This window comes from Sminthopsis crassicaudata, chromosome 1 (genome assembly GCF_048593235.1).
Source record: "Sminthopsis crassicaudata isolate SCR6 chromosome 1, ASM4859323v1, whole genome shotgun sequence".
Classification (NCBI taxonomy): domain Eukaryota; kingdom Metazoa; phylum Chordata; class Mammalia; order Dasyuromorphia; family Dasyuridae; genus Sminthopsis; species Sminthopsis crassicaudata.
In genome coordinates this window covers 705,832,908-705,944,574 of record NC_133617.1, presented here as the reverse complement: position 1 = coordinate 705,944,574, position 111,667 = coordinate 705,832,908, and the positions used below count along the sequence as shown (strand labels likewise).

The 111,667-nt window shown below is 42.3% G+C and overlaps 6 protein-coding genes across 18 annotated transcripts; 4 read left to right on the top strand and 2 right to left on the bottom strand.

Annotated features, from left to right (window-relative positions):
- Nucleotides 1-7,622: 7,622 nt before the first annotated feature.
- CIDEC (cell death inducing DFFA like effector c) lies at nt 7,623-40,688 on the bottom strand. Of its 2 annotated transcripts, none has more exons than XM_074284015.1 (6): nt 40,471-40,688; nt 20,754-20,831; nt 20,339-20,489; nt 14,661-14,816; nt 13,528-13,715; nt 7,623-8,715 (listed from the first exon to the last, which is right to left on the bottom strand). In XM_074284015.1, exons 1-6 carry the CDS (start codon nt 40,524-40,526, stop codon nt 8,538-8,540), a joined length of 807 nt encoding a protein of 268 aa, XP_074140116.1. In that variant the 5' UTR covers nt 40,527-40,688; the 3' UTR covers nt 7,623-8,537. The 2 variants fall into 2 exon arrangements, with proteins under 2 accessions (XP_074140116.1, XP_074140115.1); XM_074284014.1 differs by lacking the exon at nt 40,471-40,688 and adding an exon at nt 21,210-21,278 and having other exon boundaries at nt 7,627-8,715.
- JAGN1 (jagunal homolog 1) lies at nt 39,483-41,866 on the top strand. Its single transcript, XM_074284016.1, has 2 exons — nt 39,483-39,784; nt 40,891-41,866. The coding sequence occupies exons 1-2, from the start codon at nt 39,696-39,698 to the stop codon at nt 41,351-41,353; spliced, it is 552 nt and encodes a 183-aa protein (XP_074140117.1). The 5' UTR covers nt 39,483-39,695; the 3' UTR covers nt 41,354-41,866.
- Nucleotides 41,867-44,969: 3,103 nt separating this feature from the next.
- On the top strand, nt 44,970-63,260 carry IL17RE (interleukin 17 receptor E). Of its 7 annotated transcripts, XM_074283993.1 has the most exons (16): nt 44,973-45,447; nt 45,793-45,808; nt 46,036-46,149; nt 48,406-48,503; nt 48,944-49,106; nt 49,254-49,393; nt 55,192-55,260; nt 56,396-56,462; nt 57,206-57,381; nt 57,651-57,698; nt 57,841-57,886; nt 58,014-58,162; nt 61,318-61,386; nt 61,462-61,513; nt 61,589-61,696; nt 61,933-62,731. In XM_074283993.1, exons 1-16 carry the CDS (start codon nt 45,313-45,315, stop codon nt 62,583-62,585), a joined length of 2,103 nt encoding a protein of 700 aa, XP_074140094.1. In that variant the 5' UTR covers nt 44,973-45,312; the 3' UTR covers nt 62,586-62,731. The 7 variants fall into 7 exon arrangements, with proteins under 7 accessions (XP_074140093.1, XP_074140089.1, XP_074140090.1 ...); XM_074283989.1 differs by having other exon boundaries at nt 44,972-45,447; nt 61,318-61,513; nt 61,933-63,260; XM_074283995.1 differs by lacking the exon at nt 45,793-45,808 and having other exon boundaries at nt 44,972-45,447.
- Nucleotides 63,261-64,871: 1,611 nt separating this feature from the next.
- Nucleotides 64,872-79,575, top strand: IL17RC (interleukin 17 receptor C). Of its 5 annotated transcripts, XM_074283998.1 has the most exons (19): nt 64,872-65,003; nt 65,437-65,458; nt 65,688-65,828; nt 66,803-66,880; nt 67,096-67,205; nt 68,134-68,239; nt 69,568-69,612; nt 69,754-69,890; nt 70,565-70,624; nt 70,820-70,877; nt 71,061-71,254; nt 71,580-71,630; nt 73,203-73,248; nt 73,400-73,521; nt 74,091-74,150; nt 78,070-78,115; nt 78,294-78,389; nt 78,649-78,687; nt 78,808-79,575. In XM_074283998.1, the coding sequence occupies exons 1-19, from the start codon at nt 64,893-64,895 to the stop codon at nt 79,398-79,400; spliced, it is 2,115 nt and encodes a 704-aa protein (XP_074140099.1). In that variant the 5' UTR covers nt 64,872-64,892; the 3' UTR covers nt 79,401-79,575. The 5 variants fall into 5 exon arrangements, with proteins under 5 accessions (XP_074140099.1, XP_074140098.1, XP_074140100.1 ...); XM_074283997.1 differs by having other exon boundaries at nt 65,691-65,828; nt 78,649-79,575; XM_074283999.1 differs by lacking the exon at nt 78,649-78,687.
- Nucleotides 79,576-80,528: 953 nt separating this feature from the next.
- Nucleotides 80,529-86,405, top strand: CRELD1 (cysteine rich with EGF like domains 1). The gene is given in 12 exon segments (XM_074284019.1): nt 80,529-81,290; nt 81,292-81,312; nt 81,412-81,432; nt 81,434-81,495; nt 81,743-81,853; nt 82,435-82,529; nt 83,137-83,313; nt 83,442-83,537; nt 84,213-84,296; nt 84,441-84,536; nt 84,646-84,786; nt 85,304-86,405. Coding segments are annotated over 12 exon segments (1,242 nt in total). The 5' UTR covers nt 80,529-81,173; the 3' UTR covers nt 85,525-86,405.
- Nucleotides 86,406-87,557: 1,152 nt separating this feature from the next.
- On the bottom strand, nt 87,558-99,243 carry PRRT3 (proline rich transmembrane protein 3). 2 transcript variants are annotated; one of them, XM_074283986.1, is made up of 5 exons: nt 98,997-99,133; nt 98,011-98,245; nt 92,584-94,122; nt 90,494-90,649; nt 87,558-89,886 (listed from the first exon to the last, which is right to left on the bottom strand). In XM_074283986.1, exons 3-5 carry the CDS (start codon nt 94,061-94,063, stop codon nt 87,923-87,925), a joined length of 3,600 nt encoding a protein of 1,199 aa, XP_074140087.1. In that variant the 5' UTR covers nt 94,064-94,122; nt 98,011-98,245; nt 98,997-99,133; the 3' UTR covers nt 87,558-87,922. The 2 variants fall into 2 exon arrangements, with proteins under 2 accessions (XP_074140087.1, XP_074140088.1); XM_074283987.1 differs by lacking the exon at nt 98,011-98,245 and having other exon boundaries at nt 98,997-99,243.
- Between the last annotated feature and the right edge of the window lie 12,424 nt (nt 99,244-111,667).

Here is a 111,667-nt window from a genome sequence, read left to right as displayed (position 1 = left end):
GAGGGGTGCAGGGCCCTTGGGTGACTCTTTGAGTTCCCTTCCAGTTCTCATAATTTGGTCCGTGCTAAATGCTGACCTCTCTGACCCTCGAGCTCCTCATCATCTCCCAAATTCATCCATCCTTCTTTAAATCTTCCCTGAAGCTCCTGGCGCAGCCAGCCAATCCCTACTGCCCTCCCCCATTTTTTTTTTTTTTTTTTTTTTTTTTTTTTAGGCAGTGGTAAGTATTGATTTGTTTTTTATCTTTTTTTTAAAAATAGTTTTTATTTACCAGATAGATGCACGGGTAATTTTACAGCATTGACAATGGCCAAACCTTTTGTTCTAATTTTTCCCCTCCTCCCATGGCAGGTTGATCAATACATGTTAAATATGTTAAAATACAAATTAAATACAATATATGCATACATGACCAAACAGTTGTTTGGCTGAACAAAAAGAATCAGACTTTGAAATAGTGTATAATTAGCCTGTGAAGGAAATCAGAAATGCAGGCGGACAAAAACAGAAGGATTGTCTCCCCGATTTTTTGAAGGGTTTCTTTTATATTATATATGTGTGTATAGATAGATATTTATATCTATCTATACAACCTTTTCAACATCTGGCCATTTCTCTAACACATTTTGTTCTAAAGTTTCTTTTTTCCCCCTCTTCCTCCTTTTCCTCCTCCTCCTCCTCCTTTTCTTCTTCCTCTTCCTCCTTCTCCAAAAAATAAGAGGCATGGCAGCACATGACTTAAAATTCTCCTCACCTTTTGTAATTTATCTTCAAGCTTTCTTTTTAGGTTTTTAGGAAGATGGGAGCTTCTTATTTACTAGCGAGTTAACCCCCTGACAGTCTTTGTGGCAGTGAAGCCCGGTCATTTCACAACTGGAAAGGATCTCTCTCTTCTGATGCCTGATAGAATTCACCTTTTATAGCTCTCCTATTGACAATGATACTACATCTGGTAATTCTTTAGACAATTCCCTGTGCTTTTGATGTGGCTGATGTAGGCACCAGATGATGGAGTTCGGTCATTGGCAAAATGTAAGTTTATTTAGAAGAGATTACAGACTGTCACGTTGTTTCCCCAAAGAGACTACATTTCTTGCGGATTTTTAGTTCTAGGACTAATTTCGTTAGTTAGTTCAGGGACTCGATAACTAACATTTGAAATAACACTAAACCACTTTGTATCTCATCTCAGGGCATAGAATCTAAGTTTGGAAGAGGCCTAAGAGATCATCTCTTCTCCTCCTCCTCCCATGTCATAGATGGAGTGACCAGAGAAAGTAAATGACTTGCCCATAGTCACCCAGGCAATAAATGAAGAGATGAACCCGAAGCTTGTGAACAGTTATGATGCTCTTTCCGTGACATTAAGAGGCTTGTGATCCTGAGTTAATTCCTGTCCATGCTTTTCTACAAATTGTCCATTGAGAATTTACCCAATGTCTCCTTTTGGTTATTTTAATATTTCATATGGGTGACAATGCCCTTTTTGCCCATCCTCTCAGCCTCCGTTTATATTTGCAGGTGGGGTTCCCAGAGGAAAGCTGACTAGTTTTCCCATTAGAGAACCCAGAAAGATTGGGGATCCTAATACGATTTCTTATTCTTCTTATTGTGGTGAATGAATTGGGGGGGGAGGCTTAAGTGACTTGCCTAGGATCATATAGCTAGGAAATGTTAAGTGTTTAAGGTCAGATTTGAACTCAGGTCCTCTTGACTGTATTAACCTTAGTGTTATGCTGCTAATTCCCTATATCCATCTTGCATCTTTCTATTAACTGTGTCTGGCCAGAAGGGTATGTTGATTTGAATGGAAATGGAAGCTTAATCAGGCACTATTCCTTAGAGACTGACCTTTTTATGCCCTAACTGGGAAGCCATATCAACTAGGCCAGATCTAGCCCCTAGACCAACTGAGTCTCAGGAACAACTTCTCTCTCTTAGGGAAAAAAACTAGCCCATCCTAGGTGGTCTTTGATATTTCTTCAAAAGAGCTAATAATGTTCATGGGTTACTTGGTATTGGGAAGAGTACCACTCGAGATGGGGGAATCATTAATCTATTGCTTTATTAGATATTACTTTAATTATAGTGGTATATTAAGAATCTAAATATTTTGGGATGCTATCAATCATATGCGATCACAATAGAATATTGGATCTAAAATGGTAGCCTGGATTCCAGGGGGAAAGAAAATTGGAGACAGACTTCTCAGCAGAGATGGGGGACAGTGGGTATGGAATCCTGTATATTGTCAGATGTGATTCTTTTGCCTTTGGGGTTTAAACTTTTTCTCTATAATAAATAATGAGTCCTATGTTGAGGAACATATTGAGAATGGATTGTGATGTAGAAGGGAGAGGATAAATAAAGTATTAGGGATAGGTATTGCACTTGTGATTTTATTTGGCATAGGGAATTCTATAAGGAAATTCCCTCTACCAATTCAAGTTGGCCTTTTCTCTATAATGGATATTCTTAGAGAGTTATCTAGATCATTGAGAGATGAAGTAACTCACTTGACCAGGGCCATGTAACCCCTTTGAGTTGGGAGGCAAGGCTTGATAGGATCTTCCTGGCTTCTAGGCCAAGGCCAGGAATTCTTAAACTTTCTTTTTTCATCTGAGAAATTGTTCCATGACCCAGATATATAGGTATATAAAATAGGTTAAAAAATCAAACATTTACTGATAATAAATCATAATTTCCAGCCCCCACATTCACTTCCAAGACTCCATATAAGGTCACAAACCACAATTTAAGAAATCAGACACTATACCACAATACCTCTCTAATGAGTTGTGAATTGGGTGGGAGCAGTAGGGTAAAGAGTACTTAAACCTAATAAAATAGCTGTAAAATAGTTTATGTGTGGGGAGGGAAATTTCATGACATTGTTTGAATCTAGACCTATATACCTGAGAAATCAGACTTGTTGTTCAGAAACCAGATGTGTTTAATGTTTAACTTAGCACTAGATTTTGCTGACTAGAAACCCAGTCAGATCAAAAGATTGATTCAAAAAAAATGTGAGTTTTCTTTTATTAGACATCTTATACTACCTAGAAACTGCCTCCATGCTAGCCAATCAGCTACTATTTCCTTGTACCTTTGTTTGAATTTGAAATAATGTGTAACTTATAGATATTAGGGTTGAGCAACTCTCTATTCTGCTGGACAACTTCATGAATTTTTTCTAAATTATTACAGTCTCAGGTTTTGTTCTCAGCCAACATGTGATGTCACTGTTTTTGTTTTGTTTTTTTTTTCTCCAACAATGGAGAACCTGGGTTTGAAAAGAGCACCAGCACAATAAGAATCACAATGTGATGGCAGAAATAATTTCTTTTTATTCAGACTTTGATTAGTTTGTCATGTGCTGATGGTAGGCACAAAATGACAATGCCAAATGTTGGTGTTCAAGCTTATGAAGAATTCACAATGGCCAATCTCTTTTGGCAAGATAGGTTTATTTAGGAGAAGAGATTACAGACAAAATAAAGGAATACAATAGACACCAGAAATGGTAAACATGAATAGAGTTGGAAGAGCATATAGTTAGCAAGAAAGGAGTTTTAATAATTAATGATGGAAAAGACAAGCTTCTTAGTGGAACTCACAATTCCCTAAGAGAAAGGGAACACCCCATGAAGTGCCCTTAGCTGGCAGGATAAAAGAAATAAAAAGAGAAATGGAGTTTGAGAAGAGAGACACCATGAAGCATAGTGGGGTTAGGAGAGATACCATGTGGCATGGGTAAGGGGTAAAGGGAAAGAGACCACAAGACGGAGTGTCTCTATGGACTGACCCAAAAGAGTGGAGCCAAGATGGTGTGGGCCACAAGCAGATTTATAGGAAAATTTAACTTCAGGGACATGACTGGGATTTCTTACACAAAGTGGGGCTTCCCATGACCCCCACAGTGGGTGAACCTCAGGGGTGTGACATAATTTGGATTTCTCACTGGAGGACCTCCTCAGAGGGTGGACCCAGTAAGCCAAACTGATTTCTACCAGAGCCTTTTCGTCTACTCCAGAGAACAATTCCATCAGTGGTACAGTTTTTCTCAGCCAACTCCACCCAGTTACTGAGGGACCTCATCAATGACATTATGTTAGAATGTGAAAGACCTTGTTTTTCTGTTTAACATCTTCCCCAATTCCCTCTCCTACCCACAAAAAATAAAGCAATCCTCTAAACAAGTAAGCAGACCTGCAGAATAGGGTGATTGCAAATGACACTTTATATGGCACTTTAAAGGTGTCTCATTTGATCCCCACAACCCTTTGAAGTAGATAGATCACTCATGATTACCTTCATTTTAGAGGTAAAGGAATTGAAGCTATGAAAATTGATGACTCTTCTTTAGCATCACTGAATGGAGAGTTGAATTAAATATTTATTAAGGGCTTACTATGTGAAAATACAGGACTAAGTGCTGAGGATACAAACAGAAAAGCAAGACTGTCTCCTTCTAAGGTTTTCACATTTTTAAGGGGGAAAACAACAAATATAAACTTAATCAGTAGTAAAGTCTTCGAATTTCTAAATCCAGGGTTCTTTCCTTGAAACCAGTTTATAGTTTAGCTAAATACAGGTCATTCCAATAACCCAGGGCAATATAATGGGAAAAACAGAAAAAAGGGGTTCTGCTTTAAAAGGGACTGGAGCTGACCCATCTGTAAATTTCCAAATTGGCAAAATAGATGAATTAGAGCTGATGAATCCATAAGCAGCCTACAAAACTCTCAAATGTAGCCAAAAAGAGATTAAAATGTAATTAGAAAATGTTTAACAAATTAAATACAAATACAACATAAATAATATTAGTGTGTGGTTTTCTAAGTCAATATGCAATCTGCAGGGATTTGAGTTTAACACTGCTGATTTAAGAGAACAATTTCTTCTTTACTAAAACATCTGCCTTGTATACTTTGGCTAGCCTTTTGCTTATTTACATATACTTCAGAAACATAACTGTTCACATTCATATAACATTTTACATGCCTTCTTTGTTTTTGAGACTTTAGCTGAGATTTATTTTTTAATATGTAATATTTTATTTTCCTCAATTACTAATGCAATTAAATTTTTTTTCAACTGAGTTATACATTTTATCCCTCCCTTCCTCCCCTCCTTATCCCTAACATGATAAGCAATCAGTATATAGGTAATACATGTACAATCATGTAAAACATTTCTATATTAGTCATTTTGTACAAGAAGACTCAAAAAGAATGAAAGAAAAAGTGAAGAATAGCATGCTTCAGTCCAAATTTTTAAAAATATTTCTTTCTCTGCAGGCAGATAGTACACTTCATTATTAGTCCTTGGATTGTTGCATTACTAAGAATAGCTGAATCATTTAGAATTATTCTTCATACAATATTATTGTTACTATGTACAATATTCTCCTGGTTCTTCCTACTTTGCATCAATTCATTTAAGTCTTTCCAGGTTTTTCTGAAATCATCCTGTTTGACATTTCTTATAACATAATCATTTACATATCTTATTACTCTACTCTTCATGAAAATCTATATGGCCTTGATGAAAAGGTTATAACTTGCTAGTTAATGGTTAGACACAGGGCTAGTTATTGATAGAACCTGGATTTTGACTCTAATGTCCTATATTCTTTCTATTCTAACAATGATTTGTATCCAGTTCATGAAAGTTCAAGGAATGGAATGGTATTGTGTTATAATACATAATCAATATAAATAATTCAGAGAAGTTTGGAAAGACTTATTTGAATTGATATAAACAGAAGTGAGAAAAATCAAAAGAATGGGCACAATGACCACAGTAGCATAAAGGAAAATATCGAAAGATGGGAAACCTGATCAATGCAGCCTCAGTGCACTGTTAAGAGCAGTCATCAAGATGAGGGTACTTATTTACTTCTGACAAACTTCCTGGAGCTAAAAGCACTCAACTCATTCAGCTATTACCACAACATGAAAATGGAACAGGAAATTGCTTCCATTGCACAGATAGCTAAACTGACACAGGACATTTTCTGGCTTAGATACCCACTGCTCTTAACAAATTGATCTTCTCTTTCCTGCCTCCCCTTCTCTTCTAGCCTTGAATCCCAGGCAAAGCTCAGTGCTTCTCTGATCACTCCAGGTTTCCCCAGATGATTTGACTTCATTGCTGGGTTAGATTTTTTTTTTTTTTTTTGGCAAAGATACTGGAATGGTTTTGCTCTTTCTCCAGTTCATTTTATAAATAAGGAATTAAGGTATCTGAGTTAAATAAGTTGCCCAGGGTCACATAGCTAGTAAGTGTCTGAGACTGGATTTGAATTTGTGAAGATAATTTTCTTGACTCCAAGGTCAGTGCTCTATCCTTGGTACCATTTAGTGCCCAAATAATCTACCCTAAAACCATTTAATTCATGGGGTTTGGCATAGCAAAACTTAAATTGCTGCATCCAGACCATCACACCAGGTTCCTGTAATTTTGTACTCCCAATTATACTTTTCTTCTTGGAATTTCATAACTTTATTTATTTTTTCCTGAGGCTGGGGTTAAGTAACTTGCCCAGGGTCACACAGCTAGGAAGTGTTAAGTGTCTGAGATCAGATTTGAACTCAGGTCCTCCTGAATTCAAGGCTGGTAGCTCTATCCACTGCGCCACCTAAATTTTATAACTTTAAATGCTATTCTTTCATCTCTTAAGGAATATAAATGGATCAAATCAGTATTGCTTGTCATAGAACAGAGACAGCAAATTATAACAGAAAATCAACTTCACAGGCAGGAAGACCTGGGTTCAAAGTCCCTGCTGAAACATATTGGCTCTCCCTGCTCTAGACAAGTTACATTATAAATTGCATAGAAAATTCTAGTTTGTATTGGTAAAGTTTTTATGCTAATAATTCATACTTTTCCCTGTAGAATATAAATACCCACACACATTTATCCACAGACCTATAAGACTTTTCTTCTTTGTTAGAACTTATGTGTATCTGAATTGGCATTTCACATATAGTATCCTAAAGTATGTGTGGGAAGGAACTAAGGTATGAGTTAAGGGAATACCATGAGTATCTCTCTAAGGTTTTTATTTACTTTCTGAAAGGCAAACCAAACCCCTTTCCTACATCTTGCTAGTTAGTTGGTAAACTCTTGCAGTAATTGTCTCTTGCCTTTTGCTATCTCCCAAAACCAGTTAATAATATCTTCTACATTTTGCCCATAGACTTGAAATGTCCTGATAGAGCTATAGAAACTCAAAGCCTCTGAGGGCATGGATGAGAGCAGCCATATCTCCCTTCTTAAATAATCTTGAGTAAATCAAAGGTCATTTCCAGTGTCACTCAGGTCCTCCTGGCTTCAGGGCCAGTGCTCTATCCACTGAGACATCTAGGTGGCCCCTCCACCCAAGTGTCACTCAAAGGTCCCACAATCTAGATTTATAAAGAGAATTTAGCAAATAACACCTTACCTTCCTCTGTATGCATTACGTTCCTAGAAATTTTTGCCACCCACCCACAATAGTATATCTTTAACCCATCTGAGATAGAACTTTTCCCCATAAACAAAAAAGGAAAGCGAGGAAGCAATTTTATTGTTGTCAAGCATTTAAACAAAACTGATTAAGTTTTATTTTATTTTCAGATCAAATCTTTCAAATTTTTTTCTTCAATATTGCTGTTATTGGATAAATTATTCTCCTGACTCTGCTCAATTCATTCTTCATCAGTTCATACAAGTCTGGGGCACTATCTTTGACATTCTCATACCACCTCAAACTGGAGAGGAGTCACACTGTCCCCCCAATCTAGACACAGATGATAAGCACTACAGCATCCTACTCAGTCTTCATCTAGTCACACAAAAAAATCTTATCATAAAGCTGCTTTGAAACACTTGTTTTGTGAGTGGGCTCTCTTTTCCTACCATGTTTAATGATATTGTTAAACTTAACATCTTAAGTACATCACTTCAAGGAATGGAAATGGTAAGAAGCTGATCCAGTCTCCTCTTTTTCAAACTCCCCAAATTCCAGCTCTCATTTCAGTGGCTCAGCCAGTGATCCCAATTTATGCAGCTGTTGAATTTACAGTCTATGGGCCTCTGCCTACATAATCACCCAACCCTGTAGATTGCACCAAGTTGGCAAGAAAAAGAGACAAGGAAGCTATAATTTACATAAGTTACATATTACAAATGTGTCCCACAATAGTAGGTTAATTTATGACAAAACAGGGCAATTCTGGAGTGAGGCAAGAGCAGGGAAAGTAGTACAGTGATCATGGATTCCAGAGGACTGTGACCTACACCACAGTTCACCCAGCTAAAATGTGGGCCAAATTCTTTGGAGGAGAGTTGGGAGAAAGGGCACAAGAAAGCCCCCAGCTTTCCCTTCAGTCTACACCTGTTGCTTCCACTCTTCCTCTGACTTTGTGGTGTAATGGTGGAAGGGTGGAAAGATTGGCTAGAAGACTGGCAGAAATCCTGGTGAAAATATTACCATTAATTCAAAGCACTCTAGATTCTCTCTCTGCAGTTCAGTTTGAACTGAGGCTTCACTGTAGCATTTTCATAAGGGAAGGGACTATGAGCTTCATTGGGAGAGATGACACCCCATCCTCCAGAGATTGCTGCTTCTCTGTGTCTTCAAGGAGACGTTGCATGAAGCAGGAGGTCCCCAGAAGGACATGACCAGTGGCCTGCATGCTGAAGAGAGCACATCGGAGAGCTTCCCTGTATAGAGAGGGTAGAGAGGAAAAAGGAGGAAAAGGCATTTGATTACTTGAAGGGTAACTTTAGAAGGAGGGAAAACCACTTCAGAACATGTCTGAGAGCTGTTGATCTAGCCCTGACCTCCCTTCTGATCTGCAGTCTTGCATCCCAAGACTGGACAGCTTGAACTGGATGTCCTGTGTCAGACATCTTAAATTCAACATGTCCAAAATTAACTCATCATCTTTGTGCCCAAACCTTCCTTCTTTCATGTTCCTTATTATCATCAGGGACACCATCTTCCTCCTGAACATCATCCTCAACCCCTAAATCTCTCACCACCAGGCAGAATAGCTGTATGGATCATTGCTGTTTGTTCTTCATTCTCAAAAATCACCAAGGCATCAGGAAGGTCATGTCAGGCTATGCAAATGAACTGGATTTAAGTGAGAGAGGGCTGTGCAAGGTCACCTGCCTTACTTTCTTTTCCTGAGCCATCTGGATCCAGTGGCCAGATATAAAGCAAGATGACTAGAGATGGCTCTGGAGGCAGTGGGAGACCTTGGTCTTTTTCAGCTAAGGTCTCTAACAGATCTCAGTTTGAGGCAATATTCAGTCAGTGATTAAGGCTAGGTTAGAAATGAGACAGAGAATGATTTTTACCTAGGCAAACAGCAACTACAATAACAAGCAAACAATCTGGGAGGGGAAGACCTGAATTTCTGACCTAAATAGAAATAATTGCTATTTATCTTCACCCTGAGCCAATCAGAACCCAAACAATGACCAAGTTAGGGTTGGTTTAGGGTTTAAAGCATGGACCTAAATTGTAAACCCCAAGAGATCTTGTGAGGTTTTAGTGATTAAAATTTATATTCCTTTGAGAAAAACACCCTCAGGTAAGGCTATGATACTCTATGTGGTCAGAAGGAAGGGAAGGGATAGGATGAGAAGAGGAGGGGAGGGAAAGAAAGAATTCTTACTCCTACTCACAGAAGTTGTTTGTCCTTCCTTCTCAAAGGGGATCTCATTTCTTACCTAGCCTTAATCACTGAATGAATTGGTGTTGCCTCAGTCAAACTCAGACCTGTTAAAAGACCTTAGCTGAAAAAGGCCGAGGTCTCCTACTGCATCCAGGGTCATCTCCTGTCATTCTGATCTGTATACTGCTACTGGACCCAGATGACAGTAGGGGGGAAAGTAAGGCAGGTGATTTGGCACAACCTTCCCTTGCATAAGATTCTCCATCTTCCAATTCTCTGTATTTTCACTGGTTATCGCCATCTCCCACTTAATGCTAGTTGTTTGCATGTTGTCTCCCTCATTAGCATGTAAGCTCCACAAGATCAGGAACTGTTTTTGCTTTTCTTTGTATCTCTGACACTTTGCATATTGCCTGGCACATACTGAATGTGACGACCGAGTTAGCACCCTGGATATCTTAGAATCATCCAGAATCAGGATAAGCAAAAGTCCTTGGTCTTTATTCTTGGTCTTTAGGGGTAGAAGTGAAAGGAATGGACACTGGATATCTGTGACCTTCCTTTTCCTCCTCTACCACCAAAGTGAGTCTGGCTTATTTTACTTCACCCCCCTAATCCTTCCCACAATTCTCTGTATACACCAAATGATTGAACCAGCACAGAATAGTGGGAAGGGCCATTTTCCAAGCATATGCTAATAGAGTATTATCCAATCGGTAATTAGCCTTAAGTCTCAGTTGTTCCACCTCAGTGCATCAACTCAGAGTTTCAGCCCTCTACAACTGAACATTTAATAAATGCTTGCTGACTAACTGTTTGTAATCTTTAACTGAGCTACATTAAATCTTTCCTTCCCAGTCTTCCTTAAATCAGGGATTCTTAACCTGGAGGTCCATGAACCTGTTTTTAATATTTTTAAAACTATTTCAATATGATTGGTTTTCTTTATAATCATATATTTATTTTATTCTCTTAAAAACATTATTCTAAGAAAGGGTCCATAGGCTTCACCAAAGGGATCTATCACACATACACACCCACAGAGCAAGAGAGACAGACACACACACACACACACACACACACACACACACACACACAAAGACAGAGACAGAGACAACAGAGCATAAACTATTCTGGATAGAGAGAAATCTTCAGGCATTAGTGGAATATTAATATCCAACTTAAGGTGCAATTTTATTTTCATCAAGCAAATTTGAGTCTAGTCTTTGGGACCCCAAACTTCCTAGTTACTGCTCTTTCAACCAGGCAATGTAAATATTTCCTTGGCCTGGACACAAAGGAAAACTTTCAAGTGACATCCTGCATATTCTGGAATAATGATAGAGATAAATGACTTCTAGGAAGCTTTTAGAAGCCAAGGAGTCAACTAGGCTCTTATGGGAAGAAGGGAATAAGAAATCCCACAGCTTTTGAAGTAGGCTATGCTCAGGCCTATATGAAGGGAGGAAATAAGATTAAGGGAGCAGCCAAGATTACATGGTGGAAGTTCTCAGGTTGTAGAACAGAAAGAAGTAAAAGCCACACTCTCTTCAACAATGAAATGAACCAAATCAGTTCCATTTGTTCCATAATGAATAGAACCAGCTACACCCAGCAAAAGAACTCTGGGAAATGAGTGTGAATCACTACATAGCATTCCCAATCCCTCTGTTTTTGTCTGCTTACATTTTTTATTTCCTTCTTAGGTTAATTTTACCTTATTTCTAAGTCAAATTTTTCTTGTGCAGCAAAATAACTGTAAGGCTATGTATACATATATTGTATTTAACTTATACTTTAACATATTTAACAAGTATTGGTCTACCTGCCATCTGGGGGAGGGGGTGGGGGGAAGGAAGGAAAAGTTGGAACAAAAGGTTTTGCAAGGGTCAATGCTGAAAAATTACCCATGCATATATCTTGTAAATAAAAAGCTTTAATTAAAAAAAAATGATATAAAAACCACAGAGAGTTAAGGGATGCTGATGGACAGGAGCCCTGCTTCTATGTAAGCAGCTAATGATTTTTGTTTCATGCATAATTGAAGACTTTGTACTGATGATGTGTTATCTTGTAGTCTCCTGGAAACAGACAGCTGCCTAGTGGAGGAGGGGACTAGATGTGATGGTTCTGCACTGTATATTCATGAAAGCATCATCTAGATTCAAATCTGTATATGTATGAGTGAAGTATACTCATTCATTTATATTTCCTTTACTGGTACTATAGATTGTTTGTGCCAATCAAATACCCAGGCTTAGGAAACTTCCTGGATAGTTTTCTATTCAGTCATTTACCTTGGCCTGTTCCTGCCCTTCTTCAGGTAATTTATGAATCTCTAATGCTAAAGACTTCTCAGGTTTGGGGAGATTTCTCATATGCCCCTCCTTTCATTTTATCTGCCTAACTCCTGTTTAAGGCACAGTTTGAACACCATCTTCTATAGGGGAATCTTCTTCCATTTCTTTTTTTTTTTTCTTCCATTTATTTCTCCAGCTCATAGGGAGCTCTCCTTCTGTGCTCTAAGGTAAAAGTGGACAGCAGACTAACACTTCAGGTTGCAGAATGTAATTAAAATGTTTAAGAAATATTTAATAAAATCAATACAAATATAATAAAATATTATATTTTAAACTAAATTAGATTATATTTTAAAACTAAATCAATATTAATCAATTAATCAATGCCTGCAAAGATCCTTATCCATGGATTAGTGGTTCCCATTTCTGTTTGAATTGGACTTTGCTAATCTAAGGCACTTGCTGCCTTAATCACCTCTGTGGCTGTAGTTGTACTCAAGCAGGAAGAATTAGCACCTTGTCTCTTTGATCAGAATGTAAAACTCTTTCAAATATTTATTGAGTATCTACTGATTATAAAACACTATAAATACAAGGACAAATCAAACTGTTCCTAATTTTAAGGAAGTGATAGTAGACACATAATGCCTATTGATTAATTTTACTAAGTGGCTACAACACATCATCATTATCATCATCAGTGCATAGATAGTGCTTTAAGATTTGTAAAGCACTTTACATATGTTTTGATCCTAACTACCTATGATATGGATATTATTATTACTCCATTTTTACAGACATGAAAACTGAAGCTAAGAATTTAAGTGACTTTCCCAGGGTCACATATCTAGAATTTGAGGAAGGATTTGAACTGTGTTCTCTCTGACTTTAGTCAAGCACTCTACTCACTGCACCATGTAGCTGCCTACAAGTATACAGATAGGAAAATGCAAAGAAGTATAAGGAAGGAGCAGCTGGGTGATACAGTGGATAGAGTCAGGGTCTGAAGTCAGGAAGACCCATCTTCTGAGTTCAAATCTGGCCACAGACACTTACTAGCTATGTGATCCTGGGAAAGTTACTTAACTCTGCTTGCCTCAGTTTCCTAATCTGTAAAGTAAACTGGAAAAGGAAGTGGCAAACCACTCCTATATATTTGCCAAGAAAACGTCAAATGGAGTCATGAAGAATTGGACATGACTGAAATGACTAAACAAAAACAATTAGGAAGAGAAATAAATCAGCTGGAAGGAAGTCAAGAAGGACCTCATATAGAAGTTACTTCCTGAGCTGAGCTTTAAAGGGATCAAGATGTTCTGAGATGGTGAGGAAGGCATGGAGATATGATGCCATGTTCGAGAAACAATAAGGCTTCCATTTGACCAGACAGTTAGATTAGGGACCATATCTTATGCTTTTGTATCTCAGCATCTAGGATAGGATTCTGTTCATGTTAGCTGAGCAAATACTTGTTGAGCTAAGTTAGAACAGATTATTGAAGTAGATGAATGTGCTCAGGGAGCTGAGCTGTCTTCCCCAAAGCTACTCACTTCATGATGCGCTTGGCCCCAGGGCACTGTAGATCATAGGACAGTGTGTAGTTGCCATATAGTGTTGCTTTCACGTTCAGGCAGCCAATGAAGTCATCTGGCCTTGCTTTGTATAAGTCAAAAGTCACAGAAGCCACATCCATCCTCTTAAGGGGTTTTGGAGAGAGGGAGAGCTGGTATCCAGGCCCCTAAAATGAGCATTACAGGTCATGAGAAATAGGCTGATTAGTTAAGATATGGATAAGAGTGGTTAGCAGATAGCTTCTGCCACCACTAGAGCTTCATCTTCTCTTTCCCTTGGTGAGAAATAACTCATTTAGATTCCTATTCTATTCTGATTAGTAGTAATCAATTTGACAGAATCATATCAAGTTTGTTCTGTATATAAGGCCCCAGAGCTGTGAACTGCAGATTCACTTGCTTAATCATAGGAAGTTAATGTCCACCCTTGTTTTGCCTAGTCATAGTAATTAAGCTCTGCATAGAAGAAGAGACAACTACCTTAAAAGTCCCCAAAATATTTTTGTACTTCCATATCAATCTCTTGTCCATTAGGAGCAGGTGACCATCTTATGACCAGTGAATCTGATAGCTTTTACCATTTCCTCCTGCCAACTTAAGGGGAAGCCTGATCATTTTTATTTATTTATTTTTTGGGGGCTGAGGCAATTGGGGTTAAGTGACTTGCCCAGGGTCACACAACTAGGAAGTGTTAAGTGTTGGAGGCCAGATTTGAACTTAAGTCCTCCTGACTTTAGGGCAAGTGCTCAATCCACTGTACCACCTAGCTGCCCTGAAGCCTGTTCATTTTATGAGCAGATATTTTTTACTTCATCCAACTTGTGACCCTGATGATACATTCTTTTGCTTATTTTAGCTTAAGTATCATATGTCAATTGATATAATTATTCTATATTTAATATAGTTGTTCTTGAATGACTAGATATCTAGCTCCACAAAAATAGGTTTCTGAAAGAAGGAGCACCTCAGATTGTGAGGAAGATCTGTGGTCCATTTCATTAGAGAGAACCATGGACCCTTTAATAAACTGCCATTAGCTCAGAGCTCTGTCTCAGTCTTATATTGTAGGTGGGATAATTTTAATCCCCTTGTATCCTCTTGACTTGGTTTACCTGGTTGGATGTTGGTTGCCATTTCTGCCCCTTCTCTAGGATCATGAAAACTGAGCCTTCATTTAATGTCTGGAAATATTCCTCTGTTTCTATGATAGTACCATCTTCTTCCAGAACCAGAGAGAAGGTATCTACCACTGACAGAGCTTCTTGTACCTAGGGAAAGAAAGGCATAATTTGTGATGATTGGACCTTTTTTCTCTTTTCCACTCCTGCTTCCCTTCCCATCCTCAATAGAAGTCAAGATATCAACTAGTCTGAAATTCAGTTCAATATAAGAGCCAAGTACTAGGAGTAGAAAGATGAAAAGTAGCAGGCCCTAAATTGTCTCTAAGACTTTTCTCTCAGCTCTAAAGTTTTCCATCACCTAGGTGCCAAAGTGGATAGAGCCCTGGGCCTAGAGCCAAGAAGATGAGAATTCAAATTCAGTCTCAGACATTTACTAGCTATGTAACTATGAGCAAACCAATTAACCACAGTTTACCTTCACTTTCTCATTTGTAAAATGTGCACCAACTGCTCAAGATTGTTGTGAGAATCAAATGAGGTAATATTTGTAAAGCACTTAGTTTCACAGAAAATAGGTATTAAATAAATGTTAACTGGTATTACCATCTATAAACTATATAATTAGATATCCACAAAAAGCAAAACAAACAGCTGACTACAGACTGTTATGAGACATGAAACTACTATATCATAGAAAAAGTATTGAAATGAGTATATCATAGAAAACAGTATTGCCCATAACATTGCTCGCTAACACTTCAAAGAATCATGCTTAAAATTCCTTCCCTGCTCAAGGCAGTATTTTAGAATGTTTGAAATTCCACCTATGAGTGAAATGAGCAGAACTAGGAGATCATTATACACTTCAACAATGATACTGTATAAGGATGTATTCTGATGGAAGTGGATATCTTCAACATAGAGAAGAGCTAATCCAATTCCAATTGATCAATGATGGACAGAATCAGCTACCCCCAGAAAAGGAACACTGGGAAATGAACATTTTTTTTTCTTCCCAGATTATTTTTTACCTTCCCAAATACAATTCTTCCTTTGCAATAACAACAACAACAACAAAATTTGGTTCTGCACATATATATTGTATCAAACATATACTATAAGATATTTAATATGTATGGGAATGCCTGCCATCTAGGGGAGGGGGTGGAGGGAAGGAGGGGAAAAATTTGGAATAGAAGGGAGTACAAGGGATAATGGTGTAAAAAAAAATTACCTATGCATATGTACTGTCAAAGAAAATGTTATAATTATAAAATTAATTAAAAAAAAAAGAAATTCCACCTAGCTTTTAAGACAATTTCTAGCCAAGATAGGACTTCTTAACCTTAACAATATTAAATAGTATATATTTTCCATGTCTTATCATGCTATCTTTAAAGAAAAACACAAATGAATTAAGTTTATAAAAATCTTGCTTATTGATATTTTGCTAAATTAACTCATATATGTTTAGTGGCTTCCAAAAAGGGAGTCAAATACGGAGAACAGTGTCTGCCTTTTAGTCTCCTGGATTTCCCCCCATCTCCTCCTTATAGTACATTCTTGTATCATTTTAATTTTAGTCTAATGCAAAAATTTGGCGTGTCCATAGGTAGGCGTTAAGTTGACATGATAGTCATTTCACATAATAAGGTCTTAAATAGTTCTGACTGCTATGTATTTGCATTAGAGAGATAACCAGCCCCTTAAAGGGAGAAAAAGGAATAGAGCATGTTAATGGCAGAAATGGGATGGATCCAAGATAGATTTCTCAACTGTTACTATCTATCTTCATTTTAACACATCTGGCCACTTGTGGTTTAAGTAGTTGAACAAAGTTACCAGATTCAATAATATAGACAAAGTTTCTTTTAGTAGGAAGTGAATCATTATCTGAATTCTATTTCTGCACCTTTACAATGTTGCCAGTATTTGCTTAAGGTTGGGGTGGGGTGGGGAATGTGCTTGGTCCTCGGAGACAACTCTTAAATTAACCAGGACGGCAATTTTGAAAAACACAAGACAGATAGAAAGTAGCACAGAAAGAAACAAATCTACTTTTCCTTCTTTTCCTAGAACTCACACTGACTTTGCAAAGGACATTTAGGAGAGTTGCTCAGGAAAAAATGAAATTCAGGACCTACAATCTGACTGTCTTCATCTCACTATGGACAATTGTCCATAACTTTTCTAGAGGCAGCTAGGTGATGCAGTGAATAGAGAACCTGGATCTTAAGTCAAGACGTAAACTAGCTGTGCGACTCTGAGGAATACCTGTAGATTGCCTCAGTTTCTTCATCTGTAAACTGAAGATAATAATAATACTTATGAATAAACTAAATGAGAATTTATAAAGCACTTTGCAAACCTTAAAGTGTTATATAAATTGATATTGCCATCCCTATTATTTTGTTTTATTTTTGCTGAGGCAATTGGGATTGAATGATTTGCCCAGGGTCACACAGCTAGAAAGTGTTCCTGTTACGATTTAAGATACATCACAAGCTTCTGCCTTTCTAAGCAGAGTATATGACATAGGCTGTAAACTGGTCTTATTATGTAATAATTCAGGTTCTTTTGTCCTATACCAACAGTTTCAAACATGACTTCTTAAAAAAAAATTCTTAAAGGATATGACAGAAGAAAAGCAGTCCGTCATCACTGACTGATGACTGTGTCACATAGATACCAGTTTGTGACAAACTAGTTATCTTGTTATAGAGGCTTCTGGAGTCCAAAAGATATTATTGCCTCTAGCCCCATGCTAACAGTGATTGTCACTCAGTCTTTCAGATCCTCAGTAACTCTCAAGTTTGCTTTGGTATGAATCTTTGGTATTGCCTAAACAAAAACAGAGTTTGCTAGAATCACATTAAGGTGATGCTTGAAGGGTCCAAGTGAAGCTCAGGAAGAGGAAAAGAAAAGGGAGATGGGGAGAATTCTCCTTAAGGCAACAGATCAAACAGTGACAAATTAGAAGACCTCCAGACTTGCTGAGGTCTTGTGCTTTTTTGGTAGTCTAGAAGAGGCTTTAAAGGAGTTTAACTCTAGATTGACTTTACTAATTTTGGTTGCTGAAGCAGGGGAAGGAGGTAGATAATTATTTTCCCTTGTCTTCTCCATTTGAAAGGAAGGCAAGAAGCACAATTATTGACCTTATTAATTTTATTTTTAATTACATCTAAATTTTATAGAATGAGGATGAAAGAGGGTATGCAAGAATTCTCTGGAGAAAAAAGGGAAAAAAGGAATAATGTGGCATTTGTCATTTCTTCTTTAAAGCTAAGAGGCAATGTAATGTATTTGGTTTTGGTTTTGGAGTTAGCAATTGGGTTCAAATCTTCCCTTGACTTAGAATCATAGACCTAAAGCAGCAAGGGACCTTAGAATATCTAATCCAACTTCAGCAACCGAGGTTATAAGGTTTATTTAAGACCAGATGGGGTTCAAAAGTCACTTCAATTGGTCTTAGTTTTCTCCACTAGGAAGATGAGGGTCTTGGACTAGATGACCTCAAAAGCTTCTTTACACCTTTAAACTGACAATCCTTTTCTAATGGTCAGGCCTCTTCTTCCCAACCCTAGAGCTCTAGACTTTTACAGCAGGGATGTGGAAATGTCTAGCTCTCATGTCATATAAAGACCAAAAAATCATTTACCAAGCCAACTACAGTTGATGCTGAGTAGATAGCTAGGTACAATAACCTTCCACTGCTTGAGTTCTAGAAGTTGATAATTTTATAAAGCCCACAATTTATGTTAAAAGAATCCAAATGGTCTTTGTCAGAAAAAAGGGTTCCCTCTCCCTGATCTACAGAATGACTATTAAGTGGAAATTAAGCCAGTTGACATCTTTAGGGATGGAAAAGATCACAAAGATCCAAGAAGAGGAGGACCATGATACAATCAAGGTTTATACAAAGTATTCTTTGAGGTAATTAAAATATGCCTCCTCTTTAATCCCAGCCAGTTGGGCAGAAATTGTCTACTTGAGGATAAGGCTATAAAACTAGAAGAGAATTTGACTATAGTCCAATTTTTTCCAAATTTCACAGATGAAAACGTGCAAAGTACACAGAGCTTGAGCTACTTGCCTAGACTCACAACTGATGACCAGAACAAAATTGGGACCAGAACTTGTCCCTTGACTCCTAATCTAAATTATTCTTAATATTTATTCCATATAATATTTTTTTCACCACCAGAAAACTAGACTAAGATAATTTGTTCATGGGGTCTACAATTAATACGGAATTATTCCAAGGACAAGTAATTTATATAGTGTTTGGAACAGGGCCAGATTATTAGATGAAAATATTGACAAATTTCAGAAAGTTGCCCAACCTAACTAGCCTTTTAAGGGACAAATTAAGATTTCTTCACATAAGATTTAAATTTGTTTTTAATTTTTGATAACTATTTCAATATACTTGATTTTCTTTTTAATCATGTATTTATGTATTTAAGAAAATTATTCTGAGGAATCCATAGGTTTAACTAGATTGCCATAGAGATCTACCACTTGCAAAAAGTTAAAAAATTCTGGTCAAAAAGGGAATTCTCCAGTCTCCTCCTCGTACCTAACTTTGACCAGAGGGCTCTCTTCCTGTAGTCATGGAGGGGACTTACCCTTTTATCAGCAATAGTATGCCTAAAAAAAACTTACAATGGAATAGTAAAGTCAGAAGACTTGAGTTCTCAATTTCATCTCTGTCACTAGTTCAATTCTAACATTTAAGCAGCATTTTTGTTCAAGGCAGTGTGGCTAATAAAGACAAGAACAGTCTAAGATTTATCACTTGGTGCAAGAAAAAATGCATATGACTGAAATGGGGGGGAAAAAAGAAAAAAATTCAACCCTGAAATTATTTGATTAAGCCTAGTTGTAGAGAAGAGCTGAAAAAATGCACTTCTCTTCCTTGGAAGCTGGAGGAGGGAGGAGTATTATGTGTATTGAATACTGTGCATATTGTGAAATACCTAATATGCTTATTAGTTTTGCCAAATTGCTGCTTTCCCTTTCTTTTCTAATCTTTTTTTCTGTATATATTATTTCTTAAAATAATAACTTTTTATTTTCAAAACAAATCAATCCCCACAATCCTCTCTCTGGTGCAGATGGCTCTTTCTGTCACAAGTCTATTGGAATTGACCTGAATCACCTCATGGTTGAAAAGAGCCATGTCCATCAGAGTTGATCATTTTATAATCTTTTTGTTACTGTGTACAACAATCTCCTAATTCTAGTCACTCTTCTCTAATCTCTAATCTCTCTTACAAGGGAGAAGATGCTCATAAAGAAAAATAAATAGAGAATATTCAACATACAAGGAAAATTGAGAAGAGAAAGTATCCCAGAAGCATAAGATAAGAAGGCCTGACAAAGTATACATTAATTCAAACACATCTCTTCCATTCTATGAGGCTCACTTTTTTTTTTAATCTGAGAAATAGAGATTGCTTTAAAATTAATCTTCCCAAGGTTCCTTCCTATTCTGAAACAGATTAGTTTGTGGTGGTTTGGGTTTCAAGTAGGTGTGGGTCACTCTTGCCTTGTGTATAGAGATGTACTCATGACTAGAACCTAGAAAGTCAGTCTGAGACAATATTCTAAAAGCATAAATGAATTAATTGAAACTATAGATAATTCTATCTGACATGGTTTCTCACCTTGTGGCTAAGGTCTAAGAGACTATCAGCCATAATCCCCTTCCGAATACTCCGACTGGCATTGGTGACACGATAGGGACGGGGTTTGGTCATGGAACTGGTTTCAGCCAACAGTTGCTGGGTCATCATAGAGGTATTTGTTGCTACCCAACTGGAAAGCCAGATAAAACAGTAAAGATGAGTTCTCTCTATAATTGCTTCCTTCTCCAACCTTTTATCCACCTTTCCCCTCCTCCCAGCCAAATAACATTTCCTTCCTTTGAAGTCTATTTCAGATTTATTTCAGGAAAACTTCCATAGTAAACTTCATCTTGCTTGAATTAGAACATAAATAAGGTACCAGAGGACCATGTGCCTTCTTGTGGTCATATATGTTAGGAATTGATTTGGCAAGGTGAATAGGTACAAGCCTTACCTGGAAAGAGATTTTGGAGAAAGAAGGCTGAGAGACTTCATTGCATATTCCATCCTGGTCAGCTGTTCTGGTTGAGACCTATAAAGAAAACAAGGATCATTCATTTCAGGTAAAACTTCTCTTCCTCACAACCTCTCCCCAGCAAAGGAAGCTCTAGGATTCATTTTTTAAATGGCACTATAGCAACAAAACCATGAGAAACAATCTACTACCATCATGACCCCTCTTCTACCTCCCTCCCCTAGCCTGACATTCCTACAACTGGGCTCATTGCTTAGCTACTTTACTAGCAGCAGCTAATTCCAAGTTAGAAAATAAAATTTCCTAATTTAGACATCTGGTTCTATAGTCCCACTCACCCACCCCAGATCCTAAGCCTGTTCTTGGTTTAGTCCTCCCTCAGTAGGGGTCTTTAATTCTAGTCCATTTCTGACCATCACTCCCTCAGACACTTACTCCATGTCTGCTGTCCCTCTGCTATGTTCAAACTGCCAAGGAAACCTGGGATTGGAGCTAAAGAGACCCAAGATAACTGAACTCTGTTCCATGGAGCAGAGTCCACAGCCAACTAAGCACTTACATAAGAGCTTGGGAATCCTTCACTGAAGTGAGGAAGGTCGATTTCCCCAGACTTTTCACCTATCTGGCTACCAGACAATACTATGTTCAAGAAGATTACTGCAATCACATTTGTTTTGATTTTCTACTGATTGAATATATCTTCACCCCAAATTGCCCTCTAGCCAATGCTAGGAAAACATCCAGGACTTCTACTAATACCTAGCAAACTTAAGTTCTGAACAGCACTAGATCAGCCTTTTTCTAACTCTCCCTAACCCAGCATCACTCACATATCCTAGGAATTGTTTTCCACCTTAACAAGACATCCTTCAGACAACCAGCTCCAACACTGAGGGGCCCATTCATCCCCTTAACATCAACAAGAACCTCCCCAACTTTCCATCTTTACAACAGCTCCCACAAAAACACCTTCCTTCCAACCCTCCCCATTTAGAAGCAGTTTCTCTTATTCTCATGCCTCACAAAAACTGTGTGTAGGGCATCACTTGCTTGTGTCTTGACCCAATTGCTAACTAGAAGCAGTCTTACTTCAATTCCCTTTCCCCCCCCTTCTCTCCAATTTATTTCTGGTTCACAGTAGAGCCCTTTCTCCTATATTATCATCTCCAGTCAGAGGAAAGATATGAAAGGAATCATGGCTTGAGCTACCCCTCATATCTTGTGATCTCTTCTTGTCCTTCCTCTGAAAAATAGATCTCCTTTGTGGAAGGAAAGCATGGCAAGTATGATGAGTTAGAGAGAAGGGAAGAGTTCAGGTCAAAATTGAGATCCTAGCTTCTTGCTTTTTCCTCCAAAGATCTAAGAAGCTTGTTGGGCTTTTGCAGGAACTAACTCCAGGGCATCGAGTTGGGCATTCATTCATTAGGTATTTATTGTGCATCTGTTATGGTAACACCAAAGGGTTAGACAGACAGGGGATATTAAGGTATATGTCTCATGTACACAAATGACAGCAGTAAAAGGAAATAGCTGATAAGTGCCATATGGGTGCTATTAAAAAAAAAAAAAAGCAGCCTCAATTCATATATTGCTTCTGTTTTCTCTAGCAAGGAGAAGGATTTGGAGATTAGAAAGGATAGAACAGAATTGGCTAATAGAGAGTTCAAGCCTGTGATAGAGAGGTAATAAGAGAATATCTACCTGCCCAAATAATTCAAGATTCAACATATCAGGCTTAAATGAACTAGATCCCAGATGCAAAAATAAATAAATAAATATCTAAAAAAAACTTTGTTTATATTATCTGAAAGATTCAATTTCTAACCAGCTGTGACTGTGTGTTGGAGAGGAAGGGGTGGGGATAGTTCAAAAGATTAGGAAAAAAAAATATCCCAGTTTTCAGTAAAGTCTTCAAATCATAAACCAGATATTCTTAGCAAAAGTCTAGGATAGATTACTGAAGGGATATAAGAAAGTTTAATTTTTATTTCAATATTTAAAAAAAAGTCATATGGAACTAATCTTATCTGACAGATATTTGACTGGTAGATAAAAGTGATACTTCATTAAGAGTTTATTGGATTTTTGGATCTCATTTGATAAAGTCTCTGATATGCTGTCCTTCAGACAAAATAGAGAGTTCTTTGAGGTAGACAACACGGAACAGTTAGGAGAATTCAGAACTGGTTGGGTGACCTTATCCAAAGAGTAATTATTAACAGTTTCATGTCAGTTTGGAGGGAGTTTTCTAGTGAAATGTTCTTTGGATCTGTACTGTTTTAATCTTTTTTATCAATGACTGGGATGAAGTCATAGATGACATACTTGTCAAAATATACAGATGACTCAAAGGTGGGCGGGGGAGCTAACATGCTTCATGTTAGGATCTAAAAATATCTCAACAATCTAAAACATTAGTTCAACTTCCATAAGATGAAATTTAATAGGAGAAAATGTAAATATCTTCATATAAATTAAAAACTTAATTTCACAAATAAAAATAAGAAAAGTATGGCTAGCTTATAGTTCTTGTGAAAAATATCTGAGGATTTTTTTAAAAAGTATAAAGAAAATAGGAAAGCTCCTGATCTAATGAGACAAATAAAAACCAGAAGCAATTGAAAATATTATCTCAGAATTTGATAAAAAAATCATCAACTAGAATTTTTTGCAAGTTCATTTTTACTACACATTGCTTTATGAATCATGTTGGGAGAGAAAAATTAGAGCAAAAGAAAAACAATGGGAGAGATTAAAAAACAGAAAGAAAGAAAAAAAAAAGGATGTGTTGATTTACATTGTCTCCTTAGATCTTTTTCTGGATGCAGATGGCATTTTCTGTCCAAAATCTATTGGGATTGCTTTGAATCACTGAAACATTAAGAAGAACCAAGCCTTTTATAGTTGATTATCACACATTCTTAGTATTATTGCGTGCAGTGTATTCCTGGTTCTGCTCATTTTGTTCAGCAACAGTTCATGTAAATCTTTCTAGGTCTTTCTATAATCAGCTTGTTCATTTTTTATAGAACAATAATATTCCATTACCTTCATGTATTACAGCTTGCTCAGCCTTTCCCCAACTGATGAGCATCTACTCCTTTTCATGAATATAAATTACTGGGGAAAGGACTTCCTATTTGATATTAACTGCTGGGAAAACTGAAAAGTTATTTGGCAGAAATTAAATTTAAATCAGTAGATTACACTATATGTTACACTAACCTCTAAAGAGATACTTGACCAAAATATAAAACATTACAGTATAAGAAAGAAAGAAAGAAAAAGGCGTCTGTCATAATTCTGACTGGAGGAAAAAAATTTTAATGTTTTTTTTAGTAAATTTTGTTGATATATTTTGATTTTAAGTTATTAAAATTTCTCTCAATATTCCTTCTCTTCCCTTTTATCATAAGGGCATAACAATATAACAAGAATATTTTTTAAAAGAAAGAAGAGGGAAACCCCTAGCAAAACCAAAAAAAAAAAAAAAAAAAAAAAAAAAAAAGGAAAATTCTGAAAATACATTCAGTGTTCCACACTTTGGGGCTTCCTGTATGTGCAAAGCAATGAGATGACAGCTTCTTTTTATATTTCTTTGGAGCTACTCTTTTTCTTTCTAATATTTGAACATTCAGTTTTTATTATTTTTTGATAGGTTTTCTTTACCTTTATTTTCTATGTAATCATTGTGTATATGGTTTTCTTTGTTCTATTTGTTTTCCATCAATTCACCTGACTCTTTTCATGCTCCTTGGTAGTCATCTTCATTATTTTGTTACACCACAGTGATATTCCATTACACTAAAGTACTACAATTCATTTAATCATTCCATTGTCTGTAGATATTTATTTTGTTTTCAGTTCTTTGCTAATATAAAAAAATATTTTGGTATACGTGGGAATTTTCTCTTTGGGTCATATGCTAGGTAGTAAGAATCTCTAAGTCAAAAGATATGGATATTATAGGCACTTTATTCGAATAATTAAAATTGCTTTGCAAAGTCATTATACCGATTTACAACTCCACCAACAATGCACTAATGTGCCTATCTTCCTAGGCATTTATGGTTTCCCCCTAACATTTTATATCTATCTTTTGTTATCTGAACCAATTTATTGGCTGTGAATTAAACTTTAGGGTTGTTATATTTGTATTTATTTTATTAATAGTTATTTGGATCATTCTTTCATATGGCTGCTAATAGTTTCTAATTTCTCTTTTGAGAGTTGTTTGTTCATAATCTTTGATCACTTATGTATTAAGAAATGACTTACACACATAAACACACATACACGTTAGTTAGCTGTCTGTGTATTTTAGATACTAAACCCTTATCAGAGAAATTTGAAACAAAGTTTTTTTCCATCTGATCACCTCCTTTCTTTTCCTAGATGCATTAATTTTGCTTGAACAACTTTTGTTTTCATTTGTTGTAAAAAAGATTACCTATTTTATTTTTGTAATTGCTTCTATCCCTTGTTTGGCTAGCAAAATAGTTCCTAACCATAGTTGTGAAAGAGATATACCCTGCTTCTTTGCTACTTTTTAAATGTTAGGTTCTTTAATATTAAAATCACGAATTCATTTTGAATTTTGTAAAATATATTATAAGGTTATGGTCTAAGCCTAGTTTCTGCCAGGCTGTTTTCCAGTTTTCCCAGCAATTTTTAATCAAATAAGTAATCCTTTTTCCAAGTAATTTCTAGTTTTTCCTTATTTAGTCTATTACATTGATCTGCCTCTATATATTTTAACCAATGCTAAATGCTATTAATGGTTACAGCTTTATAATATAGTTGAAGTCTAGAAGTACTGTTTCCCCTTCATACCCATTTAAAATTTATTTCTCTTAATATGCTTGATCTTTTGTTTCTCCAAGTGAATTGTGCCATTTTTCTTTTTGTTGTTGAGTTCTATAAGGATAGTTTATCAGTAAGTTAATTTAGGCAATATTATTATTTTTATCACATTTGCAGAGAATTCCAGCTATTTAAGTTATTCCTTATTTCTTTTTTTTATTAAAGTTTTTTATTTTCAAAACAAATGGACAGAATTTTTCAACACTGACTCTTGCATAGCCTAGGGTTCCAAATTTTCCCCTCCTTTCCCCCACGTCCCCTCCAGGCAGTAAGCGATCCAATATAATGTTATACATGTTAAAATATATGTTAAATCCAATATATGTAAACATATTTATACAATTATCTTGCTGCTTAAGAAAAATCAGATCAAAAAGTAAAGAAAATGAGTAAGAAAACAAAATCCAAGTGAACAACATCAAAAAGAGTGAGAATGTTATGTTGCAATCCACACTCAGTTCCCACAGTCCTCTTTCTGGGTGTAGATGGCTCTCTTCATCACAAAATCATTGAAAGTGGCCTTAATCATCTCATTGTTGGAAAGAGAAACATCCATCAGAATTGATCATCATATAATGTTGCTGTTGCCATGTACAATGATTTCCTGGTGTTCTTTATTTCTTTAAGGAACATGTTGTAATTAAATCTATACAAATATACAAAAATCTATACAAATGCTTTGATAGATTTATTTCCCCAAATAGTTTGTGTAGTTTTTAGTAATTTTGAATGAAGAGTATGATTTCTTTAAAAACAACGATAAAGATAACCACAAAAGACAAAATCAATATCCTTATTACCTACAATGAAAATGCTTCAGCATTGGGGGGGGGAGGGGGGAACAAAACAACAACAACCAATGCAGTTAAAATGAGAAGCAAAAAAAATCAAGTTTGGGGTGAGGATGGGAAAAACTTTGCATTAAATATCAATTATAAAAGGCTACCATAAAAAAATTTAAAGAATTTATATAAATATTTTTACACATGTAATCTCAGTCCCAGAGCCCACTGACATGGGATTATCTCCTTATTAGTGGAAAGCAATGTCTCGTGACTGTGTGAAGGGTAGGGCAGAGTTGACAAGAGAAGAGGGCCATCTCTTAAGTCTCTTGGGCCTTGTCAGTTTTTTTCAATACCTGGGTTTCCAGCACTTATCACTTCCAGCTTTGGGGAAAAAAGATGCATGACGGCCCCATTTCAAATTGACAAAAGGAAGTGATTCTAGGATAAAGCTGATAAAAGAGGAGCTAAGATTTCTCATCCTGTCCCTATTCTGAGATTATTTCACTAGAGATTTTGAGGGAACTTCCCCTTTGGTGAGGTATAAAAGTTTCTTTTGGTTGAATTACATTACCTTACAGAAGAGTTCCTTTGCTTTGTATTGTCTATATTTGTCATCCTCCTGTATGTAATTTCTCTGATTTTTTTCTATTGACTTAGTAAAATGTATTTCATTGCTAATGCCTTTTTTATTTTTTTATTTTTATTCATTATTATTATTATTATTATTATTATTATTATTTTGCTGAGGCAATTGGGATTAAGTGATTTGCCAGGGTCACACAACTAGGAAGTGTTAAGTGTCACATTTGAACTCAAGTCCTCCTGTCTTCAGGGCTGGTGCTCTATCCACTGCACCAACTAGCTGTTCCCATTGCTAATTTCTATGTGAATTTATTATGCAACTGGTTTTTGATGGCAAGGGATTCAGACTTTGGATACAAAACTTGTCATTGCCCTTCCTTATTAAGAAATTGTAATCAGAAGTTCAGCTTGAGCCTGAAAACCATATTCCCAAAACTAATAATATTTAAGAGAGCAGATCAGTATAATTTGAGCCTAGTATCCTCTCTCTCTGAGGAGTGCAGAGCAGAGTTGCCATGCTTCTGTCCCCAGGCCCTTGGCATCCCTACAACATAACATTCTCACTTCTTTTATTGTTGTTCACTTGCATTTTGTTTCTTACTCATTTTCATTCCTTTTTGACCTGACTGTTCTTATGCAGCCAGATAATTGCATAAATATGTTTACATATATTGGATTTAATATATATTTTAACATGTATAACATATATTGGATTGCTTGCCACCTAAGGGAAGGGGTGGAGAGAAGGAGGGGAAAATATGAAACACAAGGCTATTCAAATGTCAATATTGAAAAATTATCTGTGCATATGTTTTGAAAATAAAAAGCTTTAAAAATAAATAAATAAAGCATCCCTAAGAGAAAGATAGAGAAAGAAGAGGCTAGAGATGTTTATTCTGCTTCCCTTTGAGATACACAACACCTGGATGCTACATGTAGGGGACAATTCCTGCTAAATACACATGCAATGTTTGCTATTTCCTTTGATTTCTTTTGGGATATTGGCCTAGTAGCAATATACCTGAATCAAAGGATATGTTATTCAGTTACTTTCTAGGCATGGTTAAATGTCGGAACCAATTTCACCCTCCACCCATAGTGCATTAGAATGCCTTTTCCCTACAACCCCTCCAACATCTTTCATTTCCTACACTGGAAAAACAAAAAACAAAACAAACAAACAAACAAACAAAAACCCCAAAAAACAAAACTTTGCTTTGATAAGTGGAATCTCAAAGTTGTTTTAATTTGCATTTCTTTAATTACTAGTGGATTAGTTTTTCCTCTCATGATAGCTTGAATTGCTTCTTTTAAAACTTCATAGTCCATAAGCTATTATAATTTATCTATTAGAGAATGACTCTTAATCTTATAAATTTGACTTAGTTCTTTTTATAGCTTGGAAATGAGATCTTTATCAGAAAAAACTTATTGCAAAGATTTTCTCCTAAGTTATTTGTTTCCCTTTTAGTTTTTACTACATTAGATTTGTTTGTACAAAATTGTTTAATTTTTATATAATAAAAATTGTGATCTTCTCTATAACTTATTGAATTATGAATTTTTCCCTTATCCATAAATTCAAATGGTAATTTCTTCATTACTCCTATTTTTTGTTTATGATATGATATTTTATATCTAATTAGGCCTGGGATCCATTTGGAGCTTATCTTGACATATTGTGTGAAGTATTGATCTAAACCTAATTGCTACTAGACTGCTGTTAAGTTTACCTAGCAGCTTTTTAGTAGATAGTAAGTCCTTCCCCCCAGTAACTAGGATATTTGTGTTTATTTAACAATATGCTGCTATAATTATTTTCTTCTGTATATAGATCCATGACAGACCTCTTTCTTTTTTAACCAGTACTAAATCATTTTTAATTATTACTGCTTTGCAGTACAGTTGGAAACCTGATACTGATAGATCTCCTTCTTTCTCACTTTTTTCACCATTGATTTTTTTTTTTTTTTACTTTTTCTTCTTCTATATGAATTTTATTTTATTTTTCTAACTATCTAAAATACTTTTAGGAGTTTGGTATAGCATGGATTAAGTAAGTTATAGATATTATGATCATTTTGTTATATTTATTTGACCTATGAACAATGAATCTCCAATTAATTAAGTCTGTTTTATTTCTATAAAGAGTGTTTAATAATTAAATTTATATAGTGTCAGGATGAATCTTGGTAGATATATTTCCAAGTATTTTATAGCTTCTATAGTTATTTTGAATGTTGTTTTTCTTTCTAATTTACCTAGTTAGGTTTGTTGGTTACATGTAAGAATGTTTATTATTTTGTGGATTTGTCTTACATTCTGTAACTTTGCAGAAGGGATTAATTACTTCAGTTACTAGTTTACTAAGGTTCTCCAGATAATTTTCTCTTTGTTTTTGCTTACTCACTCAATTTCTTTATCTTGCATTATCACTACAATTAGCTTTTCTAGTAATATGTTAAATATTATTGATGAGGTTGAGCACTAAGTGATGGAGTTCAGATAGCAATCCCTAGTTCAAAATATGAGACACATGGTGCAAGGGACATGTGAAGAATTCACAATTGCATTCTCTTTATCAAAAGATACCTTTATTTATGAGAAGTTATGGACAAAATGAAGAGGTAAAATAGACACCAGGACATTCAACTATTAATGTGGAAGCATATTTTAAAACCTTGGAAGTCTTTTCTAAAGTGCTTGGAAAATCCTATTGGAAAGATGGGTAATAGATGAAATACAAAAAACATTTTTCTTAGAGAAATGGATTGAGAATAATTATTTAGATATCTTCCACAATGAATAATTCTGTTTTGTTCTAATCATTGCTTACCCACCCACTTGTGAAAGGGAGGAGATTCTTTTGTTTGCTCTTGGAGTGGTCCAGAAGGTAATGACATAGTGGCTTAGTTCTCAACTATTCTTGACTTGTAAATCAAACAGTATTTTTACATATTGTAATTTTTTTTCTTTCAAGATTTCTATATTTTTAATATCTTTATTACTTATTTACTTAACATTCTCTTCATTTAAAATTTTTAGTTCCAAATTCTCTCTCCTTCCTACCTCCTCCCTAGCCCACTGAGAAGGCAAGAAACATGATATCAGTTATATATGTGAAATCATGCAAAAGATATTTTCATATGAATCATTTTTTATTAAAGCAAGGAAAAAGATAAAGTAAGAAAATAATACTACAATTTGCACTCAGAGTTTATCAGTTCTCTCCCTGGAGGTGTATAGCACTTATTATTATTATTTTTTAATCATGAGTCTTTTGGAATTTTTTTTGAATCATTGAATCGATCAGAGCAACCAAATCTTTCACAGTTGATCATTATCATAAGAGTGCTGTTCCTGTGTATGGTGATCTCCCTATTCTTCTTGATGTGATCTATGCTGTGGGGTTTGGCACCAAAAGTTGGGTTTCAGTCATGTGAAGAATTCACAATAGCCATTCTCTTTGGCAAAAGGCAGAAGAGAATAGGTTATAGGCAAAATGAAAGGATATAATAGACACCAGGAAGGTAAATATGAAATAGAGTGAGAGAGTATATGAAAGACAAGTGGAACTCACTATTACCCTGTAGAAAGGTAACACAAACCCCATGAGGTTGGGGCATGCCCTTATCTGGCAGACTAAATTCTTAAAGGGATGTAATACCCTAAGAGAGTTAGTTAGCTGTGAGGAGGAGTGGGGTTGAAAAGCATAGTGGAATTAGGGGAGATATCACATGGCATGGGAAGGGGAAAGGGAAAGACACTGCAAGACAGAGTGCTATGATGGGCTGACCCAAAGGATGGTTGCAACCATGGGATGGCAAACAAATAGATTTTATAGGGAAAATTTAACCTCAGCGACATGACTAGGATTTCTACAGAGGATGGATGTTTGACATAACTTGGATTACAGATGGGACCACCTTTTGCTTATTTGTTTAAGGGATTAATTTTTTAGTTCCTCTTGGTCCAAAACACCATTGAGGACCTTATCATTCTCACTTCACTTTATGTCAGTTAATGTATGTCTTGCTACATGTTCTGAGAAAACAAAACAAAACAAAACAAAATTTGTTATATGGGATTCCATCACAATCATACACCAAACCTCAACTGATAAACATCCCCTTGAATTCCAACTCTTTTCCACTATAAAAAGAACTGCTATACAGGTCTTTATGTGGTAGTAAAGAATTAGAAAATGAGTAGATACCCATCAGTTGAAGAATGGCTGAACAAGTTGTGGTATATGAAGGTAATGGAATATTATTGTTTTGTAAAAAATGATCAATAAGCTGATGTTAGAAAGGCCTGAAAAGTGATGCTGAAGGAAACAAACAGAATCAGGAATACATTGTACACAAAAACAGCAAGAATGCACAATGATCAATTACGAAAGACTTGGTTCTTCTGAGTGGTTCATTGATTCAAAGCAATCTCAATAGAACTTTGAACAGAAATTGCTATCTGCAGCCAAAAAAGGACTGAGACTGAATGTAAATCAAAACTTACTATATTCACTTATTTTTTTCTGTTTTTTTTTTTAATCTCTCCCATGGTTTTCCCCTTTTGTTTTTATTTTTCTCTCCCAACATGATTCATAAAGCAATATGTTTTTTTAAAAAGAGAGAACTGCTATAAATATTTTTGTATATATGGGTTCTTTTGCTTTTTCTTTAATCTTTTTTGGGATATAGATCTAGCAGTGGTATTGCTTAGTCAAAAGGAATGCATAATTTTATAGCCCTTTGAACATAGTTCCAATTGTTCCCCAGAAAGATTGGGCCTCTTCACTACTCCACTAGAAGTTCATTAATGAACAGTTTAACTTTATTGGGTACTTTGTAATTCTTTCATGTTTAAGTTTTTATGCTGCTCTTGAATTTTGTGTTTAAATGTCATATTTTCTACTCACCTCTGGTCTTTTCTTCAGGAATGTTTGAAAGTCATCTATTTCCTTGAATATCAATCTTCTTCCCTGAAAAATTACACTCAGTTTTTCTAGATATGTTATTCTTGGTTGTAATCCTAGCTCCTTTTTCTTCTGGAATACCATATTCTAAGCCCTTCACTTCGTTAGTGTGAAAGCCTCCAAATCATATGTAGTCCTGACGATGGCTCCACAGTATCTGAATTATTTCTTTCTGACTGCTTGCAATATTTTCTCTTTGACCTGGGAGCTCTGGATTTTGGCTATAATATTATGGAGAGTTTTCATTTTGGGATCTCTTTCAGGAAGTGATTGAAAGATTCTTTCAATTTCTATTTTGTTCTCTGTATATAACATGTCAGGGAAGTGTTCTTTGATAATTCCTTTGATTGTAATATCTAGGCTCTTTCTTTGATCATGAGTTTTAGGTAACAAATAATTCTCAAATTATCTCTTTTCAATCTATTTTCCAGGTCAATTGTTTTTCCATTGAGATATTTCACATTTTTTTTCATTGTTTTGACTTTATTTTTCTTGGTGTATCATGGATCTTGGTTTATCATGAGCAAGTTTTGTTATATTTTGCTAACTTTTAAGGAATTACTTTCTTCAATGAGCTTTTAAACTTCTCCATTTAGCCAATTCTACTTTTTTAAGTAGTTCTTCTTTTCAGTGAATTTTTGTACCTCTTTTACCAAGTTGTTAATTCTCTTTTCGCATTTTTTTGCCTCATTTTTATTTATTTCCCCCAATTTTTCCTCCACCACTTTTATCTCTTTCTTCAGTTCTTCCAGGAATTCTTGTTAGGTTTGTTTCCAATTAGTATTTTTCTTTGAGGCTTTTTCCCTCTAAGTTTATGTTCTGGTCATCCCTGTCACCATAGTAACTTTTTATATTCACATTTTTAAAAGTATTTTTCCTTTTAAAAAAATAACAAAGTTTTATTTATTTATTTATTTTGCTGAGGCAATTGGTTAAGTGACTTGCCTAGGGTTATACAGCTAGGAAATGTTAAGAGTCTGAGACCAGATTTGAACACAGGTCCTCTTTCAGGGCTGGTGCTCTATCCACTGTGCCACCTAGTTGCCCTGTTTTTTTTTTTTTTTCAAAATACATGCCAATATAGATTTCAACATTTACCCTTGCAAAACTTTGTGTTCCATACTTTTCTCCTTCCCTCCCCATCTCCTCTCTCACCTAGACAGCAATAATCCAATATAGGTTAAACATGAGCAATTCTTCTAGATATATTTCCAGGTCAATTTTTTATTTGCTTATTTTTTCTAGCGTTTTTCTGAACTTTGACTTTTATGTTAAAATTGGACTCTACTCACCTATGACTAGGGGAAGTGCTATCTCAAGCTATAGGCTTTTTCAAGCTGCTGTTTTCAGAACTTACTCTGGAGGTCTGAAAGTTTTTTTGGGTGCTTATAAGATGGTGTGTTATGGGTACTGCCCTCCTAATCTATGCTCAGAAAGGGCTCCTGGTTCCCCGCTGCCACTAGTGCTTCTATTTGCCTTAGAACATAATCAGGGTCCCTGCTCTCTTGTGACCATACTCCTCTGTACCCTAGAGCTGTGATTCAAAATTGTGTAAGGGCAATAGAGTTGTTAATTAGTACCCTAACTGTATTTAGTACCAATAAAAGGTCTCTTGTAATTTCTTTCTGGCAGTTGTATGAACCTATTTCTCTGTCTTTAGGCTAAGGGTTCCTCAAGCTGTTGCTAATTCAGATACTGTGGCTGGAGTTGCTGCCACAGAATGTTTGAATTCTAGACAGGCCTTCTCAGTGTCCCAAACACCTTAAGTTTTCTTAGGCTAGAAAATTGTCTCACCTTGACTTTTTCTTTGTTCTACCATTCCAAAATTTAATTTGAGGCATTATTTTAAAGTTGTTTGGAAGAAAATGTTAGGAGAGTTCAGCTAGGTGATTTCCCCTAATCTGTCATTTTCTATAAATGTTTTATTTTGAAACAGAAAGTTTATGTTAGAGATCTTGGAGGATTCTTGCCAAATTTAACATATTTCTAAGCTAGAAATGTTTTGGATAATGATTAAAGTAATGGTAATGGAATACTTGAGTCCTTTAAAAATACAGAGTGCAGTATTAATAATTTTTTTATCTTCAATACTAGCTATATGCCTCAATGATGACAATTCATATACTGAAAGTCAGTGAATTATTTGGACATTGCAGGTTTATCAGGAAGAGAATTGTTTCTTCAGTAGCTTCAAAGTATGATTGTTTCTAAACCACAGGGTGTGGTTGACAATGCATGGAAAAATGGGACTCACCAAAATGTCAGAGGGTTGCCAAAAAAAGCAATCCCAATTTGAATTTCTTTCTAGCAAGTTATGGATGTACTATTTGAGAATCTCATTTTTTGTATTCTTTCTGCATTGTTGTAGATGCATTTTTCACTGGGTAAAATATATACTCCAATGTATTTCGTGCAGTTAGTTCCTTGTACAGGAACAAAAACTAGAGGAAGGATAAGAGAAGCCAGAAAATAGAGATAAGAAGGGAAAGAAATCTAGGCATGGATGATAGCCAATGAAAATGGAATTGGGAAATGCAGTATCTTGCTTAAACAATAGCAAAGAGGCCAGATCTCTGAGTAGAAGAGTACATACATGAGGGAGGTGGGAGGGAAGAGCCAAAGGCAGATGGGCAACATATTGTGAAGAGTTTTGAATACCAAACTGACATATGAAGAGAACACCAAGGAAAAAGACTCGGATTGTCTGATAATTTACAAGAACTAAGGAGCAGTGGGGAGGTTTTGTTCCAAAAAAAAAGAAAAAAAAGGTGAGGATGTGACTATCCTGGGAAAGAAGGACAGCTTGGTCTTGTTTTGCTTGGACTAAGAAGCTAGAATTGGGAGCAGTGGGCAGAAATTTAAAGGGGCAGATTTATCTTGAGAAAAATTTAAGCCCTCTAAAATGCCTCAAGAAGTTATAGCTTTATATATAGTTTATATACATATATATTGTATATATAAGTTTATATATATAGTTAATATAAATAGCTTATAGTTATAGCTTTCTACCTCACTAGAGGTCTTCAAATAATATTTGTAAAATACTAAGTGTTTGGCACATAGTAGCTGCTTAAGAAACACTCTTCCTCTTTCCTTCTGATGTACTTAGAGTAATAATTCATAAGACATAAACTCCTTGTGGAGGTTATTTAGATAAAAGTTGGATTTGATCATCTCTGAAGTTCCTTTTAAATCTATGATTCTGCCATAGGAATCCATAAGATCATAAATTTGAGATAGTAGGTGGCCCTACATTATTTTATAGATGAAGAAATGAAGACTGAAAGGGATGCACTGCTGTGCTAGTAAATGGCAGAGGAAAGATTTGAACTCAGGCTTCTCTAACTCCCATGCCAGGGCTCTATCTACAGAACCACCTAAATAGCTTAGAAAGAGGAGAGAATTTGACAGGGGCAGAGACAACAAAGCTCCATCCTAAAAAATGCCTCCTGAGGAAGCAGGTGTCTTGATCCTAGACCCAGAATGTGATGCCCAGAGTCCTATCTACTGGGCTCAACCTTGGGATTCTTTTTTAATAATATCTCTCTCTCTCTCTCTCTCTCTCTCTCTCTCTCTCTCTCTCTCTCTCTCTCTCTCTCTCTCTCTCTCTCTCTCTCTCTCTCTCTCTCTTTTTAAAGTCAATCTTATGTGACTATTTTTCAAATCGCTGCACTTATCTACATAAAATTATGTAGTCTACAACTATATAAGCTATTGTCCCTCACAGTCTGCAATGTAAGAAGAATTATAGAGTTACATTCTTCTTATATTTGCACATGATTTGAAAGGCCCAGAATCTCTTAAAACTTAAGTATACAAATAAATACTGATTCTAACAAAGTGATCTCCTTGGGTTATTTATACTCAATAATCTCTTTAGTTCATACCCACAACCAGAGTTAAACCAGAGGACTTTAGATCTGACTTATGTCTAGATCTTCCCCCAAAATGGAAAACAAAACAAAACAAAACAAAACATAGATCTTTAGCTCTCACAAGGCAGCTAGGTGGTACAATGGATAGAGAACTAGGAGTGGAGTCAGGAAGCCCTAAGTTCAAATCCAGCCTCAGAAAGTTACTAGCTGACTTTAGACAAGTCATTTAACTTCTGCTTGCCTATTTCCTCAACTGTAAAATGGGGATAACAGTACCTACTTCACAGGTTTGTTCTGAGGATCAAATGAAATAATATTTGTAAAATACTAAGTATTTGCCATATAGTAGCTGCTTAATAAACACTCTTCCTCTTTCCTTCTGATGTACTTAGGGTAATAATCTGCAAGACATAAACCAAGTTTGTTTTTTATTTTACCTGAACAGAAAAACCTGAGAACTCCTAGCCTATGAACACTTAACATTATTCTTCTCCTCTGATGAGAATTTCACCAAAGACCTTTATATCCCATGATTCATGGTACTTGTAAAAGTGCAAGATAGATGGGAAGGTGAGCCAAGTGGATCTAAGTTGTTCTTCATATTGAATTATATGGATGTACCTAGAGTAAGGCAGTTTTACATTTTGTCAGCGTCCAATTTGCGTAAGGAATTTCACATCTTGCTTAAGAGACAGTAATGGAAACATGAGCTAACTCAATTCATTTGGGGCCATGCCATGATACATTGTCTCACAGTTTTAAAAGTTTGCAATCTCTACAAATTTCACTGGATGCCATGTTCCTTTGAATACAATATGTTCTCTAAGATGAGCAACAATAACAGGCTATCCAGCTGATATTTCCACTGCAACAGTTTTACCAGTATCAGCAAGCTCTCTTTGCTTGGAGTATCCCACGAATTCTAAATCTCAAACTTATGTAAGATCTTAAGGCATTGGCTTGAATTAATTCATTTCTTCTCCTTCCTCTTCCCAAATACAGGAAAGTACACGCATGTTCCTTCAAAAGTTGGCCTCAAGGGATGTACTCAGAAGAGCATATTGTCCAGTAGAAGTGATGTTATATGTGGGACTTTTGAAAAATGAAAGGCCTTACGGTGGATTTCCTAGAGAACATCGACCTTTTTTTTTTGTTTGAAATTGCTTCTCACATTACTGACACCACAGAGCTAAAGAATAAGGACTCAGCATTAATCCCTGCCTTATTTTTAATTCAGCAAATATCTATTAAGCAATTATTATGTACAAGGCAAGTGCTATACCTGGAATAAGATAAAAAAATAAATTGTTTCTATCCTCAAGGGACATGTGGCATTTTTTTAAACAGCTTAAATTCTAGTTAAATAAGTAAATGCAAAGTAATTAGGGGGTGGTGTAAGATGGGGCAGGGGAAAGACACAGTTGAAATATTGTGGAAACAGAATTGAAAAAGTTGGCAACTGATGAAATGGGGGACATGAGAGTGAATGATGGAGACCTTAAAACAGGGGTTCTCAAATAATTCGGCCTGCTGAAAATGGGCTGACAGGCGGAGACAGAGTGTGAGGTTTTGTTTTTACTATTGTCGGGCCTCCCACAGTCTGAGGGACAGTGAATTGGCCCCCTATTTTAAAAAGTTTGAGGAACACTGGTTTAAACAGATAGAAGGAAGTTTGAAGGAAGGGCAGGTTTCTAGGAGAAAGTTTAGTGAGTTTGGTTTTGGAAATAATGACTAAGCACATAAATCTGAGAGTCATCCGCATAAAGATGATAATTGAAACTATGGCAGCTGATGAATTTAGAGACTATGGAGAAGAGAATAAGGTCCGACATTGAGCCCTAGGCTACACCTTTTGATGGAGCCATCTTTTAGCTGCTAAAGTGATTTTTCAGATGAGGAAACTGAGACAAACAGAAATTAAATGTCTTGCCTAGGGCAACATGACAGATTCCCTCCAAAATTACTCATCTTTATCCTAATATACACCATTATTAGCAGAGGACTTTTTTTTTTGAAGTTTATTTATTTTGGGGTTTTTTGGTTGTTTTTTTAAATTTTATTTATAATTTTTTGACAGTATATATGCATGAGTATTTTTTATAACACTATCCCTTGTATTCATTTTTCCAAACTATGCCCTCCCTCCCTCTACTCTCTCCCCTAGATGACAATCCCATACATTTTACATGTGTTACAGTATAACCTAGATATAATATATGTGTGTAAATCCCATTTTCTTGTTGCACATTAAGTATTAGATTCTGAAGGTATAAGTAACCTGGGTAGAAAGACAGTAGTGCTAACAGTTTACATTCACTTCCCAGTGTTCCTTCTCTGGGTGTAGTTGTTTCTGTCCATCATTGATCAACTGGAAGTGAGTTGGATCTTCTTTACGTTGAAGATTTCCACTTCCATCAGGATACATCTTCATACAGCATTGAAGTGTACAGCGATCTTCTGGTTCTATTCATTTCACTCAGCATCAGTTGATGTAAGCAGAGGACTTTTTTTTATAATAGTTTTTATTTACACGATATATGCATCGTAATTTTACAACATTGACAATTGCCAAACCCCTTGTTCCAACTTTTCTCCTCCCCCCATGGCAGGTTGACCAATACATGTTAAAGTATAAATTAAATACAATATATGTATATATGTCCAAACTGTTGTTTTTTTTTTTTTTTTTAAGCAGAGGACTTTTGAGGTGGAAGCCATGAAGATTTGTTCTTTATTTTGAAGCTTCTAGATGCCATAGTGTCGAGCCAACAGATGTTCTCAGAAATGGAAATAGCTCCTCTTGCTATGAATCCCCGGTCTGGAAAACAATATAAGCACAGCCCACCCCTCATGCTCAAGTCCTGCAGGCCTGATTGACGGAGACATCTACAAAACCCAGCTCATTCACAAGCGGCGGCCTCTCCAACGTGGCCAGATACAAAGGGAAATACACACATACGTAAGTGTTCATGCACGGGTGCTGCTAAAGGAGCTCCTAACTCCTATTTCCCGCGGCCCCAAAGTCTGCGGGAGGCCCTGAGCTCCACACCAGCTCCCAGCCAGGAGGGGATACTTTCTTTGTTCTATTTCTACTTGTGGTAAATCCACTTTTCCGCATGTATTTTTGTGATTTCCTGTTGACAATGTATGACAGATACACACACGGGGCAGCTACATGAACCTCTCCAGATACTTTTTATTGCACATCCCACTTGTGCCGGCCCAAGGAAGAGAAGGTGAAATCTCGAGGACCGAATTCGAACTTCCCCTCACCTCGCAGGGCGTCAGTTTCTTCTGGAAACGGACCTTTTCCCTCTAACGTTAACGACTAGCAGGTTCATTTCTTCCCCTCCCCCCTCAGTTCCTTCCTGCTTGCCCCGCTCCGCAGCCCCATCCCTTAAAGTCGGTAAACTGTCAAACCACAAACTTTATCTCGTGCTTGAACAAAGCAAAGATTCCTGGAAACTCAAACGCCCACCTCGGGGCTCCAGCTCCAGAACAGATCACCAGCTTCATGCCCAAAATCCACGTGCAGGAGAGGGACTGGGAAGGATGACTCATGCACAAGGTGTGACCACCGAGTTGGTCTTCCAAGCGCCTAGAGAGACCGGAAGTCCTCCGTGCGCAGAGAGGCGGAAGTGCCTCAGGAGCTGGGCTCGGTTGGCTTCGGCTCCCGTTCGGCTTCGTTCGGCTGCGTTCGGCCGGGCTCGGCTCGTGCTCGGCTGCGTTCGGTCTGGCTCGGCTGAGGTAGTCCGTTTGTCGGGGGCGGGTGGGGTGGGCAGCCTCGCACTCACGCTCGCTCTCACCCTAGCTCTCGGAGCCTCAGTTAGGGTTTGGGGCGATGGCGTCTCGCGCGGGGCCCCGGGCGGCGGGCACGGACGGCAGCGACTATCGGCACCGGGAGCGCGTGGCCTCGCACTACCAGATGAGGTAGGAGACGGCGCCTGGTGTCCGGCGTCCCCGTTCGGGGGTCTGGGGGTGAGGGTAGGGGTGCAGTGGGTGGGGGAGGGGGACACTGCTGCATCCGGGCACCTGCTTGGAGTCCCGCCCCCTTCTGGGGGCTCCCCTGGGTGCGGCCCAGCCTTTGAACTCCCTTCCATTCATCACGTACCCAGTTAAAATCTATCTTGCCACCCCCCCATTCATTCAAACCACTGCCCCCCTTTTTTTAATAAAAAAACCCTGAATTTTATTTTTAAAAATTAGCAAGCTTTTATTTCTTTTCCTCTCCCACCTCTCCCTTCACCCCTCCCCCCAAAATACAAAATCATTTCCTATAGATGTAGCCAAACAAAACAAGTCTGATCCATGTCGGGGAGTTTATCCACCTTGGGTGATGGGAGCAGGGGTGGGTCCGGGACTGATGGGTGACCCATTCGTGCACTTGACCTCTGACCTATACTTGGGTTCCCCCTTTTCCCATCCACTTGAGCCAGACTGCCCCACCATTCACCAAACCCTATCAAGCTGCTGCTCTGTTAGATGCAGTCGGCGTCCAGTTTCTAGTTGGGAAGGTAAGATGTGAACCGGGTGTGGTTCTTTCTAAAGGCCCTTGCAGACATTTAAATCCTACCATCCTGTAATTAGTCATCCACCCAAATTAATTAAGGACTTACTGTTTACCAGGTCGTGAGTTAGTCCTGGAGATCAGCATACATAGAAGGAAAGACATTTCAGCTAGTGGGAATTCCCTGGGAGATTGTGTCACCTAATTTTTGTTCCAGTCTTCTTAAACCGGCCCTCTCGAAGTTCTGTCAGTGGCCGTTCTAGAGCATGCGGGGGAAAGGCCCTCCCTCCACTGCCCAAATGCTGCTGGAATGGCCCCTGACCTTTCACTTACATACCTCCCAATCTTGCTTATGCATCTTTTCCCCAGCTTCATTCCCACCCAAGCATGAAGCTGAAAGAAAGAGAAAAAAGCAGGAGGAGAAAGAGTGACGACGTGTGTATGTATTAGAAAAAGGCTCTTCCCCAGACTGACCCCCCCCCGGATTCCCTCCACACTAAATGTACTCTTCTTTTGCTCTGTCCCACAGTGTTACCTTCAAGACTGAGATTAAGAGGCTGATCTACATTCACATAGGCCTTTGGCTTCTGTTGGCAGCCCAGATGTGTGTAGGGCATCTGAAGCTCCTGTCCTATGATCAAGTTGCCATGCCCTACCAGTGGGAATACCCTTACCTGCTGAGCATTGTGCCCTCTGGCTTCGGCCTGCTCTCATTCCCCCGAAACAACATAAGCTACTTGGTGCTCTCCATGATCAGCACGGGGCTCTTCTCCATTGCCCCTCTCATCTATGGCACCATGGAGATGTTTCCTGCTGCCCAGCAGCTCTACCTCCACGGCAAAGCCTACCGGGTCATTTTTGGCATCTCTGCTGTCTCCATCATGTACCTGGTGCTGGTGGTAGCTGTCCAGGTGCATGCCTGGCAGCTCTACTACAGTAAGAAACTCCTGGACTCGTGGTTCACCAGTACACAGGAGAAGAAGCGTAAATGAAGCTTGACACATGGACACTGGGCTGTAATGGGAGAGGGCATGGGGTTGGGGGTGGGGGAGGGGAGACTGGGTCTCAAATTTAGAGGAAGGGGAGGGTATAGGGTCTACTTGTGAAATATTCTTCAAGCCACTGGCCTAAGAAGGTTGGCAGCAGGTGCACACTAGGCTGGGACTCCAGAAAACACTTCCTACCTCCCTCACTTTGTTTGAAAGCCTCTGTGATATAGGACTCCCTTTTGGCCAGGATTGGATGATCTAATGCTATGGCTTGAGCTGCTGAGGTTTTGACCCTTCAGGATGAATGTCCTCTTCATCTCCTATTTACCATCTCTTTTACTCTTTCCTTCTATCCCTTCAACCTCTTTCCTACAGCCACGAAGACAGAGACCAAGCAGAAGTTGGTAATGAATCAGGTTCCATACTTTCTAGAAAGAAAATATCGATAGGTTGTGTTCTCTGATGCCAAGAATCATGATTCAAAAAGAAACTCAATAAAACTCACCTGTGCCCTGACCACTGTGCTTTGTATTTGATGAGATTTGGAGTGACAGGAAGTACATGTTCCCCAAATCCTTCTTATTAAGGGGTAAAACAAAGAATAGCAACCTGTACAGACCAGAGATCTGCAGTTGTGTGTATAGTCCTCTTTTTTGTGCAATATTTGTGGAAATGCCTATTTTATTTGGAGTTTTAAGTCCTGAATAAAAAGGGGGGGGGGAATGAGTGAGATCTTGAAAAAATGTATGATATACAGTAGGAAATTGGAAGTGGGGACAACTGATTCCTGGTCTCTAGCTGTGCTGTTGACTTCACCGAGGTGGCACCAGTGGGTATGTTTTTTAATCTCAACATTTGAACTTCAGGAGATTTCTGTTTAGAATATTGGAGAAATATAGCTCACATTTATTTTAGTACCAAAATGTTTGGAAAGTGCTTTTCATCCACTATCTCATTTGAGAGTTGAAGTGTTTTTAATTGAATATTTTGGTTAATCAGCCTACATTTGGAGAGCATCTACTTTGTGTTGTGCTCAGGACTGTGCTATGCTGTTTAATAGAATGTAATATAACTGGCATAGTCTTTTCTTAAATTGTGAATTTACAGTCTACTGAAGCAGATAAACAAGCATCAATTAGTTGACAACATTAATTGAGCTGTCCAGACAGTAATGGCAAGAACTAGAGAAGGGTGAAGTCTGTGTGGGGTGGAGTCCTCATAAAGTCTCAGTCAGGGGAGCTTAATTCAGACTTTGAAGGAGGGTGGTTATCCATATGAAAGGGGAGAGTGGAGAATTCCAGATAGTTATTTTTTATAAATAATATGTAATTACACACAGATTACCAAATTTTTAAAAATTAAAAATGCAATTAAACTACAACTGTCATAAGAGGAGCATATTATTTTCTTTTGCACTTAGGAAATATTTCAGGTTCTTGTACCTTAAATCCTTTTGAATATCAACCAATGTACAATACTTTGGAGAAAAGAAACTAGTTATTTGAGCATTCCAGTGGTATAAGGATGAATAGGAATCAAATGAATTGTCATCTACCTCAAAGACATTACTTTAAAAAGCTTTATTGCTGAATTTTTCTACCTCAATTATTTTCTAATTACTTCCCCTGAATAGAAATCTCCTTTATAACAGTTGTTACTTCCCCAATCAATGTTGAAACAGCATTTGATGTATTCAATAGTAAAATAGTAGAGAAACTCGGATTACTTCTGTCACCTTCATCCTCAGCCAAAGGATTAAGGCCCATCCCAAGGAGATGATTAGAAGATAAATCTGGGTCTCATAAATCTTTCCTCAATTTTTTAGAACTTGGCTGTCTTCCAGAACAGAGGTAAAGGCATCAATTAGATACGCTAGACCTGGCCCAACAGATGTGCCTGTTCTGTGATACCTCATTAAAGCAGCTGATTTTTATGCAACCCTGGATATGAGGTATATAAAATAGGTATACCAATCAAACACATTGATAATAAATCATAATTTCACAGCCCCTACATTTAGTTATAAGACCCCATTTGATTCAGTTTAAGAAACTTTGGTCTAAGTAAAGGTTAGGATATGAAATCCAGGCTATTTGATTTTGACATAAGCTTATAGATGAGGGGCACCAGTACTGAGCTGTAGAGAAAGCCTTTTTCCATGCAGAAAGCATCCTTGAATTACCCTTGTTAGCATTCTTCTAATTGTAAAGTAATTTGGTTGCCAGCAGTTTGGAATATCAGGGGTAGCATCAAGACGACCTGAGTTCAATCCAGCCTCAGATACTTAGTAGCTGGGTGACCTTGGGGCGAGTGAGTTTAGCATTTGTTTGCCTCAATTTTCACAACTGTAAAATGGGGGTAATAGCAGTGCCTACCTCCCAAAGTTGTGAGAATCCAAGGAAATAATTTATAAAGTGCTTAGCACATTGCCTGGCACATAATAAGTGGCATATAAATGCTTATTCCCTTCTCTCACCCTTTCCCTTCCCCCTTAGTGACACCTGCCAACAATCCCTGCACCTTATAAAAGTCATAATTTCCTGTGCTCCACCCAACTATCCACCCTCTTTCTCTGCCTTCACTCCTTCCATTTATGGTAAAACAGTCAACTCTAGTTACTTATTATTGCTTTCTTTCCAGTCTAATTTCTCAACTTCAGGAAGTAAGGGAATATGAGCCTGCCTTCCCTCCAGTCACTGAATAATCATTTATTAAGAGCCAGGCACTGTCTGCTATTGATAGCTATCAGCTATTGAGGTGTGAAGCCACAAGACAAGAGATGCTAGGCTTTGATCGCCAAGTTCTAGTCTCCTGATATTATAGGTGAAGGTGAGTCTCGGAGCAGAATGTCTAAAGTGGCCAAGGTCATTTGCTAGACAGTGGCAGAAATAAGATTCCGACCCAAATGTCTCGAGACTAACTCAAGTGTACTCGCACCATCCTATCCCGTAGTTTCTCTGTTCTCTCAGCTGCCTTAGGAGGCTTCCCATAATCAAGATACCAGACACAACGTCTACGTCTAGGGATAGAATCTGAACAGATTTATCTCCTTTTATCTATTTTTATTTATATATCTATACTATCTACGGATAGAATTATCTCAAAAGTAGGGGCTGAGGCAGTCTGAATGGGACATGAGAAGGAGGAAGCTGTGGGATGGTAGGGTCCCCACAAATAATGGAACCTACCCCTCCTGCTTTTTTTTTTTTTTTTTTCCAGCACAGGAAACCGCAGGAAACCAGGTCAGTATTGACACGGGCCCCTCCCCTATCTCCAGGGCTTGGCTTCTGGGCAGATTTTGGAGCTTCCTGACTCGACCGCCTGGAGATACGGGGCCTTGAGGTTCCTGAGTCCCTCTAACTTAGACCCTTTTCTCCGGAGTAGCTGGATCAAAAAGAGATATATGGGAGGAAGGAGAAAATTCGTTTTTATCGAGCCGGACTGAGGAACAAGAGACAGCAAGTGGCTCCCCAGAATTAGGGTGGAAAGCTTTTAGCGCTAGCTCAGCGCCGTGCATGTGCCTCGACAGCTCGCTCTTTTGAGATATAGGGCTGCTAGACAGCCTGGTGAAAAGATCGGAGCTCCAGGGCGGGAAGGTGAGGGGTGGGAGGGGTTAGGGAGCAGACACTCCTCCCTCGGAGAGCGCAGCCCAACCTTTCCCTCAAACTCAGGCCCTTTCCTTCACCTACCTGCTCCACCTCTAAAGGCAAGTCAACCTGGGGAGCATTTTGGCTCCGGAACTGGGAGCAGAACTCCCTTCCAGAACAAGCCCTAGCTCAGGAGAAGAGGAATGTGGTCTGGCCGGCTGCTGAGCAGCTAGGAGGAGCTTGGGGCAGCCGCAGGGGCAGGGGCGGGCTGGGGCTGGGGCTGGGGCTGGGGCGTCCCGCACCCGAGAGGGGCACCTGGCCGCCCATCTCCAGCAATGCAGCCATGCTCCCGGTGCGCTGAGCTCTCCGAGGCCCATGGGGAGCCTGGTGCCAGGGGCTCCCCTCCTCGGTCCTTCCTTTTTTCTTCTCCTCTGCCTCTCTGGTTCTGCTGGGATCAGATCCTCTCCTGTGACCTGGTGGGGGCTCCGATGCTTTCAGTCTTCCCGCATGGTAAGGACACGAAGCGCTGGGAACGACTCCCGCCCTTCCCCTGCTTCCCTGCCTTAGGTCTGGCAAAGATTCTCCTCAGCTTCGTTCCCTACTTCCCCCTTGTCCTCCCCTCCTCCTCCCAATGTCTCTGCTCGGAAAATAGACTGTTGGGGCAGGACTTCAGCGTGAAGGTGGTGGATTTGTGTCTTATAGAGAGTGGAACCAGCAAATGACCCTGCGTGGGTGGGTTACTAGCCCAATGACTTCCATCGGGCAGTTTGGGACAAAGGTCCTGGGCTAGTGTTTCCCTGACAATCTCTATATTAACGCTTCTTTTCTTTCTTTTCTACCCTGGCCCCTGAGCAGGATGACAATTTTATCGGTGAGTCTGTTTTCTCTTTTTGTAAAAGAAATATACACACACATACACATACATAGACACAGTATACACGCGTTTCAAGTCTCCGACGCTCCCTTCTCTGGAGCCCTGGCATACACATGTTTCAAGTTTCCCATGCTTCCTACTCCCCAGCCCTAACTTGTTCCTTCTGTCAGCACAGAAAAGTAAATGAGTCTCCAATGTCGGTCCCCCTTCCTAATGCCTTGCAGAAAAGCTTGCTCTTGACCTTCACCAGCATGGGATCCCCTCCACAAGGTCAAAGTGCACTTTGGTGTGGCGAAGCGCACTCTCCTTCCACATCCAACTTGCTTTGAACATTCCAGGTATGAAGAGCATAAATTTAGAATAGAGGTTCATCCTTTGGGATCAGTTAGTTCTCCTGAATAAGTTGGAGTGAGACTTAGACTATCAGATAGCCCATTCACGTTTAGTGAGTGGGCCCTTGGGGAAGGGAAGAGCTTAAGAAATAAAGTTAGAAATGAGAGATTAAAGCTGGAATCTTAGTTCAAACCTAGTATCTATAGAAACCCTGGTTTGTCTCTTATAGAAGTCCAAAGGAATAGAACATCATAAAATTATGGGATTTTAGAATTGGGAGGAATCTCAGAGATCATCTAGTTTAATGCTTTTGCTTTATAGATGGGGAAGCTTAAAGCCTGGAGAGTTCTTAGCTCAAGATCACATGGCTAATTAGTGGCTAAACCAGGACTTGTAGTCCCCATATATCTTATTTCTACACTTTTTTCTATGTTACCTGTGGAAGAACATGTTTGTTCACCTTCCTTCTGTGAATCTAAACAAATTTTCCTTGAAATGTTTCATATTTTTAGTCATTAGTAATTCTTTGTCTCATGAGGGTGCCTTTTCTAAATTCACTGTATAACGCACAATTTAGCTTACCTCTTGCTTAAAGATCTGTCTTTAAGTGATACTCTCCAGCTTCATTTTTGTACACTTGGATTTGGGGACTTTTCTATATAGAATCTCTGAAGTTTTATAGACTATGTTAATCAGATCTAGGATCAAAAGCTACAAAGACAGAACCTAGATCAAGCATTTATTAAGCGCCAACTATGTGCCTGTCACTGGACTAAGTGCTGGGGATACAAAAAAGTCAAAAGATAGTTCCTGCTCTTAAAAAACTCAGTCTAATGAAGGAGGCAACAGGCAAACAATATATATATATATATATACAGGATTAGTTGGGATGAACAATAGAGGAAAGGCATCAAGGGATTTCAAGAAAATCTTTTTGAAGAAGGTAGAATTTTAGCAGGGACTTGAAGGAAATCAAGAAGCAGAAATAAAAAGGAAGAGCCCCCTATCTGGGGGGGGTAGAGAGACAGTCAATAGTGGTCACCCTGACTTAGGAGACCAAGATTTTGAGGATTCATATGCCCTGACCATTTGTCTATCATCCCATTCCAATCACCATTTTGACATTGGTTTCAGTTTTGAAGGATGAAAAAACATAATCTCAGGCATCTATCTGAGCAGAGAACATTTCAGGCTGGCTCTGAATGGCTCAGATTGGTTGGAGTCTGTGGGATGTTTTCTCAAGGCAGATCTAAAGAGCTGAAGCCTTTTATTGGTGTATTTCTAGTGAGTAGGCCAGGAAAGAGTAACCACATGGGTTAGTGGTACCCTTTGAAGTAGGGGGTGGTACTTACTGAATTTTTCTGTCATTTTAGCTATTTCTACCCACATGTCCCTCCTCCCTGCCCATTTTGGGTCAAGAGGCCCATTCTAACCAGACTATAGCACCGACTGGGATTGATCTGAAATGTCTAAGGCTGAGATGATCTACAAAGAGATTCAGTCTTTTTGGTCTGTCTTTCTATAGTAACCCCATTTTCCTCCTGGATTTTTAACATTCATGAGAACTTTTAAGTGACAAAGTGCTTTAAATATAGCATCTCAGTTGTTTCTCATTATGACCCATGATAGAGGATAATATTAAGTTAATTTTACTGATGAGGAAACTGAGTCTGAGATAGAAAGACAAATGACTTGCTCAAGATTATATCTGTGAGATGGGATTCCAGACCAGGATTACATCTATTTCATCATGCTTTGTTTCCAAATGACAGTTTCTTTTTTTCTTTTTTAATTTTCAAAACTATTTCATTTTCCAAACACATGCAAAGATAGCCCCCAACATTTGTGTTCCAAATTTTTCTCTCTTTCTTGTTTACGTCCCCCCTCCCCAAAAGAGCAAGCAATCTGATAGAGGTTAAATGTGTGCAATTCTTTTAAACATATTTCTGCATTTGCAAATAATAGTTTCTAACATGCAATAATGCTTCATTAGGAAAAGAAGGTAGAGAAAAGACAGAGATGAGAATTTCGCATTTGGAGTCCACAGAACCTTGGTCCAAATCCTACCTCAGATTTTTATTAGCTGTTATTATCTTGGGCAAAGCAAAAATCTCTCCTAATCTCAATTTCTTCAATTGAAAAATGAAGGAGTTAGACTATCTGGTCTCTAAAATTCCTTCTAACTCCAATTCTATGGTTCTGTGACCTCCAAAACGATTATATATGTCCCCAGTAATGCTTTTCTTCTTCTCCATCCTCAGGTTTTCCAAAGCACCAGCTTCACTTTCTAGTGAGGAAATTTCACAAGTCCCATAAGCTCCAGCTCTGCATCAGGCTTAGAATGCCCACCACTGCCCAGGTAGCCTGCCTCTTCCTTCATTTGCCCACCCCTCTTCATTCTGCAGCTTGTCTGTGCCCTGACACCTATGCCATTTTTCTTACCAAAGTGTTATTACGTCTATCGCCCCATCTCATTCTCTCGTTGTCTAGTGAAAGATATGTAAAGGGAAGGGGAGATGGATTATTATTCTCATTTTACCGATAGGAAAACTGAGGCCTTGAATGACTTACTTACCTGTGGCCACACAGGTCAATAGGAGGACAGAGTCAGATCTCTGACCTCTAGTTCGAGGCCAATTGTGATCATCAACAAATATGTATTTATGATGACTATGGGGGTAAAATATAATAGGGATTTAAAGAAGACAAAAACTCAGTCTGTGCCCCAAGAAGCTCACCTTCTACTGGCAGAGGCAAACAACCGGGCACATGCAAGATTGTCTTATCCTCTATCCTCAGTGGAAGTGGCTATGTGACTGCTGCCGGGCTAGACAGGGCCACCATGTCGCTGTCTCCTTCCCAGCTGTGCCCAGCTCTGGCCTTCGCTTAAAACGGACCCAGCTTAGCCCTCCAGAAGTAGCTGATGGAACTCCACAGTTGCCTGATTCCCAAGGGCATAGAGGTGAGCACCAGGGCATGTTTCCTGGAAGGGCTAGCTGGGGCCATCCTCCCACCTCCCTACCCCCCAAAGATGTCCATGTATTGGTGGCCAAGCCTACCTGGACCATTCTGAGCTGAGTCATCTCCCAGCTCGTTCTGCTTGCTGCAGGGCCTGCGTTCTCCTTCACATTGCTGCCAGGAGAAAGGGCTGTTCAGGTGACAGCCCCACCGGGGCCTGACATCAGTGTGAGGCTGTGCCACCAATGGGTTCTCGAATGTGAGGAGCTGAGCAGTCCCTTCCACAGACAGGTAACAAAAATGCAATCCCCTGGGCAGGCAGACCACCTGGGCCCAAGGGTCCCTGGAGAGTATTCTCAGGGAAGGGAGAAGAACATAATCTTACCCAGAGCCCAATTTTATGTAGTCCTTTCAAATTTTAAAAGTGCTTTCTTCATAACAACTCTGTGATGTACATAGAGCAGATAGAGATTATGTCCATTTTACAGATGAGAGAAGTGAGATTTAGAGATTTTAGGGAGTTTAAATTCTATTGGAATTCACCTCACCTCACAGTGGAGAACCTGGAATTTAAACCCAGGCTTCTGACTCTGAGGTGAAGTGTTCTTTGTATTCTGCCAGTGCCTTCTAGGAGAGAATAATGTCTTTATGATAGGTCCCACGCTGTCTGGCCACCCAAGCTTTCTTCATGTTCTCACATCTATTCTCCAAGGTTCTCTGCATTGCTTATATCTGCCCTCTCCTGCCCTATCCCAGAGAGTCTCTGTGCCCTGATGCTATGAAAGTCATAGCATAAAAGATGATGGGCTGAACCTGTTGAGAATATGTATAAATGCATTTTAAGGAGAAACTTCTCATGTGTACTCCGACCTAACTGAGATGCTTCAGAAGGAAACTGACATTTTTGGTTATAGTCATTGTAGGCATTTGTTTTGCTTGATTATGCTCATTTGTTACAATGTGGGATTTTTTCTTTTTTTCTTTTTCCTTTGCTATTTTTAATAGTATTTTATTTTTCCAAATACATGGAAAGATAATTTTCAACATTAATTTCTAAGACTTTGTATTTCAATTTTACTCCCTTCCTTCCTCTTTTATGTCTCATTTCCCTAAGACAGCAATCTGATATAAGTTAAATATGTGTAATTCTTTTAAATATGTTTCCATATTTGTAATGTTGTGAAAGAAAAATAAGATCAAAAGGGAAAAACTATGAGAAAGAAAAAAAAAAACAAGCAAGCAAATAAACAACAACAAAAAGTGAAAATACTATGCCTTAAACCACATTTAGTCTTTGTAGTTCTCTCTCTGGATGGGGATGGCACTTTCCATCCCAAGTCTATTGGAATTGCCTTGAATCATCTCATTGTTGAAAAAAACCAAATCTATCAGAATTGATCATCACATAATCTTGTTGTAACTGTATATATTTTCACTGTATATAATTTTCTTTGGATTCTGCTGAGTTCATGTAAGTCTTTCCATGCTCTTCATTTCCTGCTCATCATTTTTTTTTATAAGATATATGCATGGGTAATTTTTCAGCGTTAACAATTGCCAAGCCTTTTGTTCCAACTTTTTCCCTCTTTCCCCACAGATGGCAGGTTGACCAATACATGTTCAATATGTTAAAGTATAAATTAAATACAATATATGTACACATGTCCAAACAGTTGTTTTGCTGTACAAAAAAGAATTGGACTTTGAAATAATGTACAATTAGCCTGTGAAGGAATCAAAAATTCGGGTGGACAAAATTAGAGGGATTGGGAATTCAATGTAGCGGTTCATAGTCATCTCCCAGAGTTCTTTCGCTGGGTGTGGCTGGTTCAGTTCATTACTGCTCTATTGGAACTGATTTGATTAATCTCATTGTTGGAGAGGGCCTCGTCCATCAGAATTGATCATCATATAGTATTGTTGTTGAAGTATACAACGATCTCCTGGTCCTGCTCATTTCACTCACCATCAGTTCATGTAAGTCTCTCCAGGCCTTTCTGAAATCATCCTGCTGGTCATTTCTTATAGAACAATAATATTCCATAACATTCATATACCACAATTTATTCAGTCATTCTCTAGTTGATGGGCATCCACTCAGTTTCCAGTTTCTGGCCACTACAAAGAGGGCTGCCACCAACATTCTTGCTCATGTGGGTCCCTTTCCCTTTAAGATCTCTTTGGAATATAAGCCCAGTAATAACACTGCTGGATCAAAGAGTATGCACAGTTTGATAACTTTTTGCTGCTCATCATTTCTTATAGAAAAATAATATTCCATTACTTTCATGTACCATAACTTATGCAGTGATTCCCCACTTGATAGGCATATGGCCTTTTTTTCTCTCCGGTTTTTAATAGAAAGGATATGGATAAGAGTGGAAAGGAGGTATCATTGGTGATATTGAAAAAAGAATATTGAAAAAAAATTTTTTTTAATGCATGAAAGAGAATGAGTGGAAGGAGACTCAAGCAGAATAATATTGAAAGTTGTGTTTTTTTTCTTTTTTTTAAAGAGGTGTGGAATAGCTATTTATAGTTTCATATATATTTTTGTGTTCTACTTTGTAATGGAAATGATCTTAATTTTTTTTGTGTGTGAAGTTCAGAATTTTAAAAGCAGCTCAGCTTTAAAAAAAAAAAAAAAAGGTGTGCTTAGGGAAAAGGATCTATGTGTGCAAAAATGTTTGTAGCAGCCCTTTTTGTAATGGCAAGGGACTGGAAACTCAGTGGATGCCCATCAGTTAGGAAATGGCTATAATAAATAAATGATGGTATATGAATGTTATGGAATATTATTGTTGTATAAGAAATGATCAGCAAGATGATTTCAGAGATGCTGGTGAGATTTACATGAACTGATGCTAAGTGAAGCAAGTAGAACCAAGAGAACATTGTACATAGCAACAAAATTATGTGATGATCAATTCTGATGGAAGGGATTCTTTTCAATAATGAGGTGGTGATTCAGGACTTGTGATGGATTCTGAGAGAGCTAGGGGTATTGAATGTGGTACACAACATAATATTTTCACCTTTTTTGTTGTTGTTTAGTTGGCTTTTGTTTTCATTTTTTTTCCTTTTTAGTCTGATTTTTCTTGTGCAGCATGACAATGAGGAAGTATGTATAGAAGAGTTATACATGTTTTACATATATTAAATTACTTTCCATCTAGGGGAGGGAATGAAGTGAACAAATTTGGAACATAAGGTTTTACAAGAGTGAATGTTGAAAACTACCTTTGCATATAGTTTGAAAATAAAAAGCTATTATTAAAAAAAAAAAAAAAAAGTTGTGCTTACTGGAATCTCCAATTTAAAAAAAACAACAACATGTAAATGCAGATCTCTGTGTCACATGTAACTTATCACATACATAAATATACATATGTGTGTATATAAATATATGCACACATAGACACATGCATACATATATAACTAAGATTTTGAGCTTAGAATGACTTCAGAAGCCATACAGACATCCTCATTTTACCTTGCCTCAGGTCATCACACCGGTACTCTTTCTGCAGAGATAGAATTCAAATGTAAATCCCCTGATTTCAAATTCAATGGGCAACTTTTCAGTAATTCACATCTCTTTCCCTCTGAGTCTCACTATTCTAACTAATGCTGCTATAAAAATCTTTATACTTAGAGTACTTTAATTTTTTTTTTCTTGATATGTAGTTCCAACTTTGGATAGATCACTAAGTCAAAGGACATGGCCGATTTTGTCACATGGGGCTTGTTTGCTTTCCAGAAATGTTACTCTGTTCAGCACTGGAGAATATACTTGCATCATTAATTTTCTTTTTTTTTTTTTTTTTTTAATTTAATGGTTTAATAGTGATAGTTAAATGCACATATGGAGGTCCCTTGTAGTTTTCATTCTTGTCTCATTTAATTATTTTAATGATTAGGGGAAACACTGGCTCTGGAGTGAGGAGAACCTGAATTCAAGTGTGATCTCAGACACTTACCAGCTGCATGACTCTGGACAAATCATTTAATGCTGATTGCTTTCCCCAAAAGAAAATTATTAGTGAGGTTAAGTGTTTCCCTATGTTTATTTACTCTTTGCTTTCTTTTCCCATGAATTGTCTAATTTTTACTTTCAGAACCTTCTTTTTAAAAAAAACATTTTGGGATGCCTTTTGTCTACACAGCACAATTATTTCTGAAAATCATTGAATATAATCCAACACTTCTTGTAACAATATGTATATTAACTAGATATAACTATATATTTAGTAAGTCTGTAGTATAAACTTTCTATAGTTATAGTAATTCTCTTTATAGTAGCTCTATCTGTCTATCTATCCCATAGATGTAGCAACTATATCTGACAATGTAATGTATCTTCATCTTGTGCTCTTCTATGAGGAGGGGGAAAGTTTCATTATTTGTTCTTCAGTTCCATTAAGTGGTTTTTATGAATTGTCTCTCCTTCCTTTTACTTCTCTTTTGTGTGTGTGTGTGTGTAAGTTGGAGATTTTGTTTTGTTATTTCATTAGTGTGGGAGAATTCTTGACATGGAAAGTCCTACCCTGATTCAGAGTTTCATCTCATCTGTAACTTTTCTAAAGACTTGCCAGGGGTTAAGTAATTTCTTTATGATCACTTACATACATACCATCATGATGCTGAGATAGTACCTGAACCCAGAGTTTCCTAATCCTAGACCAGACCTTTCCACTATGCTTCCCTGCCCTCATAATAGTTTTCTGTATGTTCTGGAAATCAAGATATGTCTATTCTCTCTTTTTTCCCCCCCCTTTTTATTTTAGGCTCATTGCTTCCATTGTTCAAATATAATTGAACCCATCAATTTTGACCTCAATAATTTCTTCTATTGCTTTAAGAAATTTATGGAGGAGATACTTTTAAGGGGGTGGGGTGGATTTCTGTGACTCTGACCAATCAAGGGTTAACAACATGACACCCTGTCTTGAAAAGGTTGCTAAATCTGAAACTATAACAAGCAGTGGGGCTGAAATTCCAGCCAAGGTTTTGAGGTAAAAATGGTTAGAAAAATTCATTTTAACATCCCCTTATAGTTGCCTAGAAGGCTTTATGTTTTTCAAAGCTCTCTCATGCATTAACCTTTGATCTTCATAGGTGCCTAGTGAAATTAGTAGGAGAGGGATTGTTTTGTTTATTTTAATTTTTCAATTTTTTTCAATTATCAAGCGTCTATTTTTGTTTCCTCACCGAAAAAAGAAAACCAAGCCTTCGTAATATAAATGCATGATGAAGCAAAACAAAGTCTTTCATTGGCCATGTCTATAAATATGTGTCATAGTCTTCATATTGGGTCTATCATTTCTCTGTCAGGAAATGAGCATTATTCTTCATTATCAGTGGAATAGGAATTATTGATACCATTTTATAGATAAGCACAACTGAGGCCCACAGAGATTAGTCAATTTGTTCATGGTCACTCTGTGAATTAGTGTCACTAGTTGGTACTAGAACTCAGGCCTTTTGACTTCCTTGTCCAGTCTTCCAACCTGCTATATGTGTCTGGCATTTCATCTCCCCCCTTCTCTCAAGATGAATTCTTTCTTGATTTAACCTATGTCCTAGTGCTCCAATAAGCTTCATCTCTCATTAGCTCAAAGCTGTTGCCTCTGAGGTCAGGACAGCATGGGATTATAGACATATCATATGTGTCATACATAACCTGGCAATCCTGGCAGCCTGCTTCCTGGTTCTGATCCCTGTGAGCAGCCCTGGGGGTGGGATATTCCATTCCAAATCTCCTTGTACATACATACCCCTAATCCTTTTCCCAGAATATCATTGTCAGAATTCCAGACAACAAAATGTAGAGAATGGGAGTAATGAAGCAAACAATTAAATACAAAATACAGACCTTTCCCTTATAGAGCAGTTTTTTCAAAGGAAAAAGAAAGAGTATTTTGCAATGGACAAATTTGATATATTTGGGAATTTTCAAGCTAGTTCCTACTTTTCTCTTCCTCAATCCTTAAGCCTCCAGATCTTTTTCACTGGCCTGGAGATACCCATCCAGGATGCACCTGCCCCTTTCTCAGGCATCTTGCCTTCCCTTTCTTCTTCTCATACAGGAGACTCTGTCTGGAGGTCACACGGTCCAGTTGCCCTATGAGTTCCTGCTGCCCTGTCTGTGTATAGAGGTGAGAGGGGGTGTTGCTGATACTTTGATAGGGGCATAAATGTATTTTTAATTCTCCAGAGTCCCATGGAGAATATTGGCCCTCATCTTCCTCATGTCTGGAGACTCATTTTTCTCCCAACCATGGGATATCGAGGAAGAACTTGGGATGGTTAATCTGAGAAGTGAAACTAACATCTATGTCTCATTTAGACATTAGCTGCTCATTAGAGCATCTCTAAAGTACTCTGTGTAGACTTTCTCCTTTGATCTTTATAACCCCCATATGGTCGGTTCTATTATTGCCCCCAGTTTGCAGTTAAAGAATGGAGGCTTTAAGAGGTTGTGATTTGCCTAGGGGGTCACACAACTATTGTCTAAGGGGGGAACCTGAATTCCAATATTCTTGACTCCAGCATTTTATTCACTGTACCAGTTTGTCTCTTGCACCCAATATAGGACTAATCTGATGCTAATTTTGCTTCAGAATGCTGTCAGTCAATAGTCAATGACCATTTATTAAGTTGTCCAAAGAGTTCAGAACTCAACTGACCTAGTCTCCATTAGGGTCATTTGAAGGGACAATCCTGACTTCTAGTGACCATTCCCCTCCTCCCACACCTTCATATGGATTAGTTGATAAAATAAGATGGAAAAGAAGGAGCACAAGATGCTGAAGCTATAGAACATGGCAGGATGGGGCAATATAGCAGATGGTTTATGGGTAAAAAAAAAAAAAACAACTGAATGCAAAGGAAGAGAAACAAGAAAGTACTCCATTATGGGGCCCTAATGCTTTAGGAGGTATTGCTGAAATGAGACTGGAAGTAGGGAGATGGAGCCCAAAGGGTGAGGGTGGCAAGCAACTCAGATATGACATTGTACTTGGTGGAAAAAAAGGAAATTAAATGTCAGCTATTATTATTATTCACATTTTATTTTGCTTCCCACTTAGTGATTTTTCCTCTCCTTTAAGAAGTTGGGTTCTCTTGATTTGTGTGTGTCCCCTTTTTGTATGTTGAATATATACCCTAGTTCTTTATCTCTGATCCCAGAGAACTGGATTCTAATGGGGCTAGATTAAAGTGGGTTTGGGGTCTAAGTGGTAGAAAAAAAATCTGCCCCTCTGAGCATACCCTACACCTTCATTTTATCAGGCAGCATACCTGCACCAGGACAGTGTGCGGAAGAAGCAGTGTCCCTTGAAGGACCAGCCTGAAGTCTGTGAGTAGCCCACACAAACCTCATCCCACTCCCTCACTCCAAGGATAAACTTGTCCAAATAACTTTACCACAGGGACCTGGGGATCGGGGTGAACGGGGGGAACTGCCTTGTTTTTGCTTTTTGGGAAAAGGAGAGAAGCTGGCAGTGGTATTGACATTCCATGTATTGACATTCCAGTCAGTCAGTTAATAAACATTGAAACTTTGGTGGGTATGCTATTTCTCCCTCCCAGTAGCCTAGATAGGGAGAATGATATACAATGCCATCATCTCAGTAAGAAATTGTTGAGCGAGTGGTATGAAACAGCACAAGTTACAACATAGTAACCAATTTTATGGAATAAACTGTAAATACTCTTAAAGCTTTTGAAGAAGAAAAAAAAAAAACCATGAATTGGAGCAGAGGAATTTGAACTGGACTTTGAAGTGTGGATAGTATTGAATACTTAGTGGGAAAGAACAGCATTGATAAACTCCCAGAGAGGGAAACAGGGTCTGCATATGGTGGTAGGGAAGGGAGAAGACAAGGGAAAGATGGGTGGAATAGAGCATACAGGTTGGAGAGCCATTGGTTCGAGGGTGGGATCAGATAGGAAGGACATTGGAATAGCTTGATCTGCCTTGTCCTTGATAGTACCGTAATGAAGAAATCATCTTGGATCTGGGGAGGGGGCAAGGACAGTTTGAAGCAAAGACAGGCCTGAGGGTGAGCAAACACCTCACCAAGACACGTCTGCCCACAGACAGCATGGACTTCTGGAGGTCGGTACACTTCACTGACTACAGCTACCAGGACCAAATGGCCATGACCCTAACCTTACGCTGCCCAGTGAAGCCCGAGGCCACCCTGTGCCAGAAGCAGAGCTGGCACAGTCCCTGTGAAGCCCTTCCCAATGCCACCGTGTCTGAGTCGGAGGGGGTAAGGAGGGGGCAGAGGGGAAGAAAGGAACTGGGGGAGAGAGAGGTGGGGAGCAAGAAAGGGACAGAGATGGCTCAAGATAAACAGGAATGGGGGAGTGAGAGGAGAGAGGGAAGGAGAGGAAAAGAGAGAGAAGGAGGGCGGATGATTTTCAGATCTAACATTAAGGGAGCTTTCAATACATTATGTGTAGCCCCACCACATGAGATGACCCTGGGATGAGTGGGGGCTCAAAACTTCTCCAGTGTGACTCCCTTCTCTCCCAACAGTGGTACGTGGTGGAGAAGGTGGATTTGCACCCTCATCTTTGCTTCAAGGTATGGCTCTAGCTGCAGAAAATTCTGGGAAGGAGAGTTGGGGCTTTGGTTAAACAGGGGATGGAAGGTCACAGGAAGGGGGAAATATATATCTTTCCCCCTTCCACCTCCATCCTGATAACTTTGTTTTCCTCTTTCCTAGTTCTCTCTTGGGAATAGTAGCCATGTTAAATGCCCCCAGAGGAACGGTGAGCATGTAATCTTCTCTCATGTACCCCATCCCCCTTTTAGCCTTCACTCACCTACAACCATCAGGATCCTCACCGTTTGTGCATCTCTGTAATCTGTATGTCTGTGCACCCCTCCCCCTCCCAGCCTCTTCCTGGAACGTGAGTATGGATATCCAGTACAAACAGCTCATCCTGCGCTTCTCCTCAAGGACCCCGGCTGCTTTCAGTGCTGCTTGGTGCCTGCCGGGGAGGGAGCATCACGATCCCCAGCTGCCTGTTTACTCTGTCAGTCAGGTACGGTCCCTGAAGCCAAGACTGAGCTCTGCCGTCTCCTCCAGAAGCCTCCATCTCTCCCCCCCTCCCCCACGCCCCACTCTTCTAGGTTATAGCATTCCCTTCACCCCCTGAGAACTAGCCCCGAGCACAAGGGGTCTGTGGGTGGGGGTGTTGATATTAGGGATAAAGCAAAAGTTTTTGCATTGCACTCATTGCAATACCTTTGTTTGCCTCTATCTTGTCCCATTATCCTTCTGCCATTTATCAAGAGAAGATCTAGAAGGAAAAGTGGTTGTCAAGTATTTGAAGGGAAGAAGGGGAAAGAGTCTTATTCTTTTTGGCCCCAGAGAGTGGAACCAGGAACTATAAGGGAAAGTTGTAGAAAGGCTGATTTTATCTTAATGTAAGGGAAAACTTCCCAAAGAATCAGAGCAATTCAAAAGTAAAAAGTGGTGACCCTTAGGGTTTTCAAGCAAAGTTTGAATGACCCTTTCTTAGGGATGCTAGGGAAGTTATTCTTTTTTTTTTTTCTTTTTCTTTTTTTTGCTGAGGCATTTGGGGTTAAGTGACTTGCCCACAATCACACAGCTAGAAAGTGTTACATGTCTGAGATCAGATTTGAACTCAAGTCCTCCTGACTTCAGGGCTGGTGCTTCGGGAAGCTATTCTTTAATGCCTTTTGAGATTTCTTATCTAAGTCTTAAAAGCAGCGGTTCTTAATCCAGGAGCCATGAACTTTTAATTTCTTTTTTTTTTTTTTTTTTTGATAATTGTATTTCAATATAATTTATTATATTAGCAAACCTATATATTTTATTTTATGCATCTAAAAACATTACCCTGACATCCTTTTCAGATGTCCATAGGCTTTACCAGATGCCCAACGGGTCTCTGGCGCCAAAAGAATTGAAAACCTCTATCTTAGATTCTGATTTCTGTTAGGTTATCTAGAAGAATATTTCCTAACTTTTCAGTTCCTGACACATCTGTGAACTTAATAGGCTGTGACAAGTAGGAAGTTATCCAATCCTCTAACTCCCTTTGACCACTTCATTTTGGAGCTAGCCAACTGTTCACTCATACCTCATTTTATATTTACACAAGCATTCTCACACATTCTCTCTGCTCTATACCATGGCCACAGTCATCTCATCTTTCATCCCAATACCTCCAACATAACCCAGATGTCATAACACAATGGGACATCTTTGAGCATCCAATTCCCTTGCACGTCATGGCTTCTCCTCCCTGATATCATGGCCCTCTTCAAGAATGAAGGACAAACCAGCACCACAACATATCAGGCTGGACAATAGGTCTTAGAAGTATCTCTGCTGTTCTTTCTTTGAAGACTAAATCCACTTACTTTGGTCAGTCCTCAGCAAGGAGCAGAATCGGATCCATACTTTTGAACAAATCTTTTTTTATTTCTTTCTAAACCATGTTTTAGGGATTCTTTTGATTTTTACATCATAATTATTTCATTTCATTGCCCCTCTACGAACTCTCTCTTATAACAAAGAAAAACAGTTCAGCAAAAAAAGTCTTAAAGTGACCCTCTTATTGGACATATATTCTGTTTTTGTAGTTTTCCAGTTCTCTTTTGAATCTGTTATCTATCCTCTAGAACCTTCTTTGTTTTCTTCTCTCATAGTTGAAATCTTTTCATTTTACATTGTAGTCATTATCCTATTTCTCTTGGGCCTGCCTATTTTACAGTCAGTTCATACAAATCTTTCCATGCTTCTCTGAATTTCCTCATGTTCATCATTTCTTACTATATAATGACATATCATTATCAGAGGATTGAGGATTTTTTTTTTTGTTTTTTTAGCTATTCCCCATTGATGAAGAGTCACTTTATATCCATTTCTTTGGTTCTAGCACAAAGTGCTGATTTTTTTTGTATAAATTGACTTCTTTTGAGTATATGCCCAGTAGCAGGATTGCTAGGTCAAAGGTATGGACACTACTCATTTTCTTGCATACTCTCCACTTTTTTTTTTCTTTTTTTTTTTTTTTAAGAATAGTTGAACACTAAAATCCGCCAACATTGAGTAAATCAGTATGGCAATCTTCCCACTGAAATCAGACGAGGTGCCTTTTGAGAGTTCCTTATCTACATTTTATTTATTTATTTATCTATTCATTCATCCATTTGTTTATTTATATTTGTTTATTTATTTATTTATTTGAGTGGCAATAAGGGTTAAATGACTTGCCCAGAATCACACACACACAGCTGGTGTTGAGTGTCTGAGGCCAAATTTGAAACTCAGGTCCTTCTGAGTTGATGCTCTATCCATTGTGCCATTTAGCTTTCCTTTTACATACATTTTAAAGCACCAGTTCTTAACCTGGCACTGGTTATCTATCTACTATACCATCTAGCTTCTCCTTTACTTACATTTTAAAGCAGAAGTTCTTAACCTGGGGGCTGTGCATTTGGTTTTCTAAAATCATTATTCTAATAACTATATTTCAATGGAATTATCTTTGCAATCCTGTGTGTTTTAGTTTTATGTACCTAAAAACCCTGTTCAGAGAAAGGGGTTGTTTCTTTTCATGTCCAACCTCCTCATTTTGTCGCTTAGAAAACAGGTCTAAAGAGAGAAAGGAATTTGCCGAGGTCCTATAGTAAGTAGCGCGCTTAGGATTTGAATATAAGTGCTCTGACTAAAGATTGACTACTTTCCACTGTATTGTCCCAGCAATGGTAAGGGCTGCCTCGCTGACTCCCCCAAAGCACAGCTCTGTTCTCACTCCTTGCACGTGAATTCTCACTTCTATTAAAGTGTCCAGACCAGAGGTGCAGTAGTGAGGGACGGCTTCAGGAGAAGGCATGTCTGGACTCCATCTCCTCAGAAATGAGGTGGATAGGCAGAAAGGAGACAGAAAAGAATCCCTGATCATAAAAGCCTAGAACCACAGATCAGAGCTGGAAGCAATCTTAGAGGCTATTTCTCATTTTTCTGGGTGAGGAAATGGAGGCAAACGGAGGCTAAATGGCAGGATCCCACAGCTAGTGATTGTCTGAGGCAGGATTTGAACTCAGTTCTTCCTGCTCCAAGTGTGCGCTATCCACTGTCAAAGCGGGGAGAGCATGGAAAGATATAGGACCCTTTAACCATTTACATGTATGGGGATGACCATTGTATCCTTTGTTCCCATAGCCTCAAGGATCCAGCCCGGTGAAGTCAGACCTCCTCATCCCCTTACAGAGCCTCGGGGGCTGTGTTCTGGTAATGACCCTTTCTCATCCCCACCCGCCTCCTTCCTCCCCTCCCTTCGTTCTCATTGGGGACCCTTTTCCTCAGGTGTGGCGGTCAGACGTCCAGTACGCCCAGAAGCACCTTTTGTGCCCCGATGGTAAGTTCTCAGGCTCAGAGATGATGGAGGGGGTGAGATCGGGGCCTCCTCTGACCTCGCCTCTGCCCGCCTCAGTCTCTCACAGGCACTTGGGGCTTCTGGCTCTGGGGCTGTTGCTGGGGACCGCCTTGCTGGTGACTGTCCTGGTTTTGAACTGCCAGGGCTTACGGAGACTGCTGACAGGTGAGAGGGCCAGGACTGGCCGGAGGTACTTGAGGAGGGGAAGGGATGTGCCTTGGGGGCTCCTCTGGGGAGCAGATCGTCTCCTTCTCTCCCAGTTCCCAAGCGGTGCCCGCCGGGCTGTCCCTGGCCTAGCCCGGCCCGAGCGAGGGGGCAGGGAGGCGGGCGGGATGGGCGGCCCCCGCCCCCGCCCTCTCCTTCAAGCCGCCCCGGCCTTTGTCCCTGCTTTCTCTCCACAGGCCCCCGCGGACCCCGGCCCGTACTGCTGCTCTACTCTGCAGACTCGGAGGCGCACCGCCGTCTGGTGGGCGCCCTGGCCGAGCTGCTGAGGGTGGCCCTGGGAGGCGGCGGCGAGGTGATCCTGGACCTGTGGGAGGGGGAGCGCGTGGCCCGCCTGGGGCCTCTTCCTTGGCTGTGCGCAGCCCGGGCCCGCGTGGCGCAGGAGCGGGGCGCCGTGCTGCTCCTCTGGAGCCGGACCAGCAGCCGCCTCTACCGCCGCTGGCGGGCCGGGGCCGGGGGCGAGCAGGACACCCAAGACCTGTTCCGCGCCGCCCTGAGCTGCTGCCTCCCCCCTGGCCCGAGCCCCGCGAGAGGGGCGCCACCTCTCCTGCTGGCCTTCTTCGGCAAGCTTGGAGCCGCGGAGGACGTTCCCCGGCCGCTGCGCGCTCTCCCGCGCTTCCGCCTGCTGGGCGAGCTGCCCCCGCTGCTCCGGGCCCTGGGCGCGGAGGACGCTCGCGGCGCCCCGCGTGGGCTCGCGCTCTGGCCCCGGCTCGGACCCCGCCCCCCGGGGCGCGAAGACTGGCGGCGCTATTTGCGGAAGCGCCTGCAGCTGTGCCAGAGGCTGGAGCGGGAGGCGGCGCGGGCGGAGCTGCTGCGCTCCGACCGCCGCTGAGTCGGAAGGGAATGGGGGAGAGGTGCCTTTGTTCCTCCGGCCCGGGGGGGACGGGAAAGCCGGCGTTCTGTGCAGAAAGCGACCTCGGGGAGGCCAGAAGGGGCTCCTCCCCATCGCCAAGATGGAGCCCTGTCCCCTCAGAAGTGGCCCTCCAGAGGAGCCTGTGTCTCCAGGAGTGGGGAGGGGGAGAGGCTCGGAGAGGACCTCTCCGAGCATGGACTGGAAGCGCAAAGCATTTGGCCGCCCTCCCCGCAAAAGGGGTTGAGATCCTTCCATCTGTGGCGAGGGGCTGCCTCCTAAAGCACAGCTCTGTTCTCACTCCGCACATGCTTCTCACTTCTATTACAAGTGTCTAGACCAGGGCTGAGGTACGCGGTCCGCACTCCTCGCCTTCCCGCCCCTCCGGCCCAGTCTCCTGTTGGATACCAGTAAAGAGATCAACACTCGAGCAAACGTGTGAGCCCAGAGTTCCTGCCCCCAGCTCCCACGGATGACATTTGCCTGGGGTTCAGCTAGCCTCCTTCCTCTGCCCCCATCCCCGAGATTTAGGGAGGAAGTAATAAATTTGGCTAAACTGGGTAGAGGAGGAGCAGCTACTCCAGGTTACTTTTCACAGCTTGATTGGCATGGCTGCCCAAAGCAAACATGGTGAATAAAAGTCTATGAAAACACGGGTATATGAACTTCGATTCGTTCATTATAAAGACCAAATTCTGGGAGAAAAGAGAATGAACCACGTCCTTCCTTTTGGAAAGGGAGGAGAGGAGAATTACCGCTATGTTAATTTTACACGACTTTTGTTTTTGTTTAAAAAAAAAAAAAGTTCAATTGTATGTGGGGTATGTTGAAAAATAATTTTTAAAAATTCATTATGGGGAGGGAGAAGATTTGAAACTGAAAATAAATTTTTTTTATATTAAAGTGCAATTGTAAAATATTTTAAAATATACTGCTAATATATTAAACTCTATTATAGATTCATAGTGTTATCTATTCTAATTTTCTGGCCTTTGCATGTGGAATTGTTGACGTTCATTTACACAACGTATATATTTTATGCCCCAAATGAAATGTTTTCCAAAAAGATATCGAAGGCAATAAAGTGAGAGGTTAACCATCAAAAAAAAAAAAGGCATCAGTAAGCTGTTTGAAAAGATCAGCATGAAGGAACCCAGATGTTCATCAATGGTTACAAGAATGGGTGCATAGGAGTCAGATAGGAGAAATATAGCAACTAAGCTTTACAGCTCAGTTATTATACTTAGAAATATAGCAACTAAGAAAAAGTCTCCACTGTTGTGGCGGAGATGGTTCCCTTTTCTTGGGCTTCAAGACAGTCTGGTATATTATAATAAGTATTCCTTTTGTGTACAGAGTAGACTGGAAAGCTGCTAAGATCCTTCCCAACTCCCAAATTCTGTTATTTTTGTGAGATCACACATTTTCCAAGCAAGCTTCAGGATCCTGGACTTGGTGGAGAGCTGCATCCACTTGAGTTGCAACTCTAACTCTCCCTTTTATGTGGTGAGCAAAGAATGGGAAGGGGTAACTGTGCTTTTAAGATCTACTAGATCCAAAAGATATGAACAAGCTGCGTTCTCTTGGGATCATCAGTACCCTGGGGTCTATATTAGTGCCAGACTGGGAAAACATAAAAAGGGCAGGGCCCAAAGGTCCAGGAGAAAAGGGATTGGGTAGTAACATCAGCAGGAAGATGAATGTCATACTTTTATGGCATGGAATAGTTCCATGTCACCAGGTCCCGGGAGAGGGGCCTCTAGAACTGCCTTCCCCTTTCCCATCTTCCCACAGAACCCCCTGGGGTCATAGGTAGCTTTGCTGGTATTGCCAGTCCCTGCCAGGTAGGGGGGGGGTGTGTCTGTGTTGGGAGGGTTGTGCCTTGTGAGGAGTGGCTAGTGAGTTGCCGTCTTCCCAGTCATCCAGATTCTGGGCACTGGGCCCAGTGTTTTGTGGGAGGGACAGGACAGGACAGGGGCTGGAACAGGAGGCGGGACAGCAGGCCTCCGAGCTGAATCGAAAGCACTTCGGATTCGGAGATCAAACTGAGAAGAGCCATCGAAGACCCAGTGCCTGGAATCTCCTCCCAACCCTCCCACCCTAGGAGGCCCCGAGCCAGGATAGGAGTGGGAGGGGAGGGGTCCCAGTCCCCACTCTGGTACCGCTGGGCATCCAGGAGGAAAGGAGCAACAGTTGGCCTGCAGACCTGTGGGGGGGGGTGGCTTCTCCCCCCAGGGGGAGCGGCGTCAGGCCTGAGCCCAGCTGACAACACTGAGCAGCACCCAGAAGATGCCGGTTCCGCTGCTGCTGCTCCTCTTCTCCTTGGTCCTTGGCAGCAGGCCCTGGGTGCTCTCTCTGGAGAAGCTGTCAGGGTCCCACGACGATGCCCGGTGCTCTCAGGTAGGCTCCGGAGGGATCTTGGAGGGGGTTAAAGGATGGTGGGGAGAGAGCGCCCATTCCGGCTCGGGGCTTCTCCAGTGTCAGCCACCACCACCCAGCTCCGGTGTAACTGCCCTTTCAGGTCTGCCCAGGTAGGAAGCGGCTGCTGGGCTAGGGGGAAGGGCAGAGAGCGGGTGTGAGAGAGAAACAAGCAGCCGGCTCACCTTTTCCCTGCAGGCTACTGGCTCGGCTGTGTCCGGGCTCCGGCAGGGCTCACGGTTCTGTCCTTAGCAGCGGGCATCTCTGGGAAAGGTCCCAGCTTCCTGAAGGCCCTAGCTGTCTCTATGTACCCTCGAGGCACACAAGCTGAACCCTGCTTATGGGAGCTCAGGGACTCGTGTGGGAAAGTTGGGGCAGGAAACAGGGAAGCTCTGAACTCCCTTTCTTCCCCTAGGGTCTTTCCTGTCACCTTTGGGGTGAGTATCAAGAGAAGACTGGAGATGAGGCTTACCTTCCTGCCACTGGCTCCTTGGAGACCCCCACAGTGCCTTAGGTCTGGCTGAGCTGGTTCCCTAGAGCTTCCTAGGGAACCCCCCCTTTGTACTAGCATTGAGGGCACTGTTCTCCCCCCCCCCACCCCCCTTCACCCCTGTTCTGGTCTGGGTGGAGCGGGTATTTTCAAAGGCTGCCATTTATCTCCTCCAGAAGATGTGCTCTGCCTGCTGGAACCCACCAAAGACCCTGTGCTGGTGCCCACAAAGCTACAGACAGAGGTGGTCCTTCAGTGCAGGGGAGAGAGGAACTGTGTCCCCTGTGTGCGGGTGACCCTCCACCTGACAGTGCAGGGTGAGAGACTGGGTGGGGGGGAGCTAAAGAAAAGGTTTGTCAAACCGGAGGAGAGGTGGAGGGTAAAGGAGATCCTGGGGGAGGATGTGGGTTTAGGTAAGAAGTCAAAGGGACCTGGGGGAGGAGAGAGAAATCTGGTAGGGACACAGTCTGGCATGAACACTGGATTGAGGTCGGAGGATTTGGGTTCAAATCTTGCACCCTCCCATGTAGGATCATAGAGCCAGACAACAAAGAGACCCCAGGCACCATCTTTTCTGCAAATTGTCTTTTCTGACCTCCCTCTCTGGCATTTAAGCTCTCAGAATTCTCTTCTGTACAAAAGGATAAGGTTCCCAAGTCTCTTTTAGCTTTGAATTCTAAAATTGTAAGTGTAGGAAGAGGTGGGCTGGGCTGGGGATTGGACTTAAAAGGGAAAGTTCCTGATGAGAGAAAGGAAGGAAGGAGGAAGGAAAAAATGGGCTGGGAAAAAGAAGGGAAAAGGAGAGGGGTTGGCAGGAGGAAAGAGGGAGCAGGCCTGTGGCACAGGGCGGTTTGTTCTGCTCTTGCCATCTGTATATGTCACTAGGTCTGACGGGAAGAGATCCAGAGTGACTGACAAGAGAGGGGGAAGGACCGGAAAGCCTTTGGAAAGGAGGGAGGAAGGGGAAAGGGAGAAGGAAGCCAGTAAGTGTGGCCATCTGAGAGGACTCAGGCTGTCCACAGCAGGTTTGGGGAGAAGGATCTCCCCTTAAATTCTCTAGAGACGGCAGGAACTCAGCTGTTGGCTCGGGGTCCCTCCTACCTGGCTTCCTCATTATCCTAGAAGCTAAAGAAAGGAGGATCCCTTGGGATGCAACCCACAGCTTTATTTCCCAGCAAAGGGAATTCCAGAAAAGCTGGGAAAGGGGCCAGAAAACTTACTCACTGTCTCTGAGCTGGGGGTGGGCGGGGTTCTTGGGCAGGGGGGATCTGCCCTTACACAGTCATTTTAGAACCTAGGAAGGAGGATCCTGATGAGGTCTGGCTCCGGGAAGATGCTGAACTAACTTCTCACCCTTGGCCCAAGAATGGTGAGACAACCCCCTCTCTGCTCCCAGCCTCTCTCTGCTTCCTCCCTGGGGAAGAAGGGTTTTTTGCACAGTGTTCCCTTTGTCCCTGATCCCCGCTTTGCTCCTCAGACCAATTCCGGCTGCTCTTCCTAGCACAGTGTCTTATTATAGCCCTCTGCTATCACCTACTGATTCATAAATGTTTGCTGAGTTAAATTATATTGTGTCTTCCATAGAATCTCTCCAGGCAAAAGTCATCCTTTCCTTCCAGGCATACCTCTCCGACCGATGTGTCTTAGTGAAGGTAGAGGTGCCTGCCGCCATGGTACAACCAGGACAAAATGTGGTAGGTTGAAAGATGAAAGGGCAGGGAAGCTTTGGGGGGCTGGCCCATCATTTAAGCGTTATCCTAAAGCTTTTCCCTGAGATTCTACCCGGACACACATATTAGCACTGGAGACGTAATACGGGAAAACATCAGGCTTGAAGTCAAAAGACTTGGCTCTGGCACTCATTCTGTACCTCAGTTTCCCTAATTTGTAAAATGGGGACAGTGACTGTTCTGACTCCCTCATAAGGTTGTTTTCGGGAACAGATAAGGCGATAATTATGATGATGCTTTGAAATAAAAAATAAAACAAAGAGTATTTCAGGGAAGGAATTGACCTTGGGTAGAGCTTTTCCCCTCAACATAACGGGAAAGGAAGAAGTATTTATTAAGAACTTACTAGGTACTAGTCACTGTCTTTTCAGTGCTTCACAAATATTACCTCATTTGATTCTCAGAACAACCCTGGGATTCAGATGCTATTATTGATCCCAATGGAGGTTACAGTTGAGGAAACTGAGGCAGGAGCAGTTAAGTGACTTGCCCAGAATCCACTAGTAATCATCTGAGGCTAGAATTGAACTCAAGTCTTCTTGACTCCAGGCCTGTAGCTATCTGTCCATTTTGTCATTTAGAAATTAATTATATTATAGAGGCTACTAAACTTGAAGTCAAAACATCTGGTTTTGAATGATTCCTACATTTATCAGCTATGGACGAATCACTTTCCCTCTTTGGACCTTAATTTCCTTATCTCTAAAATGGGTCTCTGTACTCCCTCATAACTTCCCAAGGCTGAAGTGTGGAAATGATTTTTACTTTGCCTCTAGAGGAGCATGGAAGGAGGGACTGGGAGGGCCTGGAAGGTTAAAGAAAGTCAGGAGAGCTGAGGATGCAGTTAGTCACTTTAACACTGATCTTTTGTGGGGTTTTGGCTTTTCTTCAGGGCTCACTGGTATTTGACTGCTTTAAGGCACCAGTAGGGGAGGAAGTACGGATCTATACTGAGCCCCCCTATGAAAAAGAACTCAGTCATATACAACAAGTGCCAGGTGAGTGCCTGGCCACTGTGGGAAGGGAGAAACAAGATATGGCCCTGGCAAAATGGAAAGGAGGGGAAATTGGTCTTGGGTTTCTTTAGCTTTATCTTGTTGGATCCCTTCCCGTCAAATCTGCTTTCTTTCTCTCCCTATTACAACCTACTATCAGGAAAGGATCTGAAACTAACCGTTTTTATTTGAAATTGAGAGGTTTTTATAAATATAAATTTTTATTGACAGCTCTCATTTTTATATCACTTATATTTCTAATAGAGCCTCTTCTCTCCAAGAAAACCATCTAGTATGTCTAAGAATTCTTTAAAGTTTTTTTTTTCCCAATAGCTTTTTATTTTACACACAAAGGTAGTTTTCACCATTCACTTTTTCAAAACCTTGTATTCCAAATTTTTCTCCTTCCCTCCTGAGGACAGCAAGTAATCCAATATAGGTTAAATACATGCAGTTCTTCTAAAGATATTTCCATATTTGTCCTGCTTCCAAAGAAAAATCATCAAAAAGTGAAAAAAAATAGAAAAAAACAAGCAACCAACCAACCAAAAAAAATAGTATTGAAAACAGTATTCTTTCAAGGGATAATGTTATTTAAAAATTACTCATGCATATATACTGTCAAAAATTTTTATAATTATAAAATTTAAAAAAAATCCTAAAAAAATTTTGGTTTGGAATTAAGAAAGAATTTCCATCAATTTCTGAAATGACCCTAAACATATCTATATTATTAAAGCTTTTTATTTATAAAATATATGCGTGGGTAATTTTTCAACATTGACCCTTGTAAAACCTTCTGCTCCAAATTTTCCCCTCCTTCATCCCGCCTCCTCCCCTAGATGACAGGTAGTCTAATACACGTTAAATACTTTAAAATATATGTTAAATCAAAACAACAAAAACTGTTCTTTGATCCACATTCTGTCTCTATACTTCCCTCTCTAGATGAGGTATGATTCCTTCCATTACAAGTTTATTGGAATTACCTTGAATTACCTCATTGTTGAAAAGAGCCAAATCTATCATAGTTGATCATCACATAATCATCCATAATTTTTTAAAGAAAAAATAGTTCAGGAAAAGTACCTCTTTTTTGGTTCTGTTTTCTTTCTCATGGTTTTTCCCTTTTATTCTAATTTTTCTTTCTCAACATGACTCACATATAAATTGTGCATATTAAAATTGTGCATATTAAAAAAAGAAAAAAAGCACTTATTGATGTTTTACCTGCTCAGCCAGTGAATAAAAACAGTGAAGAGACAGTGTCCTCTCTCCTTCTGTTTTTTCCCTTATCCCTACTAAGAACCTTCATTCTATTCTCTCCTCAGATTGCGTCAGGCCGGAATTGCAGAACAGCGTCCCCAGCTGCTTTGGTATAGAACAGAGTCAGGTTGAAAGGAGGGGGAAGTTGGGAGGAAGAACAAATTGGGGGGGCTGTCGAAGACAGAGGGCAGTCTGAGTTGGGGGACAGACAGAATGAAACTCTTCCTTCCCTACCCTTAATTTCCTTCCAGTGCTGCCCTGGTTCAATATCTCCAATGAAGGGGATGATATACAGCTGGTGATAGACATCTCCACAGAGCAAAACTATTTCCTTTCTCTCTACTGGAATCAGAGCGGGGGTCGTAAAACAAAGTTTCTTGAAGTCCTGGTGAGAAAGGATCTAGCTTCCCTCTTTAACCCCTCATTTCTCTTTCACCCTATCAGCTTTTCCTTCTCCCCCCAGAAATCTCCCCTCTGGCTCCTGACTAGGATCTCCTAATCAAATCTCTTCTGATCCCCTCCCCTTCAACCAACCAATTTTGAGTCTTTCAGTCTCTCCCCTTCCTCTCAATCTCTGAAGTTCCTCTTAGGGTCCCTCCTATCTTTCCTGTCTTTCCTCCTTCCTGACCCCTCCTTTGCTCAGACCATCCCCTATCTCGAGCTTGTTCTCTGGTGACAATCAGTACATCCTACATGTGGTGTTCTCTGACAAGTTTAAGAGTTCCTATCTTCCCTTCTGCCCTTACCCTTAATTCTAAGAGCATTTTTATTTTAAAAAGAAACTCTCAAAAACAAGAAAGCCTCCAGGACCCAAATGGTCAATCTGTAATGATAGAATTTCATGCACTGGTGATTTGCAGAAAGGGAGATTACTGGGGAATAGAGCTGCCCCAAGCTTTCATAAATCATATTATTCCTCTAATCTCAGTCCTGGTTGGCTCCTTGGTCTTTTGTTTGCTTTCCAAGAGTTGTCTTCTCCCCCTCCCTGCCCTGATTGCCCATCCCACTTCCCAGTAGTAGTAGTAGTATTATCTCAGATTCTGTCCTTGATTTGTCCCCTAGACAGGACCACAGAATATCACCCTGAACCAAACGGATCTTGTCCCTTGCCTCTGTATTGAGGTAAGAACTGAACCTATTCAAGATTTGAAGCTGGCTGCTGGTGGTGGTAGATTTAGAATTGTCTCCCTGAGCCAGAGGAGTATGGGAGGAGCATAAAGGGGGATGAGAGAAAAAGGAAGAAAGGACCCTGTTCTTAAGTCAAAGGAAGGTTAAAATTTGCCTTCTGTTCCTTCCCCAAATGGATTCGTTTTCCAGATGTGGATAAAGGAAGAGGAAGATGCCATCAGAAACTACCTTTGCCCATTCAAGGAGGGTGAGAGAGTTTGGGGCCTGGGATGGAAGCAGAGGGAGGCAGTGTCTGGTCTTGGAGTGTCAGGGCGGGTGTGGAGCTAGGAATACAGAGGGGAAATAAAACGTGATGAGAGGGATGGGACAGATCCTCTGGCAGGTGCACAGGTGAGGAACACCCGGGTCTCCCACAACCCTTCCTCTCTAGACCCCAAAGCCCACAAGAACTTGTGGAACCAGACCAAACTGAAGCTGAAGTTCTTGGGGACAGTAAGCCTGAGCTGGATGGTGGAGGCGCCCTGCTCCTTGTCTGCCGAGATCATTCTCTGTTGGAAGCCGGTGGATAGCGAGCTCTGCTACCCGCTGCCGGTGCCCCTGCCTCAGAAGAATGTCACTCTGAATGTAAGGGAAGGGAAGACAAAGTTGGGGGCTAAGAGGGAGATGGGGAATTAAGGAGTAGCAGGGGAATAGCTGAAGGAGGAGAGAAGGGAGAAACCAGGGATGGTTACCTGGAAATTAGCTCAGATAATCCAAAAAGTGGAGAGGATATGAGAGAGGTAGACACAGACACAGACACAGACAGACAGACCGAAAGATTCACACACACACACACACACACACACACACACACACACACACACACACACACACACACACACACACACACACACCCTGTGACTGCTAACCTAGAGGATCTCCTTCTCTCCTTCCCTCCTCTTCTCTGCAGAAGTTCCAGGACCTCCCTCTGCTGACTCTCCATCCTAATGTCTGTGTTCAGGTGAGATTCCAAAGGAAGAGAAAGAATTCTGATCCCAGTAGAACTGGAGCTCTGGAATCTGTTTCTAACTCGGTCACAAACTCCTTATGGGACCCTGGCCTGCCCCTTCCCTTTTCTGGGACTCAGTTTCCTCATCTGGCAAATGATTAGACTCAGACCCACTTCTGTCTACTCCCAGGGACTGTTTGGAGGACCACCTTTGGTGCAATGGAAAAAACATTAGCATAGGAGATCATCAGGTTTTAGGACTGGCTATACTAGGACCTAGCTTTGTGACCTAAAACAAGTCACAAGGGGCCTCAGGTTCCGCATCTGTACAATTGAGGATTGGGCTAGATAAGGGATTCTTACACTCACTTTCCTCAGACTCAAAGGATTGGTGGATAAATTTCAAGGGGTCTGGGAACTTAGAAAGGATGAAAATCACTGCTTTCTTCTTGCCAACCTTTAACTGAAATGGAGCATTTTCTTCAATTATGAATATAAGAGGAGACCATAGCATTCATCATACTGCCAGCAGGACCCAGGGTACAAATCCTGGTTTGAAAGTCCAGCTGAGCTAGTAGGTGGAAGCACAGGACCTCTTGTCCTCAGACGTCATATTTTTCTGACAAATACTTGTTTTTTTAATCTTGAAGATAAGATAAAATATATGAAAGAACTTTTTGAAAATATATAAATTGCCATAAAATTTGTGAGGGATTATCATCATTATTCTCCAACCTTTGACTTAATGGGCATAGAAAACTTCCAATATAAAAACTTCTATCAATGCAGTGAGGTAGTTGCTTTTCAGCCCATGGTCCTGGAGCTGCCTGGAACCACTGAATAGTTAAGTGAGTTGTCCAGGATCTCAAAGCTAGAACTGGACACAGATCTTCCTGATTCATTACGTACAATACCAAAATTCCTCCTCCTCATTATAACTTATTTTTACATTTAAACTTATCCTCAATACAAAAATAGGCAGAAAAATATATATATATGTGTGTGTGTGTGTGTATCTATATCTATATATGTGTACACACACACACACATATATAAATTTTAGGTTTGCAAACATTGTCTCATTTGATTCTCACAATGATCTCTGGGAAGCAGATCCTCTTATTATCCTCATTTTATAAATGAAACTGAGGTTGTGACTTGCCCAGTATCATAAAGCTGAAATAACTGTCTGAAACTGGATTGAATTTAGGCTTAGTGATCTATCCACAAAGTGACTTTTGTTGTTAAATCATTTTCAATTTGTGATCCCAATTTTTTTTTTGGCAAAGAAACTGCAGTGGTTTGCTAAATTTTTTTCCTAGCTAATTTTACAGATGAGGAAACTGAGACAAATAGGGTCAATTGACTTGCCTAGGCTCACTAGTAAGTGCCTGAAGGCTGGATTTGAACTCAGGCTCTCTTTACTCCAGAACAAATGCTCTATTCACTGAGCCACCTAGCTGCTTATTATTATTTTTATTTAGCGTGTGTGCCCTCCTCCTTTCCCCATCCCCTGCCTTTTCCCTTCCTTTTACCTGGAGACTTCTCCTCATCAGGCCTCCTGATTCTCCTTCTTTCCTGCAGGTATGGAGTGGGGAAAAGCTCCAGATTCAGGAATGCCCACAGGAGAGTGAGTGAAATATGGCCTAGGGAAGAAAGGGGGGAAGTGGTCTGGCCTGGGGAAGAAACAAGTTAAGCTGGGGGAGGAGAAGGTGTGGTGGTCAAGTTGAAGAGAATGAAAAGTTCTCATTCTAATTTTTCTGACCTTTAATCCCTCCCAGATATTCTGGGTCCTCTAAGGGATGACATGCTGCTGCTGGAGACTTGGGGACCTCTGCAGAACCACTCTTTCTGTGCCATGGAGAGCAGTGGGTGCACCCCACTGCCAAGCATGGCCCATACGGTAAGACCCAACCCCACATCCTATAGCTCTTTTCCTATTCCGTATGTCTTCCTCTCCCATCCCCAAAAGGCACTCTGAACTGCAGCCCCCCCAGTCTTCCAGTGAGGTTTCCCACCCTCCTCTGGCATTGAATTTGGAGTCAGGAAAACACATATTCACATCTCAACTCAGTGACTTACTAATTTGTGATTTGGGGCAAATCAGTTACATCTTTGGTGCCTCCATTTCCTTATTTGCAAAATGTAAAATTTGTAAAATACTCAGTAATATCCAAGATCCCTCCTCCCTTTTTGTCCTTGATTTGTTTTACTCCCTGGTTTTTTCCTTTCAAACCCTTTGGCCATAAGGCTGAGATCACTTGCAGGTCCCCAAAGTAAGGTTTGAAGTTTGAAGGGTCTTACCTCTATGCACCTCCCTTCTTTCCCTCAGCTCCTTCCCCCTACCTTGGAGCTCTCTCCTTTCTTCCCTCAAGTTCCCTCCTCCTCTGCCTGCCCTCCACAATTTCCCTCCCCCCAGCTCCAGTGGCCTCCCCTCCCCCCATGTGACAGCTCCTATCTTTGGCTTGACAGAGAGCAGCCTTCTTTGGAAAACAGCTTCTTCAAGACTTGCAATCCGGTCAGTGCATGCAGGTCAGTAGAGGCAAGAAGCTGGCAAAGGTGGGCAGGTAGTGGGCGGGAGGGCAACCCAGTGAAACATCCAGGACTGGGAGAATGGAAGGAAGGCTGGAGAGAGGCAGAAGACCCGCCTTTGGGTTCCAAATCTGATGCTTCCATTGTGGCAGTCACTTTACTCTGCCCCTTGTTAGGTACCTCAAATCTAATATGGGAGCAATAAAGAATTGTATGGTACAGTGGGAAACTCACCTTTGATTCTGTGTGGCTTCTGGATTTGACACTTATTATTGGGTAACTGATAATCATTTAGCATTGCTATGCCTCAATTTTCTCATCCATAAAATTCAGACAGTGATCTAGATGGCTTCTGAGGTTCCTACAACTCTTAGGTCTATGATCCTATGATTTTAAGCAAACAGGTTAGAACTGGCCTTAGAGTTAGGAAAACCGGGCTTCATAGCCCCACCTCTGACATATAGTGGTTGTATGACTGGGCAAGTCACTTAACCTTCTCCCCCCTCCTCAAGTGCCCCAGGCCACTGACTAAGATCATAAGAATCATGGCAGATGGGAAGAGGGAGTTTCCTGATGTGGAAGTTCCCTGTCAATGAAATCAGAATTCTGAACCCAAACTCACCCTTCCTGCCTCACAGGGTTGTAAGTGCTTCGAATGAGTTATAAGCAAGTCATGTTCCTTTCTTCTCTTTTTTCTTCTTCATTTTTTCCTTTGTGAAATTAGTAGGGGAGGAGGGAAGGAAGGAAGGGAGGTGGCACTGGATTAAGATGATCTGTTTTGAGGTTCTTTCCAGCTCTGCCATTCTGCCTTCTCAGACCCTCAGGTCCCTCCCAAGTTATTCTTCTTCAAATGTTCTACATTCTAAGGTCTCTTCTGGAACGAACACTGTTCTAACAGTCTATGTTTCATGGTCCCTCAGATGGCATCATTTTTAAAGTGTCTAATATATGTCACTGCTATTTCCTAGAGAAGTCTCTCACCGTCTAAAATAGCCTCTTCTCCTCGTAACAAATACGGGCAGTTTATAAAAACAAATCAACCCAGTAGCCATGTTGGAAAATGTGTCCCCCATTGCACTGCTGTGTGATCCATCTCCTAAGCTCACTGATGAGAGCCAAGCTTCACCATCAATCAGTTCTCTGAGGTCAGGATGGATCAATGCATTGATCAGAGATCTGAAGTCTTTCAGTGTTGTTTCCTTTACTTTACTGTGATCATTGTGTAAATTATTCTCCTTGGCTAACATGCAATATTGTAAAGTTCCTTCTGATTGTCACATTCTGTGTTCTTACATTTTATGGTTTCAGGTCTCTGCCAGATCTAAAAGTCTGTGCTTAGGTTCCTTGCTTGCCCTGACATTTCATGGGCTAACACTATTAACAAGGTCCCTTCTGGTTTTAATCCTAGTCTTTAAAGTCTCTATGAGAACTAATATTCTGTTATCCTATAATAAACACCACCCATAAGGATCTATTTTGTACAGAGTTCTAGGCTGAACCTTCTAGGAAGATGTGGAGGAAGCAAGGACCCGATCTAGCTGTAAGGAGATAATTGACTAATGAGGAAACTAATGAACACAGGAAGCAAATAAAAAGCCTCCAGTGCTGTTTTTCTATATCCCACAGCACCTTACAAAGTGCCTGCCATATAGGAGATGATTGATGTAGGAAACCTGATCTCTTGCTATTTGTAGTGAGCTTTGCCATCCCCTGCTCTCTCTCCCTCCTCCCCCCCCCACAGGCTGGCCTCTGGGGAAATACTCATTTTTAGACGGCATTATTAGATTTCTTTTTATGCTATAAGACTGTGGAGTATGTGGTAATTTTTCTGCCAGGAATGAATTTCTCTTTGCATTTAAATTTCTGATCTTAGAACCTTCCAGGAAGGGTTTTCCATAATTTCTTGATAATTTGCTGTCATGTTAAAACAGAAGAATATAAACAAACAACACTACTAACTCTTCCTCTAACCTGTTACAAGTTCATGGGCAAGTCATTTAGATTTCATGCTCTTCAATTTCCTTCCAAGTTAAAATGTAAAAGGAAAGAACAGCAACAACAAAAACTCTGAATACCATGTAATTATAATCACCAAACTTGGCTCAAAAGAAGAGATAAGAAAATACGCCTCCTTCCTTTCTTTGCAGAGGTGCATGCACTATCAGGTATCTTGGCTAGTTTTATCAAACCGATTTTCTTCCCTCTTTCTTATTTATTCTCTATTACAATGGCTTGCTGGATAGGGATAGTGGGAAAGATATGCTCAGAAATGAAGGTGATGTAAAAACACAAGATATTTTAATAAAAATTTAATAAAAATAAATTTTAAAATATAAGAAGGATTGGACTAGTTCTAAAAATCTATGATTCCATGAAGACTAGAAATTTCCTGATGCTCAAATCATGTATATTTCAATATACATGAATCATGTTATAATTAATTTCATAATTTTATGATTTATTTTATTACTTATTTATTCATATTTCTCAAAATGTAACCAAATTGCATTTTGAAAAACTCCTGATATACCTGTTGTTATGGGGAATACTAGGAAATAGCATTTATAGGTTTCTATCTTGATGGAACTTAGTCTAGTTGTAGAGACAGGATATCATACATGAAACATACATGATAATATAAGATAAAATATAATGACTGTATTGGTCCAAATATAAGGTATCCCTAAATATAGTCTTCAGAAAAAGATCTATTTGAAAGGAAATATATCTGAGTGTATTTTTAAAAATACATACAGGTTTTTATATAAGCCAGATATTATGGAAAAGTACAGCATTTATTTGAAGCAGTGGAAGCGAAAAACATTTGGGAAGATCTTTAAGGAGATGAGAAGATTAGGAGGCCGGGGAACATTCAGGAAAGGTATCCCTGAAGAAAAGCAAACATAAGATAGTCCTTAAATTGAGATTTGGAAGGATATCTAAGATTTTGGGTATGGGCAGGCATAGCATAGGGAGTGTGGGATTCAAAACCAGGAGATCTGGGTTCAAATTCCACCCTTAATACTTATTGTCTGTGTGTTGTTGTTGCTCAGTATAGCCCCATTTGGGGTTTTCTTGGCAAAGCTGCTGGAGTGGTTTTGCCATTGCCTTCTCTAGCTCATTTTATAAATAAGTTACCGGAAGCAAACAGGGTTAATGATTCGTCCAGGGTCACACTTGACTGGGCTGAATTTGAATTCAGGAAGTCTTTCTGACTCTGGGTCTGAATTCTCTCCACTAAGCCACCTAGATGTTCTATGTGTGAACGTGGGAACATCCACCAACCTTTTCCCAGGCTTAATGTCATTACCTGTCAAATGGGAACAATAGCATTCATCAGGAAGTATTTTGTGAAGCTGAAACCGCCAGGAAGGGTTCCCAGATTCGGAGCTGAAAAGGGCCTTTAGAGCTCACCTAGTCTAGAACAGTTAGGGGCCTGGATCTATAATTTCTACTGATTATCAAACGGATGTCAGCATCTTAGAGAGAGCTGCTGAGAACACTTATCCAGGGTTACACAACCAGGTCGTCAAAGGCGTCAAATTCCATCCATGAACCCACTGCCTCTCTCTCTAGTCTAACTTTTCCAACAGAGGGCCAGATATCTAAAGAGCCGCGTCCAATTCACATAGATACTGACTGAGTAAACCTCTGACCGGGAATGTGATCTCTTTCCCACCTCCCTTACTACCCAGGTCAGTCTCTCTCTCTCTCGCAAGGGCGGGAAGTTCCTCAAAGGCTCGAAGATGAGTTGTTCCGGTGGTAGAGATTCTGGGATGGCTTTGGAAGAATTTCAGCGATGGGGTCTGGCGGAGGGAAAGGAAGCAAGGCAGGATATGATCCTGGAAGAGGAAAAATGAGGAGGCAATCCATCATGCCGGGAGGGCTCCGGGAAAGTAATGAATTGCTTATCTTTCAGTTGTGGAATGACACGGGGATCTTGTGGGCTTGCTCTCTTCAAAAGTGTGAGTCCAGAGGGGTAGGGGAAAGGCGGGGACCCGCTGGCCGGAGGGAAGGGAAGAGCCTCGAGGGAGGGGATCTGTGGGATAGTGGTGTCTGCCTCCCCTCCCCCCCACTCCTCCCCCCCCCCACCCCACCCCGCGGGCCCACGTCCCAAGCCCCGGCGCCGACTTCTGTCCTCAGACACTCATGAGCGGTGGGTCCTGGTCTGGCTGGCTTTCCTGGTCCTGGCTGCTTGCATCCTGCTTCTCTTCCTGCTCCACAGAGACGGGATGAAAGGTGAGAAGCGGCCCCCTCTCTCAGGGTCGTTACCTCCCGGCCGGTAAGAACAGACCTCTCCTGCCCGGGCCTCTCGGGGTTTTCCTCTTCCTGACCAGCCGGGGTGTAGCGAAGGGCGGGTTAGGAAGTCCTTAGCGGGGAGGGAGGAGAGGGAGGTGGGGCATACCCCTAGAAGGATGAGACCGAGGCCTAGAACGCCGAAGGCACACGCCGAGCCCGTTCTCGCTGATTGGCTGCCTCTGCCCCTCTCCCTTCACAGGGTGGCTGCAATTCTTGAAGGACGATTACCGCTATGGGGGTGAGTTTCAAGGGGGTCCCAGGCCACACCTCCGTACAGTGGGACTCGGGGCTAGGACAGAGGCCCGGATGTTCCCGGCTGGGGCGGGAGAGCGCCTAACGGCGGCTGTCTTTGTCGCAGGGGCCGCGCGGGCCCGCAGGGCCCTGCTCCTCTACTCTCCGGACCACGCCGGCTTCGAGCGCCTCGTGGGCACGCTGGCCACGGCGCTGGGCCAGCTGCCGCTCTCCGTGGCCGTGGACCTGTGGCATCGCAGGGAGTTAAGTGCTCTGGGCCCCCTGGCCTGGTTTCACGCCCAACGTCGCCAGGCGCTGCAGGAAGGCGGGGTGGTCATCCTGCTCTTCTCCCCCGGGGCCGTGGCGCTGTGCCAGGAGTGGCTGCACGAGGCGCGCGCCCCCCAGGGACCAGCGCGCCCCGCCGACACCTTCGGGGCGTCTCTCAGCTGCGTGCTGCCGGACTTCCTGGAGGGCAGGGCGGACCGAGGCTACGTGGTGGCCTGCTTCGAGGAGCTGCTCCCCCCGCAGGGGATCCCCGACCTCTTCCACGCGGTGCCCGTCTTCTCCTTGCCCTCCCAGATGCCCGCCTTCCTGCGGGCCCTAGTGGGGCCTGCCACGCGGCGCCGGGACACTGTCAGCGCGCAGGCCGCTCGCGTGGGTCAGTACCTCCGGCCCGCCCTGGAGGAGTGCCTGCAGCTGGGGTCATCGTCCTCCCTCTGACCCGGCGGGCCCCGGGGCAGGAAGCGGAGTCCGGCCTCGGGACCCGGAGCAAAGGTCGCCTCTCCCCTGGAAGTCCCGCCCGTCGGTGCCTGAGAACCTGTGGGGGAGGGGGAGGGGAGCCCGGCTTTGGGCTGTGCGGGCACATGTGGGTAATAAAGATGGACTTATTTTTGTAGCTTCCGAGCTTCCAGTCTATGCATCTGTGCTAAGATCTGGGGAGGCCTGGACCCCTCCCTCGCGGGGTCCGCGCGTCGTCTCTTTAAAAGCGCGGACAGGTGCAGCTCGAGGCCCGCTCCCATTGGTCGCTCTGGCAGCGACGTCAAGGCACATGGCCAGCCGCCATTGGTGAAAGGGCTGGCACCGCCCCCTAGACTGCGGAGCTTGCGAAGGCTCCCAGCCGCGCGGAGGCTTGCGGCGGCGGCGGCTTCGGCGGCGGCGCGGCTTCAGTGGCGGCTTCGGCGGCGGCGCGAGGGCGGCTGGGCTGGGCGCGGCCCCTGGAGCCCCCGGGCCATCCGGGCTCTAGAAGACGGCGGGTACGGACGGCCCCACCCTCCGCGGGTCCCGCCCCCTCCTCTCCCCTCCCCCGCCCCGCCCCGGAACTGAGGGGGGGGCATGTGTCATTCCCCCCCGCCCCAGTCATCCCCTCCCCCCAACCCCTCTCTTCCCACCCCCTCCCCCCCGCCGTTTGATAGGAGCCCCCTGCTGTCCCTCTTCCCTTCAGTACCTCCGTTAATGTCGGCCCCCTAGTATCACCCCCTTCCCCCCTGAATCTGTTAATATCAGCCCCTCCCAGCGTCGGCTCCCCAAATACGTGATTAAAATCAGCCCCCCCCGTCTTGTCCCGACCCCCTGACTACTTGGTTTAAAATCAGTTCCCCTTCCCAGGATCGCCCCGTCTCAGATAGAGTCCTCCTCCGTGTGGTGGTTAACCTCAGCCCCGGCCCCCCCTTGAGCACCCCACTGGGGGCAGCCTCCCAGTGCTGTCCCCTTCCCCTAAGCGCCTTCCTCTGGCATTTCCCTTTCCCCTCCAGTACCTGGAGAGTGCCCCCTTTTCCTTAGCCCCCGCTAATTAACCCCCGCCCTCTTCTTTATCAGGTAGTCCTCTCTGCTTCCCCCCTCCCCCTCAACGCCAGCCCCTTTAATATTTCCATTCCTTTCTTAATAACAAACCCCCATGTTGTCCCATCCCTCTCCCCACAGCGCCCCTTCTCTCTCAGTGTTGGCATAAGTCTGTTTTCTCTCCCTCCCAGTATCTGTGTAAACCTCCCTCTCCACACCCCTGGAATCACCATGATCGTCTCTCCCCCACCTCCGGCCCCCCAGCCCAGCTCCTCTGCAGATGCCCCCACTCTCACGGTCCCCCTCACCCGCTGGGCGCTGGCCCTTTGCTGGGCCGGGTTTCGCCCCCCTTCTCCTCCCCGTACTATAACCTGACTCCTCTCCCACTCCCCTCCCGGGGGACCACCGGGGCTGCCTCCGGCTTCCTTCCTAGGCCTGCCCCCTAACTAGAGAGCACAAGTTAGTTCTTCCTGTCCCCATGGAGACACTTTCCTAAGGACTGGTTTCCTTCCCAATTAATTTCCACTTCCCTGGAAACAGAGCAGCTCCGGGCTCAGTATTTCTCTATCTGCTGCTCCTCTTCCCTGATTTCCAGGAGAACCTGCCATCTTCCCCCGGCCGAGTCTTCCTCCGGTGCATGTTCTCATCACTACCTTTGGCTCTTTCCCCCCAGTTCCCCCGAACAGGGACACGCACCGGCTTCCCCGAGGGAAGATGGCCCCAGTTCTCTGGAGAAGCTTGGTTCCCATCCTGCCATGGTGTCTGTGCCTCTTTTTGAGCTTCCCAGTCCCTGCGTGGCTCCAGTCACAGCCCTGCCACACCTGCCGGGAACCTGGTCCACAGCTTCAGCAAGGTGAGTGCCTTCTTCCCGCTGCTACGCTCCTGCTTTCTAAGTGTTTAGGGCAGAGCCGCTCATTATGGAGTGGATGAGTCCTGCCCTTCTCTTTCCCAGGGCTTGGAACGGACAGTCCGGGGACAACTTTGGAGGAGGGAACACTGCCTGGGAGGAGGAGAAGCTGTCCAAGTATAAGGACAGGTAGTTTGGAGGACTGGGAGACCATGGGGTCTCGGGGTTGAGGCAGGACCTCCTTCCCAAGGACAGGGGGATTCTCCTCTGCTTATGCCCCATCTGTGCCACGTCGGGGGCCAGGAGCGGATCGAAGCCTTCCCCCTCTGCTAGGGACCACTGGTGGGATTCACTGGCTAGGCCCAGCGGGGGGGAGGGAGGGCCAGGCAAGGGGCAGGGCCGGACCTCAGCTTGTTCACCTGTCTCACTTGGCCAGTGAGACCCGGCTGGTGGAGGTGCTGGAGGGCGTGTGCAGCAAGTCCGACTTTGAATGTCACCGACTCCTGGAGCAGAGTGAGGAGCTGGTGGAGACGTGGTGGTTCCACAAGTGAGTGGGCTCCCTGCGGGCTCGGGGAACACAGGTTGGCAGGAGGGAGCATCTCCCATCAGTCCAAATACCAGGTCATTGTCGGGTCGCTTTTACCATATCACATCCCACCTTGGGTCACGTTGTTTGTGTTGAGCCTCGAGCTCCCCTTCCCCCCTTTGGATTGTAAGCTCTTTGAAAGCAGACACTGCTGATTTTTATCTCTGTAGCACCTAACACAGTGTGTTAATGGTGCTCAATAAATGTATTTTTAATTGAATCAAACTGACCTGAGTTGTTTTGGGAAGCAACTCACCTGGGAAATGAGGTGGTGTGGCAGAAAGAGCACTGGATTTGGAATCCGAAAACCTGCAAGTCTGATGCTAATCTGAAGCAGGTCCGAGCCAGTTAGCCTCTGGGGTTGCTGCTAAAGTAAGGGGAGCGGGGCTGGACGATGGCTCACCACCAGACCAGCGCGGCTCCTTGGTTGACCAGCCCTGAGGAAGGGAGGACGCTGGGCCGGGTCCTTCAGAGAGCCTCGACCCCACTCTTTGTGGCATGTATTGTGTCCCGCCCCTTTAATGGTGCCCCCACCCTCTCAGGCAGCATCAGGCCCCCGATCTCTTCCAGTGGCTTTGCATGGACTCCCTAAAGGTTTGCTGCCCTCCCGGAACCTATGGCCCTCCTGTCAGGGTGAGTTGCTCAAACTGCCTCTGGGAATGGGGTGGTGGGCGTGTGGGCATCTGCTCCTCGGGGGCCCTGCAGAGAGTGTGGCATGGAGTTTGAGGGAAGCCATTGAACTTGTCTCAGCTTCTTCCCTTTCTTTTTCTGACTACACTGGATTTATTTGTGCAAGAGCTTTTCAATTTTAGCTAGTCAAAATTGCCATTTTCTCTTCCGAGGCCTTCTCTGACCCTTGTGTAGTTAAGCTGTCTCCGTCCCTTCATCTCCACTTGTCTTATATGACCTAGCCTTAATTCCTCTATCTGCAAATTGGGAATAATGATACTTGTCCAGCTCCCGGGTTATTTGTGGAGATGAAATGAGGTAAAAAGTGGAGAAGGACAGTGGCAAAGCCCAGTGTGGTACCATGTGCTGGTATGGAGGTGTGATAACCAGGCCCTAGACTCAGACTAGGCCCAGTTGTGATGATAGGAGATGAAGGGGTGGTACTGTTCTGGAGAGCTCCATGTGCCTGAGGGTGTTTGGGAGGGCTGGTGGATCCTGGGGGTAAGGGAGTAATAGCTTTTGCCAGCCCAGTTCCAAGGCTGTCCTAGCTTAGGATGGGTGATGTCTCCTTACAGCCTGTCCCGGGGGCACGGAGAAGCCTTGCAGTGGTAATGGGCACTGTGACGGGGAGGGCACCCGACAGGGCAGTGGGCGCTGTGACTGCCAGCTCAGCTATGGGGGCCCCACCTGTGCCCAGTGTGGGGACGGTTACTATGAAGCCACTCGAAACTCCAGCCACCTGGTATGTGAGGGTAGGTAGTGGGCCAGGGCCAGGGAGGCCCTTGGGTTGGGGATGGAGATGGCGTGGTGGCTCAGCTGTCAAGGGGGCCCACCGTCTTCCCCATCTCACCATCCCTCCCTTTGTCTCTGCCTTCCTCAGCTTGCTTCGGCCCCTGTTCCCGTTGCTCGGGCCCCAAGGAGGGCAACTGTCTTCGCTGCAAACAAGGTTGGGCCTTGCACCAGCAAAAGTGTGTGGGTGAGTGCAGCAGAGTGGGGCAGACTCAGGACAGGCCTCCCACTCTTTCCAGGGGGGCTTTGTGCCAAGGATTAGGAGAGGTGGGCCGCTAGGAGCCATGTGACTCTGAGCAAGTCATTCAATGGGCTTCAGTCTTGTCTTCTGTAAAAATGGAACTAAAATATTGTTGGATGAAGAATTGTGAAAGACTTAGCTCTTCTCAACAATCTAATGATCTAAGACAATCCCAAAGAACTAACAGTGAAACAGATCATCTGCCTCTGGAGAAAGAACTTATTGTTTGAAGACAGTCTAAAGGATGCTACTTTTTACTTTCATTTTTTTTTCCTTTTGGGGTTGTCTCGTGCAAAATGACTAATAAGGAAATGTTTGCATAACTGCACATGTAGGCCCTGTATCTGATTGCTATTGTCTCTGGGAAGGAGGGAGGGATAGAACTCGAAACTTTAAATAAAAATGTTTTTTAACAATGGAAAAAAAAAAAAAAAGAACTACTTTTCCCTTGTGGGTTGTTGTAAGGATCAGGTGAGTGTAATGGATATGAAAAGACTTGAAAAGAATAAACTGTTGTGGATACACATAGAGTATTGTGGGGCCTGTGAGGACAGGGTCCCCATGAAATCAGAGGGGGTTAGTAGTGGAGGGAGGTCTCTGAAAGCCTTTCCTTCTCCACAGACATCGATGAGTGTGGGACAGAGATGGCCACCTGCAAAGCCAACCAGTTCTGCGTGAACACGGATGGGTCCTATGAGTGCCGAGGTCAGACCCAACTTTGGAGGTGGAGGCGGGGGAGAGGGAGGCCCCTTGGGAGGGACAGCCGCTCTTTCGGTCTCTTACGGCCAACTCCCAAGTTTCGTCAGATCGCGGAGTCCCATTCACGGCCCTTCTCCCCTTTCTCCCCAGATTGTGCCAAAGCCTGCGCTGGCTGTATGGGGGCAGGGCCTGCCCGGTGTAAGAGGTGCAGTGCGGGCTACCGCCGAGAGGGAGCCAAATGCTTGGGTGAGGGAGCCTCCTTTTTGTCTGGCCCGCCCAACACTGAGGAGTGGTGGGCCTGGGGACTCTGGGTCATGGGGGGCAGAGGAGGCCTGACCTCTCCTCCATCCCCCAGATGTGGACGAGTGTGAGGGTCAGGAGGAGGTGTGCACGGGCCCCCACGAGCTCTGTGAGAACACGGACGGAAGCTACCGGTGCGCCTGTGTGGAGGGCTACGAGAGAGGCCAGGAGGGCTGTGTGCCACGGCAGCTGGAAGGTGAGCGGTGCCTTGGGGGTGGGGCTGGGGGGGCTGCCTGGGGTAGCAGAAGCACCTTCTGGGCAGTCTGGTGGCCCCTGCAGAGCCGAGCTTCCCACCCTTCCTGTCGGTCTCCAAGGAGATTGCCCAGAGGCCTGCCCAGCGCTTATCTGGCCACTGGCCATCTGTAGTGTCTACAGCCCTTCTCCCAAGCCCTTCTTTTCTCTCTCCTTGACTGCCACAGCCCAGATAGCTCTCTCCCAATGCCTTGCTTCCGTTGGTGACTTTTACATATACCTTACCCGGCTTCTGTCAACCTGGCCTATCAGATAGAACCTTAGATCCAATATCAGGATACCTGAGATAGACTCACTCAGGGACCCGGGGCACATCCCATTTAAAAAGATGGTTCCTCATCCTCAAAAGGAGTGAGAGCAGCCAGCGGTGAGGTGGTTTTTAGGACTGAGAAGGTTTTGAATGTAAGAGTTTGTGAGGTTCAGAGCGTTGTTTGCTCATGATCTCTTCTCTTCCTCTTCAGAGCCCAAGCCAGGAGGCTTCTTCTCCGAGGTGACCGACGATGAGGTGGTGGTCTTGCAGCAGATGTTTTTTGGTGTCATCATCTGTGCCCTGGCTACACTGGCAGCCAAAGGTGACATGGTCTTCACTGCCATCTTCATCGGGGCTGTGGCTGCCATGGCCGGATACTGGCTGTCAGAGCGTAGTGACCGTGTGCTGGACGGCTTCATCAAAGGCAGATAGAGAATTGCTACAGGTGGGAGGGTTCCCCCCTCCCTCTCTACAGTGCCGGGCCAAGGGGGGGTCGGCTCAGGTTGAGCCCAAGGACTGAAAACTGATGGTGGGGGGAGACTGGATCTAGATGGACAGGCAGCTTGGGCAAGTTAAGGTTTGTGTCAAGGAGGAAACAAGTCAGCAAACCTTAACTCTAAGCCCTGCCCTCCCAAGCCCGAGTGAATCAGGACTGCCAGCTCCCAGGTGCCACGCCAGTCCTCTGCTAAGCTCAGTGCCTCTCTCTGTCCCTTGGCTTCTATCTTTGTGGATGTGGCCCCTCCAGGCAGAGCTGGAGATGGGAATGTCTCCCTCCTAGCCACAGGCTAGGGCTGCAGTTATTTTGTGTTTATGTGTGGGGACCGGGCCAGGGTTCCATCCTTTCCTCTGGCCTTACTCCCCTTCTCTACTAGATGCACTTCCTGTGGCCTTCCGCTCCCCTGTGCAGCGGGACTCCAGGCCATCCAGTGATGCTGGGGCCTACTTGTTGTAGGAACTGGCAATGGAAGGGTTTTGAAAAAAATGCCCCTGGAGGCAGGGCCCAAAACTTTAAAGGGAGTTGGGAAGGGGGGTGGGAATGAGATACTGAGAGGGAGGACAAGTCCTGGCTAAGTGATTTTTAAAAATTATTTCCTCCTTTTGGTAGTGCCTATGACCTTGGCTACACAGCTGTGCCCCATATTCTCCCTTCTCCCCTCTTTAGTCCTGGAAACTGGGAGGCACAGGGAGGTGGTCCATGCAAGGGAAGAGGAGCAGAGGGACAGAATCCTCCTGCATGGTCCCTGCCCTTGCTTTTGCCCACACTCACTCAACTATTTATTCATCTCAGGAAAATAAAGTTCTTCATAAATCTAGTAGTGACTCCAGCATCTCTAAGCCCCCTCTGCTATCTACCCCAGGCCTAGCTTCCGGCTTGACATATTGTACATTTGTCTAATGGTCTATGAGGGATGGCATATAAGTGGGGCCCCAGGAGGCCTTTGCTCACTTGGAATGAGGTGTCCTGGATTCACCTTTCTATGTCAAAGTCTTCTTCTCAAGTTTGCCCCTCATGGCTGACCTAAGAAGCCCAGAATTTTCTTTCATTTTCTTCTGACTTCTCAAGATTACCTTGCCTCAGTCTTTCCCAAAATCCACCTATTTCTCCTGCTCATATTTCCTGGACATCCTTGCTTCTTGTTACTTTGCTACATCACACTCTACTTACTCCCACCATGCACCTCTTCTTTGCTCTTTATGTAATACTTTGAAAAAAATTTCCCCAAAAATTTGAGCCAAAATATTACTAACCTAATTTTATAGAGAGGAAAATTGGGTGTCTCTGAAGTTAAATAGCTGATCCTAGGCTCTGTGTTGGAAATAGTGGTTAGATCCTCTGACTATGAATCTTGGGCTAATCTCTTTGGAACTGGAAGAACTAGAAGGATTTTGGGGTTGAGTGGTAGAAGGAGAGAATTTACCATCACTTTCAGTGTGTGAGCTTCAGGAATTGTTCTGATGGGGAAAATGGGATAAGGGAATGTCCACTGGCGATGTGAGATTCAGCTATGAAGCAGGGCCCTGAAAATTAATGGGCAAGGAAAGAGAAACCTTTATAACCAAAGACTGCCCACTCCCAACCTCCATCCACTGCTCTGTAGTGTCCCAAGAGCTTCTTAAGTCTCCCAAATGCAGCTCCTGGGTCCTAGACCTAGAAATAAAAGGGACCTTAGAGGTGATGAGTTAAACCCCCTCATTTTATAGCTGAGAAAACTTGAGTCCCAGAACAGTTAAGTGACTAGAGCAAAACCAAGATTTTAATTTCTACTCCGTGACTTCTGAGTCCGGCACACAGCACTGTGGGCTATCATAGATGTTGGAGCAGTGCCTGGCTTACCCTGCCTTGATTTCTCCTCGCTGTTTGGCCGAGTGGCTGAAAGCTCAGCCTAGGATAGTAGGAGGAGATGAAGGATAGAGTCCTATAGGAGGAAAACTTGAGGGCTAAAGAGGGAAGGGTGGGCAAGGCAGATTGGTTTAAAAGTTTATTTTGTCGGGGTTTTTTTGTTTTGTTTTTTTTGTTTTTTGGCACAAAGCAGGAAGTTTTAGACATGGCTCTCGAAGGGACTTCTTGCAGAACGTGTCCCCGTTATAGCTCCTGGAATCCTTCCTTGGCTCCGTGCTTCGGGGCAGCAGAAGGCCCTTCCCCTAGAGCGCTCTCCCCATTTTACCTCCACTCTGTGAAGGCCATATCCCTGGGCAAAAATCTGAGTTCCAAAAAATAGGTAAAAAAATAATCCTGGATTTGAGGATGAAGCGCCCTCTCTCTCTGGGGGACAGGAAGGGAAGGGGAGCGGCTCCCCTTTTCTCTCTAGTCCCCAGTTTCCCGGACTGATCACAGCTCTATGGTTTCGCTGGAGGCGCTTCGGGAGTCTACCTGCTTACTCAGGGCCAGGAAGCTCCTTCGGGCCTCGCGCTCCGAGTCCCCGAGCTCCTCCGGGGCGGACGCAGGCTCTGGCTCGGCCTGGGAGGGCAGCAGCTGCACCGTGCTGGGCAGCTCGTCCAGGGGGAGGCTCTCCACCGAAGACAGTCCATGGCGCCACGGGTTCCAGCTGATCTTGAGGGAGCCCTTGGAAAAGCTATCCAGCGAGCTCCCGGACGCTGCCCCCGTTTCCGGCTCGGGAGCAGGCTTGGGCACGATCCGCACGTCAGTCAAGGAACAGCAGCGGTCCTGAGGGGTTAGGCCCGAACAGTCGGGGTTGCTGCTGCGCCTTTGCCGCGAGGCGGGGCCCCCTGGCTGGGGGAGGGCCTGCAGGGAGGCGGCCGAGTCCCGACGGCCCAGGCCAGCGGGGTACTGCAGGCTGGAGCGCAGGAACACGCTGTCGCGGACCAGGTGCTCCCGAAACAGCGCCTCGTCGATGCTCCGGCTCAGGTTGATGGGCGACGGCGGGCGCAGGTCCAGATCGCTCAGCGACAAGCCCGCAGTTTTATCCAGGCACACGCTGCTGCGGGAGCGGCCCGGGCCCACGTTGTTGGGGTACTTGGGGCTCCGGCCGGCCCGAGCCAGGGAGGCGGCCGAGCCGGCGGGGCTGGTAAACACCTGACCGGCTCGCAGCTCGTTGCTGTCCTTGGCGGGGCGGCAGCCCCCGCTCTCCGCGGGGTTGCGAATGAGGCTCTTGCTGATGTCTGTGCCGCCGCGCTCGAGCCCGGCTGTGCCCGTCCAGTCGTAGCAGTTGTTGGGGTACTCGGGCACCTCGTTTTTACCCGGCGGGGGGCACGCGTAGTGCAGCAGCTTGCCCCAGCACGTGTGCTCGGTGGGCCTGGGTCCCCAGCGGCACGAAGCGACGCCAGCCACCAGGGCCAGGGCGGCCGCCCAGGCGAGTTCCACCAGGCGGAGCCAGAACTGTACGCCCCACCAGGGCCAGGAGAAGCGGCCGGGGGTCCCCGCCAGCGGGTACAGCCACACTGCGGCCGCCAGTTGCAAACCGCTGGCCAGCAATCCGAGAGCCCCGCCCACAGCCAGGACCCTGGGCCCGGGCCCCGCGGCGCGGCTCCTCCCGTGGCCCTCGGGGCCGACCTCCACCGCCCCGAGGAGCCAGCGGCGGCACAGCAGCAGCGTGCCCAGCGCCACGGCGGCGCCCCAGGCGCACGACAGGCCCTGCACCAGCAGGTTGAGAGGAGGGCGAAGCCAGGGCGAGAGGAGGTCGGCTCCCAGGAGGAGCGTCCAGTGCACGGCGCCCAGCACGCCCAGCAGCCGCAGGCTGCGCAGCCTGGCCGGGAGCAGCTGCCCGAGGCCCAGGAGCGCCAGCGCCCCGAGGGCCGTCACCAGCAGAGGGAAGGGCAGATTGTAGAGCACCAGCCCGGTGCGGGCCGCCCAGCGGCCCCGGGAGCCGTAGGGGTCGGCCAGTAAGTAGATGGCGCGCAGCAAGGAGGCCGCCAGCACGAGAGCGGCCGCGGCCAGCGCGTGGGCTCGCCCGGGCACGTGCGGCGTGACCGCGGCGGCCACCAGGCCTGCCAGGGCCAGGAAGGCCAGCAGCAGGAAGAAGGCCCCGGCTCCGTACACGTGCAGCTCCCAGGCGAAGCTCAGGGTGTGCCGCAGAGGCCCCCAGCGCAGGGGCGGGGAGCTCGTCCCATTGATCTGGGGGCTGCACGCCCTCGGGCCGCAAGTGGAATCCGGGGGAGCGTCCGAGGCCGCGGGGCTCGGAGACGGCTCCGGAGGGCTCGGTTGCCCCAGGGCTCTCTGGGTGGTGACGCGGATGAGCCCCCGGCGGGAAGTGGCCACGGATGGCCCGGAGGAAGCTGGAGGGGCCGGAGGGTGGCTCTGAGGAGGCCGCTCCGCAGGCAGCCTTTCCTTTGCACCTGAAACAAGGACATCCGTGAGACCCCTGCCTTCCCCGAACCCCCCAGGCCTTCCCCTGGGATTCGAGAGGGGGTCCCCCCACAAAGTGAGCACCTAGCTCAGAGCATTATAGTGAGGATCAAACGAGATGAACATAGTAAAAGCTGCTCAGCTCTCAGGGATGGTTATTCCCTCCCCTCCCACTCAGCTAGCTAGGACTTCTTTAGTCTCTCTTAATCAGGGTGCTTGGAGCAGCAACAGGAGAGGTAGACAGAAATTTACCAGGCTTTGGGAAAACTCTCCAACCCCTGATTCAGGCCACACGTGAATCAGCTAGAATGGCCTGCCTTTTGGGAGTTTTGTTTTGTTTTATTTAGAAAGCCAGGGAAAGGGAAAATGGGAAAGTAGTGATTTTTCAAACAGGAGAACGGAGACAAAAATAACTGTTGTCCTTCTAGGAAAATTGGCCCTAGATCTTCTGATGGGATTAGATGTGCTTTCTGGGCTCCTTCAAATCAGGGTTCCAAATCAGAAAATTTCAAATCAGGAATCTTCTCTTCTGGGGGTGGGTGGGTGAAAATGTTCTCTTTCCCCTCCATATTCAGGCCCCACAAATAGTCCCCTCACCTGGTGGACCGGCTGCTGGGAGGCTCTTTGTGGCATTGAGCACCTTCCCAGGAACAGGGGTGCTTGCAATGGTGGAATTAAGGGAATTTGGAGATTCCACAGCTCCTCTTACTCGCTGGGGGGAAATTAGTTCAGTTTCTTCCAAGAGTACTGTCTCTGAAAAAAAACAAAAACAAAAACAAAAAACAAACAAACAAAAAAACACAATAATACCATAGGGGAGGGGAGCTCACTCCAACACAACTTCCAGATGTCTAGAACTTGAATCTTAAAAGCATTGCCTGCAATTCCAATAGACTTATGATGGAGAGAGCCATCTGCATCCAGGGAGTGGACTAAGGGGACTGAATGTGGATCACAATATAGTATTTTCACCTTTTTGTTGTTGTTATTTGCATGCTTGTTTTCCCCCCCTTTTTTCCTTTTTGATCTGATTTTTCTTGTGCAGCATGATAAATGTGGAAATATGTTGAGAAGAATTGCACATTTATCCTATATTGGATTACTTCTTGTCTAGGGGAGGGGAAAAGAGGGAGGGAGGGAGAAAATATGGAACGCAAGATTTTTGCAAGGACGAATGTTGAAAACGATCTCTGCCTGCATTTTGAAAATAAAAGTATAAAAATAAATAGATGCAGAGATCGTTTTTGAACATTCATCCTTGAAAAATTGTGTTCCAAATTTTTCTCCCTCCCTTTACCCCACCTCCTCCCTAAGTCGGCAAGTAATCCAATATAGATTAAACATGTGCAATTCTTCTCAACATATTTTCACATTTTTCATTTGTATGTATTTTGAAAAAGAAAAAGTTATTTATTTTTAAACTGCCTGATTCCAGAAAAACCTGGAAAGACTTGCATGAACTGGTGCTAAATGAAGTAAGTAGAATCAAGAGAACATTGTAGATTACGTGATGATCAACTGTAATGGACTTGGCCCTTTTCAACATGAGGTGATTCAAGGAATTTCAATAGACTTATGATGGAAGGAGTCATCTGCATGCCGAGAGAACTATGTTGACTGAATGTGGATCAAAATATGCTATTTTCACCTGTTTTGATTGCTATTGTTTGCTTGTTTTTTCTCTCATTTTTCCCCTTTCACTTTTTAATCTCATTTTTCTTGTGCAGCATGATGAATGTGGTAACATGTTGAAAAGAACTGCACATGTTTAACCTGTATTGGATTGCTCACTATCTATGGGAGGGGGAGAGAGAGGGAAAAAAAAACCATTAACACAAGGTTTTGTAAAAGTAAATGTTGAAAACATACTTTGTATATATTTGGAAAAATAAAAAGCTATCAAAAAAATTGCCTGAAACAGAGAAAATAAGTAACTCTTTTCCATGTTCATGTAGCTTTTTAGAGGAAGAATTTGATTACAGATCTTATCGACCCAAAATCCAGTACTCTATCCACTAATCACATTATTGCTCTACTTATACAATATGCATAACAATTCACAATTTTCAAGGAACTTTTGATTTTATCTTCTCATTATCTTCTCCTATCATAGGATTTAGAACTCAAAGGGGCCTTGGAGATCATTTAGTCTAACACCATCACTTTTATAATTGAGAAAACTGTGGTTCAGAGTGTTTATTAAGTGACTAGCTCACAGTCCTGCAGGTAGAAAGCAAGTTGGGATTTGAACTGAGGCTCCCTGATATGAAAGCAGTCTTTTATGCTATTTTATATTATTTTCACAGTATTATTCTTCACATTCTGCAGATAAGAAAAGTGAGGTACTTTGAGGTTAAATAGCTTGTCTAGGCTCATATGACAATAGCTGAACTAGGGAGCTCTCAAGATTCTTGGAATTCTGCTTTTTAGGAGGCAAAACACATTATCTAAGTCCATCCTTCTTAGAGAATGCATACCCAGGGCTGCAGGAACTAGCATGAAGGCTAGGCCTAAACAGGGCTTCCAGTATTGAGAGGAGACTTTATTTCCTGGGTCAGTTCCTTCCTTGCCTGAAGGAACCCAGTAGGGTCTATGATGGATAATGGGAAGCATGTAAGCATTTAAGAACTATGTGAGAAGGAGCCAACTTGGTGGGACCAGTACCTAGAAATTCCCCTTGTACCTACCTGGCCCAGGCTGTTGCCCAGGAAACAGTGGAGCTGTAATGTTGGAGGCAAGGGAAGGTGATGGTGACTTGGACCTGGGAAGAAGTGTAGTAGAGGGAGTGGACCCCTCCATGTCAGAGTCTTCAGTCTGGGGGCTGAATGGAGCCTTTTGGGTGCTGATTTGATGGGCAAAATGGGCACTCCAGCTTCGAGTCCTGAGGTCAGGCTCTTCGGCCAAGACTGAGGGAAGGTGATTTTCTGAAATCCAGATGGGCAGAGACTTGGAACCCTGAGAGGAAGCAGCTGTAGCAGAGGATGTCAACTCAGGTCTTAGGACAGAAGACACAAAACTCTTCTCAGTGATAAGTTGGGGGGCTTGGGCTTCTTCACTCCAGCTCCTTCCTACCCCTGGTTGGGGGGAGCCCTGCTTTTTCTCTCCGGGGGTGACCTTCTCACTCCAACTTTGTGCTTTCTTTGTCATTTCCTCTCCAGCACCCACCGTGGGGCTTAGGGCATGGTCTTTTGAGAAGGGGACATAACTGTTTATGGTCCTGAGAGTGACAAAGTCTGTCTGCATAATCAGCTCTCCTCCTACCTCTGGAATCACAGGACTGTTACTTAGTGGCTGGTGCTCATGATCAGTTGTCATGGAAGGCACCCATGAAAGAGCTGGGGCTTGGCCAGCCAATGGCCCTTGAAGACTAAGATCATCATCCCTGCTGACTACCTTCCATTCCAAGTCCTCCCTAGGAATCCCTTTGGGAGTAGGGCTTGTCATACCTTTAGACAAGACCTCTATCTTCTCTTGAAGACCCTTTGGATGGGGTTTTTGTGTTCTGAGGACAAGGGTGGAGAAGAGATGAGGAGCTGGAGACTCCTCAGGGGATGCAGTTGCAAGGGAGATTGGAGCCACTTGTCCTGGAGGCTGCTCTGTTTTCAGAGGATCCCTCGTATCTTTAAAAATGGGTCCTTTTGAAACCCATAATTTGACCCCCACATCCCTTTCCCCTTCATCTCCAGTGACTAAGTTATCCACCAAGCCGTATCCTTCTTGCCTAGGAGGAGAGTCCTTCCACGAAGCTCCAGTGACCCTATCCTGAGCAGAAGGGGTCTCCAGACTGGCTACTGGGCTCAGAGGAGGAGAGGTGGACAGGGGCAGAACGAGGCTATTTGGAGACTTTCTGGGCCTCTCAGTTTCTCCTGGCCCCACAGGAGCCCTGAGCCAAGGAGGCAGAGTGGGTCTGAGCCAGTCTCTTAGGTCTAAACCAAGCTCACTTCTATCTCCATGATTTAACGAGGATTGGTCCTGAGAGTTATGGTTCTGGTGCCTGGTTCCAGGGGATTCCCCATAGTCCTGCTCGGATTCCTGAGTAGGGTGTTTGTCAAGGCTTTGTCTTGAGCTTTCTGGCTGCCCAGGAAGCTGCCCAGCCTGCACTATACAAGCGAGGAGTATCCATGTAAAGAGGAGGCTCCAGTGGGAGATAGCAGCATAGGGGGCCATGGTCAATACCGGCTCTCCAGGGCTTGCCTTTCTCTGCCTTCACTTTTCCTTTGACAAACCTGTAATAGGAAAGAAAACGTGGAGGTGAAGAGAAATGGAGATGCAGTAGAATGTAAGCTCCCTGAAGGCAAGCAGTTTCTTTTCTAGTCTTTTACCTCTCAATAAGTTCTCAATAAGCCTCACAGGGTAGGAGAAGCTTAATTACTTCTTCATGAATCAAACTGATTTATTTTCTTAGCAACAAAGTGCACTCTCTGAGGTAACACACAACTTATCCTTTTCACAGATAAGGAAACAGGTTAATTGTTTTGCTTAGAATCACACAGCTAGTAAGGTTCAAAAGCAGATTTTCAGACTCCAGACCCTCCTCTTTCCCCTTCAGTCTGTGTCCGGTCCTCCTCCAATTTGACCATAAGAAAAAGGGTACTGAATCAGGTGGTTCATATGCCCATTCCAATTTTGGCCTTTTGGTAGCATGGCCTTGGATAAACCACTTGAACTTAATGGTGGTCTATTTCCTCATCTCTGAAATGAGTTATTTGATTGAATAAATGAACAGTTTTGAAAGTCTTAAAAACTCCTGTCAACTATAAGTAAGGAAGACAGTGAGGAAACATTCCTGGCAGAGAAGTGACAGATTCATATATAGAATGAGTCACATGTGTAGATATGATCAATGGGGAAATTATTTTGCTTGATATGTGTTACAGGGTCATTAATTTTTTTTTCCAAGTAAGGGTAAGATGGAGAAAAAAATGCCTGAAAAAATTTAAAATCTTTTTAAAAACCAGTTTGTAGTCTCAGAAGGAAATGCCAAACCATTCCGGTATTTTTGCCAAGAGAAGAATTGCACATGACTAATAAAGGACTGAACAAAAAAGACTTGGCACTGACATTAACTGGTTCTGTAATTCTGGAGAAATCGCTTACTTTTTTATTCTCAGTTTTCTCATCCATCAAATAGGAATCACAATGTTTCAAAGGATTGTAAGCTTAGTTGATTATTCCATAGATTGTAAGTTCCTTGACAACAGGCCCTGTTTCCCTGTTGTCTTTGCACCAAGTCCATGGGCAAATAAGTGCTTAGGAAAGCACTAGATAGCACTAAAGATACAGATGTAGATAGATAGATATATGTAAAGGACCTTATTCCAGATTTATGGCCTGTACCTCCCGCCCTCAGATTCTGTGGCTCCCCAGGGCTTCGGAGCCAGCCAGTCAGTCCTATCCTACTTCCCAGCAGAGTCTCAGCAGTGACTCTCACGTCAGCATCTCTGTCAGCTAGAATATCAGCATCTTCCCTCTGAGTGAGGGTCTCCGGCTCCCTGTTACAAGCAATCAATAATACTAACAAGGTCTCCTTTCCTACTTAGGATCAGATGATTTAAAGCTGGAAGGGACCTCATCTAATATAACTAGATCATTTAGTATAACTTCATAATTTTACAGTTGCAGAAACTATGGCATAGAGAAGGAAACTCACTTTTCAGGTCACACAGGTGTCGGGGGCAGACTGCCCTCACTCAAAGAGGAATTTTGAGGGTGGCAATGCTCAGGATATTTTCAGACTATGTTTTAGTCCTTAAATATCACAGGAACATAGAAACAGGCTTTGCAGATCAGGAATCTGCTGATGGGAAATACTTGGGTTGACCCCACTGAGCTTTTTACCTGAAAACTAGGGCATATAAATGTTCTGAGTGGGAATGGAGGAGGAGAGAGAAAGAAGAAATGAGAAGTGGTATGTTCCCAGCTTGGAAGCTGTCTCCTTGGTCACTCTGGTGAAAGATATTTGTGTGTGGGGAGGAGGGGAGAAATAGGACCCTTGGTTTCCCACCAATGACTGCTGTCATTGGCAACCCTGGGGCCACTGTACTGAGGACCAAGTCCTGTGCTCCTATCACATTACCCCCTTCCCCACCCCCTCTCTGATGCTTCTCTTGTGCCTGGCACATTGCCCTCCCTGCAGTGCCCAAGTTCAGCCTGCCCAGGGGCGTGTGTGTGTGTGTGTGTGTGTGTGTGTGTGTGTGTGTGTGTGAGTGTGCAGGGGATTGGGGGAAGCTGCAGTATCTCCCTGCCCATGGAGCAGAGAAGGGAAGGGGGCAGCTCATCAGTCTAAGGGACATGTCAGCATCCCTGATTCCCAGTGCCCCTGGGCTGAAGTGCCCCCTTCCCTTCTCTGCTCCATGGGCAGGGAGATATTGCAGCTTCCCCCAGTCCCCATGGCTCCTTACCTGAGCACTGGCCCTAGAACCTCATCGTTCACCTCGCATCCATATTGCCTGCTTTCCCTGTGCTCAGTATCCTCAAAGATGCTCAGGCTTGGCTAACTGAGCCCTGCACTGCCGATGGGCTTGAAGCACCATCTCTAGTCACTGCAGACAACTTAACCCTATTCTAGCTGGGAGTTTCTCTTTCCTGCCTATCCACTCAATCACTCCCCCCCCCCATTTATTGATCATTAGAGATGAAAGGGACCTTCAAAACCACCTGCATTCAACCTTCATCTAACTGGGGAAGACAATGAGACCCACAGAATGTGGCCAGGATCACCCAGTTAGCAGACTAGAGATTTGAATCCAGGCTTCCAGATTCTGACTCTGTCATTTTAGCAACAGCTCCTCCCCAAAGATTTACTGTCCCTCTTTGGTCCTGTTATCTCACAATATAGAGAGCAAAAGCTTCTATTGCTCAAATGACCAGCAGGGTTCTGGCTTTTCCAAAGAGGGAAGAATTGGGAAGGCAGACCCAGAAAACGTTTTCCTGGATTTTCCTAAAGCTGGACTGACCTCCCCCTAGCCTTCTTCCAGGATCAAGTACCATCTCAAGTAATTACCAGGTGTAAGCCTTTGGGGCTCAGTTTTTCTATCTGTCAAATGGGACTAATAATGCCTGTCTTATCTAATATCATCATAAAAACATAGAATGTCTTTTATGGTTAGGACACCATTTTGAGAATCAAATTAAATAAGGAAACATTGAGGTCTGGTTGCAAAAAGCACCAGAAGTGGGTTCAAATCCTGCTCTTTCCTCTTACTACCTGCATAACTTTGGGAAAAATAGCTCTTCCTCTTTAGGTCTGTTTCCTGATCCACAAAAATGATTTTTCATTGGATGATCTCCAAGATACCCCTTCTCCCCGCTCTAAATTCCACGATCCTAGTTGTGAAAGAGTTTCTTGTTTGTTTTTAAAGTGATATATCAATGGGAAATCCCTTTTTTTTTTCTTTTTTTAAATGATTGACAGAGGATTCAGTTTTAGAAAAACACCCAACCTCAGTAATCGCCTCTCTCTTCTCGGGTCAGCTGATGCTGAAGATCCCACTGACTACACTCTCATTATGGCCTTAGTTTCCCTAACCTGTATTTCTACATGTTTTTGGTCCATTCCCACTTGATCCTCTTGTTCTGGTCTTTCATCTTTTTTGTTGGGTTATTTTTAAGGCCTGGGGGGGCGGGGGTGGGGAGAAGGCAGAGTAGGAATTGTTGATTGTAAACTGGAAGACTTGCTTTCATCTTAACTTCCCTTAGGCTATTGGAAAGGGATAGTGGCTAAAAGTGGAAGTGATTGTCTTCTCCGCGTTTCAGCACGGTGTGCTGGGGCTCTATGTCTTAGGATCGTGGGATCACAGATCTTTGGAAGTCACGTAGTCCGGCTCCCTCACTCCACAGAAGAGGCAGTAAGGATCCAAGAAATAAAGACATTTGGCCAGGATCATACAAACATTAAGTAGCAGAAAGGATAGGAACCTATTTCCTCTTAGCCCAGCTCCAGCCCTCTCTCCACTGTAGTGGAAGGAGCAGGAGGAAGGGAGCTGTCCATTCCTCTGAGGACCCCGAGCTTTCTCCTCCATTTCCCTCATTTATAGCCTCTTGGTCCAGTCTGGATCCCCCTGATCTCAATATACTCTCCGCTGGGTTTTTCCCTGGAGCAGCAGCTCACCTACCTGTGGCCAGAAGTGGAGCAGGCTTCTGATTCAGGCACTCCACCCCAGGGTGGGGTCCTGCAGCCGCAGGTAGGTGAAGGAGCAATGACGTCAGCGGCAGTCCTCACCTTCACCCTCTCCCCTGCTCTGCCTCCTCAGGCTCTGTGGCTGTCAGAGTCCTCTTGGCCCTTCCCCGGGAGAGCCTCCCTCCCGTTCCACCGGAGCTCCGCCTTCTGCCTAACCAGGCACCTTAATCCTATAATGTTTCCATGTGGTGGATTAGGAGGGATTCGGAGATTCGGGACAAAGAAAAGATGCATTTTTCTAGCCCAGCAATTGAAGCCAAGATGAAAGTTAATCCTCCGGGAGGAATGGGGATTGGAGAAGTGAGCTGTGTATGTGGGGTTGTGATTATGAGTGTGGATGGGGGAGAGAAATTATGTGGTATGTATATGTGTGAGTGTGGATGGGTATGGGGGGGGGGGAATTACCTGAAAAGGAATTGCAGAACTCTGGTTCATTTGTGGGGGAGGTAAATTTTAGAGAATAAAAGAGACCAAGAAGCCCATATCCTTAGGGAGCCCCAGGCTGGGGTCCTATGAGGAAAAGGGGGTGGCAGATACCTTGGGGGGGTCCTTAACCTGGGCTCCATGGATTCCGAAGGGATCAATAGATTTCAGTGGATCAATGAATTTGTAAAAGTCTCTTGATAACTTTATTTCAGTATCACTGGTTTTCCTTCTAATCCCCCGTATTTTATTTTGTGCGTTTTAAAGCATTCCGAGGAGTCCATAGGCTGTATCCCAGTGCCAGAAGAGTGAATGGCACTGAAAAGGTTAAGAATCCCTGGGCTGGAGGCCTATAGCATTTGTGAGCCATAGCAGACTTATCTTAACTCTTCCCAAAGCCCCCGGACCCATGGGGCAGGAGAGAGCAGGGGTGGAGATAGGGCTTGGGGGAGGAGGAGGAAAATAGGGAAAAGGCACCGATAAAAGCCAGCAGCTTACCCAGAGAATCTTTGCAGTTCTCAGCAGCTCTGGGAGCCTCCCCAACCCAGCATCCTTTGCAGGAGAGCCTGTCGGCTAGAGAAGGGGCCAGCCATCCTGGGGAGAGGTCCGCAGCTTCAGCCCCGAACCGATGCGGCCTCTTCCCTCTGGCGCTCCCCGAGGCCCGGAGCATCCGGAGTCCAGAGGGCCTGCACAGGTGACTCCCTGAGCACACAGAGCCCGGGTGTGAAATCCTAACGGCCAGCCCCCCCCCCCCCCAGGTGTTGCACAGACCCGCCCACACCGATGCGGGCCTGACACGCACCTTCTGCCGCCCGCGGCCGGCCTGCAGCCTCCACCTGCCTGGGCATCCGGGTACCCAAGAGCAGTTTGGGCTTGGTGGGGAGGGAGCTGGGGCTAGTCCAGGACGGAGGAGGAGCGCCCTCCCACCAGAGCGACGGCTACGAGAACAAAGTTCTCACGCCGCCAGAACTCAGTCAGCTTTCCAGTGAAATGGGCTGGGGGAGGCTGGGGAAGCCGAGGCGCTCTGGGAAAGGACTGGGAACGTGTCCTAGGGCATCCCTGCCCGAAGCAGTCTGGGTACTGAGACTCGGAAGCGCGCTTTGCTCCTCCCCACCCCCCCCAAGCAGCAGCCGACCCGAGATCATAAAAAGGAATTGCTCCTCCAGGCGAAGGGACAAAAGGGCGAACCCAGTCTGGTCCCTTCATTTTGCAGCCTGAGGCCGAAGGTGGAAAATGACTGGCCCAAGGTCACCTAGGCAGCCCCCAACAGAGCCGGAATTCTGCCCCACCGTCTCCGCCATCTCCAGCGGCTTCTGCCAACTGTCCTCGCCCCTCTCAGCGCCTCGGACCCCGGACCCTTCCCCTAGAGTCCCCATCCCCCATCCCCGCTACCCACTCCCACGCCCCGCCCACTCCCCCCGCATGCTCCAGGACACCCGAGCTAGTGCGGGGGAAGGGGCGTCTCCACGAGCCCGCCTCCGGGCCCCACCCACAACCGGGACCCCTCGCGCCCTCGCTGCGCTCCACTCACCTGAACGCCGGCCGAGGTGTGCGGGGCGCCCTTCCCCGCGCTAGGAGCCCGCCCCCGCCCCCGCCCCCGCCCCGAGCGGGTGGTGTCAATGCGGAGCCCGCAGCCGCTGCAGCAGCCTCAGCCGCAGCCCGGCCCGGCCCGGCCCGGCCTCGCGCCTGACGATGAGCTCTGGGACCCCGATCCCTCCCTCCCTCCCAGCCTCCCAGCGAGCACCTTCCTAGGCCGGCGGCGGCCACCACGGACAGAGCCCGGAGGAGCCGGCCCAGCGGGCGCCAGGCTGGAGGGGATGGGGGTGGGGTGCGGGGGGGTGGGACTTGGGAGCCCTAGCCAGCCCCCTCCCCGCCCAGGCAGCCCGGGAGCTCCCTCAGTCAGTGGTCCTTCAGGCAGGCGGAGCGAGGGCTGCGAGCAGAGGGGCGAGCGGGCTCCGATCTGACGCCTGGAGAGCTAAGTGGCCCCGGGGCGAGGAAGCCCGGATCCCCCCAGCTTTGTCGGCAACTTGCTAGGTGAACTCATTGGGACACGCGTCTGTCACTCCGCATTGATGAGCACCTGGTGCTCGGCCTGTGTGTCAGGCCGTCCCTGGGACTGGGCAGTTAGGAGCCTTACTCAGTGGCAAAAGTGGAAGGGATCAGCCAGCCACATCCCCTACACTGATTTTTAAAGATTAAAGATGAAATGTCCTTTCATAGGGATAGCCCCTGGAGCTGTGAACTCATCAGCTGCAAGCATTTCCCAGAAACTCCATCGAGGGAGCAAAATTCCTGCTTGAATTGCACTGAGGAGATAAAAGGATTAACTAGTAACGGAGCCAGATGTGGCGAGGTAGGGCAGAGGTATTCCTGGCTTCTAAGCCTATTCTAGATCACCAAAATGCCGTTCACTTTTAAAAAGGTTTAAAATTTTTATTTTGGTAAATATTTCCCAAATTAAAAGCTTTTTTAAAATTGTGACTTCTAAGTTCCCTCCCTTCCTCCTAGCCCTTGAGAAAGCCACCAATATATCAAGTATACATATGAAATCAGGCAAAATATATTTCATGTTACAAAAGGTAACATACACCCACATGAAGAAAAAAAGAAAAAGCACAACTCATTCTGCACGCAATGTTCATCAGTTCTCCCAAGCTGCCTTTTACAAGAATTTTGTTCAACTGTTTTTTGTTTATTTTTACATCAAGGTAATTTCTCACCACATCCTTTATTCCTTCAAATCCCTACTTGTGTAAAAGGGAAAAAAAAAAAAATGAGCAAAACTCAACCACAAAACCAAACAAATTCAACAATGTAAACAATATTCTTCATTCCTTAGGTCATTTTTTTTAAATTAGGAAATAATTGTTTTGTTTTTCTATTAGGAAGTAAATGCTTTTCATCATTTGTTCTCTAGGACCAAGTTTAACCACGATAATTCCTAAATTCAGCTACATTTTTGCATTGTTTCCTATTGCACGGGGTGGAGGAGGCATCTGTAAATTACATTCAGTTTTGCTTTCTTCATTCTGCATCAGTTCATACAAATCTTCCATGTTCTTTCAAATCCCTCAGATGGGAAACACTATTCTATTGCACTCATATACCCAACATTTTTGGGTCATTTTTTAGTACAGCTTCCTCACCATTGATCTCATTTGTTCCCCATTTGTTTTCAACCACAAAGAGTGCCGTTCTAAATATCTTGATATCCATGAGATCTTTCTTTCATTGACTTCCTTTGGGATACTACTCAATAGAGGGATTTCTATATCAAAAAGTATAAACAATTTTGTGACTTTTCTAACAGAAAATCAAATAGTGTTTCAGACCAATTGGATGAGTTCATAGCTCCATCCCCATACACACACACACACACACACACACACACACACACACATATATAAATATTCACACATATATATGTATTGCATACACATATATATTACAATGTGTCTATCTTCCTTCAGTTATTTACTCTTATCTTTGCCAATTTGATGAGTATGAAGTTGTTCTAGTATGTATCTCATTAGTGATTTAGAACATTTTTTCATATGGTTTCTTATCATTCACATTTCTTCTGAAAATAGTTTGTGCATATTCTTTGATTTTCGATCCCACCAAGCAGTGATTCTTGGTCTTGTATATTTATGTCAATTCTTTATGTAGTCAAATAACCTGGCAATCTCTATCCCAACTTCAACTTCTACTGACAAATTGAGTACCTAGAGGATTGACTAGCCATATTTCCTTCTTAGGGTTCTGTTGTTATCCCTGAGGGGAAGCAGCATATTTTTCTAATGCTCTCAGCACCAGCACCTATTCAACCACATTCCTTAATATCATTCCCCAGTTAGTATCTCTCTTGTATTATTTTTTAAGCAATACTTTTTTCTAATTTGAATTTCTCCCATATTAATTGACCCAATTAACATCAATTAGGTTTTTACAAAGGGATTTTAACTGAGAAGAACAAAAGTACAAATACTGTCCTTCAGACTTGGGACACGCTCCTTTACCATGTTGGTCCTTGGAGAAAATGGGCTCAAATTTGAAGGGGGGTCACTATAAAACATTCATTTCACCAAGTTCATTTCTGAATAGTGCATGGCCTGGCCAATAGATGAGTTTCTCCATTGTTGCAACAGGACACACTGTCTTGGAATCCATTACTGAACTGGGTCAAGCAGGGTGATCCTCAGGATAGCACGTCACCTTTTGCTTGCCAGCAAATTCTAGTAGACTCTCCATTTCTGGGCATCTGGTGGAGTCACTCACTCTTCCAATCTTTCAAAACTCATAAGGTTGTAACCATCTTAAATGCTTTTTCACTTAAGAGCATTAAAAGATGGATTCAAAGAAGCTAAAAATAAGGGCCAAATGTGCTCAGAGCCAGAGAGAAGAAAAAAGGCACTGATGTCTGGCACTCAATCCACAGAAATTTTCAGCAGTCCCTGCTTTGAACATCACCAGAAAAAAAAGGTAAGATCAACTCAGCAACCAATCAAAGGGCCTTTCTTTACCCCCAAAAAAGAAGATAGGAAATAGTCACAGAAAGATGAAATGAGAGTCTTACCAAACATCCACTTGGATTGCATCAGGTGAAATGCTGCTGTTACCTGCCTCTTACTGGCTGGTCTCCCATTAAACTTACTTACCTCAGATTTACAACAGAGATTGGATGCAAATATTTCTCTCTCCCCCCCATGTGACAGTATTGTTTCTGAATCTATTTGCGTTGATTTTGTTTAACAAAAAGTATTTTAGTTATATATATAATTGAAATTATATAGTTTATCTTTTATGATGATCTCTGTCTCTTATTTGGTTAATATAATGGTTGCAAAAGGTACCTTCTTATGGTTGGGTAAATTATGGTATATGAAGGCTATGAAATATTATTGCTCTGTAAGAAATGACCAGCAGGATGAATTCAGAAAAATTCAACTGATGCTGAGTGAAATGAATAGAACCAGAAGATCACTGTATACTTCAATGCTGTATGAAGATATATTCTGATGGAAGTGGAAATCTTCAACATAAAGAAGATCCAACTCACTCCCAGTTGATCAATGATGGACAGAAACAGCTACACCCAGAGAAGGAACACTGGGAAGTGAATGTAAATTGTTAGCACTACTGTCTATCTACCCAGGTTACTTATACCTTCGGAATCCAATACTTAATGTGCAACAAGAAAATGGGATTTACACATATATATTGTATCTAGGTTATACTGTAACACATGTAAAATGTATGGGATTGCCTGTCATCTAGGGGAGGAAGTAGAGGGAGGGAGGGGAAAATTTGGAAAAATGAATACAAGGGATAATATTATAAAAAAATTACTCATGCATATATAATGTCAAAACATTTTTATAATTATAAAATTAATTTAAAAAGGTGCCTTCTTGAAATGAAAGCTATCAATAATCATATGAAAAAAATGCTCTAAATCACTACTGATTAGAGAAATGCAAATTAAAACAATTTTGGGGTACCACTTCAAGTTATCAGATTGGTTAATATGATGGAAAAAGAAAATACTAAACATTGGAGAAGATAGGGGGAAATTGGGACGCTAATGATATTATTGATGGAATTTTGAACTGATCTAATCTGGAGAGCAATTTGGAACTAGGCCCAAAGGGTTATAAAATTGTGGATACCCTTTGATCCAGCAATATCACTCCTAGGTCTATATCCTAAAGAGATCATAAAAAAGGGGAAAGCACCTACATGTGCAAAAATATCTATAGCAGTTCTTTTTGTTGTGGTAAAGAATTGGAAATTGAGTGAAAGTCCATCAACTGAGGAATGGTTGAACAAGTTGGATATATAAATAAAATAGAATGCTATTGTTCTATAACAAAAGATGAGCAGGCGGATTTCAGATCTTAAAAGACTTACAATGAACTAATGTTAAGTAAAGTGAACAAAGCAGGAGAACATTGTACACAATAACAGCAACATTGTACAATGATTAACTATGATAGACTTAGCTTTTCTCAGCAATGCAATGATCTAAGGTAATTCTAAAGGACTTGTGATGGTAAATGCTGACAACACCCAGAGAAAGAAGAGAAAGAGAAAGAAGAAGAGTATGAATGCATATTGAAACATGCTATTTTCACTTTTTTCTTGTTTTTGTTTTTTCTTTCTTGTGATTTTCCCCTTTTGTTCTGATTCTTCTTTCCGAACATAATTAATGTGGAAATAGGTTTAACATGACTGTATATGTATAGCCTCTACCAGATTGCCATCTTGGGGAAGGGGGAGAATAAAGAGAGGAGAAAAATTTACAACTCAAAATCTTATAAAATGAAAGTTGAAAATTATCTTTACCTGTAATTGGAAAAAATAAAAAATTATTACAAAAAAGGAGCTTTCTGTTCTTTAATTTTTTGGTATAGTGTGACATTAAAGTCATACCCATTTTGATTTATTGTAAGATGCTACTCTAAGCTTTTTTAAAATCAAACTCCTTTTTGGTTTTCCCTATAGAACGAACATGTTGAATGTGAGGCAGCCAAATAGTATAATAAATAGAAGACAAACAATGCCTTGGGATTACAGAGACCTGATTTCAAAATTTGCTGAAAACACATTCTAGTTGTGTGACCACAGTTAAGTCTGCTTAACTTGGTGTACCTAGCAATTCTCTAAAACTTTGAGTTAGAGACTAATTATAGATCTGTATCAGTGGAAGAAAGTTCAATACTGAGCATTTTCTGAACAGTGAAATCAAAGGTCATGACTAAGAAAAACCTCTCAGACCATTTCTCAGAAGTTTGTATACTTCTAATCTTCTTAAGCACACATTGTTTTATTGTGCTTTGCACATATATATGTGTGTATTTATGTTAAACAAATTGAAGGTTTGTAGCACCCTACAAAAAGCAAGGTTATCAGTGCTGTTTTTCCAAACAATCAATATGGCAACCAATTTTATAAGGAAAACTATAAACCTGGGGAGAGCTGCCACTTTTTTATACAGTCATTTTCTTAGACACATTACTACTTTTAAATCCTAATCAATGCTCATATGGATCCTAACTGGACAATCTTACAAATGCACCTGTATTTGTAAGCCCATCATTCTGTAATTGATCTTTAGTTTGAAGCATTGAAGGGAAAAGGCCAAAGGGAGCACTTTGTTTTCTGTTTGAGAAGAGACCCTTTAGTATAAGATTGTCATTCAATCAAAATCATGCTCTTAGCCTCTTTTTTTGTTTTGTTTTGTTTTTTAAAATAATTAGGCCTGTTTTTATAGTATTCTTATCCAAACAATCCTTTCTTTATGTGTTAAAAATAAGAACATTACTCTGAGTCTTAGCAGCTTTCATAGTTCTGATTTTTTTCCCCCTAATAGTCCTAAGTAGTTTCTTGCAATACAATTCAGAACTGAATCAAACATGTATACGCACTGATAAGCAACTTAGGGCAAGGATACTGCTTCCTTAAAAGAAAAAATGTGATCCCTTTAAAATCAGGTCGTGTCTTAGCTTATATTCTGCCTTATAGTCAATAATTTTTTATTAAAAATACTCTTTTTAAAGAAAAGACCTTATATTCAACAATTTTTTATTAAAGAAAAGACCAACAAAATTTACACATGCTACAAATATTACATTTATTTATATGGCTCTCTCTTTTCCTAGCTCATTTACAACCTTACCCTACTTTAGAACTCTCATAGGAGTCTCCTATTTGAAGCCAGATTAATTTTCTCAATTTTTTTTAGTGTCATGATATGTTTTGAAAATTCTTTACAATATGCCAATATTTTGGTAATTTTTACATTTCTAACTTTTTCCATTATTATTGTAGTATCTGTCATAGAGATCTGTGAGCAATGATCTTTAATGTTACTATTGAATTATTTTGGGGTACAATGAACTGAGCCCATATAAGACAATGAACTTAATTGATAAATGTTGTATATGTTTTGACTATTCCATCAACCAACTTAGTCTGTTTCGCTACTGGACCTCAAACCTTCTTATTCCCTGAGACACAACAATATTGATTACATAATTACATAAGTTTAGTTGATAAAGCAGTGGCAGGGTTTGAAAAGATTGACTTCAATTTTTAAAGAAGTTCTACTTCAAGTGAACATTGTGCACAGCAACAAGATTATGTGATGATCAACTGTGATAGACTTGACTCTATTCAACAATGAGGTGATTCAGATCAATTCCAATAGACTAGTGATGGAGAGAACCATCTGCACCCAGAGAGAGACTATGGGGACTGAGTGTGCATCACAACATAGTATTGTCACCTTTTTTGTTGTTGTCATTGTTTACTTGTTTTTTTTTTTCTTTCTCATTTTTAATCTGATTTTTCTTGTGCAGCATGATAAATGTGGAAATATGTTTGGAAGAATTACACATGTGTAACTATATTGATTTACTTGCCATCAGGGAAGGGGGTGGGGAGAAAGCAAGGAGAAAAATTTGGAGCACAAGATTTTGCAAGAGGGAATGTTGAAAACTATCTTTGCATGTATTTTGAAAATAAAAAAGCTATTATTAAAAATAAAAATAAATACAAAAAAAGTTCTACTTTGGGTAAAATGCTATCAGACAGCATCACAAGCCACAGAGAAATCTTTTGTGAAAGGAAAAGTCAATTGATGTGGAAACTTCACTGTTGTCTTATTTTAAGAAATTGTTCCAGCCACGCTAGTCTTCAGCAGCCACTGTCCTGATCATTCAGAAGCCGTCAACCCTCTACCAGCAAAAAAAATTACAACTCATTAAAGTCTCAGTTGAAGTATTTTATAGTATTTTAATATACAATATTATTTTATTTTTATATATGTATATTTTAATATATTATTTTTAATTAAATATGTACTTTTTGAATATAACACTATTATTGTACACTTAATGTATAATTAAGCTTAATGTACATACATTTATACATTACATTTATATGTATATAAGTATATAATAATACTATAATGTAAGTATAGTATAATGTAAACATAACTTTTTTATGTGCTGAGAAATAAAAAAACAATTTGTGGCTCACTTTATTGTGATACTTGCTTTATTGCAGTGGCCTAAAACCAAACCAACAATATCTCTGAGATTCAGCTAATTGGTGTAGTAGATAGAGTACTAGGCCTGAAGTCAGGAAGATTCATCTTCTTCAGTGCAAATTCTGCCTCAGACATTTACAATCTGTGTGACTCTGGGCAAGTCCTTTGACCCTGCTTGCTTTCCTTTCTCTATCTGTCAAATGGGCTGAAGAAGGAGATGGCAAACCAGTCCAATATCTTTGCCAAGAAAACCTCAAATAGGGTCATGGTGTTAGGCCCTGGATAGCAGGCCATACCCCCCTCCCCTTTTTCTCTTGTGCTACTAGACTTGGAAAATTGAGTTTAAAAAGAAAACTTTAAACCTTGAGGCTCGGACTCCCCTTCAAATACCATTGGGACACAATGTAGAAATGAAAAACAGTCTCCAGGTGCTAGCCTCTCCTTCATCCTTGTCCAAAAACTACCCTGGGAATAGAATGATTGTCAAGGACAATCCGTGCCCTGCAGTTATGTAGCCCCTATCTATCCAAGAATGTCCTCCTCCCCAGTCTGACCCGGCCTGAGCCACAATCTCCAAGTTGTAAATACCAAATTCACTCCTCTATTTCTGCTCTGTCTTTGAAGTAAAGATAACAACAGCTGCAAGACTCATTCTGTATTTTGCTTGCTAAAAAACCTGATGTAAACTCTGTGCCTCAGTTGCTCTGGACCAAATGCTTTGGAAGTGTGTTCCCAGCTACCTTCAACTTTCCACATTAAAGATTAAAACCAATCTCTTCTTGCCTCAGTTTCTCTGGTGTTACAATGAAGAGCTGGCTATGACTGAAAAACAATTTTAAAAAATGTGGGAATAAGGAAATTAAGGCAGATTATACATAATAAGGGACAGAACTGGGATTCATTTTTCTTCCTCTGAATCACAAAATGAGAGAGTTAAAATGGATTCCAAAGGAATCTTCACCTTAATATGCTCAAAAATTTTAGATCATCCAATCTCTAACTGAGGTCTCCAAGGAAGAGGATCTTACTGCCTCCTGAGGCAGCCCCTTCAACTTGTGATGGTTAAGAAGGCCTAAATTATGCTCTTTGCTACTTTTATCCCTTGCTCAAAGTTCAGTTCCATCAGCTGAAACAGAACAAGCTTATCCTCCTCCATATGACAGCCCTTCAAATACATGGAGAAAGTTATGTTCCCCACCATTCTGTCCGTTCCTGCACGTTTTTTGGTAGATAGAGTGGGGTTACCTAAGGGTTATAGAGAGGATCATAGGAGATAATATTTGTAAAGCATTTAGCACAGTTCTTGACCCAAAGTAGACACTTTATAAATGTTAGCTATTTCATAACTACTACATTTTCTAAATATTTGCCCCAATTCTAGAATTTCCCCAAGAACTGAAGTTCACCAGTAAAGTTTGTAGACTGTTTTCTTTCCTTCTTTGAAAATTATTACAATTTTGTCCTTCTCTAATCTAGTGTTCCCACACCCAGTGTTATTTCCATTTGACTTGGGGGAGGTAGAGAGGAAGATGATCTTTGATTATTTAATTTTTCTCTTCCTAGATTGGTTAACATCTCAAGCTATAATTATAAGATAAGAAGTTCTGGCTCTGATTGTGGTAAAAAGAAATTAGAAGTTGAGGGGATGTTCATTAATTAGAGAATGACTGAAAAAATTCTGGGATATGATTGTGATGGAATATTATTGTGTTATTAGAAATGATGAGCAGGATGAGTTTCAAAAAAGACTTGGAAAGATTTGCTTGAATTGATAGAAAGTGAAATGAACAGAACCAGATCATTATGCACAGTAACAGCAATATTTTAATGATGATCAACTATGAGAGAACTAGCTCTTCTCAGCTTTACAATAATCTAAAACAGTTCCAAAGGACTTATGATGAAAAATGCATTCTATCTTTAGAAAATGCATATTGAAACATATTTTTTCATTTCTTTTTTTTCCTGTTGTTTTTTTTTTTTTGGTCTATTTTCTTTCATATGACTAATGAGAAAATATGTTTTGCATGATTGCACACGTATAACCTACATTAAGACCATCTTAGGGAAGGGGAAATTGAGAGAAAAAGGGAAAGAATTTGGAATTCAAATTTTAAAAAGATGAATGTTAAAAATTATTTTTACATGTAATTGAGAAAATAAAATATTAAGAAAAAAGGTAAATGCTAATGGTTAACAAGGCATTAATACTTTAAAATGTATGAAGCCCTTAACTGAATTAGAAGACCATCTCTCCTTTAAATGGGGTTGATTGGTATTAGCCAGATGGCTTTTAAAAAAACAGTTGACCCAGTTTTAATTTTCTAGGCCTTGTAGAAAAGACTTGGTCAGAGGCTGGGGAGAGGGAATTTTTTTCCTTCCCTTTCCCTCACGTTAATCATGAAGCTAGATGCCAAGAGACTTGCTCAAAGCAAGACTTCCATTTTCATAGTTGAGTCAGTTTGGGAGCATTTCAGGTGCACTGAATGGAGCAGAAACACGTATCACAAATAGATATGGACAGAAAGGGGCAATCACCACAGACCATCAGTGACTTTAATGAACGGGATCTCTGGCAATAGTAAAGAAGGTCAGTAATGGACTCAAGCCATTTCAGAGTCCACCCAAGTGGAAAAGCCTGGGAACCGGTGGAATGACCCCAAAAGAGAGTCTATTTCTTGTTGTTTTGTTGGGAGTTTTTTTGAACCTACTTTATCCACTGATTCTATGTGTATTAGTGGGAAAATATGCCTCAGCTATATGAAGTAGTGTATCGTTTGTAGGGGTTTTGGTAAACAGGTAACTTGAGTGCCAGTCTGGAGTCAGAAAGACCTCCTGCCTCAGATATTTACTAGCTATGTGATGTTAGGTGAGTCACAAACTATTTACCTGAGTTCCCTTGCCTGTAAAATGAGCTGGAGAAGGAAATGGCAAAGCAATCACGGAGAGCTGAACATGACTAAAAAAATTAAATAACAACAAAATATTTTATAGTTACTGTTCTTACAATGCCATTTTAAAAAATTCCTTTGCTAAGAGCTAGTTGTTTCTACTGGATAGTTGTTAATGGCAAGCACACGATGTGGGATCATGAACTATATTAAAAGAAGTAAAAACCTCTACTCCCTACTGAGTTTCCTAGAATTCAAGTTAACAGCTTCCTTCTAGGGAAGTTACTGTCTCTATCCATTTTGTTGTTCAATTGTGTCCAACTTTTCACAATCCTGTTTGTAATTTTTATGGCAAAGATACTGCAATGGTTTACCATTTCCTTCGCTAGCTTATTGTTTTTTAAATAATAGCTTTTTACTTTTCAAAATACATGCAAAGATAGTTTTCAACATTCAGCCTTGCAAAATCTTGTGTTCCATATTTTTCTCCCTTCCTTTCTCCCCCCTCCCAGAGAGCAAGTAATCTAATATAGGTCAACTCTTCTAAACCTATTTCCAACTTTATCAGGTCTAGCTCATTTTATAGTTAAAGAAACTGAGGCAAACATGGTTAAGTGACGTATACAGCTTGTAAGTATCTGAAGTCAAACAAAGCTGAGTCTCCCTGATTTTAGGCTCAGGAATCTATCCACTTCATCATCTAGCCACCCTTACACTGCTTTTCTCATTAAGATATCCAGCTGGAAGCTCTTTTTGTGGTAGCTAAGATTTGGAAAGTGAGTGGATGCCCATCAAGTGGAAATGGCTGAATAAGTTGTGGTATATAAAGATAATGGAATATTATTGTTCTGTAAGAAATGATAAACAGGCTGATTTTAGAAAGGCCTGGAACAACTTAGAATGAACTGATGCTGAGCAAAGTGAGCAGAACCAGGAAAACACTGTATACCACAACAGTAAAATTGTATGATGATAGGTTCTCAGCAATTCAATGATCCAAGTCAGTTCCAATAAACTTTGGATGGAAAATGCCATCTATGTCCAGAGCGACCTATGGAGACTGAATGCAGATCAAAGTCCACTAATTTTACCTTTTATTTTTCCTTCTGGTTTTTTTTTCTCTTTTCCCTTTTCTTTTTTCCCTTTTCTCTCCCAACGTGACTCATGTGGAAATATGTAAAATAATGAATGTATATGTATAACACCAAAATCAAAATTTAAAAAAA

What these genes read in the sequence shown, in the direction of transcription:
- JAGN1 (XM_074284016.1), top strand. Translation starts at nt 39,696, where the DNA reads ATGGCGTCTCGCGCGGGGCCCCGGGCGGCGGGCACGGACGGCAGCGAC. An exon ending in GCCTCGCACTACCAGATGAG is followed by an intron (nt 39,785 to 40,890) that starts GTAGGAGACGGC and finishes TCTGTCCCACAG; the next exon opens with TGTTACCTTCAAGACTGAGA.
- CIDEC (XM_074284015.1), bottom strand. Translation starts at nt 40,526, where the DNA reads ATGTCTTTCCTTCTATGTATGCTGATCTCCAGGACTAACTCACGACCT. An exon ending in AACTCACGACCTGGTAAACA is followed by an intron (nt 20,832 to 40,470) that starts GTAAGTCCTTAA and finishes TTTTCTTTATAG; the next exon opens with GTCTCAACCAGAACAGCTGA. An exon ending in GGCAACCAACATCCAACCAG is followed by an intron (nt 13,716 to 14,660) that starts GTAAACCAAGTC and finishes TGCTCATTTTAG; the next exon opens with GGGCCTGGATACCAGCTCTC.
- IL17RE (XM_074283988.1), top strand. Translation starts at nt 45,313, where the DNA reads ATGGGGAGCCTGGTGCCAGGGGCTCCCCTCCTCGGTCCTTCCTTTTTT. An exon ending in TGATTCCCAAGGGCATAGAG is followed by an intron (nt 49,107 to 49,253) that starts GTGAGCACCAGG and finishes TGCTTGCTGCAG; the next exon opens with GGCCTGCGTTCTCCTTCACA. An exon ending in CTTACGGAGACTGCTGACAG is followed by an intron (nt 61,697 to 61,932) that starts GTGAGAGGGCCA and finishes TTCTCTCCACAG; the next exon opens with GCCCCCGCGGACCCCGGCCC.
- IL17RC (XM_074283996.1), top strand. Translation starts at nt 64,893, where the DNA reads ATGCCGGTTCCGCTGCTGCTGCTCCTCTTCTCCTTGGTCCTTGGCAGC. An exon ending in TACAACCAGGACAAAATGTG is followed by an intron (nt 67,206 to 68,133) that starts GTAGGTTGAAAG and finishes GCTTTTCTTCAG; the next exon opens with GGCTCACTGGTATTTGACTG. An exon ending in ATCCTAATGTCTGTGTTCAG is followed by an intron (nt 71,631 to 73,202) that starts GTGAGATTCCAA and finishes TCTTTCCTGCAG; the next exon opens with GTATGGAGTGGGGAAAAGCT.
- PRRT3 (XM_074283987.1), bottom strand. Translation starts at nt 94,063, where the DNA reads ATGGCCCCCTATGCTGCTATCTCCCACTGGAGCCTCCTCTTTACATGG. An exon ending in TGGGCAACAGCCTGGGCCAG is followed by an intron (nt 90,650 to 92,583) that starts GTAGGTACAAGG and finishes GTTTTTTTTCAG; the next exon opens with AGACAGTACTCTTGGAAGAA. An exon ending in CCCAGCAGCCGGTCCACCAG is followed by an intron (nt 89,887 to 90,493) that starts GTGAGGGGACTA and finishes TCCTTGTTTCAG; the next exon opens with GTGCAAAGGAAAGGCTGCCT.